Raw genomic sequence first — 144,179 nt, forward strand, 5'->3', positions numbered from 1 at the left:
TCCGTCTGTTTGCGGTCGATGCTGTGGGACCAATTCATTCAACTTTGACATAGATTGTAAAGTTTTAAAAATGTTCTATGTGTAATCTGTCTGTAAAAAACTCCTTTAGAATTATTTTTGTAAAAAAAAAAAAGCTTCTTGTTATAACTAGCATACATATTACGTCATAATATTTAAACTTTAAAAAGTTAGTCTTCAGGCTGCTATAAGATAAATGAATTTGAGAAGACAAATTAATCTAAAGAACTTGCCTTTTCAAGTCCACCTAATTTGAAAGTTTAAACATTGTGACATCATTATATTTGCTAGAATAAAATGTAGTGATCAAAATTAATTGAGACAATTATGTTTTACTTATAATAATTATTTATAATCATTACATCTTTTGTTCAATATTAGGCTACAGAATGCTGATGTAGTATGCAGTATATTAACATCATGAAATGTTTTTGTAACTAATTTTTTGGATACTTTCCAATTAATTTAACTCATGATCTACGATTTTCTTCTTGATGTTCAATGTTTAGCACCTTTTTCGACAGACAATTGAATATGACCATTGCAGAAAGTATTCAGAATCTTTTTTAATACAAAATATATACAATGTATAAAGTACAGTATAAAGTACATAATTGCGGGATTATCACTCTAGCACAATAAATAGCATGTACGGAAATTTCAGAAGTGGCAGACTAATATTTGAATTGTACACCTATACACATGTCAGGGGAAAATAACTACCTAGCAAAGCTTTGACCATTGCTGTTATAGCATCTCTCAGAATATGTTATTCACTGTCAGTTTACATACTATACTCTAAAACCATGCATTCAAACTGCAGGTGTGCATTTGCAGGAGACTTCTTTTTTTGGTACTCATTGGTTGTCCCACAGTTATGACACTGCTTCAGTAATTACATTTTAAAACTGCTTTTCACACAAATACAGAAAGCATGTTTTCCTGCTGAATTCTTGTTGTTGTTGTTCTAATGATAATAATAATCATAAAATGAATACTTCTTCTTCTTCTTCTTCTTCTTTTTCTTCTTCTTCTTCTTCTTCTTCTTCTTCTCATTATTATTATTATTATTATTATTATTATTATTATTATTATTATTATTATTATTATTATCATTAATAGTAGTAGTAATAATAGGACTGGTAATGCCATCAGTATTAGAAGTATAAATAGTCAGTATTGTTAATACCAGTTATTATAGTTATAGTGTAAGAAGCAGTATATTTATCAGGCAAACATTCATTTTCAGTCGACTGAGACATGCTCCTGTGCTTTTAAACAGCTCCTTAAAGAATGATGTTGTTTTTCCTCATTTCACTTGGACTGCTTAAGGGCTTGAGTCTGCACATGAGGGTTTTACTGGCCTAATTCCACACAGAGTTTATGCACATAATGAAACATATTGTTTTCTGAAGTACACTCGACTGCACGCACTTCTGACAAGCATATGGGAAGCACAGACATCCAAGCACTTCCATGATCCTTGTATGTCTTTGGTCTAACTGAAGCTTCATCTTTAAATAGGCCTATATGGCCCTTTCATTGACTTGCTTGCAGCTCAGAGAATCAACTGTGGTGGCCCAATTTCTGGAATAATGTTATGCCCACTTTCTACATGAGGTGGCGCTGTTTGCCATTTGTTGGTTGAGTGCATAGTTTTCTCATTGAAACTGAACTGAAGGTTACAGAAATAGTAGAATTACACATTCTCGTGTAAAACGTTTCTTGTTCATAACTAGAGTACTCTCCTTTGAGTATTTTAGATTTCTCTACCTGAAAATTATATTTCAACACACTGCAATGTGTGTCCCTTGTTTTCAATTGTACTACTTTATCTCAAAAAAATATGTGAACACTCAAAGTTCTGTTCTGACACCTTTATCATCACAAATTTATGTCTGTGTAGCACGGTGCACGGTACACGGACAAGACCGTTTTACAAACGTGACCCCATCGAGACTGTGTTTGGGACATTATGTCAGAAATCAGTCACTTTTTGACCTCACCCTTTTAGATCTGAATACATGTATTTATGTACCTACTGTATATGAGAGCATGTTAGAATGTGGTTTGCTTGACAAGTTGACCCATATTGCCTCCCCCCTCCCCCTCCCCCGCCCCACCTGACGTAAGATTGGTTGAGCCCGCTATTGTTTGAGCAACAACAGACTTATATATATATATATATATATATATATATATATAGTATATGGTGGATCGGTCAGTCATACACCAAACCTTAATGTTGCTTTTGATTTTCTTCTTCGTCTCAAATATTACTTCAGTTTTTTCATTTGTTGATCATCACATGACTGAAAAGAAAATTAAAAAGAAATTACACATGTTCCAAGGAAGCCCAAGTAAGCAAAAATGTGTAGTGTAAAGTCATGTGAAGATGTCAATCTGTCAAGAAGCCATTGGTCGAGGGCTGATGATGCTTTGCTCATGTCATTTGGACTTAGCATGTTCTGCCTGTTGCTGTGGATGTCTCTACTGAGGTGACCACATCACCCAAATCGACCAGAAGATAATCAAGATGCCAAGAAAAAGAAAATGATCTGAAAAGTTCCACTGGGAGTAAGACGATAATTTGACTGTGTCTAAAGGGATGAGGTCAGAAAGTGATTGATTTCTGATGGAATACCCCATATGAGGTCACCACACCCAGAGATACTTTCATTTTCATGAGATTCCGTTAAAGTATCGCTGCCTGGCATTAGAGCGCAAGGGAAGTGCAGATGATATGTTTCTTTGGATACATGGAACCATTGTGATGCTGTACAGTCACAGATGTATTTATTTGCCATCAAGCAATAAAGCAGGCTACACGGCGATTATCAGAAATGGTAGGTACAAATTGAATTCCGGGACATCGTTTGGAGTTGCAGAGTGTCTTGCTGACCTGGCACAGTTACTTGCTTGGATGGAGCAACAGTCCGTTTATTTGCTGACAGCAGGACATTGGTGTACAAAGGGGAGATAACGGATCTCGACAGTACAGGGATGACGGCTGACAGAATGAATTCTCAGCAAAACAGCGGTTAATAATTGAAAGGGTGTTATCGGGCGCCATGATTGAGTTGCGAAAAAACATTGGTCTAAATGTTTATTGATGCAACTGTTTACCTTTTTAGCAAATGGCATCCATTTTTTAAATTGGATCATGACATAAATTTGAGATTGATGTTGAATTTTGAAGAAAAAATACAAAAGTCTCAGAAATGTTTGGTACAGAACATTTGTTGTGATTATAATTCTTATCTTTGTTGGTTTGTATGGCACCAATGTAAAAGAACAACTGCAGAGACCAATTGTGAAATTGTGCTGATGATTGGCATTTTGGCAACATGATTAAATATCCTCTCAGAAAACCTGACTTAATTCAGTCAAATTCAGAGTGACTTTTTGAGCCATTTTTAGAGTCTTTGGCACAAACACTATAATCTGCAATGTTTTTGTAATTTCAATCACATCATATGTTAAAACTGCAAAACTGGCTTACATCTCTCTCATCTTTTTTTTTTTTTACATCTCTCTCTCTCTTTCAAAACAGCATCAATTCTTTTTGGTATTCTTGCACACAGTTTTTGAAGAAACTCGGCAGGTAGGTTGTTCCAAACATCTTGAGGACTAGCCACAAGGCAGCCTCAAATGCTTCTGTCTCTTCGTGTAATCCCAGACAGACTTGATGATGCTGAGATCAGGGCTCTGTGGGGGCCATACCATCACTTCCAGGACTCCTTGTTCTTCTTTACGCTGAAGATAGTTCTTAATGACATTGGTTGTATGTTTAGGGTCGTTGTCCTGCTGCAGAATACATTTGGGGCCAATCAGATGCCTCCCTGATGGTATTGCATGATGGATAAGTATCTGCCTGTACTTCTCAGCATTGAGGAGACCATTCATTCTGACCAAATCCCAAACTCCATTTGCAGAAATGCAGCCCCAAACTTGCAAGGAACCTGCACCATGCTTCACTGTTGCCTGCACTCATTCTTGTACCGCTCTCCAGCCCTTCGGCGAACAAACTGCCTTCTGCTACAGCCAGATATTTAACATTTTGACTCATCAGTCCAGAGAACATGCTGCCATTTTTCTGCGCCACAGGTCCTGTTTTTGTGCTTAGTTGAGTCACTTGGCCTTGTTTCCATGTCGGAGGTATGGCTTTTTGGCCGCAATTCTTCCATGAAGACCACTTCTGACCAGACTTCTCTGCACAGTAGATGGGTATACCTGGGTCCCACTGGCTTCTTCCAATTCTAAGCTGATGGCACTGCTGGACATCTTCCGATTCCAAAGGGAAGTAAGCATGATGTGTGTTTCATCAAGTTTCCTTGGCCGACCACTGCATCTACGGTCCTCAATGTTGCCCATTTCTTTGTGCTTCTTCAACAGAGCTTGGACAGCACATCTGAAAACCCCTGTCTGCCTTGAAATTTCTGCCTGGAAGAGACCTTCCTGATGCAGTATAACTACCTTGTGTCTTGTTGCTGTGCTCAGAATTGCCATGGTGTATGACTTCTTACATTAAACTGTCTTCAGCAACCTCACCTTGGAACAGAGTTTGGCAGTTTTAACCCTCCTCCACAGCTGTTTCTGTTTCAGTTAATTGTGTTTCAACCAACATATTTAATTGATGATCATTAGCTCCTGTTTGGCATAATTGGTTAATCACACACCTGACTATATGCCTACAAAATCCCTGACTTGTGCAAGTGTACCTAGAAGAACTGATGCTGGTTTGAAGGCAAAGGATGGTCACACCAAATATTGATTTGATTTAGATTTTTCTTCTGTTCACTCACTTTGCATTTTGTTAATTGATAAAGATAAACTATTAGCATTTCTATTTTTGAAAGCATTCTTTCGCACCTGCCTAACACTTTTGCACAGTACTGTACTTATTACCTAAAACAAACATCTCATATGTACAGCTACACATCACCACTTTTACACATTTTACTTTTAAAAATGTAAGGAAAGAAGACGGAGGAGGGGGAGAGAGGGCAGGAGAGAGATTTCCTCTAAGCCTCTGTTTGCGAATGTGTTTATTGCCCAATGATGTGGGGGCGAGTTAAAAAGGAATACATTTTATAGAGGCTGTGCAATATTAGGCATGCATGGCTTATGATTACCTCTGCCGCAGTTAGATGGGCGAGGGCAATTACACCTTGGCAGATAACTTACTAGGTTAATCTTTAGAGAAAGGCATGTCTTTTATTTTCAGAGCTTCTTGGGGAAGGGGTGTCTTTTCTCACAGTCCTCTGACAGAATTTAAAGCTGTAAAATTGCGATAGATTCACTGAGTTCTCTCTGAACACCCGAGAGGTCAGCAATCCTGAGACCCTGGGGTTTCTCACTGTGTGCCCTGGTGAAACTCTATGGTAGAGCATAGCACTGGGCTTCATATGGGGTCTGACAGTGATGGAACACCAGGGTTAAAATCTGGCAGAGAAAACCGTTACTGTATCTTTAAGTTGGTTAAAATACAACTCGCTCCATAAGCTCAGCTGGACCCCAGTTCTTCTGATTATTTGAAATGGTGAATTTGTGCTGTACTGCAGGCCATGGTAGAGCTGATGAGTGGAGATGTTGGACTGGCTGTGCTTTCTCAAAATGTACAAGTGCATTTAACATGTGAATCCACAACAGACTCTTTCCATCTGTGACTCTCCATCTTAAAACAGAAAAACAAGCACAGCAACACCAGAGATTCCAACACAGGGAGGGAAAGCAGTCAAATTAAACTTTCATCTGAAAAATAAGAGTCAGATTGAACAAGCCCAATATCTCTCCAGAGATGTGGAAATGATGGTCCCACAGTCAACAAATGGTATGGTTTGTAGATAGTTATCTGTGTGGTTTGTATAGTTATCTGTATGGTATATAGATAATTATCTGTGTGGTTTGTTGATAGTTACCGGTGTGGTGTGTAGCTAGTTATCTGTGAGGTGTGTAGATAGTTATCTGTGTGGTGTGTAGCTAGTTATCTGTGTGGTGTGTAAATAGTTGTCTGTGTGGTGGGTAGCTAGTTATCTGTTTGGCATGTAGAGTTATCTCTGAGGTGTGTAGATATGTATCTGTTGACAAAGTCTCCATCTTGACACTATACTCACATATCTCCAGCATATCCAGCTTCTCCGCCTGCCAGGAACAGAGACCTTGTGACCTAGTGGTCTCAAATATGCTGCTTTCCCCTCTTTCACCTTTTCAACATTTACACACAACATTTAACTTACTGTTTCTCTGTTGAAGTTGAAGTCTTTAAAAAAGAAATAGGCAGTTCCCATACAGCATATTCCATAATATTCTGCTTTTTCACGGCCTGGTGGTTGTGTTTTTCCTCTCCCGTTGTGTCGTGGTGTTTTGCGGGGTGTTCCCACTCAGCCGCTGCTCATGGAATTTGGAGTCGTTTGTGAGACGGAACAAATAGGCGATTCTTCGGAATGGAGTTTGGCCAGTGGTGGGACATCCCTACACAGACACAGGACTTTGTTCACAAACTGGAGTTTGAAGTTTGAAAGTGGGGAAAACAGTGTCGAAGTCACATCTCACTCAGGGCTGCAGCCCTTTGACTGTTGACTTTAGCCCCTGGGAGCAGCTTGGATGACTAACTATGTGACAGATCTTGCTTTATAATGACCTCACGCTCTGTCTCTTAGAGAAATAAATATAAAGCAGAGGAGGAAGGTCTTGCTCAGTGCTACTCAAAGTATGGATTTCTCCAGTTCAACGTGGTTTAGCTGGTTCACTAGTTTAGACCAGCTAAGTTGATTGGTCAAACCCAGCTAGACCAGCTGTATGGCCAGCTTGGCCATGCTGGTTGACCAGCTCATACCCAGCTAGACCAACTCATGACAAGTTAGTCACTGGCTCTGCTGTAGTACTATGGGGGCTGTAGGGTGTAAAATAGTGAGTGGCACTGCTGTAGTACTGTGTGCCCTATAGGGTGGGGGCTGTGCTTTAGTGGCTAAGGATTCTGGCTCAATATCTAGCTGGGTTGTCGGGGTGTGTTACCTTAGTGACCTTAAAACAATTGTTTGACCTTCATGGCTTTTTGTAAATACACAGTTGTTTAAGTAAATGGTGTGCAATAATGTACACTAAATCTGGATAAGGGCGTCAGCAAAACAAATAAACAATAGCCTGGTCTCCCATTCCTTGTGTGTCAAGAATCTGAGTTGGGTTCCCTGTGCTCAGTAAAAATTGACAGAATCCACCCGACATCGCAAAATATTCTGGAGGCGGATGTTTGTAAAGGTGTTTCTAGCTGATAGCCTAGGTGCTGGACTGGGATCTGGAAGGTTGGTGGTTCGAGAGCCACAATAAGATCAGTACAGCTGTTGGGCCCTTGGGCAAGGCCCCTAACCACACATTGCTCCAGGGGGGATTGGTCCCTGCTTACTCTCATCGACTGTAAGGCGCTTCAGACAAAAAAAGCGTAATCTAAATACCTGTATCATAACTAATGTAAAAAAGTCTACATGAAAGAACATAGCTGAATGGGCCGAATAAATCCTACCCTGGTCAAAACAGCAGTGGAGTGGATTATACGAGCCAAACAGAGCAAAATGTTCAGCGGTCAGTCCGCTCTCACAGCGCAGGGGACTGGAGGGCCCGGATTGTGATGGTGCTCTCGTTGTGCTGTCAGAGCAATTAACAGGGCCGTCCTGCACACGGAGGGCGAGGAGGGCCTTAACCTTGGAGATTAGGGTTTATGGAGCTGTATAGCGCCGTTCCCAGGGACTTCACAGAAGAAGGAAGATGCCCGCTGTGATAAGAGGTTTAATGACAGGGCAGATAAGATACCCTGGATGACTCATTCTCGCCGCGCTCCGGGTTCCAGGAGCCTCAGAGAGCCTTGGTGAATGTGACACCCCGTCCCGAGATTTCATTTCTGCACATCGCTCCACTCATTTACCCGTTCACTGCCATTACAGTCATTCATTAATTCACTCATTCAAGTCCAGTCACTGGTTTACCTGTGTGGTCTAGTTGTATTCAAAACTCACTCGTCTGAGTAGAATTGAAGGTTAACCTTTGGAATGTGTATGTATTTCTGTGTATGTATGTACATATACAAGCGCAAGTACATGTGTGTGCGCGCGTGTGTGTGTGTGTGCATGTTTGTGAGTATGTGTGTGCTGCATCATACTAAATGGTGTCTGTAGGTTTAACTCCCATCCTGGAGGTCCTCAGTACCTGTAGGTTTAACTCGAGTCCTGGAGGTCCTCAGTGCCTGTAGGTTTAACTCCAGTCCTGGAGGGCCGCAGTGCCTGTAGGTTTAACTCCAGTCCTGGAGGGCCGCAGTGTCTGCTGGTTTAAGTCTAGTCCTGGAGGGCCTCAGTGTCTGCAGGTTTAACTCCAGTCCTGGAGGGCCGCAGTGTCTGCAGGTTTAACTCCAGTCCTGGAGGTCCTCAGTGCCTGTAGGTTTAACTCCAGTCCTGGAGGGCCGCAGTGTCTGCTGGTTTAAGTCTAGTCCTGTAGGGCCTCAGTGTCTGCAGGTTTAACTCCAGTCCTGGAGGGCCGCAGTGTCTGCTGGTTTAAGTCTAGTCCTGTAGGGCCACAGTGTCTGCAGGTTTAACTCCAGTCCTGGAGGGCCGCAGTGTCTGCAGGTTTAACTCCAGTCCTGGAGGGCCGCAGTGTCTGCAGGTTTTGTTTTTTGTTTTTTTGTTTTTTTATTTAACCTGGAAATTATTTTACCAGGAAATAATCCCAGTGAAATGTACATCTCTTTTACAAGGGAGTCCTGGCCAAAATGGCTTAAAATATAACAAATAATACAGATCGTGCATTACACACAGCAAGACACAGAAGAACAATATACAAACAATTTTAGGTTTAAACAAGTAAAAACATTTAAACCCCGGTCCTGGAGGGCCGGTATAATGATTGACGGAGCCGGCCGGGATGTGTGCAGCTCACGCCAGTGACTGCGATGCCTTCAGTGCGGCACAGGGCCTTCACTGGGTGGTTAGGTTTATGGCTCTGCGGTCTGGGTGCACTCAGGATCATTGACCCAGTGCGTTGTACAGTCACTTTCTCTTCTTCAAATAAACTGCTTTATTTGCGGTGCAACATTTTCTGACAGACCAAGGCTAGATATGTCTTCATATTTTGTTTAAAGAGCTACCAGTAAAACATTTTCAATTCCCCCTCCCCAAATACATACTTACACACACACACACCAAAAAGTAGCCACCTGTTACCTATAATTTCAGTTTCCATTTTAGCAGACACTATTCCAGAAGGTGCAAACAGTCAATTTGTATGGGAGGATGTTGTACTACATGGGGGCGACATGGCTCAGGCAGTAAGAGCAGTCGTCTGGCAGTCGGAGGTTTGCCGGTTCGATCCCCCACCCTGGCTGTGTCGAAGTGTCCCTGGGCAAGACACCTAACCCCTAAATGCTCCTGACGAGCTGGTCGGTGCCTTGCATGCAGCCAATCGCCGTTGGTGTGTGAGTGTGTGTATGAATGGGTGAATGAGAAGCATCAATTGTACAGCGCTTTGGATAAAGGCGCTATATAAATGCCAACCATTTACCATTTACTACAGGGTCAGTACCTTCTGCACAGCAGCACCCCAGGTCTGTGTGTGTGTGTGTGTGTGTGTGTGTATGTCTGTGCACCCAACATTGGTTAAACTACAGCAAATCAACCCTAAAGAAAAATGGCAACAGTTTGACAGTTTGTCGTTGAACTACACATTGTTAAAAACATTTATCATTATCAGATTATCATATATCCCAAGACATGATGTTTTTCATTTTGAGACTAAATAAAACATGCCATTTGACCAGGGGTGGCCAAACTACTACATACCACTGCGAACATGATTAGGTTCAGTTAAAATATTCTATGCAAAATCACACAATGGACAAATGTTTCAACTATTTTAGAAGCATAGTGCATTATTCCCTGTAATTTTATATTGGGGTAAATATGAGCCAAGACATACAGTACGGAACTTCAATCAGACCTTGGGCCGCTGATTGCTGTCACGGCACTTTAACTTTTGGCTTCTGTTTCACTCTGGCCGTATTTCTCCTGCGCCTTTTATTATTGTGTTGTTTTACGGGACCAGGCTTTTGCATTGTGCAACAAGCGACAAGCGTTTCCATACAGCAGCTCACACAGTCTTGTTTAAATGGACGTCCTTCAGCAGATACTTCCATACAGGCAGAGTGACTTAGAGGAACACAAATGTACAGTACTGTGCAGAAGTCTTAGGCACCCTAGACTTTATTATATATATGTTTATTTTTTGTGTATGTTAGTATAAAAGAACACATTTGAGTTTTCCAAATATTCATTTTCCAAAAGATTTAATTTTTGTATTTAATTTTAAAAAGTGACATTTTATGACTGTAATTTTTTATTACTGTAAGCAATTGACTACTTTTTACATAAAAACTTGATCATGGCTGTCTGAGATCAGAAGCAAGGAGCCAAACAAAGTCTGCAGAAGAACTGTGGCAAGTTCTCCAACATGCTTGGAATAACCTCCCTGCTGATTGTCTTATAGAACTGCAGGACAGCTTTGGCTATCTCAGAGAAGTGATGCAGTTTTAAAGCCAAAGGTGGTCACAAAAAATATTGATTTGATTCAGTTTTTAACTATTCTGCTAAATTACTCAAATGTAATGTAAAGTGTATAATATGTTTATTTAGGACCTTTCATTGAATTATTTTTGAAAGAATCTTATCTGTACAGAATGTTATACAGGTGCCTAAGACTTCTGCACAATACTGTATATTACATATAGTCACAAAGTTGTGAAAGACCCTTTGTGAAAGTATCTGCTGAGGGAATATTGTAAATGTATTATATCATGACTATGTGTGTCACATGTGTGACAAACTGTGTGGGACAGTGATCAGCATCTCCCCATCCAGAGGAAGAGCTTGGAAAGCATGTATTATTGTTGTTTCCAGTTTGGAGCGGGTGGGGGGTAATCAGTGTTGGGGAAACTACTCTGAAAGCAGAGCTGTACACACGACCAGTTACTTCGCACTGACTGTAGTTAAACTTCAGCAAATTTACCCAAAGGAAAAATGTAGCTTGCAAAACTACAATTACTCAAAAAATGTTGTTCAAACTACTTGAAAAAAAAAGTATCAGTATCAAAGGAGAACCAGCAATTCGCAGTTGACCACTGGCAAATATAGTATAGTGGAATACTTCTCACCAATCAGGATTAGAGGGAGAGATAGAGTGGAGGCGGGTTCCCTTGCTCTGATTGACTGCCGGTTGTCACAGCAAGCTTGATTCAGGTCATTAGCAGTTTTATGGTTCATTAAGGCTGAATGACCAGAGAGAGAGTGACCGTATCTGTGTGTGTGTGTGTATGAAAGCCAGACCAGAGTGGAGAGAGTGACCATATCTGTATGTGTGTGTGTGTGTGTGTGTGTGCGACAGTAGAGAGAGTGACCGTATCTGTGTGTGTGTGTGTGAGACAGTAAAGAGAGTGACCATACCTGTGTGTGTGTGTGTGTGTGACAGTAGAGAGAGTGACCATATCTGCGTGTGTGTGTGTGTGTGTATGTGTGTGTGTGTGACAGTAGAGAGAGTGCCCGTATCTGTGTGTGTGTGTGTGTGTGTGACAGGAGAAAGAGTGACGTATCTGTGTGTGTGTGTGTGTGAGACAGTAGAGAGAGTGACCATATCTGTCTGTGTGTGCGTGCGTGCGTGCGTGTGTGTGTCTGAAAGCCCTGAATCACTGTTCCCGGCCCCAATACACATTAACTGAGACTCAACCCTTCTCTTCACAATGACTGTCCTGTCAATCACTCTGTAGCTCCACCCACTTACAGAGGGGGGTGGTCCCTGCCAGGTGCTTGGGCAGGGGGTAGTGTGTGTGCACTTGTTTGTGTGTGTCTGTACTGTATGTGTATGTGTGTGTGTGTGCTTTTATGTGTATGTGTGTATGCATGTGTGTGTGCATGTGTCTGTGCATATGTATGAGTGTGTGTATGTAAGGATCTATCTATGCGCGTATGAGCGTGTTCATGTGCATATGTGTGTGTGCGTACATGCATGCGTGTTTATGTGTGTGCATGTGTGTGTTTGTGCATGCATGTGTGTGCGTGTGCGCATGTGTGTGTGTGTGCATGTGTGTGTGTGCATACGTGCGTGTGTGTAGGTGTCTGTGTATGTGTATGTGTGTGCGTGTGTGTGTGTGTGTGTGTGTGTGCATGGGGAGAGAGAGCACAGTAGGGGTGGGGCAGACTCAGACTGCCAGCCCGGTCGGTTCTTCTGAGCGTCAGAGCTGTGAGAATGCGCTTGTCCAAAGCCCTGTCTGACATGGAGATGGCGGATTACAGCGAGGCACTGGACCCGGCGTATACCACGCTGGAGTTCGAGAACATGCAGGTCCTCGGCATGACCACAGGTGAGCTGTGAACTTTGAGACCTGCCCCTGTGAGTCTGGGGCTGAGAGGCCAGTGTGTGGGAGACATGGGCCGCTCTGGTGTAACCCCCGCTAACACTATTGCCTTAGTGTCATTAGCTTGAAACTGATGTCGGAATTCATTTTGGAAGACCGCACAGGATGTGAATTCACGCTTTTTTTGTCACATTATTTGAAACGTTATTGAATATTTTTAAAACGCAAAGGCTAAAGAAGTTTACATCTTCTTCAGAGTAGCCAAGAGTACCTCAGTGCTCTTCTTGTCATGGAAAAAACAGAAATGTTTGGGGTTTTGGGACAGGTCAATAAAACTGTGTTGTGAAATTTGCTGTTTAGTCAGTGATGTCCTTTGGTTTTTGTCCATGTAGGGAAACATATTATTATACTTCTGATTCATGTAGAATTCTACAAATATGCTGATTATTATTATGCCAAATCTGAACTAGAAGTATTTTTCCTTATATTTTTGTCACACATTACTTGAGATGACCGATTTGAAACTCGCTCTTGTCGTGGTCAGTCTTCTGTCTGATGCTCTCAGGGCTAATCAGCCCCCAATCTCCCGATCAGATTTAATTTGTCTTTTTCTTAAAAGACTCACCACTTGTCTTTCACTCTGAAAACCTTTTACAAGATGGAGAAAAACCTTGATGAGCGGTCTCTGAACCTTCCATTAAGCGCAACAGTAAGATTATGTATTGCGTTATTCAAGCTTAAGATATTTCCATTAGATAGCCGAGATCATGTTTGTTCCACCTTTAACCAAATAACTTCATTTAGGTCCATAGTAACATGGATGTCATCATAGACATTGAATAATGAATAATATGGAATAATGTGCCTTTATGTACTTGATGGAACATTCCTTGGGTCTGCAAAGTGTCATCTATCTGAGTGTGCCAATGGGGAGAAATATGGGGAGAAATATACAACAGGGATAGTGGGGGTATGATTTATCTTTTGCTTTTGCTTTGGGTCACTCTTTCAAGGAATAGGGTTTTACCTTGAGTGGCAATCTGGGCATGTAGATCTTAAGAAAAAAATAATCTGAATCAAACATTATTGATTTCAGCAAGTTTGCTTAAGAGCCTTAACCCTTGTGTAGTCTTAACATTCTGTATACTCCCCTTTTCCTATGGGTAACAAATGACCCGCCTACACCCGTAAAATAAAGCAGCTTAATTGAATTTTAAACCCAAAATCTATTTTTAAGAAACAACATGTCACTCGTCAAAAACTTTGCCATCAAATTTCAAGTTGAAGAAAGATCATTTAGGGGGTTTTCTCTGCTGTTAAACATAGTGACGGGTAATTTTTGACCCTTAAGACAACACAAGGGTTAAGAAAGGTTGCTACATTGCCCAGCATTGCAAATAAAGTCTGTTTGCGCTATATTGCGTGCAGTGCTAGTGCATCTTGGAGAAATTAGCTCTTTTTTTTCCAAGAGTGCTTATTTGATTCAGTTGTGAGGTGTTGCTGAGCTATAGCTCCTGCACCTTTCCTCCATATGCACTTCTCCAGCTGACTATCTGATCCTGTCCCATCCATCCATGTCACGATTGATAAGTCAAGATTGATTGATTTTCAAAATACTATATGCTATATTTAGGAGTATTTGACAGTATTTTATTACCATCTTTTTATTGTATTTAGATTTAATTTAAGTTTTCAGGTGTGGATAGCTCAGCTTTTGGAGATTGTGGATGGTGTATTTTCATCACTTTACTAAACAAAGCAAAGAGTGCTTCTGTCTGCAGCCATTAATAGTGGAAGCACAATAAGCATGTAGATAGTGTTGAATATTTTTCTACTGGACACACTGTATTAATATGTCAAATTGGTATCAATATGTCAAAATATGGTTAAGATAGCAAAAATATGAATTTCCTAAAAAGTTCTAATAGCATATTTACAGTATGTAATATATAATATATAGCTCTCAACTGCCATGATCTGTGGCATTAGGTGAAAAAAATGCATTGTGGGAAGACAGCAGATGCTTTCGGTAGGATTCTCGTGTTAGCTGTAGTTTTCCCCTCAACAACACCCTGGTGGCAGACAGTAAAAGAGTAAAACAAGTCAAAAGGTTCATCTCGCGTTGTAATGTTGCGCTTGCAATTTTGCCAATCAATCGGGGAAAATAAAATGTAAAAATAGCAAAGCTTTGTATACTGAAATGACAGCTTTGGCTCCCAGGTGATTTGGTTTTCTCTCATTGTCTCTCATACAGGAGACCAGGGTTCAAGCCTCACCTGTTTCACAAAATTACAGGGTTCCATATCAGCTGCAAATTATAGCTATGCAGCTTTTCATTGCCTTTTCATCACATAACATTTTCATAGTTACAACCTGGGATGGCCAGTCTCATGGGAAGTACCAACACATTCGCCCCCATGGGGTTTTTTCCCCAATTGCACTTGACATCGGTCGCAGTCGATAGGCCACTGATTACACAAATGTATCCTATTTGTTATATCTAGTTTATAAATTAGAATCACGTCAGTTAAGACAGATTTTTTAAATTGCACGAGTCGGGATGATAAATACCACTGCTGGTGGTATTATGATGGTCCACTTGCTAAAATTTAATCACTATGAAAGAGAAAGCATTATGGGAGGCTGAACATGCAGAACATGACTTTTTAAGAACTGAAACCTATCGTATTCAGTATATTGCTATGTATTTAAACCATGAAAAACTTACATACATATTTAAACATTACATAGTTTGCTTATATTTAGCTCTGTTTAATAGGGAGCAGTACACCATAAGTATCATTCCAGATACATTCACTTTATCTCCCTATACATTGTATGTTACACTATAACAAATTCTGTTTTTCAATTTAGTCCAGGGGGTTTGGAGAAAGGCAATCTTAAAGGTACAATAGGTAAGATATTTGTATTAAAACATTGTTACAAAACCATTATAAATCCCTTCCTATCATTGAAAAAGGCTCACTGACATGTTGACTCACCCACTGCCTGTGTTTATAGGTTGGGTTTCAGTTACAGTTGACGGGCCGTCACTCTGTACCAAACCATTGTACAGCTGCACAATAATTCAAGCTCATTGGTTGAAAATCATTGGTTCTATCTGTCACAGCCAATGGTGTGGAGTATTGTTCGATTGTTCGTGTGTAGCTGCCCAAATTGCACTCTAGACAAGTGATAACTAAAACTCTGTATACTATTGCGTATTATCCAAGCCAAGACTACATATCTAGTTATAAAACAATACCAGTTTGTTATCGGTAGCAACAAGCAAATTAGCCATAGTTCGCTATAGTTAGAATTTACAAATATCCACCTTGCTATTGCCTGCTATTCACATTCCTAAACCTTATCCACCTGGAACTAAGTTCTTTGCTGTTGTGACGTCATGGTGATTTCATCTATAGTTGGTTAGCTAAAGTGAAAACTAAAGGCATTTCATAAAGTCACAGGTTAGGCAAACATTTGTCAAGCGTTTTTCACTGTCAGCTTTACAAAACATGAGAACGCAGAACTGTATGATAATGCTTTATATTATGTGTTATATTCATAGACTGTGGGAAGGATTAACAGTGTTGTGGTTTGAGGGTGTTTGTTGTTGCAATTCCTTTCTTAACCGTTAGGAGTCCAAACTTACCTATTGTACCTTTAACTGAAATAGGTCTATTGAAGCAACTTTCAGTTTAGAGGTTACAACCGAGTCTGCTTCTGCAGTAACATCAAGCAAAACACGGCCGTCTGCCCTGTTATGGGCAAAACTGCATTGTGCGGTTGTAAACGCGATGGGTGAAGCTTCCTCGCGGCAGAGGCACAGATCTCAAGCGTGCTTCTGGTTGCCGTTTCAGACTCCTCGCCGGCTGAGAGCGCCAGCATGAACGCCGCAAACCACCTGGGGGCAGGAAGTCTGTGCGCCATCTGTGGTGACCGAGCCACGGGGAAACACTATGGAGCATCCAGCTGTGACGGCTGCAAGGGCTTCTTCCGCCGTAGCGTTCGCAAAAACCACATGTACTCCTGCAGGTACAGCTCCTAAAACCACATGTACTCCTGCAGCTCCTAAAACCACACGTACTCCTGCTGGTCCTAAAACCACATGCACTCCTGCTGGTCCTAAAACCACATGTACTCCTGCAGCTCCTAAAACCACATGTACTCCTGCTGGTCCTAAAACCACATGCACTTCTGCTGGTCCTAAAACCACATGCACTCCTGCAGCTCCTAAAACCACATGCACTCCTGCAGCTCCTAAAGCCACATGTACTCCTGCAGATACAGCTCCTAAAACCACATGCACTCCTGCAGCTCCTAAAACCACATGCACTCCTGCAGCTCCTAAAACCACATGTACTCCTGCAGATACAGCTCCTAAAACCACATGCACTCCTGCAGCTCCTAAAAGCACATACACTGTCCAGCTGTCAATTGTTAATAGTTTTGTCTCCTGGCCCAGAATCTCATTGTGTTTCCTGACAGGTTCAACAGACAGTGTGTCGTTGACAAAGACAAGCGGAATCAGTGTCGATATTGCAGACTGAAGAAGTGCTTTAGAGCAGGCATGAAAAAAGAAGGTAATTGTTCACATTGTCATATTCTCATAGTCATACTTATGTTCGTCTTTCTCCACATACACAGGAGGGTCAAAAAGTCAGAGACCACATTAAAAAAGGTAAAACAATGTTTTAGAACTTGTTGCTTCAAAGCTTTGCAAGAACTACTTGAAGGCCAAAGAAGAGGAAACAAGGAGTGCTGGACAATCCACAATCACCTGACCTCAACCCTATTGAACGTTTATGGGGACACTTGAAGACTGACAGAAGCCAAGCATTCAGTAACATCATAAGATGCTCTTTGGAACATTGTCAAATAATACTGGAATAACATGAATCATCAGGTTTTACCCAAATTTGTGGAGTCCATGCCAGCTTGAGTGCACATTGCCATTAAAGAAAATGGCGGACATACCAAATATGAATACATTTTGACGTTAATGTAATTTTTTCATAGATTCAACTTTTTCACTCAAATTGTTAGATTGATAATATAATTAGTAATGAATGATTGTATTAAATTAGAAAAGAATGCAAAATAGCAGCATTTTCACTCGTGGTCTCAAACCTTTGGACCCCACTTCACATAACAGGAAATCAAGCTCCTATTAACTTTTTTTTCTACATTTTTCAATGTTTTCTGACATTCTTATTGATTCATTGATATAATTTGAGCTTTTCTGGAGACAACACTGTACATGTTTGTAAATAAACTCTAAGGAAGCTGTTTCTGTTTATGTACAAATGGAAAACACACAGTTAGTAACAAGTGCTGTTAATTGCGACACCTTAGCACCTACTAGCATATTACCTGCTAACCGATAAGGCGAGTGCCACCTTAGCCTATGGTGAACACTGAATTTTCCTTGACACTGAGATTTTGGGCAGAGGATTAATGCTGGCATTCCTCCGCACGGTTCCTTTAGCCGTGCAGAACGAGAGGGACAGAATCAGCACCCGGAGGTCCAGCTACGAGGACAGCAGCTTACCCTCCATCAACGCGCTCATCCAGGCGGATGTGCTGTCCAGACAAGTACGTCTCCCTCCTCCTCCTCCACGAACCCCAGCTAGCGCCGGAAAGCTAACACTGCGCTACGTCCCAGGGCTACACCATTTATGTGACTATTTTAGGTTTCAGTGGGTGCAATGAATAAAATGTTTGTGATAGCAATGTACAAAAGTGGTTATGTTATTAACAAGCCTACTGAATCATTTCCTCGATCTTCTATTTTATCATTTTTTTTTATAAATGTTATATTTTGCCTTGTACAGAGATTGCCTTAGAACTCAACCTCAAACTTTGTATACGTTTCATTTTTAGTATTGTGAACCCACATATTTCATGTCACTTTTAATTCAGATGGTAAATGGAAAATTTCCCTGCATTCATATAGCGCTTCTATCCAAAAGTGCTTCACATTCGATGCCTCTCATTCACCCATTCACACACACACTCACACACCAACGGTGGAAGGCTGCCATGCAGGGTACCAATCAGCTCATTGGGAGCTATCAGGGTTAAGTGTCTTGCTCAAGGACACTTCGACACACCAAGGTGATTGAAGCTAATCTCTCCACAGATCACCTTGGTTTCTCAAGCATAACTAATAAGCCAGGGTATTACCAATGACTACTCAGTCATCATTGCCACTGCAGTGCGTACAACCACTGCTGTGGAGCTCCTCTCATAACCTCCTCTGACTCAGTGGTTGTGACCGGTTGCTGTTGGGGTGTCTCTGGTGTTTTAGATTTCCTCTCCGCACCCCGTCCTGAACGGTGACATCAGGGCGAAGAAAATGGCCACCATCACAGATGTGTGTGAGTCCATGAAGCAGCAGCTGCTGGTGCTGGTGGAATGGGCAAAATACATCCCTGCCTTCTGTGACCTTGCCCTGGATGACCAGGTGAGACAGGAAGTGGATCAGTCAGGAAGGAAGTGAGTTAGTCATGAAAGGGGCTTTAATTGTGAAGGTTCTCAGTGAAGATGCCAGTTGGTGTGAGGCTTTCACAGTAAACCATCTTTAATGTTCAAAGAAGGGCAACCAGATTGATTCCATGAATAACAGATAATTGTTATACATGGACTTAAGATGCTTAATCTCTTTAAGCTTAATAAAAGGAGACTTAGGGGTGATTTGATAGAGGCTTTTAAATACATTATAGGGATTATAACTACTGGTGATTCCCCAGGGGGAGTTTGGTTAGCAGAACGAGGGGGCAGAAATGGAAATTGGCAAAGGATGAAGTTGCTACCTGGTCCCTTGACGGTCCGATGGGCCCGAACCTTGTACAGTTAACGTGTTTTGATATTGCTGGTTAGATTGTAATGAGCTGGTTGGCAAAAATGACACCCTCTCGGGGTCGTCCAGAATCATTAACGTCTTGATAAATGGGCTGGTAACTGATTTGTGGGCTGCTGAGTTAATGTGGGAGCACATGGATCCAGTCTCACACCAGTCTGTCTCTGCGGGGCCCTTTGGGGGCTCTGCTGTAAGGCTCTAGAGGAGGTAACTGGGACATTCCCTTTACAGGACTGTGTGTGTTCCTCAGTGGAATGCTGATTTTATATAGCTCTCACAGTCTCTTTTAACATGCTAACACCGTTCTTCAGTGCTAGATTTCAGCTACAAAGAAAGAATCTCCAGACTCTGTTTCACTGTTTGTGCTAGAAACCTTCTCAGCTAATTTTGGACCACTCACTTATGGACCAGTTATCATCACCAAAATCTCCTCCCAATGTGCAGTTTTGGGACAGTGCTGCCAACTGTGTTCATTCAGCCACTCCTTTGCCCTCTTTGAATAAAATATTAATATTTATTATTATTATATTTTATCATGTATATGTTAATTATTCTATATTTATTTATTTTATTCATATTTTATTTTATATAATAGATAAGTCACCTATAATATTTCAAAAATCATAACATACAGTATATTCAAACACTTTATGGTGCAATATGTGGGTAAATATACATGCAGTATATGTTTTTCAAATGGAACATGGAAGGCAGTTGAGGTACAGAAATTGTTCTTTTGTTAGTTTGATGGTTTTCCTGGCTGAGGCCTGATAGGTGCTGTTTAAAAGAATAAGAAGAAAGAGAGCACTTGTGTATGGGATCATTGTGTTGATGTGGGATGAAGCACCGTCCTAAGCATTTGGAGGAATTTGACTGAACTTGGGCAGATAGGATGCTTCTGTACCATTTTAGAATCAATTCTGCTGCTGCTATCAGCAGTTACATTATCAATCAAGGCAATTGAGCCTGTACCTGTGGCAGCCATACCAAACTATAACACCCCCACCACCATGTTTTAAAGATGAGGGGGTATGCTTTGATTCTTGGGTGCAATTGTCGGACAGGTGCTAAAATGCTAGCATGGTTGTTTGTTGCTTTGAATAAAAGCATCTGCAAAATAAAGTGTAATGTAAAAATGTAATTGCTAAGAGCTGTGATTTGGGGACTTAGCGATGAGAAAGCACTGACGTTGGTGCTGGTGACTTGTAAGCACATACGTACATGCTGACTCTTACAGGTGGCTTTGCTGCGAGCACATGCAGGTGAACACCTTCTGCTGGGAGCTGCCAAAAGATCCATGCTGTACAAAGACCTGCTGCTGTTAGGTAAGAGTTCAACCTCCACCACACGGGTGGGCCAACCTTAGAGCCTGTGATTATGGGGATAGGTTCTAACATTAGGGCCTGTGTGTATGGGGATGGGTTCTAACCTTACAGCCTGTGTGTATGGGGATGGGTTCTAACCTTAGGGCCTGTGAGTATGGGGATGGGTTCTAACCTTACAGCCTGTGTGTATGGGGATGGGTTCTAACCTTAGGGCCTGTGTGTATGGGGATGGGTTCTAACCTTAGGGCCTGTGTTTATAAGGGCAAGTACTCTAATGCATTCTTCTTCCCATCAGATTGCTGTCCAATGAAATGCCATGTTGCTGACCTCAATTCATGTAATGGCAGCTCTCATTGGCTGGTGAACATCACAGGTGTGACCCTTTTCTCTTGTTTCCTGCAGGAAACGACCACATTATTCCCCGTAACTGCCCTGAGCTGGAGGTGGGCCGGGTGGCAGTGAGGCTCCTGGACGAGCTGGTCCTGCCCTTTCAGGACCTGCAGGTCGACGACAGTGAATACGCCTGCCTGAAAGCCATCGTCTTCTTTGACCCAGGTACCCACAGGTACCCCTGGCCCTGGGGCACATCCCAATCGCTTGTTTTTCTCCACTTTCTTCTTTCCTTGCTCCAGATCCTGAAATCGATCGAGGTCCGCCATCTTTGAGGACGTTCCAACCCGTTCGATGTTCCTATAAGTTGAAGTTATGCACTCCCAATCATTCATTTCAGCAAGAAAAAAAGTGTTTTTGTGGAAGCGTTTTTGTGGAAAGCCCAAAGTATAAATGATCGACCTGTGGATCCACCGCTCCCCATTTGCCTTGTCTGTAACTGACGTGGCTTCGAACTGATGTTTGAAGGAGCAAGGACATTCCATTTGCCTAATTCAGGTTTTCTCAATTTCCCTGTCTCTCACGATGGGTTGAGCTAGGAGTAGACAAATTAGAAAAAAAAAGATAAAAGTAAGGAAAATAAGGGATTGGAATGGGCCCCCGGTCACGGAGGGAAACTGTGAGGGATTTCCTTGGTTACTCCCCCTGCACCTGCTTTCTCAGGTCTCTAGATTTTAAAGAGTGGCTCTCTGCAGTTAATTTTCTCAGAGGCAACACCTTGGAAATCACATTTTACACTTCATACATTCACATGGGTGGATATCCGCGGATTATCCAGCAGCTTTTCTGAAATATGCGGCAGGTTCCACCCAGATTCTGAACCTGCAACAAGCGCAATCACATGACCTGTTCCCTAGCGACCACAGCAGTGCATTTTCTCTTTGTTACGGGACAGGGACATGCAGTGTGGTTATTTACTTTCCTCTGAAAGAACCACAGTAAACAAATTACATTTTACAATTAAGGTATTTTAGACAGTGAAAGTAATGAGCAGGCCGTAAGTAGCAGCTCAGAGTGACGAACACATTTCAGACTTTTCATTCCACTGCATCAAATATTCAAATGTTTTCCTTGTTTGATCAAATAAATCATGATAAACCATGCTTTTGATGTGTGGTATTACTAACATACTCTATCACCGTTTTTTATTATTTGTAATCATATTTCTGCCTTCTACACAACCTAGATATTATCGCATTGTTGTGAACATCATGGTTGAATCTTTTGGCTGTGGCTAAAACGCTAACACGCTAATATGCTAACACGCTAGCGCTAACAGAGAGCCTGCTCCGGCCCTGTTTTCTGCAGACGCCAAAGGCCTGAGTGACACGGGGAAGATCAAGCGCATGCGCTACCAGGTGCAGGTGAGCCTGGAGGACTACATCAACGACCGGCAGTACGACTCCCGCGGCCGCTTCGGCGAGCTGCTCCTCCTGCTGCCCACCCTGCAGAGCCTCACCTGGCAGATGATCGAGCAGATCCAGTTCATCAAGCTCTTCGGCATGGCCAAGATCGACAACCTGCTGCAGGAGATGCTCCTGGGAGGTCAGCTCTCCGACTGACCTTTCACCTTAGACACTCAGTAACACATTTATGGGATTGGGTTTATCTCTTAGGCAGACTTTAGGGCAACTGTTGTTTGAGTTATTGCCATAGTGTTCTTCGTCCTAGTTTAAACTACCCCAGTATACTTAAACTATATTAGTCATGGAAAAAGACAAACAAGATAAATTTGGCAAAAACAGCAAGGTTATGGCACTGAATTCCTTCCTAAAATTGTAGCAAACTCAGTAAAAGAGTAACAGAAGTTGAGCATTTGTGCTGGCGCTGTGAGAGTTTCTGCAGACTGCTGGTTGAGCTGTGCGGTGCAGTAGATCTAGACTAACTGGCGCTCAGTCAAATCGTGACAAAAGGTGATTTGGTGCTTCAAGTGATTTTTGTATGTCACGTTCTCGAAAATAAATTATATACTGCAAGCTCTGCTGTCTCTGGGCCACCGTCGATATCCTTCGGCTTCTTTCAGATGCAGATATCTATTTTGAGTAAGTTTTCACACATACTGTGTGCCTACAGAAATCTACTGTAACAACTCGCAGGCATGCTGTGCTATGAGGGGACCTGATCAGGCACTGTTTACTCTATTTACATAGGCTGCATTCATGCAGATACCAATAGGTTACAAATATATTTTGATCATCAGAAAATAGCACTCTGGAACAAACAAGGCCGTTTGTGTTCCCGTAGGTTCTGCTAACGAGACGCTTTGCGTTCCTGCAGGTCCTGCTAACGAGACGCTTTGCGTTCCTGCAGGCCTGCTAACGAGACGCTTTGTGTTCCTGCAGGTTCTGCTAACGAGACGCTTCGTGTTCCTGCAGGTTCTGCTAACGAGACGCTTCGTGTTCCTGCAGGTTCTGCTAACGAGACGCTTCGTGTTCCTGCAGGTTCTGCTAACGAGACGCTTTGTGTTCCTGCAGGTTCTGCTAATGAGACGCCCCACGCACCCCACTCTCTGCACCCACACTTGGTCCAGGAGCACCTGAGCAGTAATGTCATTGTGTCTAGTGGCATGACAGCTCCTGTCCACAACGGACATATCTGTGAGTACCATGACTGCAGACACTCAAAGTGTGTGTGCCTGTTTTTGTGTATGTGTGTCTGTATCTGTGTGTGTGTATGTGTGTGTGTATGTGTCTCTGTGTAAAACTCACTGGATGGCATAGATAGAAACCATGGGAGGACCCACACGCAGTAAGCAAGGACTACAGAAACTGCATTATATCAAACAATGAAGAACAATGAAATGCAAAAGATATACAAGGAAGGAAGCGTGTAGGTCCGACACTTATTTGAAATATTTATTTTCCTTTTGAAGTGCTTCTTATGAGAATCTTTACTGATATTTTTATTCGGAGTATGATTGTATACAATTGTACCACACCTTGATATACTCAGTGAGCACTTTATTAGGTACTTATTAGACTTATTTTTTTGACTGATTAAGTCTTCTGCTGCGTTAGCCTATCCAATTAGAGGTTTCATGCTAGTTGTGTGCTCTTCTGCATACCACTGTTTTAAAATGTTGTGATTTGTGTTACTATTGCCCTTTGACCAGTCTGGCCATTTTCCTCAACCTCTCTCATTAACATGGCATTTTTGCCCACAGAACTGCTGCTCACTGTGTGTTTTTTGTTTTGCACCATTCTCTGCAAGCTATAGAGACTATTGTGCATGAAAATCCCAGGAGATCGGCAGTTTCTGAGATACTCAAACCACCCTGTCTGGCAACAACAATCATTCCACGTTCAAAGTCACTTAGATCACATTTTTCCCCCATTCTGATGGTTGATGTGAACACTAACTAAAGCTCCTGACCCTTATCTGCTTGATTGTATACACTACACTACACTACACTGCTACCACACAATTGGCTGATTAGCTAATCACATGGATTATTTCCAAATAAAGTGCTCAGTCAATGTATATTAGCAATTAATGAGTGGGCCTTGAATTGTAATGTAGCTGTGGCCCCTTACCTTACCCGGTTTTTGCGGTTGAAGATGTTGGTGATTTGGATTTTGAATGTCTGCTCACTCCAGCCTCTTAAATGATCCTGATTTAAACAGAAACTTGGTAATGAGCTAAAGCCCCAGGTGATGAAGGATTGAGACAGGTGTCTTGTGATTGGCCAATCAGATGGGCATTGTGACAAAACTTCCTGTGTCTCCACAGCTGCTCCTGACACCCCGATCCCGTCGCCGCCAGCAACCGGCAGCTCTGAGCACTACAAGCTGTCCCAGGGCGTGATCGCCACGGTACCCAAACAGCCAATCGCCATCCTGCAGCCCACCATCACAAAGCAAGAGGCCATGTAATACCCTCCTGCCCCTTGCTAACTCAAAACAAATCTGCAGCAGAAACTATGTCTAATGTCCTATTCCAGCAACCCAATATACCCCCATGCCTCACACAACCACAACCCCATCAGAAAGTATATCTACATTTTTGGTCACAAAAGTATTTTTAGGACTTTCTCTGGGTGAATCTGGTGACTATGTAACTCATTGTTTCATTTCTGGTTACCACTCAGGAGAGCATGATATCAGACTGTAAATTCTACACAAGGTTGTCAATTTATATATCTGAGCTCATTTATGAGGAATGTGACACATTTCTTTTTTTCCATTGCCATATACGATATATTTTACTCACTGTTTTGAAGACTCACAGTCAAACTGTATCTTGCTTAATCGCTTTCAAAACTGAATAATGTTACAAGAGTCCCTGTTTCTGTTATCATACAGTGTATTAGGAATTTAAATCTCCATCAAGGATATGAAATCTTACTGAAAGAATATTATAGCGTTTTGTAGCCAGATGTTGCTAAAAGACACAGCATGCATTGCAAATGTTTTTTTTCAGTGCTGCTCTTCAGCTACAAAGATACAAATCTGTAGCCTTTTTTTAATGCACCCTGAACATTACTTTGTCCCAGAATTGTTTTTTAACACAGCCATTCTTTCATCTGTAAGTGTATTTACATTAATTTACACACCATTAAAATGTCAATATAAAATGGTTTCTAGTTGTAATTGTGTAATGCGTGTCGTACCAGGAGATATTTTGTGAAAGAAGGTTTTATAAATTTACGAATAATAGTATATTCTGCACTATATACTTGCAAGCAATCCTCGCATTTTAAAAACCAACAACAATTGAATCAGTGTATGTGTGCTCTCTCTGATTGTCTACAGACATTGCAATGTTGTAAAAAACAATATAATCGTTTCTGCAACTCATCTTCAACTAGCAAATGTTCAAAGAGTACAGCTTTAAAGTTCCTATCAGTAAATGTCTTTTGGTAATTCAAAAGACAATGTTTTTAAATATATATATATTATTGCCTGTAGGTTATGACTGTTGGATGGCCAGCAAAACGGCCTTACATGTTCAACACTGCCTTCACATAAAAATATGGATTGTTTGCGACTTTCAATGCAAAACTGAATAAATATTCAGGTTATATTTTTATTAAGAAATGGTGTTGTTTTTTATTTAAATGCAATTATGAAATGATATCACACAAAAGAACACAACACCAAAGGCCACTTTTCTATTTCAGACCACCAGCCATGTTTGTCCAAAGCAGTTTCAGCAAGTTCTGTTTGCTGAACAAATGCAGACATCCACTAGAGCGATAGACATTCATTTTCCTAGGAGCAAAGAGCAAAGTTTCCAACTGGGCTAGATCATCAGTTTGCAGGGGAATCTCCAGGTAGTCAAGGCTAAGCAGGTAAGGGAGATTTTATAAACCTAAAAGATTAGGTAAAAAAAAAGAGGCCTTCAGAACTGTTGCAACAACAGTGCACTTTCACCTATATATGGTTAAACCATGTCTTGTGTAGGGGTGTTTTGCAATTATTGCTATTGATTTAGTTTTGCATCAATTTTGTTTCCAAAACACAGATCCATGGTCAAAAATGTCAACACGTTTCCAGCCGGTCCGTTATAATATGTTCAAAGTATTGAATAGTATATCTATTTGCCATGGTTCTGGGAACTGATATCCACTGGTTTTTTTAACCAAATAAGTTTTTGCTTTAATATTAATTATTTGTGTGTGTTTTATATCAGTGTCTAATTGATCTTTAATAATTAATAACTGAAATTTCACTGTCACATGTTCATAGAATATGTGAGATATAGTATTCACAAATGCAATCACAGAAAGAAAAATAGGATTTAAATAGTTGAAAATTAAGGATACATTTTTTAAACCGTTATTGAGCTGCCTGCAACAGACTACGAATAATATAGCTTGATAAAGAAAAAGAGAAAAGATAACCATAACAAAAGATAAACATTTAGAGGCCTTTGTGGAATGACACAATCAATCAGTTTTACTGCAATGTGGGTGTGTGTCAGATTGATTTTAAAAAATGCCATATAACAAGGGTTATGCACAGTAAGATTGAGTCTAGGTGGCATTTGTTTTTTATTATGCCTGCAAAAATAAAGTTATGCACCGTAAGCAAAATCTGTGGTTTCATAAGCAGAAACACAGATTTTTAGTGCTGGGTCACAGAAAGTTTAATGTTACATGCCATTAATCAAATATTAAACCTAAATGTTTACAAAGCACAATGTGTCCTGTTTGCACTGACGATAAGCAGGACTGAGACTGGATAATACTTGAATGATAGATCACAGACAAGAGAATGTCAGTTCAAAACAAAAGTATCAGTCATCTACTGCATGAAAAACTGGTTTCATTTGAAATTTTCACACATAAACATGATCTATGCCCCATGCCTTCAGTATCGTGGATATTTTGAAAATATCTGTATCACATAGCACATCTTTATCACAATTGAACATCACTTTGGTTAATCTTGGTCTCATCAGTCCATAAAACTTTGTTCCAGAACTTTTGCGGCTCATCTCTGTACTTATTTGCAAATTGTAATCTTGCCTTCAGATTCTTACCTGTGGTTTGCATCTTGTGGTATAGCCTCTATACTGCTGCTCTCTAGCTCTTCTTCGAACAGTTCATTGAGATACCTCCACCCCTGCCCCATGGAAATAGTCTGATGTCATTCACTGATGTTAGGCAAAAGGCAGGAATACACCCTGGACAGGTCGCCAGTCCATCGCAGGGCACACACATCATTCACTCACACACTCATACCCACGGGCAATTTAGACTCTCCAATCAGCCTGACCTGCATGTCTTTGGACTGTGGGAGGAAACCGGAGTACCCGGAGGAAACCCACACAAACACAGGTAGAACATGCAAACTCCACACAGAGAGGCCCCGGCCGACGGGGATTCGAACCCAGGACCTCCTTGCTGTGAGGCGGCAGTGCTACCCACTGCACCATCCATTCCTGCCGCCGTGGTTTATCTTTTCTAACACAAATTTTAATGTCTTCACAGGCAAACCCCAAGGCTAAAACCAAGAGTAGACATTCAGAACTATTTATTGTTTAGCCAATCAATCTAACAGCAAACATCTGATCAACAAGAAACACCTGTCAGTCACATGCTCCAATACTTTTGCTAACCTAAATATTGGGTGGTCTGATACAAAAGATGATATGTTCTAAGTTGTTTAACAGATCTAGATAAAAATTCCAGGAAATAAAATCTGAAATTTGGATCTGTCATCTCATGTACATCTTTTAATCTCAAACTCAATTTTGTCTGTGTAAAAACAAAGGAATTGACCCTGCTTTTCAAAACCCTTTGGAGGGGACAGTATATAGCAATATAAAAATCAGTCAAAGACATAGGCCAAACAATAGGCTTTCCAAAATAAATTGTTTGAAACATCATTTTGCAGAAAGTGAGCACTGGTGTATGTTTGGAATCGTTGTCTTGCTGTGGGATGAAACACTATCGAATGAGTTTGGAGGCATTTAATTGAATTTGAGCAGATAAGGTGCTTCTGTAGACTTCAGAATGTATTCCGCAGCTGCTATCAGCAGTTATATTATCAATGAATTCAGGTGAGCCAGCACCTGTTGCAGTAATACATGCCCAAACTATAACAGCCGCACCACCAGGTTTCACAGATGAGGCAGGATGCTTTGGATCTTGGGCAGTTCCCTTTGTTTTGCATCTTGCAGTGTAGCCTCTGTTGATCTCTTTGTGAAGTCTTCTGCAGACAGTAGTCACTGATACATCCATGCCTGCATCCTGAAGAATGTTTCTGATCTGTTGGACAGGTTGTTGTTTTTTTCTGCATTACGGCTAGAATTCTTCGCTCATCAATTGTAGAAGCAGAGAAACATCTGTGCCAAATACGGAGCCCTGAATTGTGTATAAAAAGGGCTCTGATGTGGATGTAAATACTCTCAAATTAAAGCTGACAATCTGTACTTTATGCTCATTGTTTCATTATATCAGAATAACAGAAACAAATCAAAGCTCTGATGAGTTATGGCTTGAAACTTGCCCATTATTCAGATTTGACTTGGACTTGAAGATAGTAGTTCATAATTACTTGTGACTTGCACAACTGTAAAACTCTCTCATCCCATCTCTGTTGAGCATCCGACCACTTGTCGTACTACTGTACTACTGCCGCAATATTACATCGGAATACGCTCATTACTTGACATAATAAAACCATTTTAATTGCAATATTTCAATGCAGGCGGCATTCTGCAGCCGTGTAGTTACTCTAGCACGCAAATAGAGCATGACGTATATGGTCACATGCCAAATTGTAGCCATAGAGGGATATTGGCGTCTACGGCGTACCCGGAACTAAGGTTCAGCTGGGACAGGTCAGTCTACGATCGTGTTATTGAGTTGTGATAATGTTTTTCTGCGATTGTTGACCCTTTACATAATAATTTGTTGGTTTGGTGTTGGCTATCGCTACTGCAACATCACTGTTCATCCCGACAGTCTTAGCATTGCTAAGAAACTAGCTCGCTAGCCAGATAACATTCGCTGTACAAATAAGCACTGCAGCAATGTAAAGCGCTCTGGTCCTGCGCAAATTAAACACGAATACCTTCACTACACTCCAAAACGTAGGATGATATGACTGCTTTTGTGTTCCTGATACCTAATTGGATTAACACACTACTAGAACCAAATAGTTTGCAAGCTTTAAACGGTTGGCCTTGTCAAGTATTTTTCACTTAACGTTTCTTTGATAGCTGACTAATGAACTATGCTGCTAACTAGCCATTTGGGTTGCTAGTACTGCCACAGGATAAGGTAGCAATAGCATGCTAGCTAATTTGTGTGCTGAATTTAACCTAATCTTCTACAATTTGGTCTACCACCAAATAATAGCTGACTAACGGTACTTAAGCATGCATCTTGGGCAGCACTAGTTATTAAGATATGGTTATTTTGAATTTAGTATATTTTGATATGGGCTACTAAATGGATAACATTTATTGGAAAATATATTATGTGTAGCACTACAGTTGCGCGTGCTCTGGGTTCACAAATATGTCTTACGTCGCTTTGGTTAGGCTCCATCAGTGGTTCCCAAACTGTTCTGGGGACCCCCTGTGTATGCATGTCTTGTTCCGACCACAACTGTCACCCCACAATTTTAGCTTTTAATTTGGCTTTATTAGGTGCCTTTCGTGTTCAGAGGGATTATTTACCCTCTTACGGCACATTATGTCAGAAATAACTATGCATGCGCAGACAGTAAAATGTTCATATTGTGCTTATTGTGCTTATTGTGTTTTTGTCATCAGTTGTTCCACTGCCCACTTGTTCATGAATTTACAGTAATCACCACGGTTGATAACTGGTTGTAAGGCTGTTGGCACAGTAAATAAACCGGAGTTTCTCAGATGGTCAGCCTAATGTCTTGAAATTAATGAAAGCGGATTTGCTTTTGCGTGACACAGAATGTATTTTTCAGTAACACTTTAATTGAACCTCTCACCATAAGGCTGACGTAACACTGTCATGCACCTGACATAACAGCTGTCACAAGATGGCATAAGAGTAGATGTCAGTTGACATACTTTTATCGGTGAATAGATATTCCTGTAATAAAATGTACCGATAAAAGTATGACGGGTTATGTCAAGTGACATAAAACTGAACATCATCCATAATGCCATGGCCTTACAGCTGTTAGTTGTGTGTATGACCATGTTATATCAGCCTTGTGGCGAGGGGCTTAAGCAGAGTGCTACCTGTTTGTCTTTCCTGGAGCAGCGGCACACAGGTAGTCCATGGCGGATGAAAATGACCTTTTGTACGTGGGGCGGTCAGAGGAGCAGACCCCTGGCCCCGGCTTCCCCTCCGCTCCCCCGCCACTCTATACCTGCACGCTGACCCCGGAGCTGGAGGCCAAGGCCCGGGAGGAGCTCCAGGAGAAGCCCGAATGGCGTCTTCGGGACGTGCAGGCCCTGCGGGACATGGTCCTGAAGGAGCAGCCCAACCTGCGGACCCGCCTGGACGACGCCTTCCTGCTGCGCTTCCTGCGCGCCCGGAAGTTCGACTACGACCGCGCCCTGCAACTACTGCTCAACTACCACTGCAGCAGGAGGGCGTGGCCCGAGGTGTTCGCCGACCTCAGGCCCTCCACCGTCCGGCACGTGCTGGACCTGGGCTTCCTGAGCGTGCTGCCCCAGCCCGACCCCCACGGCCGCTACATCCTGTGCCTCCGGCCCGGTGAGCCCTCCCGCCACCACTTCGCTTCACGCCAGCTGCTGTTTTTTCACGGTTTTTTCCTTTTTATTTCTTTTTAAAAGACTGGCTTTCAGTCAGAATTATATTTGTGAGTGTCCTTAAAAATAAGGGCTGTCCTTAAAAACTAAGGGATGACATTTTCGTGAAGGTTGAAGCGTATGAAGGGAGTTTTTTGTTACCCAAGCCTGCCCTCTGCAGGTAAGTAGTGGAATGACTCCTATATGAGGACATTTGATGTGGTCGCCATGGTGTCTGAATGGCAGGAGCACAGGGCTGCCCGACCCTGTTCGTGAAATACCAGGTTTCATTTCTAAATCTAGCTTTAAATTTCAACCCTCATTTTGCACACCTCATTCTACTGATTAGTAGCTGTAGCTGAGCTGTGCTTTGTTAGGGTTGGAGTGAAAACCTACTGCACAGTAAATCTCCCGCAACAGGGTTGGGCAGCCTACAGTCGATTAATTAGGTCATTAGCGTCACAGTAATCCTCACTCCACCTCCCGGGGTGTTTGCCTGTAGGGAAATGGAAGCCGAATGACTACCCATTCGTGGACAACATCCGGGCCATATACCTGACTCTGGAGAAGCTGATCCAGCCGGAGGAGACGCAGGTGAACGGGATCGTGATCCTGGCGGATTACAGTGGGGTGGGGTTGTCTCAGGCCTCTAGCCTGGGGCCCTTCCTGGCCAAGAAGGTTGTGGGCATCCTACAGGTAAGGCACGTCCCAAAAATCTGCCTGTCTCCTCTAGGTAAGGCACATCCCAAAATGTATATTGTATTTGCTATTTTATTTGTTGTTAATGGCTGTACAACTGTTTCTTTGTGAATTATAGCTTATCCAACCTCTTCTGTAGTTTATTATAATGACTACAATATGAAATATTTGTACGTCACTTCGGTGAAAAGCGTCATTGCTAAATAAAATGTCATGGACGTCAGAAGGTTCCTGCGTTCTGAATGGTGACAGGTTGTGCCCATGTCAGAACAGTCCTGGTCATCTCTATGAAGTTTTGCCTTTGTGTTTCAGGATGGCTTTCCCATTAGAATCAAGGCAGTCAACATTATAAACGAGCCTCGTATTTTCAAGGGGATATTTGCCATCATCAAACCCTTCCTGAAGGAGAAGATGGCGGAGAGGGTGAGTGGCCTTTCCTTTAAAAGGAACACAGCTGTGAAAATAAAGTCCTTCAACTGTCAAACGGAATGGATTCTATCCTTGTGTTCAAGAGTCCTTACACCCTACCAGATTTACTTTGTATCTAGTAAGTGTGTCTACGTAGCTTCCCAAAATACAAAGATGAATATACACACATTAGCAGGCATAAACTGGCCATTAACAGACCATACACGCCTAGCTACAGAGAGCAGTCACTTCCCCTTCGGAAAGTGAGACCTTCAAGCCCGAGTCGGCCAGCCATCCATCCCATAATGCACATCATCGTGTTTTTGAGCAAAGGCCTAATCATTTTACATACAAATGACTAAAAGTAAACAATATTCAACCAGGAGCCAAAGATATTCTTAATTTACAAATATATTCTTAATTCTGCATTTTGAGCGCATGCTTTTAAGTTAACCTTTTTTTCACTTTTTACTTTGTTTGTAGTAATCTCAGTGAGTCCCATTGTGTGGGCAGCAGAATAACAACAGTAACATGCTTAGATTTCTGGTGCCCTTGTTCCTCCTGTGTGTGTCGGAACAGTGAACACAAGGGGGCTATGTTTTTGTATATTGTCACTGCATTCATAATCCTATTAATGATAATAATTGTATATATTTGCAGTCATATTCACAATCATATTAGTCATATTGTCTGTATGAATCAGGCTCCCCTTTGTTTTTTGGATTATTACAATAATAATAAATTCACAAAAACATTATCTGGTTGTGTTGGCTTTGCGTCTCTGACAAAAGGCCCAAAAGTCATTGCCTCTGAATGTTTAAACTTTGTCTGCCTGTTAGAGTACCCTCTTTAGGCTTTGAGTCCTCCACCTCTTTTTCTGCATTTTTCTGCAAAAGCAAAGAACACTGAATAATAATATAAATAACAATAGGCTGTTATGCACCCTTATAATCAACTCAGCATTCAATCACAATAATACTTCGCTGGAATCACAGTTTTTCCCAAATGATGATTATGATTTTAATAAAGTGGAGCCCCCTGTGTTTTTCCATTTAATTATAATTACCCCCATCATCATTATTATCAACACAGCATTCACAATCCTCATAATAATAATGACATTTGCCTATAATAATGATGATATTTGTAATGAAAATTATGTTATCACTACGTAAACCCCTCGCCATAAGGCAGACATAACACTGTCACAAGATATAGCAGATGATGTCAGGTTATGTGAAACGACATAAAACTGTCATACTTCTACCGGTAGATTTTATGACCGCAAGATCCGTCATAACATTTACCGATAACAGTATGGCAGTGATATGTCGTTTGACAGCTGTTGTGACGTCATGGTCTCGCCGTCACGTGACTCTCTTCCCCCGTTTGCCGGGCAGTTCGTTCTCCACGGTTCGGACCTGAGCTCTCTGCATCGCTCCATCCCGCGTGCGGTTCTGCCGGAGGAGTACGGCGGGGTGCTGGGCCGCCTCGACGCGTCTGCCTGGTCCCAGACGCTGCTGGACTCGGAGCTGGAGTTTGTGGTGGAGTTCTGCCAGCCCGACCCACTAGAGGGCGTGGTTCTGCCAGACTCCATGCTCTTCGAAGGGGAACAGGGTGGAGCCCAGTGCGAGGACGTCTACAGAGGCCTGCGGTCACAGCTGTACTACTGCTACTGACCCCTGACCCCCAGCCAGGGAGGAGGGGCTGCCAACCGCTAACTCCATAAACATCCATTTTCTCCGCTCTTTCATTTTAAGCAGCTGGACAATTTGGGGTTTTCTTTTCTTTCTTTTTTTTTTATTTTAAAAAAAGGAAACTTAAGCTGTGTTTGTTGGCCGCCCTCGTTGTACTGGGCCCTGGGTTGAAGTAGCTGAACTGTGGTAGCAGGGGAGGTCTTGCATGGAGCAGCGTAGCTTAGCATGTGCAGTTTTCATGGAGGCTCCAGGGTTGACCGGAGAGAGCACTTCCAGTTTAACAGCACTGTGTTTTGATGGCTCACTTTAGCTTTTCATTGTGACTGATTTCAAGCCAATTACATGCTTGACAGATGAGGTGGAAGAAGTGCATTCCAAGTTGTGTGTGTGTGCGTGTACAGATTTGTGTGTGTGCGTGTACAGATTTGTGTGTGTGTGTGTGTGTGTGTGTGTGTGTGTGTGTGTGTGTGTGTGTGTGTGTGTGTGTGTGTGTGTGTGTGTGTGTGTGTGTTGGTGCAGCCAATTCCAAGTCAGGTTGCATTCTAAAATTGTGTTTTTTTCAAAGCTTTATTATTTTAATGTTATTATGTTAAGCTTAAACATTTGTGTTGCCTTAAAATAACAGTAATGATGAGCTGCCTCTCCCTCTGGCTATACAGTATGCATGTGCTCATTTTACAGGATTTAGTGTCCAGGACATGGCAAAGGTCTCTGGGAGGAAGGTTAATGGCTGGTTACCATTATTATAAATGTTTCTGTTGAGAAATCAAACTGCATTCGCCCAGAACAGCGCGACTGAAGCAATATTAGTTTCTCAGGAGACATTTCAATGTTTTCATCTGTATTTGTTCCAGGTTAAAATGCAGGGTGAAATGTAATCAGCTTTATTCATCACTTAAATGTATGAGCAGATTACCCACAGTGCACCAGGAGGTGGAAATGGCCACAGTGGTTAAATTCTTTTGCTGTTTTCCAATTATTGTTGATGAAAATCGGTGAAGCCCAGCCAGCATCATGTTAAAACTATAATCGGGTTGCAAAGACTATTTTAAAGGGCCCAACTGCTCCGGTGGTTACACAGCATCTGAAGGTCTTCTTGAACAAGTCCTTAGATGAGCATGAGCCCACATGAAAAGATTTTGTTTTCTTATGAACTGGTGCCTGACTGATACCTGTGGTACCTTTACTGTACTACTGCAACAGACCAGCTGCTTGTGTATATGCACACATTTTTCTTAAATGTAGGATATGATATGCACATAATGTAGTGACCTTATGATTCTAAGGGATATGTTAAGTCCATTCTCTGATGGGTTTATTATAACTCTAACCCTTACAATGTTACTTGGTAGCCATGTGTGGGTGCACAAGTGTGGGAATTATTTTTTCCCTGTGTCACTCTTTGCCAAATATGTCTCAAAGCCATTCAGTTTTCACATTTTGTTTTTATATATCCTGCAGATTGTAAATGGTAAATGGTCGGGATTTACCGTTTACCTTTAGCTTGCTAAGCTATTTTTTTCCCGTCGTGATCGATCGTGATATTTTGCTTTTGAAGACATTTTCATTAACATTACATACTGCATTTGTGATTGAGGCTAATGTATATTTTGAGGATTTAGTTGTAGCTTTACAATGGTCATTATGCCGAGGGTCTTAATCAATGTGTAGATTAATAGAAAATAAAGCTTAAACCAGGTACCACGAAATATATTGTTTCACTTTCTTTCAGAAGCGCACAGACGTATTCATTGATGCAATCCTAGAAAGCTGTAACCCCTTGAAGCTTAGAAGGGTATTATGGGTAATTGGTGTGTGTTTTTCAACATGTCTGAATCGTGGCATGGAAGTGTCCGGAGACTTCCCAAATAAATGTATGGGCTGTTATTATCATTTCCGATCCCTAGTGATTGCCCTTGTTAAAAGTTCGGAGAACAAGACTGGGCAGATGGCAGAAATGACATTATTCCCTTATTTGACGATTGTCAACATTACTTCTCCTGCCTGTAATTAACCACATATTCCAAAAATAAAACGAAAGCACTTTGTAGTCATAGATCAGCCTGATGGGGTTATGGGTCCTTTTAACGTCCGTCTTTAGTCAGCGCGTTACTTCAATATATTAGCTGCTGAAATGCATCAAGGAAAGACAAATCCATCAGAGCCTGCGGCCCTCCAGGACTGGAGTTAAACCAGTATAAAAGTAACTGAACAAATTAAAGACTGAGGTGAATCAACAAGTTCCTAACTGGACTCCTGGCCGTGAAAACGACTTATTTGGTAGATAATGTTGGAAATATTACAAGTACTGGGAAAATGATAAGGAGCCAAACCTGCATTGTGTCAATACATTGACTGGAAAAATTATGAAAGAACTTAAACACCTGCCATCAGCAACCTAATTGAGAGCCTATTCATTCACCCCAGTCTATAATTTGATCAGTTAAAATATATGGCGACATTGGCTCAGGCGGTCGTCCCTGAGCAAGAAATCTAAACCCAAATACTTCTGACGAGCTGGTTGGTGCCTTACCTGGCAGCCAATCGCCGTTTGTGTGTGTGTGTGTGTGTGTGTGTGTGTGCATGGGTGAATGAGAAGCATCAATTGTACAGTGCTTTGGATAAAGACGCTATATAAATGCCAATCTTTTATGTTACCTCGTTTAATGTAATTGTTTGCAATATAGCATAATAAGCACAATATGAATGTCGGCATTTTATTCTTCATTGCATGCATAGCATGGCAAGTATCTAATTTAGAAAAATTAACAGCTTGTTGAAAATCTTGGATTGCAATTGTGGTTGGAACAAAAACCACCATACACAGGGGTCCCCTAGGACCACGTTTGAAAACCACGGCTATAGTCTATTTACACATTTAGAGATTTCATATTTATTGTATCTTAATATTTAGCTTGTGAACACTGTGTCCTCGCGTAACCATATTATATATTACTGCAGGCGGTTACTCTAGCCACCACCGAAGAATGTCTGTAAAATTCCTGAATGCCTTCGTAACGATTTTGAGTTCGTGTTGGGAGACACTAATCCGACCAAGGTCACGCAGGCAGTTTCAGCGAAAAACCTTATAGTTATATGGACACAAACACCAGAATCGCCCCTGCGCGATACATGAGTAGCTTTTCTGACTCAAAATAGCATATCCGCATTCGCCTGCCACGGATAGCCTCCGATGATAGATATGCCGTTGATTCCGTGCACAACTGATCTGTATATGAATTTCGTTTGAAGTCGTATGGGAGTCAGGGAAGGGGGCGCGATTGGCCGTGGAATGAGTTGTGCTGGCTAACTCCATTTTGGAAACAGCTGTTCTGAGACCAACCCCCGCCGTCCCCTCCCCTTTATTGTTTACCGGGGTTGTCAGAGAAACACACTCCGCCTATGAAGGATGGTTTCCAATATCCAGTCTGAGTTGCGGTTGAGACGGAGCGGATCCCTCCCAGATGTTGCCAGGAAAACGGGCAACTTCTCGGCCGTCGCTTCTTTGAGAAGCAGCTCTCGTTGAAAGTAGTGGATATAAGAAACCCCTGCAAATCAAGGTCAGTCCATTTTTACGAAAAACATTGTTTAGCCTTGAGTTTTTGTGAAACTTGGAACAAAGCATAACATATTTTCTAGCCTGGCTACTACTTGCAACAAAAGCACCGTCCTCCATTTGAGGCGATGGGAGAAAGTAGCTAATTTGGATAGTTGGAGCGCTTAGTCTAGCATTGTAAGGAAAACATATATCCGATAGTGAAAAAGAATCCTTGTCGTAGCCAAATCAGTGATTAATAAGCGAGTGGCTAGATGTAACTACGTTAATATCAAGTTAAACGCAATATTATTGTTGTCTTCTCTTCGCTGTTAAACAATTTGCATTGCGAATGATCACCACCCGCGTACCACCAACGCTTTGGATGACCTAGCTAGCTAGTTTTCTTATTTTCTTAAAAGCGGCTAAGACATTTTGGTCCATTGATGTCTGAATTTGGAAGGATGGCGAAATGCGTAAAAGTGGACTAGTCTACTCACGGTGGGTTTTCGATGTTGGGGCTCTTATTTTATTTTAGCAAGCAAATCTCGCCTTTTACAATAGGCTAGCTATGATTTAAACGGGCTTTTCATTATCTGGCATAATTTAATGTCTCGACACGAATGCTGTGGTTTTGGAAAAAACCCACATGTGCAATGATGTGCTTTCCATAGAATGAGAAATATATTTTATTCTACATCACAAAGACGGTGTCTGGTGTCGTCGACACGAAAGACTAAGTAGTTTATATTTTGGAGAAACACTGTCAATTTGTATCGATCAAGCTATGAATGATGTTTCTTCGGTTATGCAGCCTTGTATGTACCGAACACGGAAGACTGTGTATGGCTTCGTTGACTTATGTATGAATTTCATATTTCATACCAGCACCACGCACGCACGCTCGCACGCCCACGGATGAATTGCAAGAATTTGCAGTTTGAAGCGCAGTCGAAGCTATTGTTGGCGTACTGTAAACCGTCGGCAACATTTTCGTCGTCCAAGGGCTACGAATTGGACGAATTGGAACGACCTTCATGGGGGGGTTAAACCTCGAGTTTGGAGATTTCGGCCACTGGTCTCGATTACGATGGGACCGGCTGATTTCAACCTGTGAGATTTAAGAGACGTTCCAGTTCATTGGACTCTTGGTCTGAATTCGAGGTTGAGGTTTTCAGCGGCCGCTAACGTCGCTGCATTTAACGGCTAAACATTACGAAGACCTAATGTGGACGATAATTTACGATGAAATCTCCATGTCGTCCTCTGCGACTTCGATGGGGGAGAAGCGCTAAAGCGCGTCGATGTGAAAGACACGTGAGCACGGGCCTACAGCAGTGAGGAAGTCATACGCAAGATGGCGCTAGAGTACACCATTGCTACACAAGCTACATGGACATCATTTAAAACCCAACAACTGGGGACGGTGTTATGGCGGAAAGTAGTAAATTGTATAAACATTCGCATTTTCATTCCGTTTAATTTCATAACCTGTTTCAAATCCAGACACGCCATTCTTGTTTGTATCGGGAAATATTACATCATGTTTTCCTGATCGACGAAATGCAACACACCCACAGACATACATACACTTAGTGAGCACGTTGTTAGGTATTTATGACTTATTTTTTTGACTTCTTAGTCTTTTGCTGCTATAGCCTATACACTTAGTGGTTTGACGCGGTGTGTTCAGAGATGCTCTTCTGCATACAAATGTTGTAATGTGTGGTTATTTGTGTTACTGTTACCTTCCTGTCAGCTTCGAACAGTCTGGCCCTTCTCCACTGACCTCTCTCATTGACAATGCGTTTTTGCCCGCAGAACTGCTGTTCACTGGATGTGACTGTTGTATGTGAAAATCACAGAAGATAATCTGTTTCTGAGAAAATCAAACCACCCTGTCTGGCACCAGCAATCATTCCACGGTCACTTAGATCATATTTCTTCCCCATTCTGATATTTGGTCTGAACAGCAGCCACATCTTGACCAGGTCTGCATGCTTATATGCATTTACTTGCTGCAACATGATGGGCTGATTAAATATTTGCATTAACAAGCTAGTATACACATACACACTCATCAAGCACTTTGTTCGGAACATTTTTACTTTATTACACCTACTTATTCATGAGATTATCGAATCAGCCAATTGTGTGACAGCAGTGCAATGCATACAATCATGTAGATACGGGTCAGGAGCTTCAGTTAATGTTCACATCAACCATCAGAATGGGGGGGGGGGAATTTATCTTTGACTGTGGAATGATTGTTGGTGGCAGACAGGGTGGTTTGAGTATCTCAGAAACTGCTGGGGGGTGGAGGGGAGGGTGTTTATAACTTTGTTGAAGTAAGTTAAGGACCAAATTATAAAAGTTGGTCTAAATAGGGACCAAAAGCATCCAGTATTCTGTATTCTTATTGGGTGCTGAGGAGTCTGCTGTTGCGACTATCCTCTGTTCTGAGCTCAGGGGACTGCAGGATGAGTGCAGGATGAGTGCAGGATCAGTGCAGGATCAGTGCAGGATGTGTCATAATAAGATGATCCCCTCAGTGCTTCCCTTGGTATATATATCAAGCCTGGGCCTTGGTACTGGAGAGTGAGACCATTACCTTCATGTCGCAGTCGCTGCAGTGAGTGCTGGCGTGGTCATATAAAATGACTCCCTTGGGGATCGGTTGACAGTCTTCTACCCGACTGACATGTAAAAATGATTTTGGTCATATTTAAAAAATTTTGTTTTAATTCATTCTTTTTCCATATCATCTCCTGCCCCACCATCTGTTGAATAGTACCGGACCTTAAGGTTAAAGTTCGGTATTCACGTGGACGGTTTTGAAGATGATTATTAACACTGCGACCCTCCGTGGGCTTTTACTGTTGTACAGTGCTGAGCAGAAACGGGCACCGCTCAGGGAAATTAGGCCGCTAGCGCATTCTATCGCGCTTTGCAGTAACCTCCCACCCCATTCCCAGCTATGCCTGCCAGACAGTGACCAGTCTGTTATTAGCTCCCTTACGCACTAATGAGGGTGTCACATGCCACACCAGGGAGGGGGTGGCAGAATTTAACAAAGCTGTCACAGCTCAGAGCTCATTCATCTGTCCGTATCTTGACATTAATCCATATCAGCTAAAAATCACACACACAGCTTGAGTAGGAGTAGGGTTCATCTGTCCATATCCTGACCTCAGTAACAGCTAGAAGGCTAAACTGATTGCAGTTCAGCAGACTGAGACGCTACTGTGAGATCGAGTTGTCAGCCTCTTTGTTTTAACGACAGGCTGAGGTTGGAGCAGCACGATACGACGTACGCAAAGTGAAACTAATTGTCTGGGGAAAGGGCGGGAAGTTCATCTGACTGACGTCAAATGAGGAGGGGTAGAAGAATTCGCACACCGCTGCGTGAAAGGGCATTAAATTGGAGGGGACCGTAAAACTGACAGGCATTTAATTGACATGCATGCCCAATGGTACATAATGATGAATTCAAATTGTTTTTTTCAGGAAGTGGATGGGGCGGGGTTATGAAGAATTGGCTAAATTGAGGAAAAGGCGAAACTTGATGTCCGCACGTCTTGCAGACGGCCCTGTGAAAGTTTTCCCTTTTAAACGTTGGCTTCGTTATGAGCTTCCATTGCAGATGATGGCTGGTTTCCTCCTTGCGGTTTAGAAAAGAGATCCGGTCTTTCTCAGAGGGTTTTTAACACCCACACAAAGTTGGCTTTGGTTGACCGATGAATTCTTTGCATAGTAGACTCCCGTGAGATAAGTGGCTGTTTGAAAACCAAATATAATACTTGGAAAAACAACCTTTGGCAGGCATTCTGAGAATTGAACAAACCTGATCTAAGAAAAAGTATTTCTTGCAAAAGTTATTTGGTCTCTGTCCACATGCTTTAGACGTGTGAGCAACAACGTAATGTTAATTATTTAATGTCCTAGCTAATTATTTAATCTTGGTATTTATTCAGTGACATGCCTGTCTTAATCTGCAGTTTTGTGCATGGCTTTGATCCTTGACCTTTGACCCAAATGGGTCGGGGAAGGGGGAAGGGCTTGCGTGCGTGTGTTACTGCAGTCTAGAATAGCACGCAGGTGCTTCCCTGGTGACAGTTGCCTGGACGTTCTGGCCTGTAGTTTTACGTTTCAGGCCAAAGCTGAAATGAGCCGTCAGCTGCCAGTCCGCCGGTTTGTTCACCTTGTTTAAAGAGCATAGCGCTGAGTTAGGACCCGCCGGACCGCTCTATTTCTCTGCTGTTTGGCTGAAAGCTGCTCAGTGGCCTCTAGACCAGCGCTAGTGCTGGAATGGCTTTTGAGGGTGGCAGACATGTCTGCACCCTGAGACCCAATATGGGCTCGAAGTCTGCAGGTGGGGTGTATAACATTAATGGCATTTTTGGCAGATGCTCTTAACACCGAATTTCCCCTCCTGGGGATTAACAAAGTCATATCTATCTACCTATCTACCTATCTTATCCAGAGCAACCTACAGTTGATTAGACTTAGCAGGAGACAATCCTCCCCTGGAGCAATGCAGGGTTAAGGGCCTTGCTCAAGGGCCCTACGGCTGTGCGGATCTTACTGAGGCTACACCAGGATTGAACCACCAACCTTGTGGGTCCCAGGCATGTACCTTAACCACTACGCTACAGGCCCATACAGGCCCATAGTATAACTGCCCCCTGAGACCCAGAATGGGGTAGAAGTCCGGGGGGGGGATGGGCAGGGGTGTTCCATTACGGCAGGGTGGTTGAATGACTGTTCAGGGTTCTGTTTACACCCGGTACTCTGGCTCAATTAGCTAATAAGCTCTACCCCATAACAAGGGGGTTTCAGCTGTAATTTAGCCTCAACCGCAGAGTCTTAAGGACAACACCAGCTGTCATTCTTCATCTGTGGCTCATGGGGTTTAAAGTAATGTAGTGTATGTTTCAGATCACATAAATGCTCAATAATGAAATAATACAGAGTGGATCCAGGAAAGGATACAGCCTTCCCCACCCTCCCGTCCTGAGTGCTGCTCCACCCGTCAAATGGGCTGGCACAACCCCATCATACTCATTTCCAGCGTCTACAGGGGCCTACACCACTGTTAATCTGAGTATAAACTTTCGCTGATCATTTTTTGCATAGTTTTCAATCCGGAAGGATGTGGAATCACTGTACAGCATTTAGCCAACGGAAGTGGTTGGAGAAAAGTTTGTGGAATGACATTATGGATGTGTGATACATGGCCAGCTATATCGGTCACTGTTACTGAAATTGTTTCATTTCCAGTATTGATCAGAGGAAGCCTACACTCCCAAGCATTTTATTAGGTATTTATTAGACTTATTTTTCTACTGCTGTAGCCCATCCACTTGGAGTTATGATGCATGGTGTGTTCAGAGATGCTCTTTTGCATACCACTGTTGTAATGTGTGGTTATTTGCATTACTGTCACCTTCCTGTCAGCTTTGACCAGTCTGGCCATTCTCCTCTGACATTACTCATTCACAAGGCGTTTCTGTCTGCAGAACTGCTGCCCACTGGATTTTTGTTTGTTTGCAAACTAATGTGCTTGAAAATCCCAGGAGATCAGCAGTTTCTGATATACTCAAACCACCCTGTCTGCCACTAACAATCATTTTATGGTCAAAGTCACTTAGACCAAATTTTTTCCCCATTCTGATGGTTGATGTGAACATTGACTGAAGCTCCTGACCCATACCTACATGATTGTAGGCATTGCACTGCTGCCACACAATTGGCTGATTAGACATTCGCATAAATAAGTAGGTGTAATAAAGTAAAAATGTTCCTAATAAAGTTCTCGGCTAGTGTGTATGGCAAACAATAAGGCGTGTTGTTCTCAGATCGCCAGATCCCTTCGGTGTATCCACCAGCTAACACTAATTGTATTAGAAAGGGTACAATTGGCTACCAAATTAGGAGGAAAAAAGAAAAATCTGGAATAAATTATTTAAAAAATAATAATAATTGAACGGCAGCTAATGATAAAATAGCATAGGCTTATTTCACAATAACAAAACAAGCAACGAATGAGAAAGTTCTGAGAGAACGCCAATTTACAGCGTCAGCATACAAATGCTTAAGCATTAACTTTCACAATCACAAACATGGCACCCTTATCATTTACAGTACGTCAAACTCTTAATTACAATGTGAACATTTCGCATACAGTGAAAATTACCATAAATTATGTGTAATTATCTGTTATCCGCCATGACGGGGAAATGATTATCGGTTGTCAGGTATCGGCTAAAAATTAGATATCTATTTTCAGCTTTTTGTTGATTCTAAATGTGCCTTTTGTGATTATTAAAGGGAGCAGATTTCCCCGTTTTTTTTTTTCTTTTTCTTTTTTTCTTCAGCGAACAGTGCAGTAGCAATTTGTACAGTGTTGGAGGGTCTTCCTGTAGAGCAAATTAAGATGTTTGATAAGCCAAAATAAATGTTAACTTTTCTATGTTTACATTAGAAGTGAAGTGTGCTCATCTCCTTCAGTGAATGCAGACGCGGTGAAACTGTTGCTTCCAGTGATGACTCTGACCATGTCTGCAGTATGTTCCTGTAACTTGAGGGCCTGTTTGAATCGATCAAAACGTGCAAATGCCTCACAGAATCAACTCAAATTTTAAATCAAATTAGGCCTACTATACCGTTTGAAGAACATAGTTTAATTTTGATTGGAATGTTTCAACCTTACTGTCTACTTTGTTGAAGATCCAAGACTAATATTTTTGGCCATTTTCTGGTCAGGCCCAATTTTGGCATTGTATCATTTTTGAACAAATTATCTAATTGCCTTGCTTGTGGCTGTTCTTAACAATGAGTGACCCTAAAGCAGGGTTTTTAGAGCTACATCTGGACCAAGCATTTAATTACAGTATAATGGGTGTGGTGTGGTAATGAAATGGAAAGACTATTGATATTGGCTGACATGACCATGACATGACCAGAATGATCTGTTCTTGGATATCAGCCGAGATTTCAAAATGGTGCCTCCCTAAATGGAGTGCTCCCCATTGTGGCAAGGGGGCTGCCAGTGCGCTAATTTAAGCCCACATCTGTGTTCCCACCCACAGTACTCCTGTTGAACACCGATGCCACAATGTGCTTTACCATTATCTGCTCTCACAGCTCCTGTCCTTGTGCTGCACTCCTGGTCTGGGTGAAATGTGAAATGGCCTCCTCTCCATGCTGTTCCTGCAGAGATCAGCGTGCTGAGTGCACAGGGCCAGAACAGGCTTCCCCCATCCAGGATGTGATAGAACAGTGTTACCAGCTGTAGGTGATCTGTGAAGGAGACACTGTAGGGGGTCTGTGAAGGAGGCACTGTAGGGGGTCTGTGAAGGAGGCACTGTAGGAGGTCTGTGAAGGAGGCACTGTAGGAGGTCTGTGAAGGAGGCACTGTAGGAGGTCTGTGAAGGAGGCACTGTAGGGAGTCTGTGAAGGAGGCCCTGTAGGGGGTCTGTGAAGGAGGCACTGTAGGAGGTCTGTGAAGGAGGCACTGTAGGGGGTCTGTGAAGGATGAATCTTGGTTGCTTTACAGCCCCAAGCTGACACAAGTTGACTTGATTCGGCCCTTTATTGATTTTGATCTAATGGTGTTAGGCCTGCTCTGTTCCTCTCATAACTCTGGCAGATACACTTACGCTCTTTCACTCTAATTGGATAAGAGTCTGCTAAATGCATGTAATGTCCTGTAGTGTATGGTTTATGGCCCATCTGCCAGGGCGACTGGCATAACATCGGCCAAGGGGGCTCCCAAACTTCATCCAGTCTTCAGAACCTGAAAATGGCTTCCCTGTCACCATGGACCACATCTGATTTCAATGCTACAGTGCAGGGGTTATTTGAACTCATGATTTCATTAAATAGCTGCTCTCTATTGACATTTGACGTTTTGTCCTATATAAATATTTACAGTAGTGTCAATCAGGCATGGTTTGCTTTATCTGAAAGATGAGAATAATGTAATGTATGACATCAGGGCATATATACAGTAGTGTGTGTAAAACCCCAGTTTGGAATCCTGGCTTATCTTTTGAGTTTGTGCCAATCTGTACTACTGCCCTACCGTGGCGAAGTTTATGTTCAGCAGAGCTGCAATGCCTCTTCTCGGATTTGAACCTGTGACCTCCTGCTGACTAGCCCACAGGCTCATTTCCCAAGACCAGCGGCTCCCGAACTAGGGTCCTGGGGTTCGTGGTCCCACACATTCCCCAGAAAACTGTGAAACATACTTTTCAGAATGTTGTGTTTACGTTTCCACAATTCATAAATTACTTCTGGTTTATTTTCTCTGAAAGTCTAGATTGTCTTGTTTACCGAACATTAGTAATATTGTGATCATTTTAGATTTTCCGTGTTTATTTTGGACTAAGTGATTCCGTCGTGATGCTGGGAAAAAGAGTGCAGTGCTAGAGGGCTGCAGTGTGTGTAAGCTACGTTTCTGTGGTGTCTCAATTAGCTGGTCATGTATTTAGGCCTTGTAAAGGCTTTAGCTGATGGGCGACACACTGAAATGCATTGAACTACCATTCTAGTTTGGGATCCTGATACCGTGGCCTTTTTTCAAATATAGGGTTCGATCTGCTCTCTGAATAGGTTTGAGATATTGAGCTTCAAAGCGTACGCATCCTAACACAGCAAAACTGAAATGCAGGGCAATCCTTCATAGATCAAAATGACAGACACCCTCAAAGTACTTTGATAGGATTTTGATATTGTACGTTCAAATTTCCATATAAACAACATGTTTAACTATTTTTTCCTCAAACATGTCAGTTAGTTCATTCTAAGGTCTTGATACAGTGTGTTAAATGCACTGAAATCCTATTCCTATATCATTAATGTGGTCAGAGTTAAAGGGGGGAATTGATATAGCACAGGTTAGTCAGGGCTTTAGTGTCATCTGAGTTAAACTAACCAGAACCTGGCCAGTTCGGATCCTGGGTGTGACACAACTGTTGTATTCTTGAATAAGGCACTTGACCTGAATAGCTTAATAATAAATATTTGCATGTAGATTGAAGGGATGAAAAGGGTTCTTTGTCTGGGAGCTTTTTTCCTCTATGGTGAGACTAGCCAAAGAACCATTTGCGTGACAAAAAACCTTAAAATGGGGTTCTTCCATTGAATCGCAAGGTTCCTTTTGGAGCCATTTTTTACCGAGAGTTAAAGTGGCTGTGTGCAAAACAGGATACCAGTCAGGTCAGGATCACCATAGAAGAGAACAACTCCAGGAAAAAGAAAACTAAGGCAGGGCGAGCATTTATGAGTGCAATGCACTACACTGCTTTTACAAGTACAACATTTTAAGGTTGAGTGCATAAATGGAAAGTGTTGCTGGGAGTTTCTGTATATATTTAAAGTGTGTAATTTTAACTGGAGGTCGGTGCTGGTGTGCGTCATCGCGCTGCTGAGTGGCAGGGCCGGGGTTTGGCCGCCCCCAGAGTGGGCTTAATGATGTGGCTCTGGAGCCCTGCTGAGAAGCTACTACTGCAGGATTGCAGCTGCGCGGGGCTGAGGAAACCTCCCCCCTCCTCCCCCGTCGCCCTGATGAAGTCTGGGAAAACTGCGGTGCTTTCCCGGCTCAGCAGAATGTCAGGCCCTGGCAGGTGTTGCGGTCCGAGGTTTGGGTCACGGGGGTTCGGCACGCTCGTGCGTGAGAAATGGAGTGCTGACACCTAAACCACGCCGATGGGAGGATGAGGAAGAGGAAGAGGAAGGATGCCGAGGGCACAGTCTGACCGCGCTTATCCACCACGCTGTTATTTATTTACGCCGAGCAAGGCCAGGGCACTGCTCACAATGCAGACCGCTCTGTTATTTCATGGTCTCCTGTGGAAATGATGCCATGAGCACCTGCTGAGAGGGTGACAGAATAGTGTCCCAGTGACCGGCAAACACCCCTAACTGTGTCCCAATGACTGGCAAACACCCCTAACTATGTCCCAATGACTGGCAAACACCCCTAACTGTGTGTCCCAATGACCGTCAAAAACCTGCAGCTGTGTATAAAAACCAATTATGTTCGATGGCGAGTTTGAAAATGTTTCTGAGATTGCAAAGTCTATGTACAATCGTTTCCAACGTTGTGCCGCTGATGGGAACAATTTTCAATTCGCTCTCCTGCCCGCCACAACTGTGAAGTTAAATTCAATTTTATTTGGATAGTGCTTTTCACAGAAATCTGTCACAAAGATGCTTTACAGAGTTACAGAAGGGAATCCCCAGATAGTAAGAGGTATAAAAAAAGAAAAAAAAGAAAACACACACACACACTCCCTCGTGGGGAACAAAACTCTCAAACAGTGGCAAAAAATAAACACCCCGATGTGAAGAAATCTCTGAAGGAATCTGGCTATAGGGGTGATGCCCAGCCTCCAATAGGTTGAAGCCAAGATGTTCACAAGCCATCAAATGCCGAGTCAAGTCTCAAGTCTCCAGATTGGTGCAGCTTGGACAACGGTCTGGCTATAGAAATTTATCATGATTCCTATGCTAATTGGAGATATAGAAACCAGTAGTGTGGAAGACATATTTTGTATATGAGAAGTGTGTGAGAACTGAAGAAGCATTATTATCAGGGGCACACAAAAAGATAGTGGTTATTTCATTTATTTATTCATATATCATATTATTATATATTAATATTATTTATTGAGCCGAATTGACAAATATCCACCTGAGACACAACACGTGAGCAACAATGCTCACAACGCTCACTACTATGTTCGTATTGCCTCAGTTGGATGTTTGTAAATTCGTTGAGCTAACTATGGCTAATTTGCTTGTTGCTACCGATAGCGAACTGGTATTGTTTTATAACTAGACACGTAGTCTTCACTTGGATAATAAGCAATAGTATACAGTTTCATTGATAGCTTGTCTGGAGCGCAATTTTGGCAGCTGCACGCGAACAATCAGAATAAGCCCCCCCGCCATTGGCTGTGGCAATTAGAACCATTGATCAAACAATGATCTTGAATTATTGTATAGCCGTGCAATGTTTTGGTACAGAGTGACGGCCTTTCAATTGTATATTTTGATACCAGAATATAAGGACTATAAACACAGGCAGAGGGTGAGTCAACTTGTGAGTGAGCCTTTTTCAACAATGGGAATGGTTGTGTAACAATGTTTTAACACAAAAATCTTACCCATTGTCCCTTTAAGTGCGACTCTGTCCCTTTAAGTGCAAACTTAACTCTGGGTTGAGGTATTAAACTAGCAGAGTAGGCCTGCTGCAGTACAGGACCTTAGGGTGGTGGTCCGATAGGAGCGGTCCATGAGCTCAGGAGGGAAAGGGGCAGGATGTTCGGCACTGTAGAATCAGTACATGGAATAAGATGTTGTTTCTGTGCCAAATCTGAAATGGACTGGCTTCCAATTTACACTGCCCGATGATATGTTATAATATTTTCAGCCCACATAGCCCTGTTTATTTATTCCTAAAAGTATTTTTGCCTCTGGTATGTTATTTCTTGAGTGTCCTGTTTCCATGGTATCTGGCTGTAATGAAAAGAAAATAACCTGATTTCAGTGATTTTACTTCCGATTACAACATCTCTGGTTTTACCGTCTTGATATCTAGTCAGTTACTGCCACCAAACTAACGCGCAGTTCTTGCTAATCTTTTGAGCTTTAACTGTTGGTAACGAAGTGCGTCTCTGTTTTTCCACACAAGATGGACGATTCATTACTTCCTGCAAAACCCGTATATATTCGGCGTACTTGATCAAAGTTCAGAAAGAGGAGCTGGGTGCTTCTTCCCTGAGTTAATGGCAGAAGCACCCAGGTTGCTGTGTAAAGAAAGCAGTCTCTACGTCTTTGCGGTTGTTATAACGATACAGTTCAAACGGTGCGAACGCTATGGCCGACCGCGCACCGCTGCTTAAAGTAATAAAACGAGCTGCGAATAACGGCGGGCTTGCCTCTAATTGAATGTTGAGTGGCGAACCGAGTGCGTAATTACTCGTTGCTAAGAGCGAGCTTTGGGAACCAAGCACGCAGAAGTTCTCTCTTTCTCTCCGTCTCCCTATCTCCCAATGGATGGTATGATGCACGGTAAAATCAGGCATTGTGTGCTTCAGAGTCTGGCTGAAGGAGTTTTAATGGACTTTGAAGACGACATGGAAACGGTGCTTTGTATTTGCGAGTGTGGATAATGCGTGTTTATTACACTTGGGAAGAGGCATAAAAACGTGGCGGAACCTAAAAGCATGTTGAAAACAAATCTGTTTCGTATTGCTAGAATGACGTGGTGGATTTTTGTTTGTAGCACTGGTCCTGTTGTATCCCGAATGACAGCCCAAATCCACTCACCATACAGCCTGTAATGCAGTATATATGTGCCTGCTAAAAGCACTTGACAGCCCCACACATAGGATATGTCCCCTCTCTTTGGATTTGGGTCGATTATATTTTTGAAGGAAGATATTTTGGAAAATCTTGTCAGTGAGGAAATGGTGTAATTACTTGATAAGTGTAGAGACAGACACATAGATGTCCTTCAGGTACATTTCCATTCTTGGAAGAACTTTTTCTTTTAAAACTAAAAATCATATTCCCCTCCCTGTCCATTGTCGCTCTCAGCTGTCACAGTAATAGCTATAAATGTTTCATTGTGATGTATGGCAGCCCCGGCTTTTAGTCAAATGGAGGACGCCATTATCTGGCAGACCAGTTCCAGTGGTTTCCTAGGGATCTTCCTAGGGACCTCCTGTCAACCCAAAGCTAGATTTAACATGGCTTCTTGATTTAAACATCAACTTTTACTAATGAAAAAATAATACTGCACTCACATTTTCTTAGTCATATATTCACGGAGGGCTATGCATTTCATTCCAGTGTCTCTGGGCAGTGTAGGGGATGCTTGCTGGTCATAGTAGTTTGACTAGAGTTAATCGGTTATCTGGAATTATTACCAGAAATCCTGGAGGCCTGATACTACCGAGACTCCTGGAATTATGGAGCTCCAGGAATGGCCAATCCTAGTAAAGAAAATGCTGGGCTTAGGAACAACTATGGCCTGGGGAATGTAGTACTGTGTGGTATGTAGAGTGTTACATGGCCTACTACTACTACTATGCTGATGATGACAATAAAACGATAAAAACAGGAATGACATTGATAAGGATTCTAATGCCGGAACAGGAATGACATCGATAAGGATTCTAATGCCGGATTTTAATGCCGGAACAGGAATGACATTGATAAGGATTCTAATGCCGGAACAGGAATGACATTCATAAGGATTCTAATGCCGGAACAGGAATGTTTTCTTATAGCTCCATTCTGAGGGTGTGTTGTTTTTCCCTTTGATCTTTCCAGGTGTTCCCTCCTGGATGTGAAGCATACCTACAGGGGGGTGGGTGCAGAGGGAATTGTTTGCAGTTGTGTAGAGTTTATGGCATTTCTGGTGAACAGAGAGGTTTTTCTTAAGTAGGTTGTTTAAAACCTGAGATGACCACAGAACTCACTGTGGGAGAGCGCATTCCCCAGAAAATACCATTAGAAAACTTTAATGATACAAATTAAAAACCATTAGCCATGAAAATGGACATAACATATGTTTTCTAAGCCTATTAATTCAAAATTCTATATATTTTCCATCATTGATTTGTGAAGCAGGTGTCTTACCTTTGGACAATATACACTTTTAAGCATAAATATCCATGTGCATAGATATCACTTAGACTCCTCAAGGGAGCAAAAGCAGTGTTTTGACTGTGAATTGACTTTCCTGCTTGGAGATCAGGTAGTAATTTAGGGTTCATCTGATGTCCTAACAATGAACGTTATTGGCTTATTACCACATAATCATATTGTGTGAACGATAATGATGGCAAGAAATAGTTAATGTGCACACCCAAAGATTCAGACCTGTAACCTTGCCATGACCATTTTTGCATTGAATTTCTACTGTTCTGTTTTGTGCAACTGCACTTGAGCAAAAAGTGACAGTTTCTGCCGTCAGCAGTCTGCACTCACTCAGGAAATTGTCTTTCTTTGGATCTAACGTACTCTCAGGTCTGGCTTCAATCAACATCAGCCACGAAATATGACAAAAAAAATTTACCCAACAACGGCCCTCTTCTTCTCCCCAAATCGGCATTCACGTTGGTGACTATTGGCCTTGCAAATCTGCGCTTTGCTATCACAAAAACAAAAATCTTAACATTAAATTGCTGTAGTCATGAGGAGGAGTTTAGACTGAAGGTCCCTGGCCTGGTTGGAGCGTGCCTCTTGTGATCTGTCTGCTCTCCGTTTGTTCCATTGTTGATCAGACTGGAGGCGAGTCCTAATTAATGTGTGAGATTTCACCCTTAATAAGCGCCCTATAATGTGTTTACCGCAAGCAGAAAAACAGCAGGCCACCTGGAGCTCCACTCGCATACAGCATGGTTTAAAGGGACAGTGCTCCATTTTTCACTCACAGGCTTGGTCATGATGGCTCCAGTCCAGGAATCGAACGTGCTAAGCAGAGGATTCAATCCAGGCACTTTTGCTGTTGGAGTTGTACGATTTCAAGAATTTAAATAGTTTTACCTGTATTTTCTCTTTGCTGTACTCATTAATCATGAATGTCTGAATTTGTTCCACTCTTATGTGTAAACATAGTTGCTAGTTATACAATCACATTCTGCTGGCTTGTTTCAATCGAAATGTAGAATTATCTCTATGCTACATTGGCACTCTTAACATAATATTTAGTGCATGTGTTATCCACCTGCACTGTGAAGTGTAATATATGTAAGTATGTGTGAAAGACAGAGCTATTTTAGGAGCAGATAATACCTACGTATTGATAATGCAGTGGTACAGGAGTGCTCAGAAGTGGGCCCAAGTTCCAAGGTTTTTGGGGCTGAGACCCTCGTCTGGTGCAGGGTGATTTAAAAGCAGTGATGCCTCACTGTTCGTCTCCCGCACACACGGGATAGCCAGGAAAGCCAGGAAAGGCCATAAAAAGGCGAATAAAATAAAAGCACTCTGAAACCACAAGAAGAGGCCCTGTGGCAGCAGTCCATGTGCACCATCGATTATAAATACAAACCCCCTTGTATACATGCACATCACTAATGCCCTGAATTAACATGCACTCAGTGTGCGGAGGAGGAAAACTCCTCAAGAAGAGGGCAACCCCTTCAGGAACCATGTGGAAACTCAGACATGACCATAATGGAGGCCTCCTGAAGTCCCATGCATAAGGGACTTGGGTTCAGAGAACCCACTCACGCCACCCTGTCAGTTTATGTTGAAGAAGAGGCCAGATCAAATATTCTATTTAAATGGCTGTGCTTTTCTTAATTGGTGTAAAATGCAGAAAGGATCAAGTAGAAGACATGCATACAAAATTCAAGGGAAGTCCATGGAAGAGTTGGCAAAAAAATACATTTGCTATACATTTTATTTGTGCATTGTGGTGCAGAAGAAATGATAATTGGCTCAGGCAGTAAGAGCAGTCGTCTGGCAGTTGAAGGGTTGCCGGTTCGATCCCGTCCTGGCTGTGTCGAAGTGTCCCTGAGCAAGACACCAAACCCCAAAATGCTCCTGACGAGCTGGTTTGTGCCTTGCGTGGCAGCCAGTCGCCTTTGGTGTGTGTGAGCATGGGTGAATGAGAAGCATGAATTGTACAGTGCTTTGGATAAAGGCGCTATATAAATGTCAACCATTCACCAAAAGATACTATCCATTGACCTCCAATTAAATATGTTGACACCGATATGTCTACATATAACACCTGAAGTATAACACCGCAGCTGCTTGTGTTCCCACCGTGACGTCACACACCACAGAAGTACTTTCCATCGTCACTTGCTGGGTGTGTCTGCACAGCTGTCAGTTGTTAGCCATACTAACAACAATTTCAGTTTAATTTCATGAAAAACCTCTACAAAGACATTGGTCTCATATCTGTGGGGTGTGGCATCATGTGGTTCTTACCCTTTAAGTGAAATAAGGCATTTATTCTGTGAAGACAAGTTTGAAAACAAACCTGAAAAAGAGGAAGAGGGCACAATTGCGTCATGCAGATCGCCTGAGAGAATATATACATTAACCAATTAGAGCCCTTGGATGTAGTAATGAGGGACAAGTACATTTCTAGCAGTTCCACTAAGGTACAGGGATGAAGTACCTAGAATTTGATATATGAATTTCGGCCACCCATGGAGAGAAATTGAAGCAAAAAGGCTTTTTGACAATACACTTTTATAGCACTTCCGCGTGTGGGTGGAATTCTTATATTCTGCAGAAACTGAGGTGATTAAGAAGAGAGAGAGAGTGATGGCTTCTTGGAAAATATTTTTTTCCTATCAACATTAAATAATTCATAGCGCCTGCCAGCTTAGCGGATGGGGTAATAATGGTGCAGATAGTGCTAATGGGGTGGTAATGGTGTTTTCTAAGCTGCAATGCACTTCTAGCCATTGCAGAAGCATCCATATTCTTGTTGTTTATTTCTAGAGTTCCTCGTGTGTTGCTTCAGAGAATCATTTACCAGTCTCACACTTGCTCACTCCAGTTGGTGTGCTCGCGCTCGATTGGCCTTGTGACGGACATGTGACTCGGTGTCGCCGCGTCGTCATTCAAATTTGTCTGGTTTAAATGTCAAGCTCCAGTTGAGATATCCAAAGTGCATGATAACCGCGAGGTAAACGCCTGTGAAAATGCTTTTATTTCAGATGAAAGGCGTGGGTGGATTTTAAATGTGACCTCCAACACCTGTGACCTGAAAATGTGTGACTGAGAGGAAATGAAGACTCTATAATTAACTGCAGGGTTTGTTTTAACCCACAGGAAAAACCCAATTATGAGTGCATTAAAAAAATTCAGCAAACTGGGACAGCCAATCATGAAGCCTTGCCTGTGGCTGATTTTAGAAAGGAGCTTGATAGCTATATTTACTGCACTGTACTCCACCAGTCAATACGCTGTGTATTTACTGCACTGTAGTCCACCAATCAATACGCTGTGTATTTACTGCACTGTAGTCCACCAGTCAATACGCTGTGTATTTACTGCACTGTAGTCCACCAATCAATACGCTGTGTATTTACTGCACTGTAGTCCACCAATCAATACGCTGTGTATTTACTGCACTGTAGTCCTAGGCCAGTCTCCAGGGGGTCTCTGGCACAGTCCAAGGCGGCTTTGGTCCAGGCCATGTTGGGCACCACTCTACAGCACTTGGGTGCCCTTGGAGGTCTTTCTAAATATTGTCCTGCGGCGCCAAAAACCATCCTAAGCGGGGTGTGTTCTCACTGTGCCACACTTGACTGAACTGCATTTGTCGGACTCTCTTTACGCTTTTATCTAGAGTGACTTGCACAGATGTAGGTTTTTTTTTTTTTTTTTTTTAGGCCTTTTTCAGCTTTATTGGACAGTATAGTATAGAGAGACAGGAAGAATGGGAGCGAGAGAGAGGGAAAGACATGCGACAAATGTCTGACGGTCAGATTCGAACCGCCGACGTCGTGGCTCGCAATGAGCATGCGGTCAGTGCTCTACAGGCTGCGCCACTGAGACACCAACTTTTTAGTTTTATTTACATGGTACTCATTCATACCGCAGCCTCAGTGACGGCTACAGTGGCTCTGGGTTATGAGAACAGAACCTGCAATCTTCATGTTATGAGCCTAGCTCTCATGCCACTATTCCTCTCTGCCGCCCTAGCTTTTCCCCAGCAGTGTCGGTTATGAACTGGCGGTGACCCCAGTGATCCTTTCCATTTATAACTGCCTTAATCAAAAGAAACGGTCCAGGAAGGGTCACATGACGTGAGAGGAATGTTGGAGGAGTCCCTTGGGAACCAGCAGGCCTTAGGTCCGTGTGTTGGTGGGAAAGGCAGCTGGCCAATTCAAAAAGAATTCCCCCTAAAAAGCTACATTTTCTGGTTTCTGTGGCACCGCACTGTGTGTTAGGAAACAGGAGTGAAATGAGCTGTGCTGATGGCCCAGTGCAGCCTGGCTTATTTGTCATGTGGGTAACCGCACCACGGCTGTGCATTACAGATGAAAGCATGGCACGCCATTCTGGCTCTGTTTCTCCTACATTACAAGAAAGCATGGCACGCCATTCTGGCTCTGTTTCTCCAGCATTGCAGATGAAAGCATGGCAAGCCATTCTGGCTCTGTTTCTCCTACATTACATGAAAGCTTGGCAAGCCATTCTGGCTCTGTTTCTCCAGCATTACAGATGAAAGCATGGCAAGCCATTCTGGCTGTTTCTCCTGAATTACAGATGAAAACATAGCACGCCATTCTGGCTCTATTTCTCCAGCATTACAGATGAAAGCATGGCACGCTATTCTTGCTGTTTCTCCTGAATTACAGAAGAAAGCTCTGGCTCTGCTTTTCCTACATTGCTTCCCCATTTTTTCCCCAAAGCTGTTGCCACTAATGAGAACTGCACTGACCCACCAAACATAGTTGTTTTGTTAAACACAGTAAATGGTCATCGAGTACACCAGACAAAACAAAGCGGGGCAAATACCAAGGATGCTCCTACAAAGTATGAACTAATCACTCTTTGAATCAAGCTCTTTGATCACAGTCATGCTAATGCCCAGACAAAATGGCTATCTGCAGCATTAATGTCCCACAGAGATGGTTAACAAAGGTGTGTGAGGCACCACTGAGACATTATTTTCTGGCCAAGTCAGAAGATACAGTGTGAGGAGACTCATATTCCGATCGCTGTTTTCTCAGTGACTGACTTGGTCGACGGGTTGCCGGAAGTCCATTAATTTTACATGAAGCTGGCCAATGGCCAGCAAAATGAGCAACTGGGCAACTGAGAGACAAAAGTTGGCCGACAAAAGTGTGTCCAAGTGTCCCTGAGCAAGACACCTAACCCCCAGTTGGTCCTGACGTGCTGGTTGGTGCCTTGCGTGGCAGCCATTTTCCATTGGTCTGTGTGTGTGTGTGTATGGGTAAATGAGAAGCATCAATTGTACAGCGCTTTGGTTAAAGGTGCTATATAAATGCAGATATTTAGTTCTGTGTTTCCTATTTTCCTATTTTTAGCTGCACAAGACCACAAACAACGTTAAGCTCTGGCCTCTCCTTCAGCCTAGTACACCTGAGCGACCGTGAGAACACTTGAGTTTGACAAAACTTTATTTGGACTCTGGAGGCAGCCGTTTCTGTGGTCAATTTTCTGATGGGTAATATAGTCCATCCAGATTATGGTGCTGATGGGTAATGTAGTCCATCCAGATAATATTCCTGCCTCACAACTGCCAGCATTGCTAGTACTATGTCATCTTTTTAACAGTGCATCAGAGAGGTCAGACTTCTTCAGGTTTGTGTGTGAGGTCTGGTCTTCTCTTCCTCTCTCGCTTTGGTTTCGCTGGGAGCAGCAGCTGTGCTGTTGGAAACGCTGGCAGGTTCCTGTCACCCACTTAAAGTAGAAAAGAGGGATGACTAAGGAACATGGATGGGACACTTCTTCCTGGAGTGTCTGTTTTCTCAAGCTTTTCAAAATGTATGCACCATTTGTTTTGTGCTGCCAAATTTAAATGTTAAAAAGCTGTTGTTAAAAAGACAGGGTGATTTTGTGAATTAATAGTCGTAGCTTTTTTCCAAATGCCACTTTCATAAGCCAATTCGGACAAGTTTGACTCATTCAACTTATTTTCTAATGGCATCATTTTGGATCTTGATTACCTACTTTGCCACAGCTCTTGTTGATGTGATCCCTGTCCAGGCTTACAATTCCATGCAATGATTGAATGTGATAATATTGTGCCACAAATCAAGCCACTCTTCTTCATAGAATTGCACACATGTGTTATCCACTCATATACAGTCTGAGATCTCATTTCATGCATTGCTGGGACTTCTTTGAGCTAAACGTATAAGCATAAAATAATAAAATATTAATATATCCCAATCCAGCCTCTGAAGTTGGAAGTAAAAATGGCTTTGTTTTCACCGGTAAAACACCAATAACTTTTAAATGATGCATTAGGTGGTGTGGTTTTCATTACGAAAAAACATTCCAATTGGCTTTTTAAAAAGAGGCAAAATTATTCAGCTCTGTAAAACGGCAAGACTCAATTGAGCTATTGAGCTACAATAATGGAGACTTAACTGTCTCTGTCGACTCCAGGATGTAAAATAGTCTGTGGCTAGTATATGTGGCCTGTAGGGTGTGAAATTGCTGCTCGCTTTCCTGTAGTACTGTGTGGCCTGTATGGTGTAACATAGTCACTGGCTCTCCTGTAGTACTGTGTATGGGTTATAGGTTGTAAAATAACCACCGGCTCTCCTGTAGTACTGTGTATGGGTTATAGGGTGTAAAATAACCACTAGCTCTCCTGATGTGTCTTGTAAGGTGTAAAATGGTCACTGATTCTCCTATTGTACTGTGTGGCCTGTATGGTATAAAATAGTTTGTGTTTTTCTTCTGGGTGTGTGGTAGTTTTGGGTCTATTGGATGTGTGTGTTGTGTTTGGGGGTGGATGGTCTTTCTGGGGAATGGTGCTCTTACATTTCAGAGTCCCTGTCTGGATTTGAGGGGCAAGTTAAAAGGTAGAAACGGCTAAGATGGCTAGGGAGAGATACGCGGATGGATGCATACGTAAATGCATGAATGCTTTGTAAATCCTACCAAATTCCTTCCTGTGCTTCAATTCCTCTCACGGAACATTTCTGCGCCCTTAGAAGGAGATGTTATGCTGTACCTGTTAATCATGAGCTTATTTTAGCGTCTGGACTCCATCTTAGAGCCAGCCGTGTCTGTTTAAATATATCTTGGGTCAAACGTGATGAAATTGAGAGTGCTTGGAGTCCCAGATTATAGTGTTCATATTTTGGCGCTAATTGGCAGACTTCTCCAGTGGAGAGCAGGCTGTTAGATTGAGTTTGTATTTTGGCTGTAATTAGCAGACTTCTCCAGTGGAGAGCAGGCTGGTCGTTTCAAGCAAATGGTGACTTAAAACAAACATTTTCTACTAATATTTTCTCCTTGAAGAAAAGGCTTGTTAAGACAGACATTCTTTTGCAGTGCACTAGTGGAGAGCCGACTGGCTTAGGACAAAATGGAGCATGCTGTTTTTGGAAAGGTACAGATGATGCACAGTAATGGACATGTTGTGTGTCTCTCTCTCAGGTGTAATGTGCGTGCTGGTCATGGGTAGATGATGGACGTGGAGACCTCGTACTCTGAGTTCATCACCTGCGATCGCGCCGGTCGCAGGAACGCCGTGCCAGACATAAAGGAGGAGGGAGCGAGCACGGGCACCAGTGAGCTGACCAAAGACATGGCCCAGATGAACCTGGAGTCGACCGGTAAGCGCTGGCCAATGGTGCAGGACAGGGGCGGCGCTCCAGCGGCCCCGGGCTTTGAGCCATTCCGGGTCTTGCTGTGAGCCGGCTCGTGTGCTGCACGGAGCTCAATGCTCTCCTGCTTCTCGTCAAACCTGGAATGGCTCAACGCGCTATTTATTGGGTGTGCTTTCGCTGTCCGTGCTATGCATAGTGGGTAAGCTGACATGATGTTCATGAATACATAAGTACTTTTATTGGACTATTACTGTCCTCAGCAGCAGAACGTGATTGGCTTTCTCCCGTTACGGACGAGTTGGTTAACCGTTTCAGTTCCAGGAGTGCCGTATGGCACTCAAGCGTAACTACCGTACTGGCTCTCTCGCCCTCACGCTTTTTCAACCAATCAAAATGCGTGTTATGCTATTGTTTTGAGCCCCTATTAAAACCCTTCTCAACCAAAGCCAAAAGCCCTTTGGGCTGAGTCACTTCATATTTGGCCTGGGACTGAAAGGGTTAAACGGGCAGCAAAAACAATGGAGGCAAATCCGTCATAACTGACATTACAATTACATTACATTACAAATTGGAGAGCTTCGTGACAAGTACTATTGTACAGCTGCCACTGTATTTATTATTAAGTTTCAAGGTTTTTGGCTAACTATACTAGGCCCTTGTTTGACATGGAAATATTGTCAATTCATCTTTAGCTACGTGCTTCTTTGTACTGTAAACCTTAATTGTTGTCTTTCTGTGATTTACTTGTGTATCAGGATGTTTTAGTTTGGCTAGGTAAGCAGTGTTTGTCTTGTTAAGGGGTTTGTTCCTACTTTTGCGTGTTGCGGTTAAAAAAAAAACATCAAATAGGCCCTGGTCCTCATCTTTGTTGTACAGGTAGCACTTGAAATTGTACTTCCCTCTAGGGTCTTTCAGGGCACTTATCCCTGGTTATGGGTATGCACTTTGTTGTACGTCGCTCTGGATAAGAGCGTCTGCCAAATGCCATTAATGTAATGTAATGTAATGCTGTGGTGGGCGTTTGCCGCGTGACTGATGTTACAAAAAATGGCCATGCAAATAATCTAGTCAGCTTTGATTCAAAATTGTATTCAAACTACTGGAAGTAGAAAATTGCATCTAACACAATGTAAAGACTATATCTCCGTAATAAGCACAGAATAATGATCAAAGAAAATGTTTTTTCTTTTTTCAGTAATTACATAAATATAGTGTGACCGACGTTACAACTTGTCGGCTTACAATCCACAAGCCAACACTTTACATATCTGTTTGCAGCTTGGGTTCGCAGAGTTAATTATAAATGGAATGGAACCACTAATATTGTTTAAATTGTAAACAATTATATTATTCCGAACACAAATTTTCATCTTATGGCACAGCGCCACTGCGGCCATCAATGTCAGCCATCGCCATCAGCCGTCGGACGCTGAGGGAACGAATCCATCGCAATTAATGACAGCGGCTCCACTGTGGCCATCGCTTCATGTTCGATGGCAGCGTCAAAGTTAGGGAATCACAGAAGTTCATTTCTCGATGGTCGACACGCGTGTTCATTCCCATGTAGTCAATTGATTTTAATGTGAAATGCAGTTGTTCTCCTTGTTTTTCTCATTTAACTCCATACAAATGATAAAGTGTGTGGCTATTGAGCTACCTGATTGTGCAAGCACTGCAGGTGTGGTGAACATGCAGTTAACTCTAACACATTTGTTCCCGCCAAAACTTCAAGTACAAATGGATAATGAGTGCCTTATTGAGGTAGAAAAATAAAATTTTCTGTATGACCTGACCTGTTCGATGGCTGCAGTGGAGCCATTTAAGTGGTGCTTATTTATGGGAGCCATATCAAATATATGAGAGGCCTCTTGGATCAAATCTATCATTTCCAGTAACATTGTAGGTCTTATAATGTAGTACAACCAATTAAATATTTTCTACAATATATATATATATATATATTATATTTGTTTTCTTGGTTTTCTTTTTGTTTTCACCTTTTGATGGACTTGCCCATGGTATACTGTGGTTTGTAGATGTATGAGAGAAATATATTTCTCCACAAAATGTATTTCTTAGAAATAATCACGGGACAAACCGAGGCTTGTGCAGAGTGCTTGTAAGGTTGATTTAAAGCTCTCTAAGATGCAAGAGCCTTTTTCTCATTCCAAAAGGCTACTCGCTGCCAAGCTCGGAAGCCAGCTCATATTTTCGTCAGGCTCTCAAGATGTTCCTTGACACTGGTGTGAAAGTGTTTGTTTATAATAGCTGTTGGAGGAAACATTCGGAGGACAATCGGCCCTTGTTAGCCTTTCGTCTTCTTGCCTCGTTAATTCTGACTAATTGTGAGGGGGGTCCCCCGAGGTCAAAAGTGATTCTGGGTGCGGAGCGCCTGCAGCGACTGGCAGGCTTCAGACAGCCGGCGGAAAGACTCGTCCGCTATGAGGATGTGAGCGTTCTTTATCTGCCAGTCTGCTGATAACCTGCTTCCTAAAGAGCTTCTGATTTACATGGGAACATTGGCCCGTCTGCTGCACAAGATGAACAACAACTGCACATCTGCGCGCGACTGACCGTTCTCCTTACTTGACTTGCAGGGAAATTCCCATAATGCAGTTCAGCCATTTTTCTCCTGTCCTGGTTGCAAATGCAGAGGCCTTTTGTCATGCAGATTTCCTAGAACAAAGGGAATGTTTGCCATCTCTGCTCAGTTGAAATTTAGACAATAGGATCTTTTGCATAACACATTCCGTGGGATTTTTTTAAACTTTTTTTTTTGTTAAGTTCAATGAAGTATGACCGCAAATGAGAATCGATAGAACTACAGATATGTGGTTTCCAAAATTGTATAGCGCACTGACTTTATAATAATAACAATAATATGAATAATATACTTTATTTGTATAGTGTTTTTCAGACAGAAAATACATTCAGCACAAAAATTCAGCATGAAAATTAAGCAAATGCATTTTCTTTAGCTGCCTGTAGCTTAAAGGAGGGATTTTTTTTTTTATGGAGTAGGTGGCCACCCATAAACCCAGGATGAAATTGGATGGGTAGCCGCCCAGTCTCTGCGTTCAACCGTGGAGTTTGAACACGCATTACCTTATGGGTAACACAGGCTGGAGATTAAAGCCAAACTGGACGTGTTTGTTTTGAGAAGTTTTGCCCCATATTTAGGATTTAAAAAACTTAAAATGGAAGGACGACTACATTTGCCCTTCAGAACACCCTTCGTACCTGCCTGTTCTTTGGGGAAATGCTGTCACAATATGAACTCAGGCAGCTGTTACCACGTGGTTTTGGTTCGTTGCCCCCCCTGGATGTTGAACTCGAGTGTGGTTACGTGCATTTCTCTGGATCATTTGCATCTTAAGATTTGTTTAGTCCTGCAGTCCTGGGTGATTAAAACCACTGAGCATAGCCTCGTCAGATTTAAAGCTCAGGGATGGAGGTTTGACTTAATTTTACTTCTCTGAAAATGAGCATGGACAAGCCAACTTGTAGCCCATTCTGCTCGTGACTACGCTGTTTCTGCTAATCAGGACATGGCTTATGTATTCATACTGCTGCTCTGTTTCCTGAAATAGTGCCCAGAACCCATCATAATCATTACTCTTGGCACTTGAGGATGCTCTAAAAAGAGGCAGACGCTTGCTTTACCTTTTGCAAATGTGCCCTGCATATCATTGGATTTTGAAATTCATTGCCGTGCGTTCACTGGGGAATGCATTGGGCCGGTTCCACAGACACAGATCTGCACTAAATTGAGAATCTCCATTGGAAATTGAATTTAGTTTAGGATTAGGCTTAATCTATGTCTGTGAAACTGACCCATTAAGTTGGACATAGCACACACGCAGCCAGTGACCGTCCAACCAAGCACTTTCACAGGGGTTAATTAATGCACAGCCACACAGTGCACACTCCATGGCACCATTTTCTAAAGTGTAGTCACTTGGCTGATTGGCAGTGTCTTTCTAAGCTGAGTGGTTGAGTTTTTCTGACCTGTGATTGGCTATATCTTTGGCTGTGGTGTTCAGAGCTGTGATTGGCTATATCTTTGGCTGTGGTGTTCTGAGCTGTGTCGTTATGAGCTCTGATTTGTTGTCCTTTCCAGCGGGGGAGGGCTCTGAGTCGTCACCGCCCCCAGAAGACGCCGGGTCCAGGAACCAGGAGGCAGAAGCAGGTGGGGGCCCCTCCTAAACCGGCCCCCATTCGGGGAGGCCTGCCCAAGTTACCCCATCCTCCCCCCCCCTCAAACACCTTCTTCCCTCCGGCACAGCGTGGGGGAAACACGCTACCACACACACACAGACTGGCGCTGAGACAGCCAGATGTGCTGCTTTATATTATCTGTTTCAGCAGAAACGGCACAGAGCTGAAAAACAGACTGCCTTTGACAGGAAAAGAGAGAGAAATGTGATAAACTCTCCTCAGCGGATCCTGGTTTCCTGGTTTCAGTGCCCTGTCCGGGGGCTTTTTCTGCTTGGCGTCTGTGTTTTCCGAGTCGGCCATTTTGGATTCAGCGCTTATGGGGGCTGTGTTCCTTCTGCAAGGCTACGGAGGTCAGAGGTCAGCCCGAACCTGATTAAACACAATCAAGCACAGGAATACCAAAACAAATGAAGTCCTAATTTTGTATATACTCCGTATATATACTTATATACTTCTGTTTGTTTTTATGTCTGATCTGGATGCAGTTTTTTTTTTTTTTTTTGGGACCTGATTTCTACTATCAGAAATGTTTGGTTGGCAGTTAAATGTGATGTATGGGATGGTATTTATTTTATTTTTTTTCTTCTGAGATGTTTGTGTTAGGAATTTTGAATAAGTAATAAAAATACATATATATGTGTGTCCAGAGAAATGTGCAGTATGGATTTGTGTGGTTTTATTCCGTTTTTATTCAGTTTCCGTGCGTTCACAAGATGGATGCCCTTCGCATGACTTGATTCAAGGGGTCATGTTAAAGACCGCATAGCCCTGGCCAAGGAACTGTGGATGCAAGGAGCACTAGAGCTCAATATGTGGTCAGTGTTTGGGGTAGGGTATCTGAAAAGGGTGCCCCCTAGGCACCTCCCTTTGGAGGTGTTCCAGGAACATCCACCTGGGAGGACACCCAGGGGCCCACCCAGGACACGCTGAAGGGATTATATCAGGCCTGGCATCTCCTTTGGATGAGTTGGAGGAGAGGAACATCTGGCCTGCTCCAATTGCCCTAATGCCACCACAACCCTGACCCGAATTTATCAGAAAGAGGATGGATGGATGGACGTATGGATGGGTATATGGATGGATGGATGAATGGATCGGTATATAGATGGATGGATGCATGGGATAGCTGGGGTCTTCCTGGCAAGTATCTGAGTTCAGCGTTCAGAGTCACAACTCCGCTCTTGTAGCTGTGAGAGTCAAGGAAGGGGATTGAACAACAGACGTATGTTTGAATCATATCAGACGTTCGTATGAGTAATCTATCTTTCCTCAGGTGTGTGTAGGACATGCCCCCACAAGCTCTGGACGCGTTAGCACATTAGGATATGTGACATATTACTGTATACACTGCAGGGTGGACTTTCATTTGAATTAGATTTTGAATATGAATAGTGCACCCTGGGCCATGTTCATACCAGCACTACAAGGCACCCCAGCCCTAACCTAACCCTACCAACCCTAACCTTACTGTACCTTAACTCTACCAACCCTAACCTTACTGTACCTTAACCCTACCAACCCTAACCTTACTGTATCTTAACCCTACCAACCCTAACCTTACTGTACCTTAACCCTACCAACCCTAACCTTACTGTACCTTAACCCTACCAACCCTAACCTTACTGTACCTTAACCCTACCAACCCTAACCTTACTGTACCTTAACTCTACCAACCCTAACCTTACTGTATCTTAACCCTACCAACCCTAACCTTACTGTACCTTAACCCTAACAACCCTAACCTTTCTAACCTTAATCTTACTGTACCTTAACCCTTGCCCTACTAACCCCAACTTATACCTTTCACTTCGCAAACTGTTTCACTGATTTCTCCTTCTCTTTTTCTCTCCACTAAAGAATTTTTTTCCAAAAGGTTCTACCGCTGAACATTTCAGTCATATGGTCTTATAGTGGCCCGTTGTGCTCAGTTCCTCCCAAGACCCTAAGCACAACAAACAACCTCACTGGGGCGGCATTGCTCAGGCAGTAAGAGCAGTCGTCTGGCAGTCGGAGGGTTGCCGGTTCGATCCCCCGCCCGGGCTGTGTCGAAGTGTCCCTGAGCAAGACACCTAACCCCCATTTGCTCCTGACGAGCTGGTCGGCGCCTTGCAAGGCAGCCAATCGCCGTTGGTGTGTGTGTGTATGTATGAATGGGTGAATGAGAAGCATCAATTGTACAGCGCTTTGCATAAAGGCGCTATATAAAAGCCAACCATTTACCATTCTCCACAGGTGTCAAACCACTTTGTGTTCTGGTGTGTGTTCAGGCAAAATGGAGGCAAATTGCAGTCTATTGTTCGATGTTAAGCGGAACTTTCTGAATCTAAAAGCCTCTGTTCTTCCTTCACTGCCTGTACACTCTGTGGAAAGTCAAACTAAACACTCTTCATTTATTTTACAATATTGAAACGGAAACCGTTTTGTATCTGAAGGTATAACAACGGATTATTAGTGTCAGGCGACACAAAGGAGTGTTGATCTTAATTACACCTTAACAACAAAATGTCTTTACCTCAGATTTCATTTCATTCACTGCTTTTAACAGATACACTTATAGAACCTTGAACAAAAGGGGGTTGATTGGGAACATCTGGTGTTGTATTGGATTATATTGAATGGGGCATGAATATATTTTAAAAGGTAATTTTCATTGTTATTTATAAATCGATGGCCTGTGTTATTGTGACAAGAAAGAAAAATACATTTTTTGAGAAGCAAGAAGGTTTTATATTAAAATAATTAATTGCAAGACCGCACTCTCATTGCACAGTGATTATCCTGGGTCTCCAAACTCTTTCCCAAACATCACATCATTTTAGTATTTTTTTTTTTTACATTTTTATTTTAAAAGATGCAATTCCCAGATTAGTAAAAAGCAACACAATGAATGGAAATCAACATATCTGAATATAAAAGGTATTTTGTATATGTAATCTACTTCAAAGACCTACACTGTAAGACCACATGAATTGGCATATCCTTGTTTTCACCCCAGACACGTGTTGTCACAAGCTGTGACATGTAAAGTGACAAGTTCGCCACCTAGTGTGCACTTAAGGTACTACAACAACAAGAACAATAACAGTTTTGGTGTAATGCAAGTTTTCCTGATACATCATAGAAGTTAGAGAAACATTCGTTTTTTTTTGTTTTTTTTATAACTGTAGTCCCTGGGGATTCCTGGACATTGAACTATGATATTGCCTTCCTCGTTGGCTGCAAACATGATTATAGGACATATTAGGACATAGCACTGTATTACCATAATCCATCTTCCAGTTTTGGAGGGGTACTCTGTGAACATATCCAAGTAACTCCAAGTAATTCTGCTTCAACCAGTAATGATAAAAGACCATTCAATCATAAAATTCATTATATTCTTAATTCTTAAATGTTATTAGACAACTACCCAGTAAATCATAATCCATTCTTATTTCGACATTTCTTCTTCAATCAGTGTTCATTCAACGTTTTATACTCTAATCAACGACTCTAATTTTTTAAAGTAAAACTTATTTATGATTTGGTGTGTTTCATCACTGACGTGATTAACCTGTGTCAATGATATGCTAAAGAGTGCACACACACGCACACACACGCACACACACGCACGCACACACACACACACACACACGCTTCCTAAGTGCAAACTGGCACTGGAACACCTCATAATTATGTTTAAGTCCTGTGTTTGCTGGAATCAGTTATTAGTCTCTGTAACCTGTAGTGTAGTGTGGTTAGGTGGAATGCTAGCTTTAGTGTAATATTTAGGGTGTGTGTGTGTATGTGTGTGTGTGCGTTACAGCACTAAAGCACAACATGGAGCCCTTGAATTGGCCATATTCAACCTTAAATCAATTCACGACATTATGGCTCCATTTCTGCTGGACCTCGCCCAAAGGCTTCTCCCTCCCCACCCCCACCCAAAACAAACTAGGTTTTAATAGCTTTCATAAGCTTTGTTATTAAAAAACATAACTCTGTCTGCTGCCATCCAGCCCGAGTCTCCCCGGTCTTTCTTAAAAAGAAGTCATTTCTCATAACCTGGATTAGCAGGATACCATTCCCTCTTTGTCTTCTTTAGTCTTTTTATAGGCTTTCTGGAAAAGGTCCTCCGTGAAACACAATGCAACACCGGCAGTAAATGTCACAGTACTAATTACAGTCTGACGGGGATAAGTGTGTCTGCATGCAAGCTGAGTATTACTGCGTTATGTCTTATTCACTGAGGGTAAATGTGCAGGACGAAGTTGTTAAAGCTTAACAAATGAAGGCGAATGGCTGATTCGGCTCATAAGCATATAAGCCTTAAAATAAGACTACACTCTTAAAACATGCTCTGTGGACAGTGGAGCAGTTGTAATAAGGGTTAAGCCCTTTTCAAAAGGCTCAGTTTTAATTTCCGCAGCTGTTGCTACCCCTAAGTGCATCCACACTTTATATAAATCCGTTACTATGGCAACTACTCGCAATCTTTATATAGTATAACTTTTTTTTTTTTTTTACAAAAAAGTAAATGCCACTGTAATTTGTATTGAAAGACGAATCACTGACCGTCCCTGATATGGTGTATGGTGATGTGTGGACAGGTTTTGTCTGGCTGAAAATATTTGCTAGTTCTCATTCTGTCAGAAGGAGAGCTAGTTGTTTCTGTCAAGCAGTTACCAGCCACCTTCTGTCTGGGAGGAGGTGACCAGATGGCACAGTGGGATTCTGGTAAGTGTAGTTTCCAACATCCAGGGGTTTGTTGCATATGTAGTATCCGTGCTGTTTTCAGCGTCTTTTTCAGAATCCGGTTTTCTCTACCATCCCGTAGGCCTCGTACAAAAGGTTAAGAAGTTGCCTTTTCTCCTTCTCAGGCAAGAAGCAGGACTTTGCTGAATTTATGTTCTAAAAGAAAACAAAGCAAGAGCTATAAGATAATATAAGATAATAAGATAACTTCAGAATGACTGTGTGCTCTCTCAGCGGACTAACAAATGAAATGTACTAATTTTATGACTGTTCTGGTTCTGGTTCTGATTGGCTTCCTTGCTCGTGAGTACAAAAGCAAAGCCACAGTTGGGTACAGATTAATCTCCCTGCAAAATGGCCGCCAATCACCACCAGCTGTTTCTCTGCCTGTGTTTCAAACAATCAGCCCTGGAGCGGCTATCCAACAGCAGGCTGCCCCCCAGCCACTCTGTCCCAGCCACAGGGGGGTGCTATCGACCAGCGCCCGGGGGGGGGGGGGGGGGCGGCTGGGTTTGCTGGCTGAGCTGTTACAATGTCGTTTCCTGCAAGTCTATGCTACAATGCTGCTCAAATTTTAGATGCTGCTCACACGCACACACAGAGGGTTCATTCTCGTCACTTTTTCTTTATCTTGCTTGCTCCTGACCCGAAATTGATCAATGGACCAGTGGATCCACCTCTCCCCATCTGCCATGCATCTACCACATCTGTAACTGATGTGGCTTCAAACTGACATTTGAAGGAGCAAGGAACATTCCGTTTGCCCAATTCACACTTACTTGATTTCCCCTAAATAATTTCATAATTTAAAAAACAAGAAAAAGAAAAAAGGAGAAAAATAAGGGATTGGAATGAGCCCAGTGACTGCGTGAGAGGAGATGGGATAGGTGCATTGTGGGAAAAGCTTTTTTTGTTTGTTTTTTTACCAGTCTTTTGAACTCCTCTTCAGTGAAGCCCATGTAATGCTGTGCTGTCCAGTAGTCCGTGTGCAAGGTTGAGTTCAAGATCAAAGGGTCATCTGTGTTCAGGGAGTAGTTGGCCTTATCCTTTTTAAACCTAGACGAGCACAACCCTCGTTTTACATCCAAAATCGCTATGAAAATAGTTACAATTGTATTTTTAAAAATTCATATGACTTTATGAATTCATCCTGTATTTACCCAGGTTATTCTCACTGATATTTAAAATCTCTTGCGAGAGAGACTTGACTATAAAAACTGAAATATAAAATGTTTGTGTGTGTGGTATCTCAGGGTTGCTGGAGTTGTACCTGATGACAGGGTGTTTAGTGAAGTCTGGGTCACAAGCTCCGGTCAGTCTGCTGGATACAGGACAAACCTGAAAGCACACACACACACCGCAGATGTAACCACCCTGATGCATTAAATAAACGACACAAAACCTAGAGCGGAAAACACAAACAGTATCCCCACATTGTGATGTGCTGGGAGGTTAGGGTTTGAGTCTGTTGGTTAAAACCAACGGCTGCTTGTTTAGCAACTGTACACAGGACCTTCACCCTGAGAATTTTTTTAAATGGAGAGCATTTCATAGCATTGGCCACCAGAGGGAGCTGTGCACCTGACCATTTTTCCACACTTGAATCGATGCGGTGTATATGCTACATTAGCCCTCGGAGTTTCTGTCCACTTCTTCAGTGTAACTGAAGAACATGCCTGGCACTGCGACAGGTGGGGGGGTGGGGGGGTGGGGGGGGGGGGGCGGTGGAGAGCATTACTGCAGCTCCGCTGGTCACTTAGCATCCGGCCTCTGTGACAAAGCAGTGACCTTTGACCCATGACACACTCCAGACCTCCAAAGATTCCTAACAGTTTCTTACCCACAGAACCTCCACACAAAAATGGTAAATGATTGGCATTTACATAGCACCTTTACCCAAAGTGATAAATGCTGGATGCTTCTCATTCACCCATTCACCCATTCACACATACACACATACACACATACACACACCAACGGCGATTAGCCGCCATGCAAGGCGAAACTGAGTAATTAAAGCTTTTTGAAAGCTCGTCTCCAGACGAGCTGGTTGTCAAAAAGCTTTAATTACTCAGTTTCTCTCTTTTCTGAAAGGATAATGAAAATTAAATATATGCATATCAACTCGTCCCATTCTGTCTGAAGAGAATGAAGTCAAGCAAGGTAGTACCAGAGACGGCTTCGAAAACACTTGCCTCAAAATGCATGTTGTCTTCAAGCAGCTGTTTGTAGAGTGCTTCGTCTTCTATCGTGTGATAGCCGTGTCCAATTCTTTCTGCCTTCAGGACCTCCACTGCCTGCACGCAAGCCATAAACAAGTCAGAGACATACACACCATAGAGGAGTCACAGACACAAGCCATACACGAGTCACACACACAAGTCATACACAAGTCACACACACAAGCCATACACGAGTCACACACACAAGCCATACACGAGTCACACACACAAGCCATACACGAGTCACACACACAAGCCATACACGAGTCACACACACAAGCCATACACAAATCACATACACAAGCCATACGCGAGTCATAGACTCTTCAGAGATATGGAAAATGAATCCAGCTCACTGCCTATGCAGTTTGTCAGTGTATGAATCACATGTATGAGACATTCTTCATATAAACCCATCTGTTACGAGCAGACTGCATCCTGCACTGTGGAGTAAATCATTTTCACAAGGATGACACGTTGATAAGCTATTATGTTGTCACGGACCCAAATCTTTCTTCTTAACATGGTTGTGTTCCCAGGGGCGGCTGGGTGGCTCATTGGGTGAAGTACCCATGCTGTGGTGTGGAGTTGGATCTGGGCCATGCCAGTCGCCCCAGTGGGATTCTCAGCCGGTCTGCGGCTCATCGCTCTGTAGCGACTCCCACTGGCGCAACGGTGGACCGCACGCCAAAGCCACTTGTGAGAGGTCTTCCTCAGACTCCACTCAACGCCAGCCTGGCCTTGGGTGAAAAGCAGCAGGGTGGTGTCTTGGATGTTTACCCTCCTGACGGCAGTGGCAATCACACACGAACCAGGCCGATTGGATATTCCAAATGATGGCAAGAACTGGACACTCCACATTGCTAGCAAGTTTGTTTTAAACTAGGCATTCCCTAGATTACTACATATCTTTGCTTTGTTAACTCCATTCAATTTTATCCAAGGCAAAATATGAACATTTACAGCAATGACTCTAAAACTGTGCTTACTCAAACATTCCACGTGCTCCAAGGACTCTGCTCTGTGTTGTGAGGCAGATCGTTCAGAGCTGAAACCTCCTTCTGTCTGGTCTAAGCAGCAGTAATCTGTGTGTGAACTTCACAGTATCAGAGTGACTGACGAGCTGATTGGTCCGTCTCTCATCCAGACTGACGAGCTGATTGGTGGGTTGTGAGCTGGGTGCAGGAAGCCCAGTCTTGAGCACCTCTTACCTCTCTCACTACGGAGGGCGGCCCCACCTCTCCAGCATGCACCGTCCTGTGGACCCCGCTTCTGACGGCTTCCTGTCAACGACATCACCCGTCAAACCTGCCAATCAGTCAGCAGGCTGCCTGTGCTGTAACTGGTATCACCCGTCAAACCTGCCAATCAGTCAGCAGGCTGCCTGTGCTGTAACTGGTATCACCAGTCAAACCAGCCAATCAGACAACAGGCTGCTTGTGCTATCGCTGACATCACCAGTATTCCTGACACTCCTGTCAAATATTACTATTTTCTAATCAGAAATGTTTTTGTTTGTTTAATTATTTACACAAATAGTTTTTTCGAAATTCTGTTTTACTTTCGTAATTTTACTTGACTGAATCTACAGTACTGGCACACATAAATGTTTTTTTGGCATAATAAACGTATTATCCAATGAATGTAATAACATAAAAAATAAATTAATAAATAATTAGCATTTGTGTTAAACAAGTTGTAATAATCATTACACTTTCTTACATGTATTAGTTCTTACCTAAATAATTGAGCACATCTTATTATTTTATAATCAGCGTTGTCCCGTATTTTTTGGACAAAAAATTATATTCATGCAGAGAAGAGTTTTCTTTCTGATGGTACCACACTGGCACCACACTGTTTCAAATACATTTTTACTGATGTAAATGGCTCTGAGAAACAACAGAAGAAAGGGCACAGGTAGTACAGAGTACTACACTTCTTCTTTAAGCACGGTCAGACCCCTCCGACTTATCCAGAATGCAGCAGCTCGTCTGGTCTTCAACCTTCCCAAATACTCACATGTCACCCCCCTGCTTACTTCTCTCCACTGGCTGCCTGTCATGGCTCGCATCAAATTCAAAACATTGGTGCTAGCCTTCCAAGCAGTTAAGGGGTCTGCCCCAGCTTACCTCCAAAAAAATCATCAGACCCTACACCCCTGCCAGACCTCTTCGTTCAGCCTCCACAGGCAGCTTGGCACCTCCCCCTCTCCGAACCTCCACCTCACGCTCACGACTACTGTCTGTTCTGGCTCCACGGTGGTGGAACGAACTCCCCGTTGAGGTCGGAACTGTAGAATCTCTTCCCATCTTCAAGCGCAAACTGAAGACGCACCTCTTCAAGCAGCATCTCTCCCCGTCCCTCCCTACCTCCCTGTGAACCTTAATTGTTGGCTTTCTGTGATTTACTTGTGTATCAGGATGTTTTAGTTTGGCAAGCAGGGGTTAGTTCATAATTTTGTTTAAACAGAGTTGTTTGTTTAAAAAAAAAAAGTAATATTTTCCATCATTTGTGCCAGTACTGTACTTCTTGTGAAATGGGGCAGCCTATTGAGTCTGAGTCTGCCTCTTCTGTGAAACACTGCAGGCCACTGGCTGTCTTGCCTTGTTTTGCAACTCTAAGATTCTCAGTGCTAATGAAGGAACAACCCACGTGTACTTCCTGCCACGTAGAGTCAATCCTGAGTGTTTGGTCCTAGTTTGGCTTTCATATTTCCGTTGGCAATAACTCTGCACACAGATGTTGGAATGGAGGCACAGGCCATTTTGGGGGAAATTCAGATATACTGAACCCCAAGCTACGATTTGTCCTCTGCGTTCGACCCATTCTAGTTACTTAGGAACAGTACAGTGCACACACGCACACCCACAGACACACACTAGGTGATCTAGTTCAAAAACATACCTAATATGCATTTACATTTTTTCTACAAATATAAAATAACATGTCAACAAGTAGTTTCACACAAAATTTCATCGTTGACAAATGCAAGGAAAATAGTTTGGAGTGTAAAAGTTTCTGTTGCTCTTTTAGTTTCAGACAATGCGAAAAGTAGCCGCACCTAAAGTGACCCGTGAATAATGGTGCCTGAATGAAGGCCATTAGCCAGACACTTTTATTGCTTTGGCTAATATCCAGGGAAAGGATGGAGCCTACATTCTTACACATTAACCACTTAGGCTAGATAATTACTGAATCCATTACTGAAACATTCCTTACAGAGCACACACACACACACACACACAGCAGCCATACTGCCTGCAAGAAGATGAAGACGGGTGGCGGAATGTCTGATGGGCGAGCGAGTTGGTCAGTGCTGCTACTGATATTCCCAGGCTAGTGTTGCAACAAAGCAAAATGCTAACAACGCTAATATCTCAGCTTTATATAGAAATAGCAGTGCAAAGCAAAGTCCCAACAGACAACAGATCAACATCCAAACTAATATAATCAGTTTGAATACAACACACAGACAAACACAATTTCAAGAAATGGTAGTTCACATTTTTTTGTATGAATCGTTTCTTCATCCCCATAAACTTGCTTTCTTTTTTATTTTAATCTTTGTTTAAAATGAGCAAAGTAGCCCATTAGCTGATCGAGAAACATGTGTTTTATACGTACTTTCTTTGTGGAAAAACTAGAAACTCTACACTCCCTGAGCTACACTGAGTCACGTAATTTGCCTGCTGGATCTTCCATTAGCTCTTTTAGCACTAACATCATTCACAATTGCATCCAAAATAAAAAAAGAGGCAAAATGGCTGCCGTCCAACCCCCAGATGTGACAAGGTTCACAGTTGCTGAGTTGGGCAGTGGACAGCTATTGAACACTAGTGCTTTGAGCCCCATAAAAGGGTGAAAGGAGCATTAGACATGTTTTCAGATATGACTTTCAATACCACCTACAACCCAGGTCAGAGGTTGTGTGAGCGCTTATCACCTCATTGGCCCTCGTGATTGTTCCCAGGTCAGTGGTTATTGGAGCAGTCCTCACCTAGTAGGCCTACCTGATTGTTTATGACTCTTCCCAGGTCAGTGGTTATGTGAGCAGTCCTCACCTAGTAGGCCTACCTGATTGTTTATGACTGTTCCCAGGTCAGTGGTTATGTGAGCAGTCCTCACCTAGTAGGCCTACCTGGTTGTTTATGACTGTTCCCAGGTCAGTGGTTATGTGAGCGGTCCTCACCTCATAGGCCATCCTGTGCCCAGAGTCAGCTTTGCAGTTGAGTGACTCGTCCCCCGCTAGGTCGATGGCGACCACCCCATCTTCCTGGTACTTCTTACACAGTTCCACAATATCCATGGACCAGTCTGCAAACAGGACCGCAATTGAGGACGGGGATGTTTTAAAAAACAGAACAGACCAGGGTTTGAAGCGTTTTAAAAATGGAAATAAGTGTACTCCAAGATCTGTGCAATAACATTAACTTTTCCTCAATGAATTGATGAATGCCTTGTTCCTGATACAACAAAACAAGCTGTTAAAGATCTGCAGTTTCCACTAATCTTTGACCAGAGTGGACAACCATCTGCAACACTTCTAGGGAAATGCACATTTTATGGGTAATGCCAAATTTCTAAGAGAGCTAAAGCCCTTTGGGGTTTTTAGTGTGAGTGTGTGAGTGTGTATGTATGTGTGAGTAATACCAGGGCTTGAAGACAGCTAAAGCCCTTGGACATTCTGAGTGTGTTTGTGCACGTTTGTGTGTGTCTGTGCATGCATGTGTGTTTATACGTGTGTGTGCATGTGTGTATGTGTGTGTGTATGCATGTGCTTGTATGTGTGTGTGTGTGCATGTGTGTGTATATGTGTGTGTGTGCATGCGTGTGTGCGTGCGTATGTGTGTGTATGCATGTGTTTGTGTGTGCGTGTGCTTGCATGTGTGTGTGTGCACATGTGTGTATGTGCATGTGTGCGTGTGTGTGCGTGTGTGTGTATGCGTGTGTGTGTATGTATGTGTGTGTGTGCGTGTGCTTACATGTCTGTGTGTATGTGTGTGCATGTGCTTGTGTGTGTGCACGTGTGTGTATGCGTGTGTGTGTGTGCTTGCATGTGTATGTGTTTGTGTGTGCATGTGCTTGCATGTGTGTGTGCGTGTGTTTGTGTGTGTGCACGTGTGTGCACGTGTGTGTATGCATGTGTGTGTGCTTGTGTGTGTGTGTGTGTGTGTGTGTGCAGGGAGGGAACAGTGCATTACTTGGCATGTGGCGCATGCAGCAGAGAATGGACCTGGCTTTGATGTTGAAATCTCTCTCCCCGTCCTTCAGCCCCTCGTTCACCAGTCTGACCACCTCGTCTGGGGTCAGGTCACCCCTGAAACACCACAGTCACATGACCAAGGTGACCACCTCGTCTGGGGAGAGGTCACCCCTGAAACACCACTGTCACATGACCAAGGTGACCACCTCGTCTGGGGAGAGGTCACCCCTGAAACACCACAGTCACATGACCAAGGTGACCACCTCGTCTGGGGAGAGGTCACCCCCTGAAACACCACAGTCACATGACCAAGGTGACCACCTCGTCTGGGGTCAGGTCACCCCTGAAACACCACAGTCACATGACCAGGGTGACCAACTCATCTGGTGTCCACACAAACATAACTATTTTCCCGCTGACAAATATACTGAAAATCATATTACTAACTTCAAAACTCTAAAACATATTTAACATGCATAACTGATTATTTTTGGGAAAGGAGATTACACACAAATACGCACTCTTTTTGGTTCCAGTGGATGGGCTGGACGCTGCTGTTGGCTAGTAAGTGTGGGCTGTACCTCACTTCCACATACACCACCTTTTCTTTGGATTTGGTCTCCACAAACTCATAGGCGATCCTTTTAATGGCCTCCCTGTCTCCCCTGCAGGAGCGAGATAAGGAGATGGAGACACTGTTTAACAGACTTTGTTTTAAAATCCTGTGTAGCCGACACATGATCTCATTTTTTCATCATTATATGACTGTGTATGCTACAGCTACTTTGTAACTTGTATTTGCAAACATTAAAGAGAGACACTACATTCAAAATATCCTCATGAATTTCTACCAGTTTAATCTTCACATTAAAATAAATATTTTTTTAATTACACTTTGTCTTAAAGGAGTAACATGGTGGTTGAATGTAACACTTTCCAGTTCTCTTATGCATTTTATTTTTTTATTCAGTAATTAAAACTCATTTTTCGAGGCCTAAATTTCTCACTATAAAAAAATTTAGGCTTAGAAAAATACTGTAAACACCCATTAAAAATGCAGTTTTCGCGTATTTTTAGACAGAAAATGCAACCCAAAATACAATCTGAGACTGTTTAGTGAAGTTTAGTGAATGCACCTGCCCTGGAAGCTGAGTGATCAAAAAATGTCATTTTGAGAAAATGGCCGATAAAGATAATATGAATTCATCAAGTTTTATATTCAAGATATAACTTTTTGTGATGCAAGAATCAATTTCACTGGTGGGTCACATGCACCCATGCCCAGGGTCATGTGTTTATAAAAGATATAAACACATCACCCTTCATATAAAAATAAAAAAAGCAATTACAAGTGTTTAAAAAAGCATAATGTGATAATGAACAATTACCATACAAGTATTACCATATTTCATCAACATAGCGGAGTTACATAGAGGAGGTAATATTAGTATTATATCAAAATTCAGCCAATGAGAGTCTGCAGCTTGTCTCCCATCACTAACTGTCAAAGCCACAAAGCAACGGTGTATGAATCCGGTGCATGCAGTGGTTGATAGAATCGTGAGGCAGCACCCGGTTGCAAGCCAATAGATACAAAATATCAAGATGTTTTCAATGGTGTGGGTAGATAAAACATTGGAAAATAGCATAATAGGTTAGTACAATGTAGTGGACACACGTATCTTGATTTCCGTACATTTGGAATCATGTTGAATGAATGATAGAGCTGGATTCAAAGTAAGTGAATAATTACTTTTATTTTTACTGAATTGCCTGCACAAGAAAAAGGATCCGATAGCAACAGGAGGAAGAGAAACAGTGGAGAGGAGAGGATTCTCAGACAGAATGAGGTAGCAGTGAGCTTAAAAGGTCATGACCATGACATTTGAGGATGTTACCAGTACGTGATGCATATGTGCTATTCATCATGTGTCACCAGCCCCCTCACACACACACACAGCGCAATCTAGTGCTGTATCAGACTTTCAGCTGAGGAAAGGTCCATTTTCCTCTGTCAGCTCTGTGTAAAACCACAAGATATAGGAAGGAAGAAAAGAAAAGAAAACAGCACATGCCAACAGGATGTTCTCTGGCTGTGACGAAGTGTGCACAATGTTATTAATTCGGTGTTGCCTTGGCCACCGGTCAAAGACTTTCGCTGAACGCTCGGGTAATCTTACAAAGATATTCAAGGCTGCTCGTGCTGACCTGATCTTGGCTCAGAAAACAAAGATGACATGACATTACAGAGACTTTGCAGGCACTTCTGCACAGTGACAAACAAAACAAACATTACACGACATTACAGTCACTTAGCAGACACTTCTGCACAGTGACCAACAAAACAAACATTACACATGCAACGCAACACTATGTCTCAACCAGACCAATGTTCTATCCTCAATGGGTTTCCATAATTGTGTGAATCTGCCTAGTTCTATGGCTAGACTATGGTTACTGAGCCTTTACTTGGTCAGGATCTGTCTCACTTTATATCTGAAGGTAAATGGATACTCTGCCAATTCAAATGATTTTTTTGGCCCCAAGAGCATTCTAATTTGTGTTCAGATTTTGTTTCAGTATCCCGGCATCCCAGCATTCTAGCATTTGATCTGTTTCATGATTTGGTTTACTGTAATTTATACTGTATTTTATACAGCAGTGCTGTTTTGAAATTGATTTGTTGATTGAACTTGGATTGGATCATTTCTGGACTGACAGAGGGGATTGGTCTTAGAGCGGAACTCTTGGGTTTAGGTTGCCTTACATTGGAGGGAATTAGGTGGACTTGAATGCCAATGAAGCCAAAATTTTAGATAGCATTTTTGACCTGTTACAATTCGTGGAATCAGCCTGGTTGCATTTGTTGGGGTTTTTCTTTGCATTTTCAATATATTTCATATGGTGCAATAAGCAAGATCACACTGTCAAAAATCTTTTTCCCTTTAGCCTATTTGCAAGAAAAGTTGGTGTGTTGGTGTGTTTTTGCTACCTCTTGACCGCCATTACAGCATCGATCTCTTCACCCATAGCAGTCTAATATTATGCAGATATTAGGAAAACTCAGGGAAAGAGGAGAGTATTGCATTTACACTGTTGGACTAATATTTCATCTTAAAGTCCAAATGCCTTTCTAGGGTTAAATAATCGTCCTTTTGTATCCATGATCTCTGGAACAATTTGCACATTAATTTATTCTTAATATGTTCATGGTTGATCTATGGGCTCCATGTGCATTTGTTTCTAGTCAGTTTTCTAGTTCAGTGAACATATATAGCGACACCTGATATGTATTATTATTTCCCAATATTGAAAGTTTTCACACATTAGAAGTTTTGAATTCTTGGTAATTGCCAAATAATGCAACAAATTCTGAAGTTTCTGACAAAAGTGATTCTTCTTTTAACCTCCTGTAAGAACACTGTGGTCCTCTGGGCTTGAATTTATACATTTAGCATGATCATATTCGTTGAGAATTCGCTGACTGTGGAATCCTTCTGGAGCAAACCCTTGGGGAACACCGCTGAAAACCCCACAAGTCTGCACATTCTGCTGCGCTTACTCATCACCACTGTCGCCTGTGCATCTTGGCTCCAGCTCTGTGGTCTTGGTTTGCCTTGACTGCCTATTTCCTACTGCATGGATGTATAAAAATATCATCCCGAAAAGAGCCACAATCTAACTGTAGGATTTGTTCCGTTTCGAAGTAAATTCAGGAAAAAAACTCATGTGTTTCGTGAAAATTAAAAACGTATGTTTCTTAGCGGTTATTTGATGACTTCAGTGCACAACTGAAATTAATGGCTCCATGGTTGAATGCTACAGTCCATAAGTACTGGAACAGCAAGGCCAATTCCTTTGTATTTGCAATGAACTGAATACATTTGGAGTTGAGATAAGATGTTCAGACTGTTGTTGTTTTCCTTGGTCGACCTGTTCGATGTCGATGTCTTCGATGATTTTTCAGGACATTCCAAGTTGTTGTACTAGCTATACCCAATAATAGCTTTTCTAATTTTCTAATCTTCAAAATGGCTTGCTTTTCTCCCAAAGACAGCTCTCTTGTCTTCATGTTGTGTTTTTTTTTTTCCAACATAAATGCAGTCTTCACTGGCAAAACCCAAGCTAAAACTAAGAGTAGACTTTCAGATCTATTTATGGTTTGACCAATCAATCCAACAGGACACATCTGGGCCACAGGAAACACCTGCCAGTCACGTTCCAATTTTTTTGCTCACCAAAAGTTTAACAAATCTACACTCAGTAAGCCCTTTATTAGGTATTTATTAGACATATTTTTTATTTACTTTTACTATCCACTTCGAGTTATGATGCATAATGTGTTCAGAGATGCACTTCTGCATACCACTGTTGTAATGTGTGGTTATTTGTGTTACTGTCACCTTCCTGTCAGCTGGCCATTCTCATCTGACGTCTCTCATTAACAAGGTGTTTGTGCCTGAAGAACTGCTGCTCACTGGATTTTTTTTTGTTTCTTGAACCATTCTTTACAAACATAGATACTCAAAGCTGCCACCAACAATCTGCCACCAACAATCATTCCACGGTCAAAATCAAATTTTTTCCTCATTCTGATGGTTGATGTGAACATTAACTGAAGCTCCTGAACCATATCTACATGTTGTACACAATGCATTGCTGCCACACAATTGGCTGATAATAGATAATTACGTGAATACATAGGTGTAATTAAGTGCAGATAAAAATACCAGGAAATAAAAGCTGAAATTCGGATCTGTTGTCTCATGTACATCTTTTGACCTAAAACTCAATTGTCTTCAGTGTAAAGGAAAAACAAAGGAATTGACCTTGCTGTTCCCATAGTTTTGGAGGGGACTGTACATGGGAACAGCAAATGTCAAAACGTTCTGAGAGCTGGAAACATTTTTAGTTTTGGTATTTACATAGGATGCTGATGACAAATACACGAGAACAGTATAATATGCTTCTTAGTGTTGATGCCAATGTTTTCCACACAGTATGTAATCTAAACTAATTGAGAATAATGGTGCAAAAATGTCAAATATAAACAAAGTTTCACATGTTCCTATACGGAAATGTACTTCCTGCTGCTGCAGGGGCATCCTGCTCACAAAACTTTTACCCTTGCTTTATCTACAGCTAAAAGTCTCAAGTCTTCTCTTCAGCAATGGCAGTTTATTCCACCTTATCTACTATCATTTTCTGCAGAGCGGATTTTTAACTTTTATTTTGACACAATAATGACTTAAATTTTTTTAACTTTTTAACTTTTACCGCAGACCTGAAAGCTTCCGACGTGTAGAAATGAATGGCTATTCTGGGCCTGCCTGACCTCACCGCAGCTGGTAACTTCCTGGTGTTGTGTGGGAGGCCGTCACAGCCTAGCTGGGCTTAGAATGGCCTCGATAGAGAACCATTCATTCACCGTGACTGTAGTGCTACTTCCACAACAGCTTTAATTGTTTCATTATTGTGCCCATGGAGGGGGGGGGGGCTAAAAAGGCATGTTTTGTGGAATGGTTGCAGTTGCTCAATCAAAATATTAAAATGTATTTATTAACCTTTATACATGGTAGGTTAACTGAGCACGTATGCTCTTTTGCAGCAATGCCGACCCTAACCCCCCCCCCCCTCCCCCGAAGTAGCCTAAATGTCTTTGTATTGAATATCGTAAAGTCTTAAAAAGCCTGCCACAACTGTTATGCAACTTGCCACAGCAAACACAGTGTGCCAGAACGCACACGTTGCGTCACCTTGTCCTTTTGTCTCGTGCCCGACTGGCATTCAGAAACGCTGAGCGGGAATCCGTGCCAAAGCTGTGACTCTCTGTTAAGCAGCGCACGCCCGCGGCACAACGGACGGCCGGCCGGCCGGCCATTACCCGCGCTCTGCTTCTGAAAAAAAACCCTTTCAGATTCAGCGTCGTTGTCCACAGCCGCTGCACGATGACAAGCACTCCTCACTACAACTGTCCCTCAATACAGCGCGGGAGTTTAAAAACACAAAGGGTGAGCGGCAACCGCACAGTAGCCCGCTGTGTTGTGGGCTGAAAAAAGACACTGATTTGAGTGCCCAGCCACTTCACTTCCAGGGAAGGAAAAGCCTCTCGAAATTTGGGGGGGGGGGTTTGGGGGTCTTGGCACTGCAATTGCTCAAAGACTGCTGCTGCTCTATTTCATAACGATGCTGATATACTGTGCTTTTAAGCTTCTCACCCAATGTGGCAGAAAGGCTACCACAATCGTGGCAGCTCAGCGCGCAACAGGTCCAGTTTGGGTGTCTGGAAGCGGTGAGGACATTTGACCGAGTGAGCCGGCAGGGGTCGAATGTGTTGCTGTGCAGTGCCAATGACGGGTAAGACCACCGCCTCGGATGCGACCTGAGGCAGGCCCGATGCCGACCTTTGACCTGTTCACCGTGCAGTGCTTCAGATGCACCTTCCAGAAAAAAATAATAAAATTCAGGAGGGTGCTTCCCAGAAGGGCGTTTTCGCACTAGTAAAATCATTGAGAATTGAGAAGAGATATCTCTCTCTCTCTCTCTCTCTCTCTCTCATATATATATATATATTCATATACCAATTGAAACTTGGTATTCTCTAAATCCTCAAGAGACAGAGAAACAGTGAAGCAGCAGTCTGCAGAGACCCCACATTCCTGAGGCCTCTATATGGAACGTATCTATCTATATGGCCTCTGTATCTATCTCTCAGTCAACACAAAACAAAGCATAGATCTGTGTGAGGGTGTGTCTTCCTGCCTCTTCCTCCCTATCTATCTATCTTCTCTCTATGATGCTGCAGGCCTGTGGCCTCTGACCCTGGCTCCAGGATCCTTATTGTGGGAGAGCCAGGAGAGACACTTCCTCTTGAATTCTGAAACAGCGCGACTCAGGGAGACCAAACCAGTTATTGGAACGGTTTGTGCGGTGTTAAGGGCTAGGGCTCACTGTCACTCATCCAATGCTATATGATAAGATCTAACCACCGTTATTGACTTATCCCACCAATCAGAGGGAGGATGATGGATATACAGTGGTGTGAAAAAGTGTTTGCCCCCTTCCTGATTTCTTATTTTTTTGCATGTTTGTCACACTTAAATGTTTCAGATCATCAAACAAATTTAAATATTAGTCAAAGACAACACAAGTAAACACAAAATGCAGTTTTTATTATTAAGGGAGAAAAAAATCCAAACCTACATGGCCCTGTGTGAAAAGGTGATTGCCCCCTAAACCTAATAACTGGTTGGGCCACCCTTAGCAGCAACAACTGCAATCAAGCGTTTGCAATAACTTGCAATGAGTCTCTTACAGCGCTGTGGAGGAATTTTGGCCCACTCATCTTTGCAGAATTGTTGTAATTCAGCCACATTGGAGGGTTTTCGAGCATGAAACGCCTTTTGAAGGTCATGCCACAGCATTTCAATAGGATTCAGGTCAGGACTTTGACTAGGCCACTCCAAAGTCTTCATTTTGTTTTCTTCAGCCATTCAGAGGTGGACTTGCTGGTGTGTTTTGGATCATTGTCCTGCTGCAGAACCCAAGTTCATTTCAGCTTGAGGTCACGAACAGATGGCCGGACATTCTCCTTCAGGATTTTTTGGTAGGCAGCAGAATTCATGGTTCCATTTATCACAGCAAGTCTTCCAGGTCCAAAATTCCAAAATTGAGACGAGCCTTAATGTTCTTTTTGCTCAGCAGTGGTTTTCGTCTTGGAACTCTGCCATGCAGGCCATTTTTGCCCAGTCTCTTTCTTATGGTGGAGTCATGAACACTGACCTTAACTGAGGCAAGTGAGGCCTGCAGTTCTTTGGATGTTGTTGTGGAGTCTTTTGTGACCTCTTGGATGAGTCGTCGCTGCGCTCTTGGGGTAATTTTGGTCGGCCGGCCACTCCTGGGAAGGTTCACCACTGTTCCATGTTTTCGCCATTTGTGGATAATGGCTCTCACTGTGGTTCGCTGGAGTCCCAAAGCTTTAGAAATGGCTTTATAACCTTTTCCAGACTGATAGATCTCAATTACTTTCTTTCTCATTTGTTCCTGAATTTCTTTAGATCTCGGCATGATGTCTAGCTTTTGAGGATCATTTGGTCTACTTCACTTTGTCAGGCAGGTCCTATTTAAGTGATTTCTTGATTGAGAACAGGTATGGCAGTAATCAGGCCTGAGTGTGGCTAGAGAAATTGAACTCAGGTTTGATAAACGACAGTTAAGTTATGTTTTAACAGGGGGGGCAATCACTTTTTCACACAGGGCCATGTAGGTTTGGATTTTTTTTCTCCCTTAATAATAAAAACCTTCATTTAAAAACTGCATTTTGTGTTTACTTGTGTTGTCTTTGACTAATATTTAAATTTGTTTGATGATCTGAAACATTTAAGTGTGACAAACATGCAAAAAAATAAGAAATCAGCAAACACTTTTTCACACCACTGTAATAGTAAGACACTTTTCATTATAAAATGGCGGAGTCTGCCTCTGTCTCTTCAGTTCGTGTTTGACCACCTTGTGTGTGTAAGTACTGGACTCATTCTGCAGAAAAAAAAATCCTTTTCTTCTTGGAGATACCTGCTCATATAAGGAGAGAAATTCCTCTGCTCAACACAGGAAAATACACCGTAAAGACTCACACGATGACACGCATGTATGAGAGACTCACGCAATGATGCATGTATGAGAGAGACTCACACAATCACACCCATGTGTGACAGAGAGAGACTCACGCAATGACACGCATGTGTGAGAGAGAGACTCACACAATGACACGCATGTGTGAGAGAGAGACTCACACAATGACACGCATGTGTGAGAGAGAGAGACTCACGCAATAACATGCATGTGTGAGAGAGAGACTCACGCAATGACACGCATGTGTGAGAGTGAGACTCACACAATGACACGCATGTGAGAGAGAGACTCACGCAATGACACGCATGGGTGAGAGAGAGACTCACGCAATGACACGCATGTGTGAGAGTGAGACTCACACAATGACACGCATGTGAGAGAGACTTACGCAATAACACATGTGTGACAGAGAGAGACTCACAATGATACACATGTGTGAGAGAGAGAGACTCACGCAATGACATGCTTGTATGAGAGAGAGACTCACGCAATGACATGCTTGTATGAGAGAGAGACTCACGCAATGACACGCATGTACGGCTCAAACTTGCTGAGGAACTCTGTCAGGGTAGCAGGGGCATCCAAAGAGCACAGCTTCTTCAGCTCCTCCTCTGTCTTTGCCTGCAGCTCGATCCCACGCCTCCTGCATCACAGCACAAAGATGAGCACATTACACCAGCTTGACAATTGAGCTGGTCAAACTGGCCAGCTCAAATCATATCAAGCTGGGAGCTGGTCTGAACTGGTCAACCAGCTAAACCATGTCTAGTTGGGAGCTACCAGCTGTCTGAGCAGTTTTTCTTTCTGCAGGGAACAACGTGTACCTCTACAAATCAAATCACACTCAACACTAGGGATGTGTATCGTTAGGATTTTATTGATACCGATACCAATACCAATACTCCTTATCGGTGCCGGTATTTATCGATACTCTTATCGATATCACGGCGTGTAATTTAGTGTATAAAATAAAGACGTTACAAGATTCAATCGGTTTTTATTACCACAAGGGGGGTAACACCAGCAACATCATTAAACAACTTACAGCACCTGCCTTTTAAGCCCTTAGCAAGTCAACATGTGCAGTGCGAGGTATGTCAAAAAAACGAGCAGGCAGCTCCATACAGCCTTAAAGGTAACTGTCAATGTGATAATGCTTCAACAGAATAGAAGCTTAACTTAAAATGACAAATGCTTCTCAGAATAGATGAAATAAAAAAAAAACCTAGGGAGATGACCAAAGCCCTTGCCTACATGTTCAACCCAACAGACACATACATGTAAACAGTACAGTGTAGGCGAGGCGCTTCTCCTGACGCATTTAGCCCTAACAGTCTTTGTTAAGGAAAATAAACATATTTACTTTCTCTGGCAGCAGCCAAGATCGCCGTGATGTCACGTTATACACTCGGATAAAATGGCGCTGTGCATGTTTTAAAAAAGGGTAATTTAATTACTTATTATTTTTAATCCAGCTTTACAGGCAGTCTTAAACCTTTAAGGATGTATATATTGGGGTGTCTCGGTGGCGCAGCCTGTAGAGCACTGACCGCATGCTCTTTGCGAGCCGCGACGTCGGCGGTTCGAATCCGACTGTCACATGTCTTCCCCTCTCTCTCGCTCCCATTCTTCCTGTCTCTCTATACTATATACTGTCCAATAAAGCTGAAAAAAGGCCTAAAAATTATCGTGAAAAAAAAATGGATGTATATATTGGGAATCAATCTTGTAAATTATGCCAACTTAATCTAGTATTTCACTTCCCCTTTAATGATTCATACACTCCGTGACTTGATGAAGAAGCACTGTCGGAGTCTGCCTGCACGGAGGAGGGCACGGTGTTGTTAGCGTCTGCCGGGTTGCTAACTTTAGATGCGTTGTTTAGGCAGTCAAACACGCCGCACTCCTTCAGCTTTATGCTATGGGTAGACTGCAAGTGTTTCATGATGTTGCTGGTGTTACCCCCCTTTGACACAACTACATTCTTGCATATATTGCATTGAGCCGAGGATTCATTGAGTTTGATGAAGTGAGCCCATACCTTGGAGCGCTTAGCTCTTACGACCAACATATTGACTACTAGAGAAAACAACGGGGCGCTGCGTCATAACCTGTCGACGGCGGCAGTGTCATAATTACGCGACGGTTAGGTAGACTCTTAAAAAATACCGAAAACAGTATCGTTTGTCCAGAATCTTTTGCGGTACTCTGGCACTGACCAATTAGGAACTGGTACCAAAAAATACCGGCTCTCGGTACACATCCCTACTCAACACTGCATACCTCTACAAATCAAATCACACTCAACACTGCATACCTCTACAAATCAAATCACACTCAACACTGCATACCTCTACAAATCTCACACAACACTGTGTAGCTCCACAAATCTCACACAACACTGTGTGGCTCCACAAATCTCACACAACACTGTGTGGCTCCACAAATCTCACACAACACTGTGTGGCTCCACAAATCTCACACAACACTGTGTAGCTCCACAAATCTCACACAACACTGTGTGGCTCCACAAATCTCACACAACACTGTGTGGCTCCACAAATCTCACACAACACAGTGCGAATCTCCACAAATCTCACACAACACAGTGTACCTCTACAAATATCTCCACGGACAAAACGGCTAAAAGCATCCCTCCCTGAGAGACACTACAGCCAATGAGACGCAGTCACCAGCGACTGCCAAGGATCACCAGGGCGGTGAAGCTGCACTTAACGAGACAGCGGTCCTTGTGAACCACAGGGTTAAAAACACCCTGTTGCCCTGAACCGCAGACCACCAGAGTCCTTTGCATGTTTCACAACATTTTGCATGGGGAGGACAAATGTTGAACATCTGAACAGGAAGTCATTTTCACTTACTCTGCAATATCCAGGATGGTGCCCAATCGTATGGCTCCATCAAGATGCACATGCAGTTCAACCTGCCAGGAAAAAATGTAAATGTAATAGTCAGAAGCATATCTCAAAATACCATACTACATCACATTCATTTTCTGGACTTTCTGGAGTACTGTATGTGTCCATCCATCCATCCATCCATTATCTGAACCCGCTTATCCTGATCAGGGTCGCAGGGGGACTGGAGCCTATCCCAGCATACATTGGGCGAAAGGCAGGAATACACCCTGGACAGGTCGCCAGTCCATCGCAGGGCACACGCACCATTCACTCACACACTCATGCCTACGGGCAATTTAGACTCTCCAATCAGCCTAACCTGCATGTTTTTGGACTGTGGGAGGAAACCGGAGTACCCGGAGGAAACCCACACAGACACGGGGAGAACATGCAAACTCCGCACAGAGAGGCCCCGGCCGACGGGGATTCGAACCCAGGACCTCCTTGCTGTGAGGCGGCAGTGCTACCCACTGCGACTGTATGTGTCCAGTAACAATATGAGCCAGAGACATAAATTATGAAGCTTGCATTTCACCCTGGCAGACGACCAGTTACACAAACGCAGCCAAAGCTTGCAGTAAGACATATGCATGAATAACATTTTCTATTTTAGTTTTACTCTTTCTGATCTCGGTTTCTGATCTCTTGTTTTACTTTTTACCTTAAATTTCTCAAGTTTATGTAGTTTCTTTATTAGTATTGTATATCTTGCCTTGCTTTGAACTGTTTTTAATGTGTACACTTCAGTGGCATTGAATTGTCTTATTGTCTTCTGATTTAGAAGTACTTAGAGAGCACACTAGCACTGTGGGCTAAAATAATAATCATAATAATAATAATAATGATAAATTTCTGCATGTATATTCTAGGAAAACCTGAGTGGTACAGGCATATAAACGATATAAACAGACGCTCAATTTTGACAGGAGTTTACCATACAAACTCCCACAGCAGCCACACGAGAGACGGCCGGGGGTGATCCGGAGCCAGGCACGCAATGTGGGTGCTGCGGAGTTGTGCAACCCGTTGGGTGGACCGCATATAAAATACCAAAGCCATGACTGGACGCTGGGGATGGAAGACAGCTGGGATTCGAGCAAACATTGCTGGACTTGGGCTATGAGCCCCCCTGCTTACCCCAAAGAGGTCTGAGATTAACTAGCAGATAAATGTCGTAAATCTCACCCACTACCTAGATGCCACTTCATGGTGTCTGTCCAAATGTAGGGTGTAACCAGTCACTATTCAAGGCAGGAGATTCAGAGAAGGTGATTCCTATTAGGGGATTCAGAGCAGGTCCCAGTATTTCATCATTTTTAATCTTGATCAGAATTATCCAGATTTTGATATGGCTTGTTTTGCGATCCCAGATCAAATTGATCTTGTAGGTTTTATTCTGGTTTTTCTAAGAATTTTCAGATAGGATCATTCTCATCCAGATACCACAAGATCAAGGTTGCAGAATCTAGATTTGCAGTGAGGATATTGCGATCTCTTGGTCAAAATATTGCAACATTTCCTTAAAAGAAACATACGTGAGTGAACATATTGGAAACCGCTTAATTCATTTTGCATATTAGTTGTATTCTGCATTAGTACACAATACATAGGTCAAAGTCTAATTTAAAAATTAAATTAGAAAACAAATAAAGAATAACTTCCAAACATAACTGTTTTGATATCATAATGTTTTTTATTGATCAATCAACGCTTAATATCTTGGATGGTCTAGTCCTCCAACTTTATTTCTGGCATAAAGGTGGTGGTGAACTGGAAAATTATAGAAATAAATCTGAAATGACTGTTAACAGATTATTTGTTCACAGAGGGAATTTCATCCTATGGGGGAGATGGTCTACGTCAGACCGAAGAATCAGGCCTATCCGGGCCTTCCTCTTCGCTGCATGTTGCCGTGACCGACAATTCCCAGATGGACAGGACAGGACAGGACAGGAATTCCCTGCTGCATGCTTAACCTGCATGGCCCAACAGGATGCTGGGAGTTAAAAAGCCCTGATAACATCATTAACAGGTTTAGCAGATGTGTGCAGTGCTTGGACCGAGCGCTCTAAACACACTGAGAATGGTCCTGAGCGCACGGGTGAGTTTAGCTGAAAGCTGAATTTGGACACCGTTTGGTGTAGCTCTTTCAGGTCACTGGAAATCACAATCACTGGCACATAACTCCAGTGTTTGTTAATGTTAATTTATCTGTATCATGCTGTCTGTTAGACAAACTGTACATCCTTGCCATCCAGAATGCAGGATAGGGCCTTAGGGGTAATACCTATGGCTATAGGGCTTTAGGGCTAATAACTATGGCTATAGGGCCTTATGGCTAATACCTATGGCTATAGGGCCTTATGGCTAATACCGATGGCTATAGAGCCTTATGGCTATTACCTATGGCTATAGGGCCTTAGGGCGAATACCTATGGCTATAGGGCCTTCAGGCTAATACTTATACCTAGGGATTTAGGGCCATTACATATGGCTAAAGGGCTTTAAGGCTAATAACTATGGCTATAGGGCCTTAGGGCTAATACTTATACCGAGGGCCTTAGGGCTAATACCCATGGCTATAGGGCCTTCGGGCAAATACCTATACCTAGGGCCTTAGCATTAATACTTTTAAACTTTTTTTCTTCATGGCTGTTATCTGCACACAATTTATTTCCATACTAAGAATAGCCTAATTAACCATTAACCATTTCTCTGACACTGACTCATGTCACATTCATATTCGGGTACAAGTTTCAGTTGCTCCGTGCACTGAGAGATAACACCTAGCCATAAGTTTTCTGCAGTCTAAACAGAACTAATCTCGGCAGCTTTTATTTGGCAGAAAGTGGTTAAAACGCAGCGAAATGACTCAAACGTGAGCACAGCCCCCTGGATTAAACGGGCTAGCCGTTTGTTCGCGTGTCGACAAAAACGTGATAAGGTGGAGGGAGCGAGGCTCGCTTGTGGGCAGCTCTTATCAGCCCTCTCTTCGAGAGCCTCTCTTCGGCTGCTGAGTCAGAATCTGATAGGTCCAAAGAGCACTGTGTTCTGTCTGTGTTCAACCTGGTGGTGGTATTATTTTTACTGATCCAAGAGCTTACTTCTTCAACAGCCTGGACAGCCTGTCTCTGACAGGAGGAGTGGAGAAAGGTGCAAGCATATTCACTGGCTCAAGGCTCTACTGGGTTTTATTCCCTCTTAAAATCATATCTATATTATATTATATAGCATAGGCATATGGCAGTGCATAACCAAAGCCAGGGACAAGTACACTGAAAGACCCGACAGAGAAGTACAGTTTCACGTGCAGAACTTGGGCCTTGTAGATTAAGCTCATGACAAACAAAAAGCTAGTCATAATAAAACAAGTATACACTTATGCAGGAACAATAAACAGCTTACACAGTCAAATGAAACATCAGCAAGTTCAGACCCCCCAAGAAATAAAGGAGGTATTTCACAATGCTGGCTAACTCACTAAGCCTGACTTCTGCATTAAGAGTAAAACCTGGAACCCCCTCAAACTTTTAACATGGAATAAATTTTAAAAAGCTGTTTCAGGTTTTACTCAGTGCAGAAGTCCAGCTTACTCTGCCAGTTTTGTGAAATATCCCCCAGGTGTAATCAGCTACTTTATTCGGTCAGCTAAGTGCCTGTGACTCTCTGGGACCTAGGACATGCACCCCAGTTCTGTGAAATGCACTTCAGTCAATCAACCACATAACCCTGCAGGGTCCCCTGCCCCTGCAGACCCATGGGGTGGCCTGGATTCTGCTGTTACTCATTCAATGGAAATTGAACAGGAAATAAGCTTGATTGATGAAAATAAGTGGTTATAGTGGTTCCCTGTGCTGTAAAGAAAAGGGGGAACACAATATTGCATGCGGGATGAATGCAGAGCTGAGATCAGGAGAGTAGAACATTGTCTGAAGGCACACCGTCCATACGGAAGTGACTACACACATTCGACAGCAGATTGGTTCAGCTGCATTCCTGGAATAGTTCAGTGCTTCCAGCTGATTAGAGCATCAAAGCATAAAATATTTTTTTTTTCTTCTAGAAGAAAAAAAGTGCGTTTTTTCCTCCTCCCGTGAAGCAATATGGGGATTATGGGCCTTGTTCAAGGGCTCAACAGTTGTGCGGATCTTTACCTTGCTGAACAGTTTTTAAAAATAACAATTTGTTCATATTGTACGCCGAGTAACTGAGCAGTAATTTGACAGGAGCAAGGTTGCGGGTTTTCAAAAATGTTGAGCATCAGCATTAGCGGCCATCGCCGCTCCGACATCGCTCCAGTACCGCTGACGTGACGCAGTCAGCTCGGGCAAGATAGGGCACATTGGACGTTTCCGTTATGAACACAAACAGACAGTTAGCGAATGAGGCCAGAAGATGTTTCAACTCGCGTTTTCCAAAATACTTGACATTTGATGATGGGGGTGCCACCATTCAGGGTAAATAAACATTTTATTTTTGATTGAATGCGGAAAACAACGATGTTATTCGTTTTATTGTTGGTGTATGCCACACTATTTTGCTTGAAGGGATGGGAGATTTTTGAGCAGAGCAGGAAAGGTGGAGTGGTGGAGTGGAGTAGACCGACGGCCTCTTGAGCAGGGAGCGAGGTTTTATATTGCTCAGTTCCGCTCACGTAGGGCACTCTGGTTGTACGCGTTTTGTCTATTTAAAGTTATAATGTTTTATTTCCATTTTCTTTAAGGGTGTTTCATGTACTGTCACATTGTCTTCTGTATAGCGTTTATGTTACTAGCATTATATTGACACGGGAAAGAAGCCTACGAATGAACAGCTCTGTCCCTGGGTGGTTTTTGTGCCGGTGCTGACGTTGCAGAGTAGACCGTTCTAGTACGAGGTTATTTTGTGGTTGGGATACATAGTTTCAGCATCCTCTTTGTTATTGTGGCGTCCGTCATATGCTCTCGCGACCAAGGGACACCTTTACGAGACAGTTTTGGAAAACAGCCAGGATATAGTGTTATCCCCGTATCGCACATTAACCCCTACGCTCAGCCGGCTTGTATCTGGCGCCCAGTAACGCAGCAGTTTGACAAAACAAAGATGTTCACTTTCTCTGAAAACTAAATACATATGCAAATGCTTTACGTTGACTCGTGGGCTTATAAAACTGCCCTCTTACAACAGATGATCGAAATTACAATATCAGTTATGTTTCATCGCAATAAATCTAGAAACCTTTATTATATTAATTAGCCTATTAAAATTATTATCTTGACTGCTGCAGCTTGTTGTTGGACTACCAAGGTTGTAACCAACTATGTTATATTGATCGGTATGAAAGCAGATACTACTGCAGAAACATCTGCTTCCATGTTGAAAGGAAACCGGCGAAGGATACTTTCGCCTAACTGCGATGCACTACGTTCTATTTATTATTAAGACATTAAAAATATGCTACATTTCACAGAATTAGTCATAACTATTGTATCTGCAAAGGTCCAACTTCATCAATAAGCTTTTCATTGCGACACAGTCATGAATTAATTTAACAAACTTGTATGTTTTAATTAAAAAATTCTGAAACACGAAAAAAATTCTTAAAGCTGCCACAATAATACTAGCCTATAGTTTTATCAACAATGTGGTTCCATTATTATCTGTGATCTTGTTATTATACTGTTATACTAGCTTTTGTTTTGCAAAAAAATAAAAGGCAAATTGTGAAGTGTACTGAAAAGTTATTGGCATGCGTAAAATGCGTAATTGAAAATATGCTGGTTACAGTCTTTATAGGAAGGCGGGTTATGGCAAATGCGGTGTCTAGATGAGGTTGTCAGACAATTTCGCTCGCGGTTCTTCAAGAAGTTACCTACCTTAGGCTTGTCAAATGTTTCTTGATGACTGTCGGAGCAATTTTCTGCCATGGTAGATCTTTCTGTTTCCGAATTAAAAATTTACTGGGACACTAATGTGGACTCCAAAGTCTTTCGGCTTCTCTCTGTCACAGCTCGTACCCACAGCCCTGCCTTCCTTTCAATATTACTGTTATATACATTACCAGAGAGAACGACACGCCCCGTCCAGCCCCCGTAACGCACACCACCCTCCCTAGCTCCCTCAGCCCTTCGGAGAAACTTAACTAACGGGTATTGGAGAGTTGTTTCATGTTTTACTGCGATATTTCCCCACCGATACTGTTTGTGAGCAGGATTATAGCAGGCAGCATTGTCGACAGTCCTGTTTACGCCCTACGTACTAGTTAAACCGTTTAAACCTTGTGCAAAAAAGGTTTTTATCTTAAGCGTATTAGCCTCTTTCTAGGGACAAGACAACGTTGCCAGGCAAGGAAACTAATCCCCACAGAGAACAGGAACTTGTGCAGTCTCACGTGACACTTATAACAATTTTAACTTCGCCTTTTACTAATTTTGTATGCACTGCACATACGGTTCCTGCACGGGCCAATACAAAAAACAGCTTATGTATTTACATTCATTTAGCACTCCAAACGAAACGAAACAGTTACTACTATGTTAAAGAAACAGCCAATTGAAACAGAGATGCATTGCCTTGGTCCTTCCATTATTAATGGAAAAAAACACCAATCGCACACTCCGTTCCTTCCTGCCTATTCAGCACCAATTTTGGACAGCGGTCTGAAGCATTTTCCATGGGAGCCAAACATTATGTGTGAGGCGCCTCACACGTTATAGGTATGAGGCTAAAACAGCTCCATCTAGATTTTGAAATAGCTCGTAGCTGCTATTTCAAGCTGGTCATCGCTGGATTTTACACCAAGGACTCCATTCACTTTTGAGTATATGACGAGTTAATCAATAGCATACAAAGTGTAGCCGTTGTTTATTTATGTTTGTTTCAAACGAGTCAAGAATTACTGTTAGCATTGTTATTGTTTCTGTACTTCGCATTAGTCTTTATGTCTTCCATTTGTTTCAAGCCAGTTGCGAAGCGAACGGAAACAGCAAGCGCAATAGGTCACAGAATACAGAGTTACATAATTGAACAGCACTACAGTATCACGGATGGATGCAGGGTTTACAGTAACTGATTCCTTCTGCATGACAGTATTTGAGTGTCTCTGTGAATTGCAGATGTAGATTTACCATTTGTAGTCCGTTGTTCTGGGTTTACAGCCTTGCTGGAATGGGCACCTCTCCTCTTGCTGACACCTCAGGCCGAACTTCAGGTGGAGCAGATTCCTGGGCTTGAACAGGCCTCAGAATGATTACTGAGAAACGGGGACTTCTGGGAAGGGATCACAAACACCTTTCCCAAATGCTCAAAGAACATCCTCCTCCGCTGAAGCTTCCCACTGCTCCACTGGTACGAACCGATTTAAAAGAGATGGTTGGAGATGGACTTCAGAAAGAACCCAGCCCCACCCGCCCCCATCACCTTGAGAGACTCCCCTGTTGACATTGTGGAGTCCTGCCGCTTTCTGGGAACCATCATCTCCCAGGACCTCAAGTGGGAGCTGAACATCAGCTCCCTCACCAAATAAGGCCAGCAGAGGATGTTCAGTCCATCCTCACCTCCTCCATCACCATCTGGTATGCTGCTGCCACTGCCAAGGACAAGGGCAGACTGCAGTGTATCATCCTCTCTGCACAGAAGGTGATTGGCTGCAAGCTGCCATCTCTTCAGGACCTGTACGCCTCCAGAACCCTGAGGCGTGCAGGAAGGATTGTGACCGACCCCTCTCACCCCGGACACAGACTGTTAGAAACACTTCCCTCTGGCGGGAGGCTGCGGTCCATCAGGACCAAAACCTCTCGCCACAGAAACAGTTTCTACCCATCTGCAGCTGGCCTCATCAACAAGGCCCGGGGGACCCCCCCACTGTCATAGAACCCTTACAGCACCCCCATAGACACGTTACATCAACGCACTGTCTCCCTGTGATCAACATCAACAAGGCCCGGTACCCCCCATTGTCACAGACTCTTATCCCACCCCATTGACTTCAAATTTTGCACTTTAATATTTTTTCACATACCCTGCTTCAGAATCATCTTGTATTGCAAATATTTATTTTTATTTATTTATTTATATTTACATTCTACTTTATTTTATATCTATGTTTCTATTTTTAGTATTATTCTTTGTGTTGTATGTATGCACCTACAAACCACAGCAAATTCCTCGTATGTGAAAACTATTTTATTAGGTAGGAACACAATTTACGAGTGGTTGTGACCTGTTGTAGAATCTAGGAAACAACGCATTCCATTCATTTTTGATATGGAAAAGCTTGCAGTGCAGAACCTCAGATAGAACTTTCAAACTAGGTGTTACTTATTTTTAGCCTCAAAAGTTTAGAAACATACTCTACCGGTCAAAAGTTTTAGAACACCCCAATTTTTCCAGTTTGTTATTGAAAGTTATGCAGTTTAATTTCTCATTGTACTCTGAAATGAAAGCATAGAACAAATAAACAATTGAGGTTAAAAAATAAATCATGGAATCAATTTATAAACCAAAATGTATTCTAAACTTCTGACTCATCAAATTAGCCACCTTTGGCAGATATAACAGCTGAACACATTCGTGGCATTCTTTCTACAATGGAAATTAAATATTCTGCAGAAAGTTCCCATAAATGTGTGGCACTTGTAGGTTGCTTTGCTTTCACTCTTCTGTCCAGTTCATCCCAAACCAGCTTGATGGGGTTGAAGTCTGGAGACTGCTGGCCACTCCATGTTTTCAAGCTTACCATCTTGTTATTTTTTCCTGAGGTAGTTCTGGCATAGCTTGTACATATGTTTTGGGTCATTATCTTGCTGTAGGATGAACCCCTGTCCAACTAGGCGCATACCAGAGGGTACTGCATGGCGCTGCAGAATGCTGTGGTAGCCGTTTCGGTTCAGGGTGCCTCTCACTCTGTACAAGTCACCGACCCTGGATCCAGAAAAACAGCCCCAGACCATCACGCTTCCTCCTCCATGTTTGACAGTTGATGTCACACACTGAGGAACCATCCTTTCGCCTACTCGACGGCGTACAAAAATCCTGCGTGATGAACCGAAGATTTAAAACTTTGATTCATCAGTCCATAACACCTTCTTCCAGTCTTCAGTAGTCCACTGGCGGTGTTTCATGGCCCAGACAAGCCTCTTCTTCTTATTCTGACGTCTTAGCAATGGCTTTCTTGCTGCAACTCGACCGTTCAAACCTGCAAGTCGAAGTCTTCTCTTCACAGTTGAAACTGAGACTTGCTTACTACGACCACTATTAAGCTGTGCTTGAAGCTGTTGTCCTGTGAGCCACCTAACACGCAAGCTGTTGACTCTCAGAAACTTGTCTTCTGATTCTGTTGTGGCTTTGGGTCTGCCAGACCTCTTCCTGTCAGAGTTTCTCCCAGTTTCTGAGTGCCTTTTGATGGTGAAGGAAACCCTACTCACTGACACCTTGACTTTCTTCGCAATTTCTCTGTAGGAAAGCCCTACATTTTTAAGTGTCATGATGGTCTGTCTCTCTTCCATTGTTAATTGCCTTTTTCTCGCCATTTTTATAGTAACACACTACTTTCTGCAGTACAATACTGTTCAAATGATGCTCACAAGGGTAGGGTACTATAGTGTGTTCCAGCACTACTTTTACGCAGACAGAGGGGGTTGTAAGTAATCAAGAAAAGTTGGAACACCTGTAGGAATTGGTAGCACCAACTTTCAAGGCTTGATCAACCGCCATTGCTGCAGAACAGCTTTAAGTTGTTAACCCATTTCTTGTTCCCTGAAAAAGGCCTTTTTGTATAATTCTGAAATGTATATTATCTTTCAGTTTTGGGTAACCTTACCTTTTTTTTAGCCTCTAGCAGTTCACTACTTACCTTTGTACCATTTCAAGCTATTCATTGGACTTGAACAGCTTGAATTTCAATAAAAAACTGGAAGAATTGGGGTGTTCTAAAACTTTTGACCGGTAGTGTATTTTAGTTGAATGTTTATGAGGAATAATAAAAGATTTATCAAGGGTCCTTAGGGTCCTCATCACACTTGTCCCTGCGTTTGGTCTGCACTTCATTGTACGTCGTTCTGGATAAGAGCGTCTGCTAAATGTAAATGTAATGTAATGAAATATCAACGGTACACCATATTGTTATGTTTTGCCAAAACCAATGAACCACAGTCTACCCAATCAGGTACCGACTACATGAGACATCCCTTGTTATTGTTAATCCCATTGGCCACCTATCCAACGGAACCCACCTGCAGTACTTTATATACTCCATTATAACGGACATGTTGGGGTTCGATGCCATTTTTATGAATGAAGTTTCCGGACACACCTAGACTCATACAGCATTTCTGGGGTGTCATTTACACTCAGTGATCACTTTATTAGGTAGACCTGAACACTAGCTTGTTAAATGCAAATACTTAATCAGCCAATCATGTGGCGGCAACTAAATGCATAAAAGTATGTAGACGTGGTCAAGTGGTTCAGCTGTTTTTCAGACAAAATGTCAGAATGGGGAAGAAATGTGATGTGACTTGTTGTCAGACAGGGTGGTTTGAATATCTCAGAAATCACTGATCTCTTTTGATTTTCACACACAAGAGTTTGCCGAGAATGGTGTGAAAAACAAAAAACATCCAGTGAGCAGCAGTTCTGCGGGCAGAAACGAGTCGATAATGAGAGACATCGGAGGAGAATGGCCAGACTGGTCGAAGCTGACAGGAATGTGACAGTAACGCAAATAACCACGCATTACAACAGTGGTACACAGAAGAGCATCTCTGAACATACAATGCATCATAACTTAGAGTGCATAGGCTATAGCAGTAGAAGTCTAGAAAATAAGTCTAATAAATATCTAATAAAGTGTTCAGTAAGTGCATGTTTCCCACCTGAAAGGGTATTTAAGCCATTCAGTTGTCATGTCGCCATTCAGATTAACTCTGCTGAATCCAGAGTGCATTACTGTATTTCTAATAGCTGCCATTCCTGTCTACAAACTTGACAAAAATGGCTGTAAAGATGAATAACCGACACACATGGGCTAAAACGCATAGCTGAGCATACAGATCTTTTAACGCATCATTTTTTCATTACAAACCCCAAAAATGTATAGTATTTCCTGCAAAATAGCGGGCGCCTCTATGGTGAATATTGTGAATCCTCCCCTGGAGAGGATAGCAGCACCAAGCCTCTTCCTGTCATGAAAGAAGTTCCTGTAGCAATTTCTGTGTTGATTATGATGGATGTTTGGGGTCAGCTATAGCCAAGATTCACCCCCTTGGCAGAGGCAAACAGGTTTTGAGCTGAAATATCTTGGTATTTTAGCGGAATTCATGATGCAAACAATCTTCTAAAAAAAAAAGCCCCTGGACCACAAGAAGCAAAAGCGATGCGTAATCAGCTGCTTGTCCTTGTGTGCAGGCATCAATACTAGTGGCTGAGATCAGTTAGAACTCAAATATCATTTCATCACTTTGGTTTAATTGTAAATATCATTTAGGGGTGCAAATATGTTTATTTGCAAGAATCTTTTTATTAATAGAATGAACGCAAGTAGTTTTCCAAATGTTTGAGCAGAAAATCAAATCAGTATGCATTACATTTTTTAGAATATTTTTTTACAAATTTTCATGAAATGTGGCAATAATTCTGGAGCTGACTGTATCGTAACCATAAACTAGCTAATTATGTCACTGGAATGTTATTGCCATCAAGGGGTTACTCGCAGTTAATCTGTTTGAAAAGATCCATAAAAGGGAGATAGAAGTATCTACATGTACCCATAAACCCATTTCGTAGATATTCTAGGGCTACAGAGTTCATGGCACAGTGGCCGGTCGAGATAAATTAGCCCCATCTTGTGGTCAATGTAATTATCATAGTTTACCCTGAAAAATGCGTTCAGGTTAAACTCGTCTAGAACTGGCAGCACAACACTATTATTTGTGTTTAAGAAGGACTCTTAATGGGCATAATCTAAAACGTATAACTTATGTATAACTAATGTGTACATATTTGTAAACTAGTGTGTAAGTATCTGAAGGTGAAGAGCTGAACAGATAACTGTCTTTATTGTCTGTTGAGGTACTGTGCTTTATTACAGCTGTGAATAGTTTTCTTTCAGTGCTGGTCAGGGGATTTATACTTATTTATTGGGTTTAAAGTGCAATTTTCTTATCTCAAATGCATGCCAACAGCCTGAAGAATAATGAGGGTAGTGCATTCCTTAGCTTCCCCCGAACACAGCGAGCAGTGAGCATGATGTGCCTGTTTACTGTGCTGTTCAAAATGTGTTTTAAAGCAGCGGGTTTATGCAGAAGACCGCTTTACCATTTAAAATCCTAAACACACACACACACACACACACACTCATGCACACACAGACAGACAGAGATAAACGCACACACACACACAGATACACGTGCGCACGCACACACACACACACACAGATACACATGTGCGCACACACACATGCACAAGCACGCACACATACATACACACAAGGACATGCACACACACACACACACACACACATGCACACACACACATACAATAATAAAAATGCATAAGAGCAACATGACAGGAAGTAGTTAATATTTTATTCAGTCATGGCAGGATGGCAGTTATAACAGCTTCCTGGCACCATCAGACAAAGCTGTAACCCTAGCACTGCTTTTGTGTGTGGCCATTGATTTTGATATTCAGTATATAGAATCATTGCAGATAGTGATATTAAGTAAGCAAACCATTCATCAGAAAATAGGAAAGAAACATATTGTAAGAAATCTGTCCTTGTAATCTGTATTTGTTCAAGGTTACAATCCAGCGGGCCAGTCCATATAAGTGCATGAGATTACTAGGTCCAATTGAGAGAGTGCGAGTGTGTAACATCAGCATGACTGAGTGGCCACTCTTAATGACCACTCTCTTTTCTCTCAATAATTATAATTCTGTGCACCACTCGCTAAGCCTAATCAGCCTGTAGGGCCAGCCTGTAGCCGAGTGGCTAAGCTACAGGACTGGGACCCACAGGGTTGGCTCAATCCCCTGTGTAGCCACGATAAGATCTGCACGGCTCTTCAGCACGGCCCTCAACCCCGCATTGCTGCAGGGGGGTTGTCCCCTGCTTAGTCCAATAAACTGTCAGTCACTTTGGATGAAAGTGTCGGCTAAATAATAACAAACAAATGAGTTGGTAATAACAAGCTGTAAAAGATGACTGAGCTATAGGATCAATCCTCCCACAGGGCCCTCTAGGGACCCCAATATTTTCAGAAGAGGGGCTAGCATGGGTGTAGGCGTGATTCTCACCCAGACATAAAGCACCTGAGTCTGTTAAGCTTGGTCTTCAATCAGGAAACTCCTTTTGACGAATCAGGCATTTCAGTGTTGGGCAGGAACATTAGCCAACACAAAAACTGGCCCTAGATATGAGTGGACACTCCTGCTATATGCAGGAGTTTCACTAGACCCTTCTGCATCGTCATTGGTTGATTATTCCGTCATGATGCAGAGCTTGGTATTGGCTTTGGTTACTTACACAAGAAAATACACCTTGGAAATAAAAATAAAATAAGTTGTAATTCTTACCTGATAAATCATTGAGTGCGGGGCTCTTGTGTGCTTTTTCATTTGTACGGATGGCTGATGTACCTCCTTTGATAAACAATGCGCAAGGTAAAAGTTCCATGACTGAGACACAAGACCCACAAAATCAGGGTGTGTCTGGCACTAAATTACAAAATCAGGGTGGGTCTGACGCTAAAACTCAAAATCAGGGTGGGTCTGACGCTAAATCACAAAATCAGGGTGTGTCTGACGCTAAATCATAAAATCACTCACCCTCCACCATCCCTCCCCTGGGCACTCCCACCTGTAATAATTCCGGCTATAATATTACTTTGTCTGAGGGTCATGTTAATAAGGTTTTAGGTTTCTGCTCTTACAGCTCATCATAGATGTAAGGTGTACTATGCATTCAGAATTTTGGCGGGGATCAAACCACCGGGGATGAAACCACCGACCTTGCACTGAATAAGAACATGCCCCATCACTGAAGCACTAGTGCAAGTTGGATAGCATAGTTAACTTGCACTAGTGCTTCAGTGATGGGGCATGTTCTTATTCAGTGCTGCCATTTTATTAATCAGGTGAATGCACTTGTGGTTCTCCTACATTGTGAGTCACTCTGCTAAATGAATATTATGTAAGGCAATGGCAAGAAGCCGAACAATTCTGTCAACATCCTTAAGGGTGACCTGTAGCGTAGTGGTTACGGTACATGACTGATCCCCAGTGTGGCTGCAATAAGATCCGCACAGCCGTTGGGCCCTTGAGCAAGGCAAAAATTAGAACATTAATATTGGCTTCCCTGAGCTCTATACAGTATCTCTCTACTATGTCTCTATACTGAGTATGTTTTCAAAAGTCTTATCTCACTCAAACACAACGACCAACAAAACTCTATGTAACTACAGCAGTTTTTGTTAACATATCATTTTCAAAACTGTTAAACATAGTTCAAAACATAGCAAAAATGAGTTAGACAGAAATTTGATACATTTCCACAGTAATATCATATTGAAATATATTCATTCATTCATTCATTATCCTAACCCGCTTATCCTGAACAGGGTCGCAGGGGGGCTGGAGCCTATCCCAGCATACATTGGGCGAAAGGCAGGAATACACCCCGGACAGGTGGCCAGTCCATCGCAGGGCACACACACCATTCACTCACACACTCATACCTGCGGGCAATTTAGACTCTCCAATCAGCCTAACCTGCATGTCTTTGGACTGTGGGAGGAAACCGGAGTACCTGGAGGAAACCCACGCAGACACAGGGAGAACATGCAAACTCCGCACAGGCCCCAGCCGACAGGGATTCGAACGCAGGACCTCCTTGCTGTGAGGCGGCAGTGCTACCCACTGCACCATCCGTGCTGCCTCTTGAAATATATTGAAAATCGAAAAATGAAAGCATAAAAGATGTTTTACCATCTTCATTATCATCTTTACAATTATTCTTATCCAAACAGGGACCCTGCCAGAGAGAGAGAGAGAGAGAGAGAGAGAGAGAGAGAGAGAGAGAGAGAGAGAGAGAGAGAGAGAGAGAGAGAGAGAGAGAGAGAGAGAGAGAGAGAGAGAGAGAGAGAGAGAGAGAGAGAGAGAGAGAGAGAGAGAGAGAATCGGAGGCGGTGGAGGATGGCAGACCAAGGACAGTAGTCTCAGATGAGATCAGGGCTACTATAATTGATAATGTGATAAATCATGGTCTTTCCATGAGAGTGGCAAGACTGTGGGTGCAGCCAAATCTGCCACGCTCAGGAGCGCCACCTATTGTGTGCATATGACTCTGAGCCAGCAGGTGTGATTCGGCATTATGTAAGGGTACGTGATGACATTGCATTCTACTGTAAATTGAGCAAAGCCTCCAGAACTTCTTGTGTGTGTTTTTGTATTTCTGCTTTAGGACCCTACGGTTACACCCGACAGGGAGACTATTCACAACTCAGCAGGAAACCGGAATTGTTGGATACAGGTTTTGATCAAATGGCACAGCACACATGATTTAGGTATAATGTCAACTGTAATGGTACGTGTAACCGCTTTGTGTTGTGGGTATTTTAGTGAGTCATGGAGCTTGAGGCCCGGCACACACCCCAGACATTTATATTTCTTGATGAAGCTGGTTTCAACCTGGGAATATCACTGGCTAAAGGGCTGCTGGGGATGTTCCTGGTCAGAGGGGAACCATCATAACAGCACGTGTTGCCATATCCTCCGATGGTCTGCTGTTGCATACGCCAGTGATTGTCCCATACAACACGGAGATCCTCATCTCATTTATGGGTCTCCTCTGTGGAAGGCTTGTCTCCGGTGAGGAAAGGGGGATTTGTAATTGTATGGGACAATGTGGCATTTCACGCTCGTGCCTACAGAGCGGTTTGAAGGCTGTCCACAGATGATGTCACTTTTCCTCCCACCTTACTCGCCATTTCTCAATCTCATCGAGAAATTACTTTCCTAATGGAGGTGGAAGGTATTTGACCACCGTCAACATGAACAGATGTCCCACCAGTATGTAATGAATGCTGCACATGCCAGGAAATATCTGTGGATGATCGTCAGGGATGGACCTGGCATCTCAAGAGGGTTTTTTTCCCCAGGTCATGTAAGGCAAGAGATTATGTAAGGTGTGGTGTCGATGAGAAATTGTGGCCTAGTCCAGAGGACCAGGTTGACAGGTCATGATGCTTATCAATGAGTTCATATTTTGTATGTCTGCGTTCTGTTAATTTCCATGATATGGCATTTGAATAGCGGCTTCCTTTCGTGTATTTTGAGTTCCTTTTTTGTGTTGGCATTTTGGAATTACAATAGCATATGCGAAAAAATAAAGCATAATGAGAAATATTGCTGCATTATTGAGAGGACTTCCTTTTTCTTAGATTTAGCCGCAGGATTGTAATATTCTGAAACAGAGACTCTGGGACGGATGGTTTCACAGCCATTTGAACAAAGTCTTTCAACTCCATTAACCACTGTCTCCTAATTTCGAGTTACATCAAAACTAAACATTTAGTATTGCTTTTTTGTATTGTTTTGAAACATAAACATCACAGAGACCCATATCTTTACCTAAAATGAGACCAATGATTTACATTCGATGGGACAACAATGGCTCTGTGTTTATCTTGTTGACACAATGAATACACACCGTACCATCCATTTGGTTTCGCCTTGCTTAGCATTCCGTATGTTTGCTCTGTGAACAAGATGTGATCAACTTCAAAGGTCAAAGTGCCAATTTCATTTGATCAGGATCATCACAAGAAGAGGTGAATGTACAGCTGCCCTCCCAGGTTTATAGGCAATCGGTTCAGGGATAAAGTCCAGTTAAGAACAAAAGGAAAAGTTAAGGTTACCATGGTAATCTGCATTCTGCAATAAACAGCATTCCCTATGCTTGCAAAACACCATGTTTTCACTCCCACTCCAATTTCAAGAATAAGGAAAATGTCAATATTGCAAGCTCAAATATAATTAATAATGATTTGACACCCTATAATAAAGTAAACAAAAAATTTAATCAAATAGACTACTTGGCTTCTATTCTGCCACAATTTTTAAGAGCACAACCCAAATATTTCTCCAATCTCTTCTGCAAAGATGATTTCCCCTTTAATTCTGTTAAATCCATGGGGGATTTACACCTAATTTCCTGTATCTTGGAAAAAGCACTTCAATCAAATAGAATTGAAATAGGAATAGACATTAAAAATATATTTAAAACTGTATTTCTAAGCAAACCCTCAATACCCTCTGCAGGAAGTGTAGTTTCCTGAAAGATACCATCCCAGATACCAGAAATTTAAAGGAATAAGAAAGCAGGTTCACACTTTTCCCTTCATTCGTTTCCCAGTAGAAAAGTATGTTGATTTCCATGGATTCCTTTCAACCAGGAGCCAATATAGGCCTTATTAACTTATTACACTTCAGCTAACCAATGTCTTAAATGACCGTGTTGTAGGAAAAACACAGAAACATCTGCGTGCAACATCTTCGGAAACTTGGTGTACGGCATGTCATTTTGTCTGAAGACCACTAGAGGTCAGAATAACCAATAAATAGCAGAAACTACTACATAGAAACTACATGGGCAGTTTCTTAAATATTTGTTTTTTTTATATATTAAATTGTATTAGAAATATATATTTATCTATATATCTGTATCTATACATTTTGCTCATTTATCCAGTGTTTCGTTAAAGGAGCAATGTCACGCTTTTTTCAGGTTATTTAGATTAAATACTTAAATTATGTGTAGGCATTTTGAAAATCACACACGGAGCGCTCCTTCGCATTGAAGACACACGGAGCGCTTCTTGGCATTCAAAACCACGGGCTACAGCCTGTTCTCTTCCGGTGTTTCATCGTTTTTAAGTCTCGAATGTGCTTTAGCCGAAATCCGGACTGTATACTACTGGGCTTGCAGTGATATGCTGATTCTGGGACATAGGCTAGCCACTCTTAGCTATAATTCAGCTTTTCTCCTTACTTTGGCGATATTCTCAGGATTTTACTTTAATTCAATTATATCCCTTCGATAAATTTAGATAACACATTCAACTTAGTATATCTTCTCTCTTACAACCACTTTCATTATAATTTGATTTATGATTCTAAAACTCGATGAAACTAAATGCACTTGACTAAATGTTGCCGATGTTCTTGTGTTCCAGTTAGTTTCCTAAAAACATTATATCTGAGTTATAAGCATTACAGTTCAAATTTAAACACCAGAGTATTAACTGATACTGACACTTAAGACTAAAAGGCAGTGAATTCAAAAGAGTTGCCATACATATCACAACTTTCACACTTCTCAACATCATGAAATTGGAGTAGGAGGGCTCTTTAAGTTGAGACAAAACTGCACTTTGAAAACATTAACCTTTAAACGAAAAAGAGCACAGTATCAAAGGTTAACTTACTGGCAAATGGGCCATTGTACCTAGAGTACACCAACCTATTATTTTCACAAAGACCCTTCCTTGCGCTGTTGTCATTGGTTTTCATTTCATTTTCAGCATTGAACACACATAAGTCTTGCAACATTTTTTAGCAGTAATGACAAAAAGTGGACAAAACAACCTTGTTTGTTTTTGTGCTAAACAAACTGTCTTAGCACTGGATTGAGCCTGCATTTGTTTGTAATTTTGTCTCACAACTCACAAGTCCCGCAAGATGACTTGCATTACCTCACCATTGCTGGCTGTGGGAGCATTTAAAAAAAAACAGTTCAACCTCTTGACCATGTCTGCATACTTTTATGCCTTTTTTTGCTGCCACATGATTAAGGCTGATTCAATATTTGCATTAATAAGCTGGTGTACAGGTCATATATATATATATATATATATATATATATATATATATACACACACACACACACACACACACACACACACACACTCACCGAGCATTAGACTTATTTTTTAGACTTCTACTGCTGTAGCCTATCTACTTCTCGTTATAATGTGTTGTGTGTTCAGAGATGCTCTTCTGCATACCACTGTTGTAATGTGTGGTTATTTGCGTTACTGTCACCTTCCCGTCAGCTTTGACCTTTCTGGCCCTTCTCCTCTGACCTTTCTCATTAACAGGGCGTTTCTGTCTGCAGAACTGCAGCTCACTGGGTTTTTTTTTGTTTTTTGCACCATTGTTTGCAAATTCTCGAGATCAGTGTGGATGAAAATCCCTGGAGATCAGCAGTTTCTGACATACTCAAACCACCTTGTCTGCCACCAACAATCATTCCATGATCACAGTCACTTAGATCACATTTTCTCCCCATTCTGATGGTTGATGTGAACAACTGAAGCTCCTGACCCATATCCACATGATTCTATGCATTGCACTGCTGCCACACAATTGGCTGATTAGATACTCACATGAATAAGCAGGTGTAATAAAATAATGTTGCTAATAAAGTGCTCAGTGAGAATATATATTTCTCCCTCTCGCTCTTTTATTAATTTGTGTAAGCAAAATATTTCAACAAGTTCAAAATATATACCAAATACGGAGATGGGCCGGGGACCTTGTCAACATTGACATGCTGAAGCACGTTCAATATAGATTTTGGATTAACCCACCACCTATTGAGCTCATCATCAGTGGCAATGATATCAAGCACCAGACTACATTTGGAAGAAAAACTGTGCAAAGAACCCATTCAGTTAATTTGCTTTAGCCAGTTGGCCTATGGTGTACAGCGATAGACAAAACAAAATCATACTGCCCCACAGGTGCCTGTGTGTCTGCAGAGTAGCGCCACCTGTTGTTTGTAGATATTATATAAGCATGAGTGTGTGTGTGTGTGTGTGTGTGTTTCTGTCTGTGTGTGTGTGTGTGTGGACATGTGTGTGCACATTTTTGTGTGTATGCAGGCAGGCATGTGGGTATATGTGTGTGTGGGCGTGTGTGTGTGTGTTTGTCTGTCAACTTTGCAATGTAATGCTCTGGGCATAGTTCTAGTATTGACCATCACACATTGTCAGTGTTCCAGATAACAATAATTTAAAATCAATGATGACCTTTACTTACCAATGATAACTATTGAGTCATTGGCTTGTCAGTGTAGTGGTTAAGGTAAATGACTGGGAGACACAAGGTCGGTGGTTCGAATCCCGGTGTAGCCACAATAAGATCTGCACAGCTTTGGGGCCCTTGAGCAAGGCCCTTAACCCTGCATTGCTCCAGGGGCTGTCTTCTGCTTAGGCAAATCAACTGTACGTTTCTCTAGATAAGAGCCAATAATGTAAACCATGGACCATGAACTAGTGCTTACTATAAGCCTCTGTCAATGGCTTTTTCTGTTACATCAGCTCAGTCCAGTCTGGTCTGATCTCAATATACATATATATATGCAGTGAGCTCCATACTGCTTGGCACAAATAAGTTTTTTCTTGATTGGAGCTTTTTGGAGCATTGTGTCCCTTTTCTTCTTTTTTTTACTTTTCTGCTTAACTCCACCTCGTTCTGGACCCTTTTTCTCTCTTCTTCTCCTGACGGACTGCAGGAAATGGGCCCAATATTACAAAAGGAAAGTTTTTGAGGACACGCAAGAGTTTTAGGACACGCACCAGTACTCAATAGTCATTTTCTAGAAATTTTTGGAGTTCAGGATCTAACAATGAGATTCATGATGCTGTACCGCTCTTAAATCTTATAACAAGAAAATAATTGGCTCAAAACGCTTAACAGAAAACAGAAAAAAGTTAATTTTACTTAGTGTTCATTTTTTATTTTTTTCCACTGGAACAGAACCTTAACAATTCTCTCTGACTCTTCCTTATGGTACAATCTCCAGGCAGTAAAAAAAGCATGGTGGCTTCCAACCAGTGAAGGTACATAACCATGGCCTTATCTTCTCTTCTGGAGGGCATTTCCTACAATCCACCACCATCAACACCAACCATGCAGTGGTAGCAACAGCATTGCTTCTTGCTCATCACGAACTAATCTCTGTCTCAAATTCCACCAACTCTCAAATCTGCACCAGAGGTTACAGTAACGCACAGCTTAAAACTCTATACCGACTGTATAATTAATTCATAAAGTAACAATGTCAGCAACTAGCTTTTCCTCAAAGTAACAGAAACACAGTCAAAAATTACAATCCAAAATAAAATAAAACATAATCTTCACTCCTCATCATCAAAGGCATGAGCAATCTCCAAAGAAAAAAAAAAGTACATGAGCACAGCAACTGAAAGTCCAAGCCCAGTGAAAAGTACATAACCATAGTTATACTGGGTGTCAATTAATTGATGCATTTAGGGGTCTAGTTTGATTGCAGAGCAGTGTAAAGAAGGAATTTTATCATTTCTACAATCACAGCAATTACATGCACAATCCCAGGTAAATGCAAAGCTTGCTGTAAATATAAAACAAACTGATGGCGTTGAGCGTGTTACTGAAAGTGTTGAGTGTGTTGAGCGTGTTGAGCGTGTACGTTTCAGTAACACGCTCAACATGCTCAATGCTTTCGGTAACACGCTCAACACTTTCAGTAACACACTCAACGCTTTCAGTAACACACTCAACGCTTTCAGTAACACGCTCAACACTTTCAGTAACTCACTCAACACTTTCAGTCACACACTCAAACTTCAGTAACACACTCAACGCTTTCAGTAACACGCTCAACACTTTCAGTAACACACTCAAACTTCAGTAACACACTCAACGCTTTCAGTAACACACTCAACACTTTCAGTCACACACTCAAACTTCAGTAACACACTCAACACTTTCAGTAACACGCTCAACACTTTCAGTAACACACTCAACACTTTCAGTCACACACTCAAACTTCAGTAACACGCTCAATGCTTTCAGTAACACACTCAACGCTTTCAGTAACACGCTCAACACTTTCAGTAACACACTCAAACTTCAGTAACACACTCAACGCTTTCAGTAACACACTCAACACTTTCAGTCACACACTTAAACTTCAGTAACACACTCAACGCTTTCAGTAACACGCTCAACACTTTCAGTAACACACTCAACACTTTCAGTAACACACTCAACACTTTCAGTAACACACTCAACACTTTCAGTAACACACTCAACACTTTCAGTCACACGTTCAATGCTTTCAGTAACACACTCAACACTTTCAGTAACACACAACACTTTCAGTAACACACAACACTTTCAGTAACTAGCACGCTCAACGCTTTCAGTAACACACTTAACGGTTTCAGTAACACACTCAACACTTTCAGTAACACACTCAACACTTTCAGTAGCATGCTCAACGGGGCCTGGAAGCCCATGGAGGATGAGTGTACGGTTGCAGTGTGACTTATATGTGCCTTTAGATGAACCAGAAGGCATTAAAATAAACAAGAAAAGGCAAGCGGTAACTCATCAGCATTCCTTGTCTTTGCCTGTCTGTCTCCCCCTACCTCTCTATCTGATATACCCCTATCCTCATTATTTCAGGTGTGGAGGTACATGTGAGTGAGCTAAGACCATTTTGGGGTCTGATTGTCTGATTTTTTTATTTTATTTTATTCAAACTCTTATTGTTATTTTGGTTTTTGATTACTTTCTTCACACTTTAATAAATCGTTTGCACTGTTCACCTTATTTCTGTTGTTGACCTCCTGCTGGATGTGGACAAGTAGGATAATTATAGTAACAGCATCTCTACTGGATTCAACTCAAGACATGGAATGGACCACTCCAAAACTTTAATTTTCACATATGGACTTGATTTTGTTCCTTAAGAATTTTATGGTACAGAGGAGAATTCATGCTGACGTTTCCATCGATAATAAGAAGTTGTCCAGGTCCCGAGGCAGCAAAGCATCCACAAATCATCACACTAACATCACGTTGTTTGACTTTTGATATGATGGTCTTACTGTGAAATGTTGTATTTGCTTTGCACCAGACATAATGGGACCTGTAAAAGCTTGGGGATTGTCCAAGTGCTTTTTTCCTCTTTTTCAATTATGAGATGAGTATTGATGTTTCTTGTCAGACACCAGGGCTGAAGAATGAATCGTAGTCAGAGAATGCATTGAATAGAAGTCTTTATTCATTTTGGGAGTGGTGAAACAGGCAGGGATCAATAGCCAGCAAACAGATGCAATAAAGGTAATCCAAAACTGGGCCGATGTCACAGGCAAAAGTGCATACACAAGTAGGCAGTCTGACCAGGCAAATGTACAAAGGGAAATCCAGAAAACGTAATCCAAAAGTTCAGTCCGAATTCGACACTTATGTAAGGCACTGAGGACCCAGATGCAGACCACGGGATAATCCAAAAAGAGATCCAAGACAATGCCAAAAACAGAAAGCAAAAGAATAGTAGGGTAAACAAGTAAAAGGTCAAAAATCCAGGTAATCAAAGGGCAAAAATACAAAAGGGTTAAGGCAAAAACATGGACGAGGGGGGAGACGAAAACGCGGACTGGATGCACTTTAACAAACATGTAAAACATACGGCTCCGGATTAGGGAGTAGACATTTGCATAGATTGAAGACGTCATGATAGTCAGAGACATGTGTGAACACTTCGCTGAAACTAAGTGAGTAATCAGAGATAGCATAGGGAGGCGGAGTTATAGAACAGTGCGGAAAACTAAGAGATTGCTTAAGTGAATTAGTTACGTGATAAATCTAAACTACCCAATTAAAGTGACTGTTAGTTAGTTAATTAGACAGACTGTGTGTATTAATCAGATTAGTACTATACAATATCTAGATTAGTAGTAGTTAGTAAGTAGTTAGTAAGAATAGCTTTACAACATTTAACTATCGAGAGAAGCAGAAAGTGAGAAATGCGAGAATGTTCAAATCCTGGAAACTACCAAAACCACACAAATAGTGAAGCACGCAGACCCAGGGGAGTGACTCAGGCTTGTAAACATTCAGATGCAGTCATAATAGGGGATGACGAATGCTAAACTGTAATTGAAGCAATAACCAGGGATGCATGAAAATGAATAACCACAATAAACAATTATAAGTGCAGACAGAACAGACTCAGAACATTACATTCTCGGAGGGTGAGTATGTCTGGGTGGAGTTATATGAGTGGCATGTATGTGTGGACTCACCAAGCACTTTTAGGTACACCTACTTCCAAAGAAATGTGAGGCTGAAATTCAATATTTAAAGCATGCAGACATGGTGAAAAGGTTTCGTATTTTTGTTAGATCCCATTCAAATATTTGGTCAAAGTGACCCTGCTCCGAGGGTGGGGGAAGGGATTTGGTGTGGAGGGCGGCCTGTAGCATAGCGGTTAAGGTAAATGACTGGGACCCGCAAGGTCATGTAAGGTTGGCGGTTCGATCGGTGTAGCCACAATAAGATCAGCACAGCTGTTGGGCCCTTGAGCAAGGCCCTTAACCCTGTTTTGCTGCAGAGGAGGACTGTCTCCTGCTTAGTTATTCTGGATAAGAGCGTCTGCTAAATGCCACTAATGTAATGTAATGTAATGTAATGGGAGGATTGCCGCATGCAAGCGTCCCTGATTTTCCTGGAATTATGGTCCGGAGCGAGATACGGCACGGCTTGGACGAATGCTGCTGCTAGATGCAGTGGTTCCAGCATCTAAAATGGCCGAAAAGTCTGCATCATGCAGTAGAGTAAGCAAGGACCAAAATCCCGAAGGAATGTTTCCAGCACCTCCATAACATAACAATGGCGAGAACTTTTTCATTATTTTTCTTCCAGCGCTCAAATCTCAATCTGTACACAGCTCCTACACATCCCCTCCTGTCCCTCACTCCCTGCTGTCCCAAGCGACATTACTAAAATCTTGCTTTAAAAAGATTTTTAGTGCTCTCACCATTATATGTCTCTACTCCAGTTGACAGAGGGACACTGAGGAGTTAAACACATAAAATCCAGCACAGAGGGGTGTGTGTTCAGTGGAGTGTGCATGGAATCTGTGCGGGAAGGTCCGTGTGCCTGAGTCGCTGTAGAAGGACAGGGTGCCGTGTGTGTGTGTGTGTGTGTGTGTGAGAGTGTGTGTGTGTGTGTGTGTGTACTTACAGCAGGGTGAATGTGTGTGTGTGTGTGTGTGTATGTGTGTGTGTGTACTTACAGCAGTGTGAGTGTGTGTGTGAGTGAGTGTGTGTGTGTGTGTGTACTTAGAGCAGTGAGTGTGTGTGTACTTACAGCAGTGTGAGTCTGTGTGTGTTAGTGTGTGTGTGTACTTACAGCAGTGTGTGTGTGAGTGTGTGTGTGTATGTGTGTGTGTGTACTTACAGCAGTGTGAGTGTGTGTGTGAGTGAGTGTGTGTGTGTGTACTTACAGCAGTGTGAGTGTGTGTGTGTTAGTGTGTGTATGTGTACTTACAGCAGTGTGAGTGAGTGAGTGTGTGAGTGTGTGTGTACTTACAGCAGTGTGAGTGTGTGTGTGTATATGACTCAAGACATCGAGGATAGCTTTTCGGCCAAGAAGAAGGCCGGGGCCGTCTTTATAGATCTAACGGCAGCCTACGATACTGTATGGCACCGCGGCCTCACCTGTAAGCTGCTCCGCCTGCTGCCGGACAGGCACATGGTCAGCATGATCATGGAGCTTGTCCGAAATCGCAGCTTTACCCTCACCACCGGTAGCGGACAGCGAAGCAGGTTACGACACCTCAAAAACGGTGTCCCCCAGGGATCCGTCCTGGCCCCCCTCCTATATAACATCTACACCTATGACTTGCCTAACACAGTCTCGTGGAAGTATGCTTATGCAGACGACCTCGCCCTGGCATACTCCGCTGGAGACTGGCAGTCTGTGGAGGGGACTCTGAGCCAGGACATGCAGACACTAGCGGCCTACCTCCAGAAATGGAGATTGAAGCTCAGCGAGGCAAAGACGGTGTCGGCGGCCTTCCATCTTAACAACAGGGAGGCCAAACGTGAGCTCCGAGTACATATTGGCGGAACACCCCTGCCATGCTGCGCCGAGCCAACCTACCTCGGCGTGACATTGGACAGGTCGCTCACGTTTCGCCGACACCTTGAGTCACTGCGCAAGAAACGAACATCTCGAGTGGCATTGATGAGGCGACTAGTCGGGTCAGGCTGGGGTGCCGGCGCTAGAACATTGCGTACGGCAGCCCTGGCTCTCGTGTACTCGACTAGTGAATACTGCGCACCAGCATGGTGTCGCAGTGCCCACACTCGCCTCGTCGATACGCCTATCAACGAAGCCTTGCGCATTGTGACAGGATGCCTGCGTTCCACCCCTGTGGACAACCTTCCCATCCTTGCAGGCATCCAGCCCGCTGGGCTTCGCCGGGCTGGGGCCACAGCAGGTCTCGCGTGCCGGGCCATGGAGCTGTAGGGACTACAACTTCCACATTCCCACAGGAAAATTCTGCGACGTCCACCACGAATGACGTCTAACTTGGTTCAGCCAATCCCGTAATGGCGGGAGCAATAAACGGTCCCATATAAGAGCAAGACACGTTCTTGGGATCTCTCTTCTCTCTCTTCTGCTTCTTCTGCCTCTTCTGCTTCTTCTCTTGGACGCACCCTTTTTGGCCATTCGCTTCAGCTCATCTGCTCCGAGACTCAGACAGAGGCTGAATGCTGCACAGCACACTACCAGGCCTACGGACACACCCAGTTACCTCGCGGTAACTTCGTGGCCTATAGCGAGTGGAAACTGGTGTACGCGGAACGCTACATCAGTTTACTCCTGCAAAGCTCACCATTGAACAACAGCAACGAACTTTTACACCTGAAAAAGGACAAGCGAACATCCTTCCAGCAACCGAGTGGACCAGACGACAGCGCGCGGCTAAGACGCCCCAGCCTGCGCATCTCTCCAGGACACGCATTCACAGCACCATCGCGGCTCCTATAAGGACAGCACATCTTTTGGATCCAATGCGTATGGACTCAGTAAGAGAACAAACATTCAGGCATAGCCAGTGTTTAGTTTAGTCTTAACTGTTTTTGTGAATCTGTGTTTCAATATTTACCATCCTACTATTGTAATGTGTTTGGTTCGCTACATATATATGTACGTGAATTGATTCGCCGTCTTTTGCGCATATATAGAGTAAAACTACTCAAGTAGTCCCATCCCACAGCTAACTCTAACTCATTACCATATCCAGAACTCTAGCTTACTCAAGCTAGCTACTCCCACCTTTCCTTTGTTCAAGCGACACGCGCGCTCGCGCGCGCCCACACACACACATACACGCCCTAACTTAACCTACTAAATTTCCTTACTAACTTCCCGTTAGTTTATCTGTTATGTGTTTGTATGTTTGTTTAATAAATATATTTTATTAAACCCCGGTGTCCGTTTTGGAATCGCATAGACATGAGAGCCGAGTTAAAGCAGTCTTTCGAAGAACTTCCAACCTTCAGGTTATCGGTATGTTTAATCATTAATATTGGTTATTTTAATTATTAATTAAAATACTAAATTTGTGGTTAGATATTCCTGATAATAGTAATTTTATGAGACTGATTACTTTTTGCAGTTATACTGCTACACAACGTTTAACTGGCGCCCTGGTTTCGTAGAGAGTAAAATCCCTGCGTTATTTGGCGGCCCGTGCGAGGACCCTACATAATTTGGAGTCCCGTGCGAGGACCCCTACAGAGCCAAACCATCTGCTCCATGAAAGGCTCGCTGTAACAGCTGAGCCTCCCCGGCGCCTCAAGTCGAGACACCCATTTGTGCCTGCCGCACAGGAACTCCTGTAGCAATGTAGAGATCTTAACATCAGTGCGGCACGGTGGGTGGACTACAATTGGAGCACGGAGTGGGAGGAGAACACCTCCGGACTCCGTGGCTTCATCCCCGATGTCGGTTTCCCCCCTATTGGGGTGGACCTGCCCAGACTGGCATGGGTGAGGCTTAACCGCCTCCGGACTGGCGTCGGGCGTTTCCGCTCATTGATGCACAGATGGGGCTTGGCTTCCAGTGCGGTTTGTGAGTGTGGCGCAGAGGAACAAACCGCAGACCATGTCATCCTGTACTGCCCAATCTACCGGGCACCCAACGGGATGCATGGTCTGACGGTTCTGGATGACGACTCGGTGGCATGGCTGCTGGAGGTGTGTCCCGAAATATAGCCCGGGTGAACCCCCCCCCCAGGCTCGGGGGGGTAAAAGGATAGCCCCTCGCCCCCGGGCCTGGGGGAGTGGAGAGAACAGCACCTGCCCACACAACGACGATGTGTACGTGTGTGTGTGTGTGTGTGTGTGTGTGTGTACTTACAGCAGTGTGTGTGTGTGTGTCGTGTCTAGGAAACGACAGAATTCTAAGTCCAATCTCTAATTTGTCGAAAAACAACTTCACGAGGGAAAAGACAGCAAGCTTTATTAGCACAAGTGCACAAAGCCGGATCAATTCTGCAGAATTGAACCTCAATTGTTGGATTAACACACATTTTATACACTTCTTTCAACATAATTACCAGCATAATACCAGCAACATAATACCAGCTAATCTCTGTCCTGCCTCAATGATTCATCATTGTGGCAATCGCCCAAATACTTTCACTTCTCTAAAAATAAATGTTTTCTTAAAGCATGGCGTTTGTTTTGTCAGCCTGATCTTAAGAAAGCAATTGCCCATCCCCACAATGCCAGGCATCCTGCCCTGCAAGCAGTTTTCTAGCAAAGAGGAATCATAAAAAATGAATCATGCAAAACATGGTGTTATTCGGTACTTTCCAACTTTATTTTATTCAATTCAGCTTACATATGGGTCATTATACTTCTAGCAAAAATTAGCAGTGAATCAGTTTGAAAATATATATCGGCATACTTAATCGTACTTTAACATTTGATTAATGGTGGTTTCTTGCATTTCCATAAGCTCATCTATAATGAATCACATAGGTTCATTGGATTACATTTTCTACAGTTGACACTGAGGTTCCTTGCATTTCCATCAGCTTACAGTGCATCCAGAAAGTATTCACAGCTTCACTTTTTCCACATTTTGTTATGTTACAGCCATATTCCAAAATCGATTCAATTCATTTTTTTCCTCAAAATTCTACACACAATACCCCATAATTACAACGTGAAAAAAGTTTTTTTGAGATTTTTGCAATTATTAAAAATAAAAAACTAAGAAATCACGTGTACATAAGTATTCACAGCCTTTGCCATGAAGCTCAAAATTGAGCTCAGGTGCATCCTGTTTCCACTGATCAACCTTGAGATGTTTCTACAGCTTAATTGGAGTCCACCTGTGGTAAATTCAGTTGATTGGACATGATTTGGAAAGGCACACACCTGTCTATATAAGGTCACACAGTTGACAGTGCATGTCGGAGCACAAACCAAGCATGAAGTCAAAGGAATTGTCTGTAGACCTCCGAGACAGGATAGTCTCGAGGCACAAATCTGGGGAAGGGTAGAAAAATTTCTGCTGCTTTGAAGGTCCCAATGAGCACAATGGCCTCCATCATCCGTAAATGGAAGAAGTTCAGAACCACCAGGACTCTTCCTAGAGCTGGCTGCCCGTCTAAACTGAGCAATCGGGGGAGAAGGGCCTTAGTCAGGGAACCCGATGGTCACTCTGTCAGAGCTCCAGCATTCCTCTGTGGAGAGAGGAGAACCTTCCAGAAGGACAACATCTCTGCAGCAATCCACCAATCAGGCCTGTATGGTAGAGTGGCCTGACGGAAGCCACTCCTTAGTAAAAGGCACATGGCAGCCCGCCTGGAGTTTGCCAAAAGGCACCTGAAGGACTCTCAGACCATGAGAAACAAAATTCTCTGGTCTGATGAGACAAAGATTGAACTCTTTGGCATGAATGCCAGGCGTCATGTTTGGAGGAAACCAGGCACCGCTCATCACCTGGCCAATACCATCCCTACAATGAAGCATGGTGGTGGCAGCATCATGCTGTGGGGATGTTTTTCAGCGGCAGGAACTGGGAGACAAGTCAGGATTGAGGGAAAGATGAATGCAGCAATGTACAGAGACATCCTGGATAAAAACCTGCTCTAGAGCGCTCTTGACCTCAGACTGGGGCGACGGTTCATCTTTCAGCAGGACAACGACCCTAAGCACACAGCCAAGATATCAAAGGAGTGGCTTCAGGACAACTCTGTGAATGTCATTGAGTGGCCCAGCCAGAGCCCAGACTTGAATCCGATTGAATATCTCTGGAGAGATCTGAAAATGGCTGTGCACCGACGCTCCCCATCCAACCTGATGGAGCTTGAGAGGTGCTGCAAAGAGGAATGGGCCAAACTGCCCAAAGATAGGTGTGCCAAGCTTGTGGCATCATATTCAAAAAGACTTCAGGCTGTAATTGCTGCCAAAAGTGCATCAACAAAGTATTGAGCAAAGGCTGTGAATACTTATGTACATGTGATTTCTTAGTTTTTTATTTTGAATAAATTTGCAAAAATTAAAAAAAAACTTCTTTCATGTTGTCATTATGGGGTGTTGTGTGTAGAATTTTGAGGAAAAAAATGAATTCATTCAATTTTGGAATAAGGCTGTAACATAACAAAATGTGGGAAAAGTGAAGCGCTGTGGATACTTTCCAGATGCACTGTATCTGTAATTAATGATATAGGTTAATTGGATTATATATTGATTATATGAGTAAATAGGCAGCATACATGTGATACATTGATTATAGGCCGCATACATATTGGTGCACTTTTGACCTGAAGCTTTAAGAGTTTTGGAGGAACCAGCGTGCTAAATTCTAATGGTTTGGCGGTTTAGTCTGATTTTGAATTGTGATTGATTTGTCATAAGGAAGACATTTACATTACATGTTTGTCATTTGGCAGATGCTTTTAATCCAAAGCGACTTACAAGTGCATAGGTTCTACCATAAGTCAAAACATCACATCCAGAACTCAGAATATTTTCTTTTTTTAGGGGGGGGGGGGGGGGGGTTAGACAAGGATAGGGATATCAGAAAGGAGGGACAAGGGAAATCAGGAGGGAGGACTAAGGTAGAGTTTGAAAAGGTGGGTTTTGAGTCTGCGTCGAAATAGGGGGAGGGATTCTGCTGTCCTGACAGTGGTAGGCAAGTCATTCCACCACTGAGGAACCAGAACGGAAAACAGGCTTGAACGTGCAGCTCGACCGCCAGGTGCACGTAGAGAGGGAACCATAAGGCGACCAGAGCTGGCAGACCGGAGTGGTCTAGCTGGGGAGTAGGGAGTGATCAGGGATTGTATGTAAGGTGGGGCAGTCCCCTTAGCAGCCTGAAATGCCAATACTAGGGCCTTGAAACGGATGCGTGCGGCAATAGGAAGCCAGTGGAGGCCAATGAGAAGCGGGGTGACATGAGCCGACCTGGGCTGACTGGTGATCAGGTGGGCTGCAGCATTCTGGACCAGCTGGAGGGGCTTGATGGCACACACTGGGAGACCGGCTAGGAGGGAGTCGCAGTAATCCAGGCGGGAGATGACGAGCGCCTGGACTAGGAGCTGGGTGGCTTTCTCCGTCAGGAGATGACGGATACTGCGTATATTATAGAAAAAGAACCTGCAGGTTCTGGCAGTGGATACTTGTGGAGCCAGGGTGAGGCAGTTATCAAGAGTCACCCCAAGATTCTTTGCCGTATGGGAGGAGGAAACTACAAAGTCCTCAACAGTCAGTTAGAGGTCGATTGACGGAGAGGACTTAGCAGGGATGTTTGGCAAGGTTGAGCTTCAGGTGGTGGGAAGTCATCCACGCAGAGATATCAGCCAAGCAGGCAGAGATCTGTGTGGTGACTTGGGTGTCGGGGGGGAAGGAAATAAAGAGTTGGGTATCATCAGCATAAGAATGATAAGAAAAGCCATGGGAAGCGATAACAGAACCAAGAGACATGATGTATAGCGAGAAGAGGAGAGGCCCAAGAACTGAGCCCTGCGGGACTCCAGTTTGTAGGGGGTGAGGGTCGGAGACTGAGCCCCTCCAAGTCACCTGGTAGGAGCGACCAGACAGGTAGGAGGAAAACCAAGCGAGTGCAGACCCTGTGACACCCATCCCAGACAGCGATGAGAGCAGAATCTCATGGTTGACTGTATCGAAGGCGGCCGACAGGTCGAGGAAGATGAGGACAGAGGAGAGGGATTTGGCTTTAGCAGAGTGGAGTGCCTCAGTGACCGCCAGCAGGGTGGTCTGAGTGGAGTGGCCACTCTTGAAGCCAGACTGGTTGGGGTCATGGAGATTGTTCTGGAGAAGATAAGTGGACAGTTGGGAGCAGACCGCCGGTTCCAGAGTTTTAGCAAGAAAGGGAAGAAGAGAGACAGGCTGGTAGTTGTTCAGGGCAGAGGGGTCAAGAGTAGGTTCTTTGAACAGGGGAGTGACTCTGGCCCTCTTCAGGGAAGAGGGCATGGTGCCAGAAGAGAGGGAGGTGTTGATTAGAGAGGAGAGAAAAGGGAGAATGTCATCGGATATAGATTGTAGGAGGGGAGAGGGGATGGGGTCAAGAGGACAGGTGGTCGGGCGGTGGGATGTAAGGAGTTTCAATGTGTCGGCATCAGAGAGGGGAGAAAAGGAGGCTAGGGAGTTGGGGAAGGTAGAAGGGTCAGCAGGGGGAGAGGGTTGTGAGAAGGAATTGCGAATGGCATCAACCTTCTTTTCAAAGAAGGAGACAAAGTCATCAGGTGTGAGTGATGAGGGGGGTGGGGGGGGAGGGGGGGCCAGAAGAGAGGAGAAGGTTGAAAACAGTTTGCGGGGATTAGAGGCGACAGCATTAATTTTCGAGTGAAAGAAGGAAGATTTAGCTAGAGGGAAAAACACCTTGTTCTGTGAATTTTCTCCTACATATGTACTTACAGCAGTGTGAGTGTGAGTGTGTGTGTGTGTGTGTGTGTGTACTTACAGCAGTGTGAGTGTGTGTGTGTGTGTGTGTGTGTGTGTACTTACAGCAGTGTGTGTGTGTGTGTGTGTGTGTGTGTGTGTACTTACAGCAGTGTGAGTGTGTGTGTGTACTTACAGCAGTGTGAGTGTGTGTGTGTGTGTGTGTGTGTGTGTGTGTGTGTGTGTGTATTTACAGCAGTGTGAGTGTGTCCAGTTTAGCAGCACACAGCACTCCCACTCCTGAGTCTCCTGGGTGATTGTATCTCAGGTCCAGCTCTCTCAGGTGTGAGGGGTTTGAACACAGAGCTGAAGCCAGAGAATCACAGCCTCTCTGTGTGACTATACAGCCTGACAGCCTGCAGAGAGAAGGACATACACACTTTACAGCACATTCATATAAACTAACATGGCTGTGGTATCAAACATGTAGCAGTTATATACCTACAGCTGAACATAAAAGAAAGAGATACATTCCACAGCTCTATCAAATGTGTAGCAGTGTGTTACAAACCTTCTACAGCTAAATATAGTTTTGTCTTAGATAAAAAACATTTTTTTTAAAAGGGATTTATAATGTGTTGTCTTATTCTATCAAGAGTAAGGACAGTAATATGTTTCAGTTCTGCAGTGCTTGTCTGTTCAGAAACAACATTAGTGTTGTATTTAGTCACATTGGAGCCCTTTTTGATGGAAAGGGTTTGTTTGTACTCACCCCAGTCTCTGCAGTTCACAGTGTGGGTCCTCTAGTCCAGCAGAGTGCTCTCACTCCTGAATCCTGCAGCTCATTGTCTCTGAGCTCTAGATCTCTCAACTCTGAGTGAGGAGAGCGCAGGACTGAAGCCAAAACATCACAGTAGCCCTCTGTGAGATTACACCAACCCAGCCTGTGAAGAGACCACAGTGTTCAGCAGTGTGTGCGCATACCTGCTTTTTGTTGTAAATATGTGCTTCTTAGACGAGGCGGATCCACAGCTCAATAATTTATCTGTCAGGCTTTCCGAGAAAACACTTCTGCAAAGGATGCACTGACGTTTTCCTATCTTCTACTTCAAGCTCCTAGAAGGAACATTTAAGGGGTTCAAATGTCCTTAAAGATGGCAGAGCTCTCCATCCATTTCCGGGTCAGCAGCAAGGAAAGGAAAAAAACAAATGGAGAAAAATAAGCAATTGGAATGAGCCCAGTTTATCACCTTCAAGTGACCTACTGTCAGGGTGGGAGGTAATACCCCTGGTCACCACCTGAGGCTGAGGATCATTGATTACACCTGATCCTCATTTACTTCAGGGGAATTACCTCCCGGGAGACTATTTAAGCCCAGTCCTGACTTCCTTTCAGTGCTTGTGTATTAACTGTTCGCTCTTATACCAAGCCGGTAAAAGCACAGGGTAGACTCTTACTCTATGAGTCAGGTATTGTGCTGGTGATATTGTGTTGTTATTACGGGTAAGGTTGGCGTGCAGTTGGTCGCTCTTTTTCACTGGCGCCTTCCTTTAAGGTTCTTTGTTCTTTTTATTTGAGACTCGTGTGAGTCGTGGGTAGAGGGACGGTGTCCCCGGTAATTGTATTTTTGTTTGTATTTTCTTCCCGAGCTGCGTCTTGTGGGTTTTATTTTATCGTGCCTAGCATTTTTACGCTAGGTTGTATTTTCTTTTTGGTATTGCCTCAGTCCACTACATCACTGAGGGTTTACAAGCTCTAAGTTTGGTTTGTTATTTCGCCCAGTTTTAAAGGGTTGTTTTATTTTCTCCTCAGCCAGTTTTTGGGCTTCATTTCTGTTTAGTTATTCTGAATCGCCTTCGGGTTTGTTTTTGTTCCTCCCTCTGTCTCGGGAGAAGGGAAGTATTTAGTTCCCCATTCGTACTTCTGTACAAGTTTCAGGATATATAAGGAGTGAGCTTTTAGACATTAAAAAGCAGAGCCACTCCACGCTCCACTCCAAGATCTGGATATGGAGAGAGGGGTGACGTGCACGGTGCGGACTCAGCCCAAGAGTTGTGGCGGCAGGACTGATGTCGAAGAGGTGTTCATGCGCATCCCTCATCGTGCAGAAAAGCTGGTGAAGGAGTTTGGGTGCTTTTACGACATGCTTGGAGCCATGAACTGCACCTGGAGGCCAATAGACGGGACGCGGGGTCCCTCCACGCTACAGAACACCTTCCTGCTGGACCCACGCAAGAACCTGAAGCCTCCCCCCCTAACCTCAGTGTCAGTGAGGAGAGGCACATGCTGCGGCTGCACTGCAAACCCCCCGACGTGTTGGAAGAATGCTGGAAGTACACGTACCGCTACAGAAGCAGGGGGGCCTCTGAATGGCAGGAGAAGTATAGTTTACCAGACACACCAGTGCACATCCCATACAACAGGCACTCGTGGTATGAAGTGCAAGTGAAGGCTGTCACCAAGGACATCTGCGGCATTGGAGCCAGTGACTGTAGCAAAGTCAAGTCTTTCGAAAGTCCAGGTCCTGATCCTGGCCCAGATTCCCGAACCAATGCAGCTGTTCAAAGAGCTCATCAACAGCAAGGAGGAGGGATCAATTCCCGCAGAAAACGAGATGGCTATATTTAGGGCATGGGTGGTAATTATAATCTATATTACTTGTAAAAGTAGGAAAAGTAATACATAGAAGTTCAACGTTATAAGTTTCCTTTCATTTTTATGTCTTTTATTTTTCAGTAATATATGATATAAATAAGTAGTAGACTTTAGGGGTGTTCGTACCCATTGTATTAATGGAAGTTCAGTAGCTTTTATCTCCGTGAAGGGGGAGCCATAGGATAAGGTAAAAGCAAAAGAGGATGGATATTTGAGGGGTGTACCTTGAATTTAACATCTGATGGAAAGGTGAATTAGAAAGAGCTAAAGGGGTTATATGAACCTTGTATGTGATTAGCAAACTGAAAGATGATATTTAACCTGTCAGCTGTATAACTCTATTCTTTTGATTCTTTTGATTATAATAAAGTATATCTGACTATAATCATATGTGATAAAGGTTCTTTTAGAGGAATACAGTGAATACAGGAAATCGTATACCAGATTTGCATCACACCCTTCACTTCGAGACTGGGCTGGAAGTTCAGTAGAACTTACCAGGGCTCCAGGACATTCAGAGTGTTCGTCCCCGAGACACCTCCTCGTGGGGTACTGCTCGTGGGAACGTGAGGTCTGAGCTCGGCAAGGGGTCCGTAGCTCGCAACAAATGGTAGAATTGGACACGGAATGTAAGATCCGTGCTTTGAATAGTTATGGACATAATCGCGCAGATGGTAGACGCAACAATAACTGTCGTAAATGTGGGAAACCTGGACATTTTTGGCACCAAAGCAACACAGAAATGATGCCCCCCTCCATGCGTAATTATGCAGACGGGGATACAGAGGATTTAGACAAACGTTTTGCAAGCTTGAATGACAGTCAGTATTTATTGCTATGTTATCAAGTCTATCTCACAACATAGTCTTTATGGGGGATTTCAAGGATGATGGTTTGAAGTCAACTTCAATAACCACCTTCATGGAAACAAAGGATATTTTCAAGCTGTTACTGAACTCACCACACAAAAATGATAATTGATCACGTGTATGTCAAAAGATTATGCCACTACTGTGTACAGGTAACAGTTCTACCAGTCCACATGAAGCAATTTACTGTTCTTTTACAAATGGAACTACATATCTTGTAGTACTATCTATATAAGGTAAATGTATTTCACTTAGAAATTTTTTTTTACTACATACATACTCCTACATATTTTTTAAAAAATCAAGTGAAAGATTTAGTTTGCATAGACACTTTACCATGCAACACATTGATCACGTGAATGTAGGTAAAGGTTGCAGGCATAGCAGTGGTGATTGTAAGTATGTGCCTGTTGAAATTGCCATCGTAAACTTCCACATGTCTACCAGATCTTAGGAGTTTTGTTGATGAGGCTTTTGTCTGCTCCTATAGAAAATGTTCATGCTTTAGGTCATGGGCAATGTTGACCAGTTCGTCATTATATCCAGGTGTCGTGCCGAGCTCAGACCTCACGTTCCCACGAGCAGTACCTCACCAGGAGGTGTCTCGGGAAGGAAATCTCTTTTCCTTTAAGTACTCCGAACGTCCTGGAGCCCTGGTAAGTTCTACTGAACTTCCAGCCCAGTCTCGAAGTGAAGGGTGTGATGCAAATCTGGTATACGATTTCCTGTATTCACTGTATTCCTCTAAAAGAACCTTTATCACATATGATTATAGTAAGATATACTTTATTATAATCAATCGAATGAATAGAGTTATACAGCTGACAGGTTATACATCATCTTTCAGTTTGCGAATCACATGCAAGTTCCATATACCCCTTTAGCTCTTTCTAATTCACCTTTCCACCTAGATGTTAAATTCAAGGTACACCCCTCAAATACCCATCCTCTTTGGCCTTTACCTTATCTTATGGCTCCCCCTTCACGGAGATAAAAGCTACTGAACTTCCATTGATACAATGGGTACGAACACCCCTAAAGTCTACTACTTATTTATATTGTATATAGTATCTTTCTAAAAAATAAAAGACATAAAAATGAAAGGAAACTTATAACTTTTAAATCACCTAATAATGCTACCTTCTATAGTATCTTACTGAAAAAGAAAAGACATAAAAATGAAAGGAAACTTATAAAGTTGAACTTCTATGTGCTACTTTTCCTACTTCTACAAGTAATATAGATTATAATTACCACTTGTTCTGCGTTGCTCTTTCTTCAACAGCCCGTAGATATCTTGTGAAGCAAAATTCTAAGGTCTAAAAGCTTATTCCTTATATATTCTTAACTCGTATAAAAGTGTACCTTTTTTTGATTAGAAATGTCCCCAGTATACCGAGTGGGAAGACATTTATCTCTTATGCAACTTTTTTAATGAACATATTCATCACTATTGTTTGTCTCACTGTCATTTTCTTATACCTCAAAGGAAGTTTCCCCAATACTTTATCTCATGTGCCCCTCCGGTTGGGAGTTTCCACCATCTCAATATACGAGTGGAAAAACACTAGCTTTTTTGTATTTTTCTAAGGAACCTATTCATCACTGGTGTCTGTCTCAATTTCATAGTCTCTCCTTGACTTCCTCCACACCTTGACCTCATGCAAGCCAGAAGTTAGTGCCTGCCACCATCTCAATACACTCTTCAGGTGCCCTTTTTTGTGGTGCCTTAAGGGATCTACAAAGGACATCCAGCTAATAGCTGAGTGTAATTCATCATTTAACTCCTCCACTGTAAGTCCTTTGAATCTATCCGATAAATTATTTGTGCTATAATCAGGCCCTTAAAGCCTCTTAATCTTCTTTCGGTATTGACATCCCTTCCGTTTTCCTTATCTCTCCTACATTTTTCCATCTCCTCATACTTTCTCCTCATAGGATCTTTGATCTCCCAATTATCTTCATTGTTTTCCTCATCTTGTTGCTTTAACCAGGCATTGTGCTCCTCCCCTGTAGGAGCAAGCCCACACGTGTCAACTAAGTATGTTATCACATCTACCGTTTCTTTGAAAGCCAGACTCCCTGGGTCACCAATTACCTGTTCAGCATGTTGAGTATCTTCCACGGTCATGCTAGAACACATTCTACGCATGGCCTCAGTCAGACCTTTAGCCTTGCTCTCTAAAACCCTAAATCTAAGTCCTCTGACTTCAGACTCCTCAGTGTCCATATACGGTTGTACATTTATCTTGTACCATATACTTCTCCTCTTACGGGAGCTTTTACTCCTACCCCATTGGCGTGTGTGAGGGGTTAACAATGCATTACTGCCTAACCCATCTTCTGTCAATCTCTCATCAGGCGACCCTAGGGCCGGGTCCTCGACACAGGTACTAAATGCTTACTAAGCGGAAAGAAAATGTAGTGCACAAAGGATGAGGTTGAAATTTTTTTTGGTTCAAGCTGAAAGAAAATGTTATCCAATAAATGCATAGTGCATAAGCACTACTGGAAGTGAAAACTCAAATCCTGCCCTGCTAAATGGCTGTTATTTTGAAAATGCCAATTGGGAAAGCCTTGTTTGTTTTTTGCCAAATGTTCAGAACTATGTAAGCATTTAGGACCTGGATATAATGAAGAACTTTTTTTTTTGTCACAGACTATGTTTTGAGGTTTTTCTTCACAGCTCTCACTATGTTTCTGTCATCAACTGCTGTTGTTTTCCTTGGCCGACTTGTTCCATGTCTGTTGGTCAATACGCCAGTGGTTTCTTTCTTTTTCAGGAGCAGTCCCCAATGCTTGTACAATGATTACATTATTGGCATTTGGCAGACGCTCTTATCCAGAGCGACATACAGTTGATTAGACTAAGCAGGAGACAATCCTCCCCTGGAGCAATGCAGGGTTAAGGGCCTTGCTCAAGGGCCCAACGCCTGTGCGGATCTTATTGTGGCTACCTCAGGATTAGAACCACCGACCTTGCGTGTCCCAGTCATTTACCTTAACCACTACGCTACAGGCCGCCCTGTATTTTTTAAGCTTCAAAATGGCTTGCTTTGGACAGCTCTGGTCTTCATGTTGGTTTATCTTTTCTAACATAAATTCACAGGCAAAACCCAAAGGCTAAAAGATTAGACATTCAGAACTATTTATTGTCTAACCAAATCAATCTAACAGGACACATGCACCAATAATTTTGTTCACCTGAAAAGTGAGTGGTCTGATACAAAAGGCGATACGTTCTAAGTTAATAAACAAATCTAGTTAAAAAATACCAGGAAATAAAAGATGATATATGGGTTTCTTGTACTTAAACAGCAAATTAATTCAAATAACTAAAACCTGATGGGCAAGGTCATCATTAGGGCTTTGCAATGATCTGTGACAATTTTCCATGAAATATGACAGAAACTATAGCAAAGAACAGTCAAATGAGGCCCTAAAGGAGTTTCTAGTTCTTATGTTTTTTTTTTTCTTCTTCTTCTTCTTCTTCTTCTTCTTCTTCTTCTTCTCCCTCTCTGTCATGGGATCTGCAGGGGAGAAGGTCGGATCAGAGAATCAACCAGACGTGCAGAGAGGAAGCCCAAGAGAAAGTGCGTAGTCACACCCTGATTGGCCAAGAGGGGACTGCACCAGGCTGCTCTCAATTACCAATTAAGAGCCGGTTCCTACACCCTGAGCTGCAGGAGAATCAAATCACCCACTAATCAACCAAATGGAATTTTACAAAACTAAATCAAGGGGGGGGGAATTGAAAATAATTTTTTACAAAAAAATAGAATTTTTGTAGTTCATTATCCATTGTGATTTTAAACACTCCATGTTATGATGGCACTAAACCGATTGAGCAGAATGTCACCTGTATCCTGGCTGCACAGGCAGAGGAATAAGTGCAAGATTTCTATTTTTTAAAATAATTGAAATATTTATTTTTACCTGGATTTCATGGGACCCCCTGCATTAATCTGGTAGCGGTGCGCAGCTCGCAAACGTGTCTTTATTGCCTCGGGAGTACTCAGTAGTGACAGGCAGTTCGAACGAACCAATCTTTTCCAACAAATCTTTCAGCCAAGTCTTCTCCATGAAAGATTTTGGCCCGAAGTCAGTCAGTACCGGCACAAATCTGGTCAGGCGTCACTTGCTATGCAGGCAGCATTGAACATCTTTAATTATACTTTGCAGTATAGATGATACTGTACAAAAGCCATCTGCTTAGTAGCCAAAATAATACATTAGCTATTAATAGCATTAATAAATGTTTTTATCTTCCAAAGCTTCATTTCAGGTTTCTTAAGAAATTGTAAGACCATTCCTATCCCTTCCTATCATTGAAAATGGCTCACTGACCTGTTGACTCACCCTCTGCCTGTGTTTATAGTCCTTAAATTCTAAATATGCATTATATTAATGGACTGTGGGAAGCATAAACAGTGTTGTGGTTTGAGGTTGTCTGTTGTTGCAAGTCCTCTCTTGACCGTTTGGAGTCCGAAATGACCTATTGTACCTTTAACGTTAGGTGTTACTGCTCAACAGCTCATGGCTCGTTCATTCATTCATTTAATGGCTCTTTTGGCTCACTCGTTCGTTGAGTCATTCGATGGCTCGTTTGTCTTACTCGTTCAATGGCTCATTCGGCTCTTCATTCACGAACTAGTTCACCGGCTCAGTGGCTCTTTCCTTTGTTCACTCCTGTGTAGATGACCCTATCTTTTGAATATACAAGGTACTGATTATTGATTTCTGTTGTAATATTATTGTAAGAGCAACTGTAAGAGGACTTTCAGTGAGCAAGCTATCCCATGTGAGGACTTTTATATTGAAATTCAATATATTGACATGCACTACAAATCTTACATTTTCCCAAATGAATCACATGTAAGGGTTTGTCATATATACCTGGAAAGGTTTTGTTTCATTGTCAAAAAAAAAGGGTAATGTGATGAGATGTGTTTTCATGATGATTTGAGTTATTGATACAAGTGAATAAGTGATTTAAAAGGTCATTGATGATTAAAAAGGTTAATTCATGAGTTAAAAAGGACCAGATTATTATATTCATGTTAAGGGAAGTCAGTTCATGATTTCAGAATGTTTTGTGTAAAGACATGTTATGTCAAGGTATTGAATCACTTTAAGGTTTGTATAAGATATACACCTCTTAATGTGTTTGTTTATGTTAAATGTAACAGAATATCAATTAAGGGTAATTCTCTATGTAACTAATGATTTGGTGGGAGTGTAGATGACCCTATCTTTTGAGTATACAAGGTACTGATCATTGATTTCTGTTGTAATATCATTGTAAGAGCAAAGGACTTTTAGTGAGCAAGCTATCTCATGTGAGTACTTTTATATTGAAATACAACATATTGACATGCACTACGACCTGCCTGCATATGCGCGCAATTCGAAAAGTTTCCCAGAATTAATTGCTTCACATGGATTGTCTTAATGTATGGAACGGAAAGCTTGCTCCCTTTTACTGAAGAGATTACAAGCTCTTACGGTGTTCTTATGGTTGTCACTCTTTAATGAGTGTTTATGCTTTCATAGTAAGGTCTATAGGCTACGTTAAAACCAAGTCTACTCAGTTTCAGGAATAAAAGCTACTTTTATTGCACAAACAACATCAGTATTTGAGCCGTCTTTAAGTGGAGCTAGCTACAGGCTGAGTATGGCTCCGCGGCTCGTCGGTACGTAGGGTCGTTCGTTTGTGGTTGTTTGATTAGCATTTCGGCAAGCCTATCAGCGTAATCACACAATTCTGTCCTGTGAAGTAGCCATTGGACATTTGGGCCTTTGGCTAAGCGGGGCGGGCAGATCTCAGCGCTTGGGGCGAGAGCCAAACGAACAAATGTTTCATGGAGAAGCCTTGGCTCAGTTTGTTCATTTGCATAGCTGCCGACTCTCACGCTTTCGGCGTGAGACACACGCATTTGCATGTGCGTGTGAAAACATTTGAAAGATTCGTTTGAAAAGATTTTTCGTTTGCGAACTGCCCATCACTAGACTGGATACACTAGGAAACTAGCTTCAAACAAGGCAAAGTTTAAACAATCTGAATCCCGATGGTGCTCAACTAGGCTTAGCGATGCTGTCGTCAGTGTTCCCTCCATGGGAATTTAATGGCTTGACGAGCATTGAAAGAAGCTTTAGAACCTTGTTTGCATGTCTCAGGTCCTTTATTTCCTGAGTGAACTGCGCTAGAGTTGTTTCCCTGAGTTGCTGTTTCTCGTTCTCGCTCTCGCTCTCGCTCTCTCTGAAAACTGGAATAGCCATATTTCTGTGTCACTTGCTGCGGTTAAACAAAACCAATTCAAATTCATAGTTTGAAAAACGAGCAAGTAAAAAATCAAACCTGTAACAGCTTGTAAAGCAACATTGTGCCCCCAGAGATTGTACATGTTTATTTTCTGTATAAAAGCTCACTCTTTCCATTAATCATTTGGTCAACTTTTGTCAGAAATAATACCTGAATACTCATATTAAATGTATTATTTCTGCATTCTGACTGTGTACAAATGTGTCCATAGTATGTTCCCATCAATATGTTTACGGGCCTTTACTGCTAGAGGCACAGTACTTAAATAAGTGTGCTAATAGACCCCTAAGATCTAATATTTCCTTAGAAATCTGCACTCTGTGCTTAGCCCTCTCTGCTCAGCCTAGCTTTAGTCCAACACCGCACCTCCTGCAGCTATGGGCAGAACCAGGAAGTCACTGCCACTCTGTCATGCAGTTACAGAGATGTTAACTCTGTCTCTGTCATTGTGAGTAGTAAAATGGTTGAGGCCAGTATCTCAGTGGATCAGGACCAGTTCAGCTATTCACTCTGTCTGGATCTACTGAAGGATCCTGTGACTATTCACTGTGGACACAGTTTCTGTATGGGCTGTAATAAGGGCTGTTGGGATCAGGATGATCATACTGGTGTCTGACGCCCCCAGTGCCGACAGACCTTCACCCCAAGGCCTGTTCTTGGCAGAAAAACCATCCTGGCTGAAGTGGTGGAGAAACTGAAGAAGACAAGACTCCAAGCTGCTCCTCCTGCTCACTGTTACGCTGGACCTGGAGACGTGGCGTGTGATGTCTGCACTGGGAGAAAGCGCAAAGCCATCAAGTCCTGTCTGGTGTGTCTGTCCATCTTACTGTGAAACTCACCTCCAGACTCACTCTGAATCTCCTCCTCTTAAGAAACACAAACTGGTCAAAGCCACTGGGAACCTGCAGGAGAAGATCTGCTCTCATCATGGCAAACTGCTGGAGACTGTCGTACTGATCAGCAGTGTATCTGCTATTTGTGTGTAATGGTGAACACAATGGCCATAAAACAGTTTCAGCTGCAGTAGAAACGACTGAGAAACAGGTAAGCACACGACACTCATGTTTTTTAGTGATTACATATACTCAGTGAGCACTTTATTAGGCTTTTTTTTTTTTTTTTAAACTTGTTGGTCTTCTGCTGCTGTAGCCTATCCACTTAGAGGTTTGACGTGTTGTATGTTCAGAGATGTTCTTCTGCATACTACTGTTGTAATGTGTGGTTATTTGCCTTCCTGTCACCTTCCTTTCTGCTTTGACCAGTCTGGCCATTCTCACTCCCCGAATGGGAATCAACACAGCTGGAGCGGCTAGTTCACTGACAGTTTAATAACTTTACCTATAAGGCCAGTACACTTCTACCCAGTGACCTGCGGGACTTCATATAGATTAGTGCTTAGGTCATGTGCATAGTCTTCAAATGTCATTATTTAACAAATGTGAACACAAAACACAATAATATAATTGGGAAAATGATTGATTCACAGAAGTAGTTGGGGGTAATACAAAATAACTTCCAGCAGAGAATCCAGGAGAGAGAGAAGGTCCTGCAGAATCTGAGACAGGCTGTGTAGTCACTCAAGATGGGTACTGACCAGAGGAGAAGACATCAGCTGGCTGCTGGAAGAGCCATTTCAGGGCTCAGTCAGGCCTCTCCTCCAGTCAGCCAGAGAGGAGCCCAGTGTTGGGCCACTTTACAGCCCTGTGAGGCTGTACACTATGGGGAACATGCTGTCTGGGGTACCAGTAAGAGCTGAGTGAAAGGCAGCAGTGGAGGACAGTGAGGATCTTTACTGAGCTGATCTGCTCCATTGAGAGAAGGTGTTCTGAGGTGAAAGAGCTGATCAGAGATCAGGAGAAGGCTGAATGAGTCGGGCTGAAGGACTCCTGGAGCGACTGGAGCAGGAGATTGCTGAGCTGAGGAGGAGAGAGGCTGACCTGGAGCAGCTTTCACACACAGAGGATCACATCCATTTCCTCCAGGTAACATCACTGGCTCTCTGACAGTCTGCACTGTGTACACTGTACATACATGGTGAGGTGTGTTCCTCTTTTACAAAGATCTGCTCCTGGTATCTGCACAGGAATCTGTGTCGAAACTGTTCTCTGTCTGTCTACAGAGCTATCAGTCCCTCTGTGCCCCTCCTGGACCTGGAGACTTACCCAGCATCACTGTCAGTCCAAACTGTCACGTTTCATTTTTGTCACGTCGTGTTTCATGTTTAGTTATTGTCTTAGTTATGTTATTGTCACGTCACGTATTATATTAGAGTCTAGTCTCACCATGTTTTTATGTTTTATTTCTTGTTACGTTTAATTTTCATGTCATGTTTAGTTGTTATGATTTAATTGTTAGTCTTGTCATGTCACAGTTGCAAACTTATGTCACGATTTATGTTTGTGTCATGTTATGTTCTGTTCATTGATTAGCGTACATTTTTTCGTGTATTTCTGCAAACCTTGCATTCATGCTTTTTCTCTCTCTCCCTTTCTGTCACTCACGCTTCCCTAATTGTTTCAATTTCCCTTGTCTACTTACTAATCTACTAACGCTAGATCAGGATTGGGTAATACTAACATTCTACCTATGTTACCTTACGTTTCTTGTGCATGTAATTTACTAATTTACTAACACTAGGGCAGAATAGGTTTATTACAAACGATTACTAATTATCTCGTAACCTTGTCAATCCTCCACACCTGATTTCCATTCTCATGCTGCTCTCAAGCTAATTGTCTACACCTGCATATAAAGCTCAGTTTCATGTCATGTCTTTGCGAAATTGTTGCCTCCTGTTCGTCAGTGCACCGCTTTAGCGGTTTTGGCAAGCCATTGTCTACCTGTTACGATCCAAGCCTATTTATTGACCAAAGATTATTGACTTCTGTTTTGTTGACCATTGCCTGCCGGTACCACGACTTTGCCTGCTGTCTGTGCTTTTGCCCTGCGGACTTCGGTCTTGACTCCTGCGCCGTCATCGACCCTGAGCCTGCCTATCGTCTGCCTGTACTTCTGCCCCGCTGACAGCTTTCCTAGCTACTGGACCTTTTGCATGGTGTACCGATTATGAAACTGCCTTCTCCCTCGGTACTGTACTTTGGTTTTGGCTGGATTTTACGTGTATGAACATTGCTTGTTTTTTGACTACGTTCACGGGACATTCCCTGAATAAAGTCCTGACGGGACTTTATTACACCCCTGTTTCTGAGGCGTGCATTTTGGGTCCAACCCCCCACGCACCCGTCTCACAAATGTCTCATTTGAGGCTGTGAGGAAATCTGTGTCTGAACTGAAGGAATGACTGGAAGACCTTTTCAAGGTCTTAATAGTTGATTAAAGTTCTGTACAAGGTTGGTGGACAAAGCCTGCTGCCGAAAGTGTGCTTAGCCACTGCACACAACACACTGGTGAGGTGATCTTTGTCATTGTGAAAGACACTTTTGCAGGTTATATTATATTAATAACGGAAGTATGTGACATTTCAGTCTCCCTTACAGGTTATATTCTGGATTGACATTTAACCTTCCTATTATGTTTGGGGTCAATTTGAACCCATTTCGTGTTTGACCTCTCTTAATCAGTCAACCTTGTTTCATATTGATACTGTATGGTTTTTCTAATTTGGTGGTATTAAATGGTAAACATGCAGTAAACCTACTGCTATGCTAAGTCCTGAACCAACTTTGCATATACAGTCAGGTCCATAAATATTGGGACATCGACACAATTCTCATCTTTTTGGCTCTATACACCACCACAATGGATTTGAAATGAAACGAACAAGATGTGCTTTAACTGCAGACTTTCAGCTTTAATTTGAGGGTATTCAGGTCAACGGTGTAGGAATTACAACAGTTTCTATATGTGCCTCCCACTTTTTAAGGGACCAAAAGTAATGGGACAATTGGCTGCTCTGCTGTTCCATGGCCAGGTGTGTGTTATTCCCTCATTATCTAATTTACAAGGAGCAGATAAAAGGTCTAGAGTTCATTTCAAGTGTGCTATTTGCATTTGGAATATGTTGCTGTCAACTCTCAATATGAGATCCAAAGAGCTGTCACTATCAGTGAAGCAAACCATCATTAGGCTGAAAAATCAAAACAAACCCATCAGAGAGATGGCAAAAACATTAGGTGTGGCCAAATCAACTGAACATTCTTAAAAAGAAAGAACGCACCGGTGAGCTCAGCAACACCAAAAGACCCGGAAGACCACGGAAAACAACTGTGGTGGATGACAGAAGAATTCTTTCCCCGATGAAGATTCACAAGAACACTCTCCAGGAGGTAGATGTATGTGTGTCAAAGTCAACAACCAAGATTAGATTAGATTAGACCAGATTAGAGTTTGCCAAACAACATCTAAAAAAGCCTTTGCAGTTCTGGAACAACATCCTATGGACAGATGAGACAAAGATCAAGTTGTACCAGAATGATGGGAAGAGAAGAGTATGGAGAAGGAAAGGAAATGCTCATGATCCAAAACATTCCACCTCATCAGTGAAGCATGGTGGTGGTAGTGTCATGGCGTGGGCATGTATGGCTGCCAATGGAACTGGTTCCCTTGTATTTATTGATGATGTGACTGCTGACAAAAGCAGCAGGATGAATTCTGAAGTGTTTCGGGCAATATTATCTGCTCATATTCAGCCAAATGCTTCAGAACTCATTGGACGGCGCTTCACAGTGCAGATGGACAATGACCCGAAGCATACTGCGAAAGCAACCAAAGAGTTTTTTAAGGCAAAGAAGTGGAATGTTATGCAATGACCAAGTCAATGACCTGAATCCGATTGAACATGCATTTCACTTGCTGAAGAAAAAACTGAAGGGAAAATGCCCCAAGAACAAGCAGGAACTGAGGACAGTTGCAGTAGAGGCCTGGCAGAGCATGACCAGGGATGAAACCCAGTGTCTGGTGATGTCTATGCGTTCCAGACTTCAGGCTGTAATTGACTGCAACCAAGTATTAAAAAGTGAAAGATTGATTTATGATTGTTAGTTTGTCCCATTACTTTTGGTCCCTTAAAAAGTGGGAGGCACATATACATAGTTGTAATTCCTACACCGTTGACCTGATTTGGATGTAAATACCCTCAAATTAAAGCTGAAAGTCTGCAGTTAAAGCACATCTTGTCCGTTTCATTTCAAATCCATTGTGGTGGTGTATAGAGCCAAAAAGATGAGAATTGTGTCGATGTCCCAATATTTATGGACCTGACTGTAGATAGGTTCTTTTGGCCCAATGTAACTATATAAAATGTAAGGAAATATACACCATTTTTACTTATCTCAGATTTCTTTGCGGATGATTCTGGTGGTGCTTTCCCATACAGGTGCCAAAGATTCAGCTGTAAATTATGCTGATATGGTATGGAACACATTTATTGGCTAAATGGCTTTAAGTCATCAAGGGTCCAAGGTATCAAATGAGCCTCAAACCACCATGCTGCTGCCTGATATGCAGTAGAAATGAATAGTTAGTTTATCCTGAATGTGTTCCATTGAGTTCAACAGGAAAGTTCAAACGGCAAAAATAAATAATCTTTGGGACAAAGACCTATCATTTATTGGAGGGCAAATATTGTGTGTTTTGTTTTCTTGTCAAGTGTTTTGAGACCAACAAATGCTGGTGATAATGCACTTTAAATAAATTTGGCTTGACTTGACAAGGCCCCACCTTGTTGAATCCTGCCAAAACTGCCTTTATCTGGAAGAATGATCATTTGTCCTTACAACAGTACAGCATTTTTCCCATACACCAAAAATACTAATACCAGATTTCTGACTCCCATCCTCTTCCAACCCTCTCCAAACAACCCCCCATTTTAGCCCCTATAAAACAGTAAAACACCCCTTGCCCACACTTCCTTGGTAAAAGTGCATCCCAAAAATGTGTGTTGCACCGTCTCCAGATGTGGGTATAGTAGCCAAAAACTGTACTCAAGTAAGAGTACTGTTACTTTAAAATAATAATTACTCTAGAGTAAACATAGAAAACAAAATACTTGAGTAAGAAAATACCAACTGAAAAAAAGTACTGAAGTACAGAGTTACTTTAGGGTATGGGATCTGATTTAATATTCAATAGAACAAGCAGTGTAATCGCTACAGAACTGCAGAATCACTGCCTGATGCAGTATACATACAGCAAGATCACCAAAATTAAAATGTCCAAAATATTACATTTAAAAATGCACTTCCAATCAAATAGTCAAATAGCAAAGTATTAGGGCCTAAATCAAATACCATTATAATAAAACAATACATTACATTAATGGCATTTGGCAGACGCACGTATCCAGAGCGACGTACAGTTGAATAGATTAAGCAGGAGACAATCCTCCCCTGGAGCAATGCAGGGTTAAGGGCCCAATGGCTGTTCTAATCAAACATGTTGTGGCAGGCATATTCCTGAACGTGAAGGGTATGGAGAGTCACTTCCCGAGCAGGACTGAAAGTGGCTGAAAGTTTGCTTTGTCATTATTCACATGCCCGTCCTCACCAGCATCTACAGTACCGTTCTAATACGCCTGCACCGGAAAATAGCCGTACAGACCCTGGATTGCTCAATTTCGTCATGGGGAATGAGCACAAGCTGACTTGCGAAATCTTAATCCAAATCAAACAATAAATTGACAGATCACACCAGTCAGAATATTCACAATATTCTGCATGTTTCATGCTATTAAAGAATTTGCAAAGCGTTACATACATGCATATGAGCCTACACCAGAAGATGGCCATTGGCTGTACTGGCTTCTGTGAGCAGCGCATTCCACCACAGAGGCCGGAACAGACAGAAGACGTGCCCGAAATGAGAATTACAAAAATATATATATCAGCAAATAGATTTAGCAACAGTTACGTCCGCTGCTCGATTCCCCCTACACCCTCTTGACGGTGAATATAAAATGACGAGGAATATTTTAGAGGTAATGTATTTTACGCAAAAATACACTGCCATTATCGAACTCAAACGCATGTTTCATGCTAAATTTCATATTAAAGAATTTGCAAAGCGTTTTAACTTTCTGATTCTCCGTGAGCTTTTGCGCACCTCCGACGAGGATCAGTCCCGCTCGGTAACCGACGCGTTGCCAGTTCAGTATGAAGACATCTTATCAGCTGAGTTCCCAGGCCAAATATGTAGTACAGAAAAATCTGCAATTCAGCTTATTGAACGTGGCTCTATCAAATCTTACAAAACACAAACATTTTACTGCAGCACTAAAATGTTTTTTTTTAACATTGCTTGTTTCCGTAGTAATGTGAGCCAACGTGCGCACAATCTAGATTCAAATGATGTGATAGCACATTTTGTTTCATTGTTGCTAATTAGGCTCCTAATACGCAGCTACATAGTTTAGCCTATGTGGATTGCAGAATATAGGACTATGCATTTTAACAATACTCAATTATAATAATTAATAATACCCAAATGCTGGGAGACCATGCATACGTGCGACAATACAGATTTTGGAACGCGCTGGGATCAAATTTCAAATTGACAGTGGTATGCAGAAGAGTGTCTTCACCCAACGCGTCATAATGCTTAAGTGGATAGGCTACAGCAGTAGAAGAAAAAATATGCACTTAATATATACTTAATAAAGTTCTCGGTGAGTGTATATAATGATCTAATTAGCTAAGTTAACAGTTAGGTTACTTAGCGGGATGCCAGTAACCTTCGTGTACTGCGCCACGGGGTTAATATTAGCAAGCTCTTTTTATCTGATCTGTGGCTACATTAATAAAACGGCTAGTTTGCTAATCTGCCCTTATTAGTTCATTTGTTGTAAAAGCCGCTGAATTCCAGTGGTCGTTGAGGGATAAAAGTACCTTGACTGAACATAGTTCTGCCGCACTGTGACTGCCGCTAGTTCAGTAACCATGGGAGTTTACTTTGTAGGTTATTGATTAATATAATTATTAATCAATTTTACGCGTTCCACCACACAGTGTCATATGTCGAGTCACGTTTTGACCAACCAAGAGTCTAGTGTTGACTCCTGACTAATAAAACAACGGCCGTATAAGTGCGTAATCGAACAGTGTCATGTAAAATGTGTTCGACGCTTGCCCCTCCCTCAGCCGAATACACTTGACCAGCCCGTCAACCAAGTCGCTCACTATAAGAACGTAAGGAGGTAAGGAGGTTAATTGGTCTCGGTGTTCCGTATCTTGAAAGGCTACTATAATAATTTAAGGTGTCGTAAGAAGCTCGAATTCTACAGCAGGAACTATGACCACCGAGGAGGTAATGTAGCTACAACCTGAATATTGTCAGCAATGCTTTCTTTGGAAATTCGCGAAGGGCTCGTTCAGGTGCTCATGAATTGTTCTTCAGATTGACAGATTTCTTTCTGCTTGCTGTTTTAAAGATTCGGTTAGTTTCACAGTTAAATTTGAATGCTTACAGCCAAAATAAGGTAACACTTTAGGACTATGTTACTACCGTAAATCCTCAAATTGTGTCCGGGGTCTTTTATTTGCTTAGGCTGCACAAAGCACAGGCCTTTATTTGGGGCAGGCTTGTATTCGAGGCAGGCCTTTATTTCTTATTAGGCTTCTGTTGTAGAATTTTATTCTTAGAAATAAAGTAAAAGGCTACACTTAAAGTGGGCCAACACTGTTCAACACTTCCTGTAACCGTTCAGAAATCAATTAGTGTAGGCTAATCATCAAACACCGTTTGGTAAGCCATAGTGTCAGTCTTAACAGACTTAGTTTATTGCAAATATTCTCAAACACAATAAATCACACGCAAGTCCAGAATCCATAAAATAACAACTTGCCAGACACGCCTTCATGAACAATAACAAATTAGCGTAGATAACAGCAAGTTAAGGATCTTTTTTTCCTGAAGTGCGTTTTATTGTGAGATATGCGTTTCGTTTGGAGCAGCATACCGGTTGGCTATCAAAATATTTTCGCTTTGGTTTGGGATTTAATTTACTTTTGGACTGTTTGATTCTATTGCTAAATGTTGGGACTGATGGGCACTGAAATCTGGGGGGTATTTGATGGTTCACTGTTAAGTTTTATGTAGTTGAAAGAGTGTCGGGATTTCCACCCGTCTGTTTATTGCGAGCCAAGGCAGCCGCTTTCATTCATTCATTGAACGTGCGCTGTGCTGTAAATACATGGAAACCTTATTGCGTAGCCAAGTAGCCTAAATCGAGTTAATTTTTAATTTTGCCTGATTTACTTTTTTATTAAATTCGTAGGCTCTAATGCCTCGCGGCAACAATTGTGTTCAAATGTATACTGCCTTTGGCAAGCTACTCAGAAGGGGGCGGCAAGCGACTGGTAGCTTGAGAGCAACGTGTTGGAGACCCATGGTGTAGGACAACGACTTTCAACAGTATCAAACCAACCAACAATATAAAATATTAAGAAGAGCTCTTCTAGTGCTCATGGACTGATAGCCCTACTGGTAGGCAATATTACCCCGGCTTGTATTTGGGGGCCGGCTTCAAATAGAATCCCGGACACAATTTGAGGATTTACTGTACGTTAACACAATAATGTTAGCCTACATTAATTGACATTAACTAATGTAGTTGTTAATAATATGCTTAATGCTCACCATATCTGTTCAAGTGCATTGGATACGATATTTTACTGTGAAATATAATGTAAAGAAAGTTAAATTGGCAATAACATCTTACTTTTGTTAATCTCAGTCTAAAGGAACTATATTGCAGGGTGGCCTATAGTGTAGTAGTTAAGGTACATGACTGGGACCTGCAAGGTCGGTGGTTCAATCCCCAGTCTAGCCACAATAAGTTCCGCACAGCTGTTTGGCCCTTGAGAAAGGCCCTCAACCCTGCATTGCTCCTGGGGAGGATTGTCTCCTGTAGTCTAATCAACTGTATGTCGCTCTGGATAAGATACTCTGTTTCACTAGAGTATAACAATGAGGTAACTAGCATGCAAAATCAGCCTGGGAAAAGCCAAATAGCTGTCAATTCACAAGACAGATGGTAATTGACAAGCTTCACGAGGAATGGATGGCAAAAACATAAATGGTTACACATATCACTTAGCACTAAGGGCAATAATACAAAAATTGAAAACATGGAATGATTACAAATTCGGCGTTAAGAGGACGCAAGTGCACGTTGTTCCTACAGATTGTGAGGAACATGGTGAGGGAGGCCATAAAGAACCCAAGTATCATGGTTTTAGAATGGCAGATATTGGTCACATTTTTGGAAGTCTCAAAAACAACCTTAAAATGCCACCTCCATACCAACAAACTCTTTAAAAGGGTGGCATGAGGAAAGCCCTTCGAAGACCTGTGGTCTGTACTGAAGAAGGCAGTCCATAAGTGCAAACACAAAGGATACTAATTATAACGAAGGGGATAACAAAGGATAACTCTAATTATTATTAGAGTTCTGCATGGAGGGAAAAAAAATCCCTCCAAATAGCTAAATGGACTGCAGTTATATAGTGGACAGGGGAAAGAACCAACAACCCTCCGACTGCCAGATGACTGCTCTTACCTCCTGAGTGGGTTGTCGGTTCTTTCATCCCTTTTCTGTGATGAACTAACTCAGAACCAAGCTACTGGAAGGCTGCCAGCATTCCTTCCGGTTTGCCTACCATAAAATGTGAGATAGGTCTCGTATCCCCTCGTTCTTACTGCCTGAGCTAATGTGATAACCTTATCAAAAATTATACAACATGACTCATGGCTGTCTTTGCCAGGGGTGGTTTCAGAAAGTATTAAACCAGGGTTGCCAATAATTGTGAAACCTGTTTTGGGGGTAAATGTAAGACTGTGGTTGATTCCGATAAATCATCAATGAAGCACACTACTTTACACATGTTGGAAAATAAGGTTTATGTCAATGAGAGTATTATTTTTTACTTCACAATATTTTTGTGCACATTTATCAAGGGTGACAATAATTCCGGACCTGACTGTATATATTTTTGTCATTTACACTCACGGAGCACTTTATTAGGTGCACTTTATTAGGTAGACCTGTACACCAGCTTGTTAATGCAAAAATGTTTCAGTCAATCATGTGGCAGCAACTAAATACATAAAAACAAGCAGGCATGGTGACTTTGACTGTGGAATGATTGTTGGTTGATCTCCTGGGATTTTCACACACAACAGTCTCGGATTACAGTATATCGGATTATAATGCATAAGGCATGAGCAGGTTTATGATTTCACTTCACAATCAACATTACATTAAAATCCAAGAATACAGGTGAGGTGACTGTAATTAAATACTAAATACTAATAATTAAATAAGAAGTTCAATAAGTATTGAATAAGAACAGAATACAGAAACTAGCAGATCCTATTGCTTTTCAAAACCAGGTTTGCTAATTGGCTTTGGTACATGTTTCTTTGCTAGCAGGTGCTACTGCAAACCAGCAGCGGGGAAACCTTAGGCTACAATGGTAACCATGACTACATTTTCACTGAAACCCTCCAGGAGGTGAATGTCAAAGACAGAATTGGTAAGAATACAGCAGCCCTACTCCCATTTCCCATGATTGCGATGCCTCTCTCATGTGCTGTTACACTTTGTGAAGCTTGTCTGCCAGGTCAGGGTCCCAAAACCCCAGGGGTTAATTGCAGCATGTCTTCAAATGGATCCTGAAAATAACATATTCAGACTCTAACGATGTTTATTGGTCACAGACATCAGAAAGTCATGGCATACAACGGATATGCAACAAAATACTAAACTTGTCTACTTTTATTTACATAACATTGCTGTGTCCCAAACGTTATGGTGCCCTGAAATAGGGTGACTAGTAATAAACACTGCTGTAATTTCTACTTGGCGAAACCAAAAGGTATATAAATGCCATTTATTATAATCTGACAATGTAATTTAATTACAAATCTAAAATTGTGGAGTACAGAGGCAAATAAATAAATGGTGAGTCTTTGTCCCAAACATTATGGTGGGCACTGTATATTGTGTCATTCCATCATTACAGTATAAAAATGAGGTAACAAGCATGCAAAATCCCTTTGTCGTCCATCAGCATGGGAAAAGCCAAATAAAGCCAATTCAGAACAGATCGTAAATGACTGCCACAAGTCTGGTAATGGGTTCAAAAAGGTGTGGAGAAAATGTTTAAACTGTACTGTAAGGCCAATAATATATATATATATATATATATATATACACACACAGTGGTGTGAAAAAGTGTTTGCCCCCCTTCCTGATATATATATATATATATACACATATATATATATGTATATATATATATATATATATATATATTTTTTTTTTTTTTTTTTGCATGTTTGTCGCACTTAAATGTTTCAGATCAAACAAATTTAAATATTAGTCAGACAACACAAGTAAACACAAAATGCAGTTTTTATTATTAAGGGAGAAAAAAAAATCCAAACCTACATGGCCCTGTGTGAAAAAGTGATTGCCCCCTAAACCTAATAACTGGTTGGGCCACCCTTAGCAGCAACAACTGCAATCAAGCGTTTGCAATAACTTGCAATGAGACTCTTACAGCGCTGTGGAGGAATTTTGGCCCACTCATCTTTGCAGAATTGTTGTAATTCAGCCACATTGGAGGGTTTTCGAGCATGAACCGCCTTTTTAAGGTCATGCCACAGCATCTCAATAGGCTTCAGGTCAGGACTTTGACTAGGCCACTCCAAAGTCTTCATTTTGTTTTTCTTCAGCCATTCAGAGGTGGACTTGCTGTTGTGTTTTGGATCATTGTCCTGCTGCAGAACCCAAGTTCGTTTCAGCTTGAGGTCACGAACAGATGGCCGGACATTCTCCTTCAGGATTTTTTGGTAGACAGCAGAATTCATGGTTCCATTTATCACAGCAGGTGATATCTTCCAGGTCCTGAAGCAGCAAAACAGCCCCAGACCATCACACTACCACCACCATATTTTGCTGTTGGTATGATGTTCTTTTTCTGAAATGCTGTGTTACTTTTTTACGCCAGATGTAATGGGACACACACCTTCCAAAAAGTTCAACTTTTGTCTTGTCAGACCACAGAGTATTTTCCCAAAAGTCTTGGGGAACATCAAGATGTTTTCTGGCAAAATTGAGACCAGCCTTAATGTTCTTTTTGCTCAGCAGTGGTTTTCGTCTTGGAACTCTGCCATGCAGGCCATTTTTGCCCAGTCTCTTTCTTATGGTGGAGTCATGAACACTGACCTTAACTGAGGCAAGTGAGGCCTGCAGTTCTTTGGATGTTGTTGTGGGGTCTTTTGTGACCTCTTGGATGAGTCGTCGCTGCGCTCTTGGGGTCATTTTGGTCGGCCGGCCACTCCTGGGAAGGTTCACCACTGTTCCATGTTTTCGCCATTTGTGGATAATGGCTCTCACTGTGGTTCGCTGGAGTCCCAAAGCTTTAGAAATGGCTTTATAACCCTTTCCAGACTGATAGATCTCAATTACATTCTTTCTCATTTGTTCCTGAATTTCTTTAGATCTTGGCATGATGTCTAGCTTTTGAGGATCATTTGGTCTATTTCACTTTGTCAGGCAGGTCCTATTTAAGTGATTTCTTGATTGAGAACAGGTGTGGCAGTAATCAGGCCTGGGTATGGCTAGAGAAATTGAACTCAGGTTTGATAAACCACAGTTATGTTTTAACAGGGGGGGGGCAATCACTTTTTCACATAGGGCCATGTAGGTTTGGATTTTTTTTTCTTCCTCCATAATAAAAACCTTCATTTAAAAAATGTTGTGTTTACTTGTGTTGTCTTTGACTAATATTTAAATTTGTTTGATGATCTGAAACATTTAAGTATGACAAACATAAAAAATAAAAAAATCAGGAAGGGGGCAAACACTTTTTCACACCACTGTATATATATATATATATATATATATATATATATATATATATATATACACAGAATAGTTAAAAACTGAATCAAATCAATATTTTTTGTGACCACCCTTTGGCGTTAAAACTCCATCACTTCTCTGAGATATAGAACTGCAGGACAGTGTTGGCTAAGACAATCAGCAGGGAGGCTATTCTAAGCATGTTGGAGAACTTGCCACAGTTCTTCTGCAGACTTTGGTTGGCTCCTTGCTTCTGATCTCAGACAGCCTTGATCAAGTTTTTATGTATAAAGTAGTAAACACAAAAATGTCTCTGTAAAGGTGGCATTTAATTGGCAATTATATATATTTTTTGTTGCTAGGCCACAGTTTCCAATTTCATAGCATGCTGCAAAAAATAAAAGAAACTTAATTGTATTCATTAATGGCCCTGGGTGACAAGAGAGAAAAAAATAATGCTAATTATACACATACAACATATGCTATAATGGCTATTTTTCTGTTTCTTCCCTGTTGTTTTTTAGTGAGAATGTATCAGGACGTGACAGCAGACGGACTGGTTAGCTCAGCTTTTGCCTTCACATGGCGTGATTCATCCCGTTTCCTCTGTGTAAAGGATGATAAATTACAGGTATTTCCTTCCTCAAGCTTTTCCTATGAAAGCTGAGCTGTCTTAACCCCTTATCTCTGCAATGAGTCTGGCTGCCCGGCCTGCAGTCACCAAATCAAAACATTTCCCTGCAAAGGATAAATGATTCAGAAAAGTTCTGCTTGGGGGAATTATAGGATCATCTGGCAGGAATGTTTGCACAAAGTATTAAGACTTGATTTCATTGAGTCATTAATAAAGCACACTCATTTACACATGTTGGTGAAGATAAATGTATTCTGCTAACACAACTGACATGAATAATGGAACAAAGTTTTCAGTGATTTTTCATTTTAGACATGACACCAAGACTCCCTCTACAAAGTTTATGGCATAAACAGTGCAAAAATCTAGCACA

General features: G+C 42.4%; 4 protein-coding genes across 6 annotated transcripts; 3 read left to right on the forward strand and 1 right to left on the reverse strand.

The window, feature by feature from the left end:
* Positions 1–11,904: 11,904 nt before the first annotated feature.
* Positions 11,905–25,559, forward strand: hnf4a (hepatocyte nuclear factor 4, alpha). Its single transcript, XM_061257794.1, has 10 exons — positions 11,905–12,412; positions 16,270–16,444; positions 16,898–16,992; positions 17,898–18,004; positions 18,720–18,875; positions 20,509–20,596; positions 20,999–21,151; positions 22,295–22,531; positions 23,461–23,583; positions 24,716–25,559. The coding sequence occupies exons 1-10, from the start codon at positions 12,298–12,300 to the stop codon at positions 24,856–24,858; spliced, it is 1,392 nt and encodes a 463-aa protein (XP_061113778.1). The 5' UTR covers positions 11,905–12,297; the 3' UTR covers positions 24,859–25,559.
* A 3,659-nt stretch (positions 25,560–29,218) lies between these two features.
* ttpal (tocopherol (alpha) transfer protein-like) lies at positions 29,219–35,693 on the forward strand. Of its 3 annotated transcripts, none has more exons than XM_061258060.1 (5): positions 29,219–29,275; positions 30,687–31,145; positions 31,683–31,876; positions 32,192–32,302; positions 33,688–35,693. In XM_061258060.1, the coding sequence occupies exons 2-5, from the start codon at positions 30,704–30,706 to the stop codon at positions 33,964–33,966; spliced, it is 1,026 nt and encodes a 341-aa protein (XP_061114044.1). In that variant the 5' UTR covers positions 29,219–29,275; positions 30,687–30,703; the 3' UTR covers positions 33,967–35,693. The 3 variants fall into 3 exon arrangements, with proteins under 3 accessions (XP_061114044.1, XP_061114045.1, XP_061114046.1); XM_061258061.1 differs by lacking the exon at positions 29,219–29,275 and adding an exon at positions 29,368–29,527; XM_061258062.1 differs by lacking the exon at positions 29,219–29,275 and adding an exon at positions 29,548–29,613.
* Positions 35,694–37,378: 1,685 nt separating this feature from the next.
* pkig (protein kinase (cAMP-dependent, catalytic) inhibitor gamma) lies at positions 37,379–63,700 on the forward strand. Its single transcript, XM_061259004.1, has 3 exons — positions 37,379–37,544; positions 58,652–58,830; positions 62,945–63,700. Exons 2-3 carry the CDS (start codon positions 58,680–58,682, stop codon positions 63,028–63,030), a joined length of 237 nt encoding a protein of 78 aa, XP_061114988.1. The 5' UTR covers positions 37,379–37,544; positions 58,652–58,679; the 3' UTR covers positions 63,031–63,700.
* A 2,116-nt stretch (positions 63,701–65,816) lies between these two features.
* On the reverse strand, positions 65,817–92,749 carry LOC133138929 (adenosine deaminase-like). The gene is made up of 11 exons (XM_061258078.1): positions 92,612–92,749; positions 86,718–86,779; positions 84,356–84,478; positions 75,726–75,869; positions 75,203–75,318; positions 74,191–74,315; positions 71,210–71,281; positions 69,972–70,073; positions 69,047–69,114; positions 68,703–68,832; positions 65,817–67,932 (listed from the first exon to the last, which is right to left on the reverse strand). The coding sequence occupies exons 1-11, from the start codon at positions 92,660–92,662 to the stop codon at positions 67,828–67,830; spliced, it is 1,098 nt and encodes a 365-aa protein (XP_061114062.1). The 5' UTR covers positions 92,663–92,749; the 3' UTR covers positions 65,817–67,827.
* Between the last annotated feature and the right edge of the window lie 51,430 nt (positions 92,750–144,179).

This window comes from Conger conger, chromosome 10 (assembly GCF_963514075.1).
Source record: "Conger conger chromosome 10, fConCon1.1, whole genome shotgun sequence".
Lineage (NCBI taxonomy): Eukaryota > Metazoa > Chordata > Actinopteri > Anguilliformes > Congridae > Conger > Conger conger.

Excerpts from the sequence above, each read along its gene's own strand:
- ttpal (XM_061258060.1), top strand. The coding sequence starts at position 30,704 with ATGGCGGATGAAAATGACCTTTTGTACGTGGGGCGGTCAGAGGAGCAG. Across the intron at positions 31,146-31,682 it reads CATCCTGTGCCTCCGGCCCG|GGAAATGGAAGCCGAATGAC; the intron begins GTGAGCCCTCCC and ends GTTTGCCTGTAG. Across the intron at positions 32,303-33,687 it reads AGGAGAAGATGGCGGAGAGG|TTCGTTCTCCACGGTTCGGA; the intron begins GTGAGTGGCCTT and ends TTTGCCGGGCAG.
- LOC133138929 (XM_061258078.1), bottom strand. The coding sequence starts at position 92,662 with ATGGCAGAAAATTGCTCCGACAGTCATCAAGAAACATTTGACAAGCCT. Across the intron at positions 68,833-69,046 it reads ACTAAACACCCTGTCATCAG|GTTTAAAAAGGATAAGGCCA; the intron begins GTACAACTCCAG and ends GTGCTCGTCTAG. Across the intron at positions 67,933-68,702 it reads AAGAGGAGTTCAAAAGACTG|AACATAAATTCAGCAAAGTC; the intron begins GTAAAAAAACAA and ends GTTTTCTTTTAG.
- hnf4a (XM_061257794.1), top strand. The coding sequence starts at position 12,298 with ATGCGCTTGTCCAAAGCCCTGTCTGACATGGAGATGGCGGATTACAGC. Across the intron at positions 12,413-16,269 it reads GGTCCTCGGCATGACCACAG|ACTCCTCGCCGGCTGAGAGC; the intron begins GTGAGCTGTGAA and ends TTGCCGTTTCAG. Across the intron at positions 21,152-22,294 it reads CATCGTCTTCTTTGACCCAG|ACGCCAAAGGCCTGAGTGAC; the intron begins GTACCCACAGGT and ends TGTTTTCTGCAG.
- pkig (XM_061259004.1), top strand. The coding sequence starts at position 58,680 with ATGATGGACGTGGAGACCTCGTACTCTGAGTTCATCACCTGCGATCGC. Across the intron at positions 58,831-62,944 it reads GATGAACCTGGAGTCGACCG|CGGGGGAGGGCTCTGAGTCG; the intron begins GTAAGCGCTGGC and ends TGTCCTTTCCAG.